This window comes from Lynx rufus, unplaced genomic scaffold (genome assembly GCF_022079265.1).
Source record: "Lynx rufus isolate CCGP_SWC_20201006 ecotype Redwood Valley unplaced genomic scaffold, mLynRuf1.p SCAF_36, whole genome shotgun sequence".
NCBI lineage: Eukaryota > Metazoa > Chordata > Mammalia > Carnivora > Felidae > Lynx > Lynx rufus.
This window is the reverse complement of record NW_025814852.1, coordinates 2430353-2550479: the sequence shown is the minus strand read 5'-3', so window position 1 is coordinate 2550479 and position 120127 is coordinate 2430353. Positions and strand designations below refer to the sequence as shown.

The 120127-nt window shown below is 61.5% G+C and overlaps 2 protein-coding genes across 2 annotated transcripts; one reads left to right on the top strand and one right to left on the bottom strand.

The window, feature by feature from the left end:
- The first annotated feature begins 1373 nt into the window (after positions 1-1373).
- Positions 1374-62151, top strand: SARDH (sarcosine dehydrogenase). Its single transcript, XM_047093882.1, has 22 exons — positions 1374-1625; positions 2022-2072; positions 4168-4527; positions 5847-6025; positions 7087-7266; positions 7959-8082; positions 8269-8369; positions 15233-15337; positions 16476-16605; positions 19083-19169; positions 19470-19560; positions 22620-22761; positions 25738-25821; positions 27533-27646; positions 32559-32697; positions 34309-34422; positions 39708-39855; positions 44035-44128; positions 56622-56784; positions 57283-57451; positions 59090-59225; positions 60681-62151. Exons 3-22 carry the CDS (start codon positions 4197-4199, stop codon positions 60804-60806), a joined length of 2757 nt encoding a protein of 918 aa, XP_046949838.1. The 5' UTR covers positions 1374-1625; positions 2022-2072; positions 4168-4196; the 3' UTR covers positions 60807-62151.
- Positions 62152-67329: 5178 nt separating this feature from the next.
- On the bottom strand, positions 67330-86920 carry DBH (dopamine beta-hydroxylase). Its single transcript, XM_047093856.1, has 12 exons — positions 86603-86920; positions 83900-84046; positions 82444-82701; positions 81363-81539; positions 80601-80703; positions 77144-77310; positions 74121-74264; positions 73687-73725; positions 72994-73053; positions 69370-69497; positions 68830-68989; positions 67330-67889 (listed from the first exon to the last, which is right to left on the bottom strand). Exons 1-12 carry the CDS (start codon positions 86918-86920, stop codon positions 67758-67760), a joined length of 1833 nt encoding a protein of 610 aa, XP_046949812.1. The 3' UTR covers positions 67330-67757.
- Positions 86921-120127: the final 33207 nt, after the last annotated feature.

Sequence of the window (120127 nt, the reverse complement as noted above, 5' to 3'; positions counted from 1 at the left end):
GAGACCAGCCCTGCCTCAGCGTCCCTGGCTGGAGCCTGCCCACCTCTGGAGCTGTGCCCTCCAGCAGCCTGGGGAGACGAGGTGGCCCATCCACCTGTCCCGGACCCGAGCCGGGCCTGATCAATCACCTATCCTATAACGCTGACCCACAGCCAGGCCTGGCCCGCCAGCCACCACCCCTCGTCCAAAGTCCAGGGCAACTCTGCTGCTCGCTTGGCTTGGGACAATTTTGCAACCGCCGCTTGTCTCTGAGTGCAGGGCCAGGAGAGGCCCGGGCTGCCTCGGCCGCTGCCCTGGGGCCACAGCAACCGCTGTGTCCCCGGTGCACCTCATGTCTAGTGCTCTGAGGACGCTGTGGCCGCGCTCCGTCTTCACTCTGTCTGACCTGTCCTTCGCCTCACTGAGTGATGCAGCCTGGCCCCAGGCTGCTGGCCTGGCCCACCGTGTGCTGAGTGAGCAGGCTGGGCCCCCTGCCCTTGGCCCGAGCACCATCCAGTGAAGCCTTGCACCTGTGGGGCGACCTTCCTTGGTGGGGGGCGGGGGGGGGAGGGGCGACCTTCCTTGGTGGGGGGCGGGGGGGGGGGAGAGGGGCGAGCAGGGGAGTGAGTGGTCTCTCCTCTGGGCAGACACTGAACGGCCTAGGTCCAGAGTCAGACCGAAGGCTTCTGTGTGGCCCAAGGCAGGCTGACGCCCCTCTGTGGGTCCCAAGGTCCCCAGCAGTCACATGGAGGCAGGCATTCCTGCCCAGGGGAGCTGGGCACTGTGCAGCTGGCAAGCCGGAGGCTCAGGGACATCTCAGAAAGCGACGGAGGGATCCAGGAGTTCTGGAGGGCAGGGTGCAGACAGCCAGCCTTTCTGGCTTGCCCCTGAAGGCGGTGGGCACCCCTCCCCCGGGAGCAAGCAAGCCGGAGCTGGACAGGCAGGTGCTTGCGAAGGCCCTGGATCCCCTCCCCAGGGGCCCTCACGAGCCACGGGGCCTGGCACAACCCTGTTGCTTACCCAGCACTTTTTGCCCACCTCACCTGTGCTAAGCTCATTTGGGGGCATTGGAGAGCACAGACAGGCACGGGCAGGCAGGGGTGCACGGGGGCACCGGAGCATACCCGTAACCCCTGTTTTAGCGATGAGGAGGTGAGGTCACCCGCCCCAACACCCAGGGTTAATGGGGCCTCGGGGTGCACAGCACTGCTCTGCGGCCCACATGCTTGGCGGCCCCGGCGGCCAAGAAGCCAGAGGCGGTGGGCGGTCCCTCCCGGCGGGGTGGGGGGCGGCGACAGGGGCGGGCCGGGGGCGGGCCGGGGGGCGGGCAGCCCGGTTCCGGCTGGGCTGCTGCTGAGGAGGAAGGAAGGGACGGCACCCTGCAGCCCCTGGGCCAGGCACTGGCAGGGGGCGCCAAGCGGAGCAGTGGCCGGCTGGAGGCACCGCCCACCCCGGGAGGGGCAGGGCCCGGGCCCTCCCCTGGGCGGGCGGGGTTGGGACAGATCAAGACTTCTCTCGGCCTCTGGCTGCAGGAACCTTCGGGCTGCGAGGGCGCGAGCCCTCCTCCACCAGGCGGAGGCTCCGTCCACCTCCTTCACCCCACAGCCCCTGAGGAGCGCTCCTCTGGCTCCGGCTTCACAGCTCAGGTGACGTTGTCGCTCAAGTCCCCACCCCGTCCTAATGCCCCCGCGCCCTGGGCTGCGCCGCGCCCTCACCCCGGGGAACACACGGGCCACGCTGCTGACCGGGCGGGAGAGGGTCAGCGGGGCCGGAGAGCGAGTTCACGTCGAAGCAGCTGCTTCGGGTGGGGGGAGCACCGGCGGCCCCGCGGCACTGGGAGAGCCCCAGGCCCCGCCCCCGCCCCCCGGGAGTCCCCGCGGGTCACCGGAGGGTGGGGAGGGGGCACGTGGCGGCCCCCGGGGCGGGAGGCACTCGAGCTGGCAGGACGGGAGCGGGGAAGGGGCAGCGCGGGCGGGCGCGGGGGCGGATGCCCAGCCTTGAACGTGCCCCACAGCCACGTGACGCCGACTTTCCACTGGCAGGGCGCCACTGTTGGGGGTTCCTGGAAGATTAGGGCACTTTGGAGACAGAAGGTAAGTTCAGATACGTGGCCGGGGAGCCCCTCTGTGGGCAGGAGGCAGGTGGGCCTTTAGACTGGGGGGCAGAGGGACTGAGGTGCCTTGTCGCCCCCACCCCGCTGGGGGGGGGGGGGTGGGGCGCCCGGGCAGCCCTGAGCAGCCGGAGAGCTGGGCCCCTCACCCGCGTCCCCACTGTTGAGGTGGAACAGGTGTGGCGGCGAGGCTCCCCTCCCGCAGACCAGGTCCCGGGAGAGCCTGCAGGCCTGGGCTGTGCTCGGCCACTCGGCCGCCCTGTGACCTTGGCCACCTTAGCCTTCCAGCACCTTGCTCTCCTCCCCTGTAAAATGGGGACAGGGGTCATACTGACCTGAGAGCATTTCTCGGTTGCTGAAGGAGGAAGTTTGGCACCTGGCACACTCTTGGAGACAGGTCTACTTTTTATTTTATTTACTTGTTATTTATTTATTTTTAAATTTTAATGTTTATTTATTATTGAGAGACAGAGAGAGAGAGACAGAGTGCGACTGGGGGAGGGGCAGAGAGAGAGGGAGACACAGAATCCAAAGCAGGCTCCAGGCTCCGAGCTGTCAGCACAGAGCCCGACACGGGGCTCTAACACGCAAACCACGAGATCATGACCTGAGTTGAAGCCGGACGCTCAACCGACTGAGCCACCCAGGCGCCCCAGAGGTCGACTTTTTAAATTCAGTTAACCAGGTCATAAATATCAGTCATGACTATGACTGTAGGTGGCACTCGTGCACCTCACGTTCACGACTAAATCCCTCTTGCTTGTCCTACTGACCCCAGAAGGGGGCCCGGGAGGCCCCTCCCAGCGGTCCTGTCCTCCCCGTGGTGGGCAGGATACATCCCCAGGGAGACACCTCTTGGCCCCTTTGCTCCTTAGGAGGGGGGCCTCCTGTCGTGTTCTTGTAATTGTGTGACTTTTCTGGTTGGGAGGGCTTCCTGAAGGAGGAGGGATTTGAGGTGAGCCCTGAAGGCCCCTGGGGGACACCGAGGAGGAGGCAGAGGGGCAGGGAGGGGGCTTCCCCTCCCCCCACCCCCACGCTCCCGTCTGTGTGCCCAGGTGACTCCTTCACCGCGGCCCCTGCCCCAGGCCCTCTGGGAATGACACCTCCCTCGGTCTCCCCCCCCCGCTGCCAAACCTGTCCCATCACCACACCGCCGTGCCGGGGGCTCTTCCTGCAGACCTGTGGGACGCGGGGTGCGGTGCTCAGGAAGATACTCTGCCCCGTGTCCTGAGCCCCCTCCCCCTGCAGCCTGCCTCTCCCCCTCCGGAGGTCATCTCTCTGGGTCCTGGATCCCCCCGACACCTGAGCTCCTGCTTGTCCTCAGCGCTCAGGTCCCCTCCCCGCTCCCTGCCCTCCCTCACCGGTGACCCCACTTCCCCAGGTCTCCTATCGGCCCCCTGCTCCCCACCTCCCCTGTGCCCCTGACACCCCCCATCCCCCAGCCCAGGGCCGGTGCTCTGTCACAGCCCGGTTCACTGTCCGTGTCCGTCCACGGAGGGCGAGGAGAGACGGACAGAAGCAGGCCACTGTCGGTGGCAGGTGGCAGGGTTAGCAAGCAAGGGGCCTCGCCACGAGGCCCGTCTCGGGGCCGGGAGACAGTGGGTCTCTGCACCCACCTGCCAGATCTAAGTTTCTGCAGCGGCCTTACGGGGCCCAGTCACTTGAACTGTCCAGAGGGTCCCAGTGACGCTTTGCTCCCTCGAGCCTTCGTTCCTGAAAACGGCTCCCATTGTGGGAAGGGGGGCAGAATGTACATTCCCGGGATGTGGGAGGGGGTGAGGGGCCTCTGACTGCCTGGGTCCAGCTCGTGGGTCAACCTGCAGTCATGTCCCCTCGATGACCTACTCCAGCAGCCCGCCCCTGGGCTGGCAGGGACCTCCTGCCTCCCACCAAGGTCGCCCTGGGCTCTCCAATGCCCACAGGCCCTCAGTCCCTGAGCACTGGGCTGCAGGTGCACTCGGGGCCCCGGGGAGGCGGAGGAAGGAGGGCCTGGAGGGCATGGGAGGCTGTCCCCCCGGGTATCACCTGGTGCCGCCCCCACCCCTCCGCGCCCCAGCCAGCCCTGGCTCTCTCCCCAGCTCCCTGCGGTGCTGAGTCTGGAGTCCCCATGGCCTCGCTGAGCAGAGCCCTGCGTGTGGCCGCCACATGCCCTCGCCGGAGCCGGACGTGGGGCCTGGGGCTGCGCGCCCTGACCGGCCAGGCCGGCCCCACCGCCGAGAAGAGTGTGCCATACCGGCGGACCCTGAAGGACCCCCAGGGCCCCTCGACGGCGGCCCGGGGCCCAAGCCAGCCCCTGCCCAGCACAGCCAATGTGGTGGTCATCGGCGGGGGCAGCTTGGGCTGCCAGACCCTGTACCACCTGGCCAAGCTGGGCGTGAGCGGGGCAGTGCTGCTGGAGCGGGAGCGGCTGACCTCCGGGACCACCTGGCACACGGCAGGTAGGGGCCGGGGCAGGGGGTGCTGGAAGGGGCTGATTCCGGGCTGGCAACCCGAGGCAGCCGCGCTGGAGGAGGAGGGACACGGAAGACGCGGGTTCACCCGAAGGTGGGGGGTCCTCCTGGCCCCCCACGTCTCTGAAGAGCAGAGGCGGGGAGGAGGGAGCGGGGCTGTCACCGGAGCTGGGGCCCAGACAGCTGTCTGTCCCGAGAGCGGAAACCCCTCCCCAGACAGAGCCACCGTGGATGAGGGGGGTCCTCCGGCGGGTCTAGAGCACAGACGGGGGAGGAGCCATCGGGGTGATGCAGAGCGGTGTCCTCCGTGGGCACCAGGTGCGTCCGTGAGTCTCAACCTGCTAGCTAGCCAGTGGGCACGCATGAAGCGCCTACGGTATGCACGCAGCCGACCCTCTGCCTTAACCCCGGGTCCTGGGTTAAGTTTGCCAGTTTCTGGGGGGTAAACACCCCCACCTTGGCTAACGTCATGCTGCCAGCGTGAGGTCACTGGACGTGGAGTTGGGAAGCAGTCCGGGCCTCGCGCTCAGGCCTGCACACCGCTGCCTCTGCCTTCCCACCGTCCCGTCGCTGTGAGACCGGCCTCAGCCCTGGCCACCCACGCCCCACGCTCTGCTCTGAATGGAGCAGCTTTGCTGCTCGACAGCCTGCACCTGGGCTTGTCGGTCCTGGGTCGGGGTCCTGGCCCCATCGCCACCTGCTCTGCTGTCCCGAGAGTGGAACTTTTGGTGCCATTTGATGTCACCGTAAGCTAATCATGCTGACCCCAGGGGCTGCTCTGTCAGCCTGTGACAGGCTGAGCCCTGGGCTTGGCACGCAGAAAGTGTTCGTAAATAGGACCTTCGATAGTGCCACACTCTGAGGTGCTCAGGGGCCAGGAGCCTGGTCCGCAAATCATCTTGGACCCTGTGATTTGTTTTTAAATTTTATTTATTCTTAGAGAGAGAGAGAGAGAGAGAGAGAGAGCGTGCACAGTGGTGGTGGGGTGGGGGTGGAGAGAAAGAGAGAGAATCCCAGGAAGGCCTCTCGCTGTCACCACAGAGCCCGACGTGGGGCTCAAGGCGGGGCTCGGCCTCACGAACCACGAGATGGTGACCTGAGCCCCAGTCGGATGCTTAACCGACCGAGCCCCCCAGGCGCCCGGCGCTGTGATTTCTTGCTCCTCTGCCTCTCCAATCCCCCATGGCCTTCAGAGGAAGACCCAGGCCCGCCGCCTGTTCCTTGGGAGCCCGGGGCCTGCCGGGAGGGAGGAAGGGGTGCCCCACCGCCTTGCCGGGAACTGATGGTGCCCGCCCCTTCCCGGCCAGGCCTGCTGTGGCAGCTTCGGCCCAGCGACGTGGAGGTGGAGCTTCTGGCCCACACCCGGCGTGTGGTGAGCCACGACCTGGAGGAGGAGACGGGGCTGCACACGGGCTGGATCCGGAATGGGGGCCTGTTCATAGCATCCAACCGGCAGCGTCTGGATGAGTACAAAAGGCTCATGTCGGTGGGTGGGAGCTCGGGCCTGGCACCGGCAGGGCGGGGACGGGACGGCACGGCTCAGGGAAGGAGCCCTTGCTGGCGGGCCGCCTGGGACAGGCGAGCCTTGGCACGCTCGCCTTCAAAATGGGACCGTGTTGTGGAGCACGGTCGCCGAGCCCCGGACACGGGGGAGGCCCCACAGTGGAGCTGTTACCGTCACCGGGCTGTGCTCAGGGGAGGCAGGATCAGTAGCAGGTCGCATTCACCAGGAGGCGTCCCCGACAAGGAGAAAGCTTTACGCTGCCGAAGAGCCTTGTATTGAGGTGGGGACATGGGTGAGGCCGGCTTCTCCAGCCATCGGTCCCCTTATAGAGCACCGACTGAATGCCCGCTCAGGGCGCAGTGAGCAGTGTGGCCAGCAGGGGCTCGTTGTCACAGGGATGCTGAGTCCCCTGGGACCCCAGGCTGCAGGCAGGGGCAGCTGGCTTCACCAGGGCAGGTGTGGGTTCCTGGGCAGAGGCGCTGGCCCCATTCGGCCTCACCCTGCCCCTGGGCTCGCTCGTCAGCTGGGACCGAGGCCTCCAAAGAAAGCCCCGGCCCCAGCCTTCCAGCCCAAGTTCCCAGCAGCTCCCTGAAGCCTCAGCCACTTTCATTCTGAGACAGAGAATCCGATTGGCTCAGCTTCTTTCTAGTTGGGTGGGGCGTGTCCCCTTGTGATACCTGGGGACACTTGATTGGCTGCCCGTGGGCCAATCAAATGTGCCGGTGTGGCCAGTCCTGCTAAGCCGGGGGCCTGGGACCCAGGATCGGGTTGGCCTCCTGGGAGCTGGTCCGACTGGGGAGTCTGGTCCTCAAGCCCAAAATGTTTGTTTCTGTAAGAAGCCCCTTCCTCACCAGAGACTGGTCTGAGCCCGTTAGGGGTGTCAACCACATCAGCCATTGTCACCCCATGTCCCCAGGGGAACTTCCTGGAGGAGGCAAGGTTGGAGCTGCAGCTCGGAGGCCCGGAGGCCCAGACGGGGAGGAGAGCGGCCAGAGGATATCTGCTCCCCGAGGGCTGACTTACTTGCCTTTGGGTCCCTCTAGTTGGGCAAGGCGTATGGCGTGGAGTCCCACGTGCTGAGCCCGGCCGAGACGAAGGCACTGTACCCGCTGATGAACGTGGACGACCTGTACGGGACCCTGTATGTGCCGCACGACGGTACGATGGACCCGGCCGGCACGTGTACCGCCCTCACCAGGGCTGCTGCTGCCCGGGGAGCCCAGGTACCAAAGGCCGCCTGGCCCTGTGCCCCCCGCTCCTGGCCCCAGGAACCCCAAGAGCCCAAGGAAAGGAAACAGGTGCCATTCTCTCTGCTGTGTGACCCTGGGCCGGGGGACGGCCTCTCTGAGCCTTTTGATCTGCTCCTGCAAAGGTGGGCCGTGCCTCGGGGGATGTCAGCCCTCCTTCCTTCCCCAAGGCTCTGGCCGTGCTAGACAAGGGAGTCCTCTCCAGATCTCTTCTTGTGTTTCTCGTCTTTTATCCGAGATAAACACAGAGTTGTAGAACTTATTGGAAAGGACAGAAAAGCAAAAGAGAAGAAATGAAAATCACCAAGAGGGGAAAAATGTTGAGATTTTAGTTTGACCCCAAATACGTGTTTAGGAAGAGACACTTGTATACAACGTGGAAGCAAGCCACACTGATCGGTGACCTTTTTACCGAAGGACTAGACCACAGACACCCGTTAGCGACTCGAGCCTTGCTTTTTAAAAGCCACTTTGTGAGAAAGAGCCCCGGGTCTGGGATCAAGTTCCCCAAGTCAAGGAGCTCCTGGGGCTAGTTTCCAGCGCCATGGTCTCCCCACTTCCCCGACGGTGCCCCAGGTCCCATCCAGGCGAGGCGGGGGGACGTCAGGGGTGATCAGCACCCTCGGGGAGCCCTGCATGGCTCTGGAAGCAGCCCCTCTCGCTCCCAGGTCATCGAGAACTGCCCCGTGACCGGCATCCGTGTGCGGACCGACGACTTCGGGGTGCGGCGGGTCGCAGCCGTGGAGACAGAGCACGGCTCCATCCAGACGCCCTGCGTGGTCAATTGTGCAGGTGAGCAGGACTGTCCCCTGGCTCTCGGGTGGCCACGCTGGCTGCTCCCTCAGCCGGGCCTTTCTCTGGGGGGGCGGGGAGGGGCCTGGGTGTGACGTAGAGGAATCGCCCCGGGACAGAGGTGCCTGCACGGGCGCCCCGCCCCTCAGGCACAGCAGCGCTGACCTATCCCTGCTCTGCCCGCAGGAGTGTGGGCCAGCGCCGTGGGCCGGATGGCCGGAGTCAAGGTCCCGCTGGTGGCCATGCACCATGCCTACGTCGTCACCGAGCGCATTGAGGGGATCCAGGTACATAGACTGTGGGAGGCGCGGGGACCTGGCTCTGAGCCCTAGCACTTGGCGGGTGGCTCGCCACCCTGAGCCTCAGCCACCTCATCTGTGAAATGGGCATCATAACCCCGGGTGTTTGGGGTGGGGTGACGGTTAAATGAAGTAACACGGGTGTGACCCTGCTGGTGCTGACTCCCTTGACCCTCGGGGCACAGCTCCGCACTGACGCCCAAGGTTGTCCTGCCTGGTGCAGTCAGTCAGTGCTTCGGCATGTTCTGTGCCCCAGGTACCTCTTCGGGGGACCCTCATGTGTCTGCGTCCCCCAGATATGCCCCGGGTGACAGTCCTGGCAAGGATTCCCCACCCTCAGGTCCTCCCCAGGGAGACCCCTCCACCCCTCCAGCCCTCCGTCCTTCTACCCCTTCATCCCTCCCCCCTCTTTCGCCTCTCCCTCCCTCCACCCCTTCACCCCTCCCTCCACCCCTCCCTCCAGCCCTCCAGCCCTCAGGCCGACCACCCTCCAGCCCTTGTCCTTCTACCCCTCCACCCCACCCCCCTCCCTAGGCCCCTCTCTCCCTCCCTCCACCCCAGCACCCCCCCCACCCCCATTTACCTACCATTCCATGTAACCCTCCCTCCTTCACCCTGCTCACACCCTGCAAACATCGCTGCGTCTCAGGCCCTATCCTAGAAACCAGGGCTGTGACGTGACGGAGAGAAGGACCCAGTTCTTGTCTGGGTGAAGCTGAGGGGAGGTACAGACAGGCAAAGGAGCAAATCCGGAGCAGACTGATGGGGGCGCAATGGCAGTGGTGGGGCAGGGCTCTGAGGAGGCCGGCACAGGGCTTCTTCCCGGACTCCCAGCCCAGGGAGGGAGTGCAGGAAGAGGGCAGGAGGAGGGCGGTGCGGGACCCACGGGCAGTTCAGAGAGGGGCCTGACGGTGGTGGTGGGAGAGTGGGAGGTGGGACCCCGCCAAGAGGGTCTTGGGAGCCTCCTCCCTGCCCTGGAAGAGCCTGGCTTCCCTCGTCAGTGGTTGGCTGCTAGGTGGCCTCCCCACCACTCCTGCCCCTGCCCCTGTTTGTGGACGAGTTTAATGTGATCCCGCCGAGGCCTCCAAAGGGCTGCTCTGTGCCACGTGCTCCCTGATTCTGTGGGGAGGACTCCCCGGGTGGCCGCCAGGGGTCGCCCTCAGGCCACCGTGGGCTCAGACCACAGCTGGGGAAAGCTGGGGACAGCCTGTGGGCAGGACAGGGGCTGTGTCCCGGGGAGGGATCACTCTCCTTGGGTGGCCACAGGGCTGTGCTACCCTGGGCACCCCTGAGGGTCTGACCCAGGCCTGAGTCCAGGCCAAGCAGTGCCCCCAGCTCCTCTGTGACCTGGCGCCTTCCCTCTCTGGGCCTGGTGTCTGTGGCTGACAAACAGAGTGCCTAGTGCTCTCTGCTGGTCTGGCTTTCCCACCAACCTCTGCCTGCTTCTGCAGAAGCTATTCTGCCCGGGCACAGAGCGATGGGAAAGCCCAGGCTCGGGGGCTGCACTTCAGCCCCCAATAACGCAGCCAGGAAAGTCATAGTGCTGGGTGGGCCTCAGTTTCCTTTTCTGCAAAACGAGCGATAACCATATGGACTGCACAGGGCTGCGTGAGGTGAAGGGCCAAACACGGTGCTTGGCCTGTAGCCGGTGGTGAGGATGACGATGACCAGGACCAAGGGGGCACAGAGGGGTCTGGCCAGCTGGTGCTTCAGAGGAAGAGATTAGGGAAAGCTGGAACGATCCGGAAGGCTTCCCAGAGGAAGTGGCCAACAGGTTTTGGATGGATGGGGGGCAGGAGAAATAATGCAAGGGAGTGGGCTGAGGTCCGGAGGCAGGGACATCAGTGGGACAGGGTCATACCTGTGGGCGGGGGGGGGGGGGGGCTTCTGCGTGGAGATGGCAGTGAGAGTGCCCAGAGGACGCCTCGGGGCTGAACTGAGCATGTGCTGGGCACTCAAGGCAGCTCAGTGTGCTGGGGCCAGGAGCTGGGGACGCTGATCCTGCTGGAGCAAAAGTCTGGGACTTCCCTGGCCACCAGGTGTCCCCACTGTCCTGCTCTATGGAGCTCCAGAGTTTCTGTTTCGCTTGTAGAGTGGTAGTGACAATGGAAGTAATGATATGATGATTACTGTTTCCGAAGTGCTCCGTTACGGAGAACTTCTTACACGTTCTTGACAACAGTCCTTCGACTGTTGTCTTCGACAATAGTCCTCCTAGTTCTCCAGCTAACTAGGAGACTGGAGTGGGAGGGAGGGGCATCCACCAGGTTATCCCTTTCGGTCTCTGCGTGGAGACGGGGCAGAGGAGTCCCACATCATGTGCCCGTCTCCAGGGTAAGTGGTCCATGAGGGAAGGCAGCTCCTCCAGAGCCAAAGGGCAGCAGGGGACGTGGTGTCTCCTGACTCTTGGTCAGTTTCTAAAGTGATTTTGGTTTGTTTTTGGTGAAATCAGTAGGCAGTGTTTACAATATAATGACAATGTAAATATTGTTAACTCCTGAGCAAAATAGTGTCTGACTTTTGTGTTTCCTGGAGTTATTGTTTTCCAGTTGCTCAGTTTTCTATGTAACTGTCACTAATTCTATCTATCTATCTGTCTATCAACATTACCTTCATCCCCCCAAACCCCATACCCATTTTCAGTCACTCCCCATTTCCCACCCAACCCTCAGTCTTAGATAATCACTAATCTGATTTCTATCTCTATGGATTTTCCTATTCTGGACATTTAATAAAATGAAATCATACCATATGCGACCTTTTGCGTCTGACTTCTTTCACTCAGTATGACATTTTCAAAGTTCATCCATGTGGTGCATGTATCAGAATTTCATTCCTTTCAATGGCTAACTAATATTCTATCCTAGACCACCTTTTATTTGTCCAGTCATCTGTTGATGGACATTTGAGTTGTTTCCACTTTTTGGCTGTTATGAATAATGCTGCTATGAACATTCATGAACATGTTTTTGTGTTGACATATGTGTTCATTTCTCTTGAGTAGATATCATGGAGTGGAATTGCTGAGTCACATAGTAACTCTATGTTTAACTGTTTGAGGAACCGTCAGATTGTTTTCAAAGCACATGCACTGTTTTACGTTCCCACGCACAGTGGGTGAGGGTTGTGACTTCTCCAAGTCCTCGCCACCACTGGTGATTCTCTCTCTTTGATCCCAGCCATCCTAGTGGGTGTGAGGTGGGATCTCACTGGGGTTTGGAGCTGCATTTCCCTACTGGCTAATGATGGCGAGCGTCTTCCCATGTGCTTACTGGCCATTCGTGCATCTTCTTTGGAGAAATGTCTATTCAGACACCTTGCTCATTTAAATTGGGTTACTGGTCTTTGTATTGAGTTATAAGAGTTCCTGTTATATGCTGGGTACAAGTCTTTTATCAGATTTATGCCTTCCAGATACTTCCTCCCATTCTGTGGGTTGTCTTTTCCCTTTCTTGATGGAGTTGTTGGCAGCACAAAACGTCTTGATTTTGGTGAAATCCAACTTACGGATTGTTTCTTTTGTTGCTTGTGCTTCTGGGGTCATATTTCAGAAGGCATTTCCTAACCCAAGGCCACAAAGACTTACTCCCATGTTTTCTTCTAAGAATCGTATAGTTTAGCTCTTACTCTTAGGTCTGGGACCCACTTTGACTATGGTTCGTGTATGGTGTGAGGTAGGGGCCCAGCCTCCTTCTCTGCGTGTGGCTGTCCAGCTGCACGGGCACCATGTGTTGACGACCGTGGCTTCCCCCTCGCCTGGCCTTGGCATCCTTGTGGAAAAGCAGTGACCATAAACATGCGGGTTTATTTCCGGACTCTCAACCCCATTCCAGTGATTTATATGCGTATCCTTGTGTTAGTGTCTTGATTACAATGGTTTTGTAGTGAGTTTTGAAATCAGGAAGCGTGAGTCTCCCAGCTTGGTCCTTCTTTTTCAAGATGGTTTTAGCTATTCTGGGTCCCTTGCGTTTCCATGTGAATTTTAGGATCAGTTTGTCGATTTCTGCCAAGAAGCCCGCTGCGATTTTAACGGCGATCGTGTTGAATCTGGATCCGTTTGGAGAGCACATCATCTTAGCAATATCAAGTCTTCATTTTGTAATCATGGGATGTCTTTCCACTCGTTCAGGCCTTCTTTAATTTCTTTCAAAAATATTGCTGAGTTTTCAGAGTACAAGTTTTGCACTTTTGTTGAATTTGTGGGTATTTTAAAATTCTTTCTGATGACGTAGGTGGAATTATTTTCTTAATTCATTTTTTTTTTTTTGCTCATCATTAGTGAAGTGAAGAAATACAATAATTTTTGTCTGTTACACATTGATCTTGTATCTTGCCACCTTATTGAACTATTTTGTTAGTTGTAACAGTTTTTTAGTGGGTTCCTTAGGGGTTTCTATATGTAAGATCACGTCATCTGCAACAAGAAAGTTTTGCTCCTTCTTCCAATGTTAATGCCTCTCATTATTTTTTCTTGTCTAATTGCTGCCTCAGCTAGAACCTCTGATATGATGCTGAGTAGAAGTGGTGAGGTAGACATCCTATCATTAGGCTAACCTTAAAGGAAGAGCTGAAAATAAGTATGTTTTAGCTGTGGGTGTGTCTTAGGTACCCTTTGTCAGGAAGTTCCCTCCTATTTCTAGATTGCTGAGTGTTTTTGTCATGAAGGGTGTTGGAAATCCTTTTTCTGCATCTATTGAAATGATTGGTTTTCATCCTTTAGTCTGTTGCTATGGTGTATCGCAAGGATTTATTTTCAGATATCAAGCCAACCTTGCATTCCTGGGATAACCCCCATTAGGTCATGGCATACACTCCTCTTGTATGCTGCTGGGTTCAGTTGGCTGGTATTTTGTTGAGGTTATTTGCATGTATGTTCGTAACTGTCACATTTCCGCCCCCCCCCCCCCAACATTTCAACATGTCTGTCAACTAGCTCTCAATAGTATGTTCTGCACAACTTGTGCATACCAGAGAAATCACATACGGTCTCTATGTCCCATTCTCCCTGCCCCGGAGGAAGCCTTCTGCTCTTCTGAGTGGCTCTTTTCTGGGCTGTCTGCCTCTTGGCCTCTGCTCAGCTCTGACCCTGGGGCCGTCTTCACGCCTCTTCTGTTTGGATCCTTGGCGTGCATGCGCTCTGGTTGCTTACTGAGAAGGGGCACATGGGAAGTAAAATGTTTTTGTGTTCATCCATGTCTGAAATAATCCTTATTCTTTCCGGACACTTGATTGAGGGATTGACGGGGTCTAGAATTCTCCATCTAAAATTGTCTGTGGATAGGGCGCCTGGGTGGCTCAGTCGGTTAAGCACCAGACTTCAGCTCAGGTCGTGATCTCACAGTTTGTGAGTTCGAGCCCCGCGTCGGGCTCTGTGCTGACAGCTCGGAGCCCGGAGCCTGCTTCGGATTCTGTGTCTCCCTCTCTCTCTGCCCCTCCCCCGTTCGTGCTCTGTCTCTCTCTGTCTCAAAAATAAATAAACGTTAAAAAAATTTTTTTAAAAATAATAAATAAAATAAAATTGTCTGTGGAATTTTGGAGACTCCACTCCAGGTCCTTCGGCCTCCAGGATGCTATTCCCATGTTTCACCCCAGCATGCCTCAGTGCCGGCCTGTCCATTCATGGGGCGTGATAGGACTCCTTTAATATGGAGATTCATGACTTTCAGTCTGAGAAGTTGTCCAGGTTCATTGCTCTGATGTTCCTCTACTCCATTTCCTCTGTCTTTCTGGAACCCCCGATAAGGTGGATGTTGGACCTTTAGGGTTGACCTTGTGATTTCGTTATTTTTTCCTTTCCCGATTTCCATTTCTTCATCTTGTTTAGCTTCCTATATGGAAGATGGTCTTATCCAACCCGCCTGTTGCATTTTTCATTTTGATGATCATCTCCTGTTTCGAGACCTCTTTCTTGATCTGGGATTGTTCCTTTTCCATGGCACCTTATTTCACGGACCCAGTCTTGCCACAGCTCCGAAGTCCCCGGTTTCGCTTTTAAGTCCACAGGCCGACTGGAGGCTTGGAGAGGGAGGGCATCTCACAGGGGGTGAGGGTGAGCCATCCTTTTTGGCGAGCGGCCCTGGTGTCAGCATCTGGAGCCTTCCACGGGCCACTGCGTGTCTCCACAGTAGGGTCCCCGGGCTGCTGTCTAGGGGGAACAAGAGCCCACTCCTCACCACCCCGAACCTGGAGACTCACTTCTCCAGCCCGTGGGGCTGTCCCCAGGCTGGGCCTTAGCTGGGGAGGACGGAGGGGATCTGGGCCCACTGCTTTGAAGAGACCCTGGCCTGTCTTCCCGTTCACACACATTCTCTTTGTCTCCCACTCACACATGTGCACACGCATGCACACATTCTCACATTCACACGTGTGTGCACACACACAATGCACTCTGCCCGTCGGCCCCTGCAGAGGGAGCTGGGTTGCCACAAGCTGGGTCTCTACGGATTGGAGGGGATGGAGGGTGGCACTGGCTCGACTTGTGCAGTCTCCCCGCCCCAAACCCGAGCTGGGGCATGGCCTCCGCTCCACACCCTCCAGCGTTGGTTCCTTTCTCCTGCGTGCGCTTGTCCCCCCCCATGCGCTTGTCCCCCCGCGGCTCTCCTAGCGTTGTGGGCTACACCTCATCCCTCTCGCCTCGCTCTCCCTACGGCTGCTGTTTTATGGGGTTTGGGGAAGGGGAGACTTGAGCGGGGGTGGTTTGTCCACAGTGTAGCCTGAGACCCCGGGTCCACTCTGCCCTCCTACAAAAAGGAGGCACCATAGTCCACCGTGGGCCTGTGCCCCCTGGTGGAGGTACTGGACCCACGGCCCAGCCCTGGCTGACCCTGAGGCCTCTCTGCTCTGCCTTCCAGAACATGCCGAATGTCCGCGACCACGATGCCTCTGTCTACCTCCGCCTCCAAGGAGATGCCTTGTCTGTGGGTGGCTATGAGACCAACCCCATCTTCTGGGAGGAGGTAAGACACAGAGGGATCGGGGAGGGGAGTGGTTCAGGGCTGCGTCTCAGTGTGAAGAAGCCTTCCTCCAGGAAGCCCACCTTCCTGAAGCTCCTCGGGTGCACACCTGAGAAATGGCAGGTCCCTGGGCCCCAGAAGGGCCAACCCGGTTTTCTCTGAACGTGGCACACAGGTAGACCCAGACCTGGGGCAGGGAGAGGGCTGGCCTCAAACAGCAGTAGTTACAGGCTGTGGAGATGTCAAATCCCAGCTTTGGAAGACGACAAAAACATTAAAACCCTGTGTCCACAGCAAACAACCCTGAGCCCGGACCCACGGCAGTGGCGTCTGTCCGGGCCCCGCGGCTCTCCCGGCAGCTTCTGGGGCTGCATGGAAGTCGGGCGGCCCCCTCGGCCCCCTCGAGCACGCCTGGGCCGCCCCCGCTCCTGGGTTCATGCAGACATCGAATGATTAAGTGACAACCTTGGGTCAGATTCTGTTTTACTTCCTGGGGACAGAGGGAGAGCAGCACGAAAGCCCCTGTCCCGGGGTGCCTGTGTTTGGGCGGGGAGACCCACAGTAAACAGACAAGCAGCGGTGACCTGTGCTGAAGGAAGCCAGCGGGTTGGGAACAAGCCTCGTAAGAGTGGAGGCCTATGCTTCGTGCCGTGGTCAGGCAGGGCGCCCCGAGGAGGTGACGTCAGAGCAGAGCCCCCCTGGAGAGAGCACGGTCGGTGAGGAGCTGCCTCAGACTGAGGGTGAAGGCCCCGAGGTCTGGCCAAGCTTGTCCTTGAACTGAAGGAAGGTCAGCGTGGCCGTGGGCCAGTGATGGACGGGGGCAGGGCCTGCCCTTGTAGGCCTCGGTGGGCCACAGAGTCACAGGGAGCCACAGGGCTCCTGGAGACCAAGAGAGGGCATGGTCTGACTTAGGAGAAGGTCGAAGGAGGGTAGGAAGGCAGGGTGACCAGGTGGAGGCCATTGCAAGAGTCTAGCGCAGAGCTGGGGGGCCTGGGTCAGCACGGGGGAAGGGAGGGGACGGGCCCCACTGATGGGTTGGTGCAGGAGACCTGAGGGGCCCAGCCCTGTCACCCCCCCTAACCCAGGGGAGACTGGCCGGGCTCGGCTCCCACTGGGCGGCTCCCCCCACCCGCCTCCCCAGGTGTCAGACAAGTTTGCCTTTGGCCTCTTTGACCTGGACTGGGACGTGTTCACCCAGCACATCGAAGGTGCCATCAACCGCGTCCCAGTGCTGGAGAAGACGGGGGTCAAGTCCACAGTCTGTGGCCCAGGTGAGTGAGGAGGCTGGAAGCAAGGGCAGGCATGCTGGGTCCTTCTGCCCGAGACCGAGGCTGGCCTGTGTCGGGCACGGACGTGGGCCGTCCCTGCCGCGAGCAGGACAGACACGACACCCCTGTTGCCGTCCCAGCAGAAGCACTGGGACTCCCACTGGGTGTCTCCCCCACCCCCTCTTTCTTCCTGGCACACACACGGTCCCTTTAATCCTCAGTCAAGGCAAAAACACGGGTAGGGCAGGCCTTGCCCCATATCAGGCCTGGGGAGATAGGTTCGGAAAGACACAGTGTTGTCCAAAGAGGAAACTTTGTGTCTGAGGCTCTGGGTGCCTCAGTGTCCTCGTCTGTGAAATGGGTGACAGCGTACCCACTCAGCAGGAGTGGACCAAGGAGGAGAAGCCACACGTGAGGTGCGGGGCACGGCCCGGACCATCAGACTGCCGTCAGTCCTGAGGGGAAGGGGTGAGCCGGAGGCCGGAGAGTAACGGGTCATCCACAGGCATGCAGGGGGTGAGGGGCCGGCCAGGACAGGAGAGGGGAAGGTTCTGATGCCCAGGGGCCTGTGGCCTGCCGGGGGGGGGGGGGGGGGGGCCAGCCCTCTCCGCCCGGTGCCCCTGGAGCCGCTTGGATCTGTTGGGCTCGTGAGGCGGCCCAGCCGCGGTGGGCAGGATGGACGTGCCCCTGAGTGCTGGACTCGGGGTGCAGGGCGTGGGCGGGGGGCCGAAGGCTCGCTGCCCTTCCCCCCGCAGCTTCCCCGGGCTTGTGTGGGGCTGGAATGAGAAGCACAGGCCTGAAACGATCCCAGGGGCCCGAGTCACCCGGGAACATCCTCTGTTTAATTGGACTGGGGAGTCATTGCTCCCAGGGAGCCCTATCTGGGGGGGATGTGTGTGTGAAGACATCTTGTGTCTGGCTTCCGGCCTGTGGGGGAGGGTTCGCGGGGAACAGAGCGCTTCCCCTTGCCAGGGAGGACGAGAGCGGTCAGTGGCCTTTGGCTTCCAGAACAGAACTGGGAAGTCCCAGGCCCCCTTGACTCCGGGGCATCCGGGGGCGGGCAGAGCTCCCATTCCGGGTCCCAGGGGTCCCGGCCAAGGTGGGGGCCCCGTCTGTGCTGCCCAAACATCCCATCATTCTGCATCCATCCCCAAGCTGCTCGGTCGTGAGTCATTGGCTGAACGTTCTCGTCCCCCCCCCCCCCCCCCCCCACGAAGCTCTCTCCTCAGATGCCCCGTGAGGTTGTCCTCACCTTCCTGTCCGCCTGGAAACATCCCCAGCCCTCCCGAAGCGCTCCCCGGGTGGGTGACCCAGCCACACCACTGTCACCCTCACCCTCGCCGCCCCTGTGCCCCCTGCCACCGCCAGACACCCCCCCCTCCTCCCCCAGGGCCCGGGAAGCTCCCGACCTTCCTCACACGGGGTCGTGTCCGTCCCCATCCCGCGCGGGACAGACCCGCGCAGAGGCTGAGAACTCCGGCTGGGGGTCAGGCAGCCCTGAGCCGGCTCCTGGCTCCCTGCTTCACTGGTAGGGTGACCCAGTTCCCGCATCTGTTCCACAGTTAGTGACCATGGTGCCTACCAGAAGGGTCACTCACACCGCCCCTCCTCCCGTCGTCATTTCTTCCCAGACATTCTCTGTTTTGCTTATTTGCGTATTTACCGTCCCCTCTCGTCAGCTGCCTGAGGGGTGGGAGCAGTCGTGGTCGGAGCCGAGCCCTGGGCACATTCCGGGGGGCGGCAAGTATTTGTAGATGGACTGACTCGGCCCTGTGAAGTCAGTGCCGTGATCCCCGTTTTACAGACGAGGACACTGAGGCTCAGAGAGGTGAAGTGACTCGGCCAGGGTCACAGGGCTACGAGAGGGTAAAGCAGGGCTCAAGCCCAGGATTGTGGCTACAAAGCTCAGCCCTTTATAATGATTTCCCAAGGGTCCCTTGCCCTCCGTGCTCTGGGTTCCGCCTGTGACACACCTTCGGCCAACAGAGCAGAAGCCCCCGTCCCTCTCCCGGAGAACTTGGGGTCAGCCCTTCATTCAGGGACATTTATCGAACACCTGCTGTTTGCTGGGCCCCATGCTAGGCCTTGGGACACAGTACTGAGTGGAGCCCCGTCCCTGCCCTCATGCACTCGTGGTCTAGTGGGCGAGAATGACCAGCAGTGACGCGGCAGGAAGGTGGCGCCCTGTGACGGGGGCTTGAGGGAAAGGCCCCTCCTCGGCAGGAGGCAACCCTGGATGCCGCAGAGCAGAACCCGGTCCCGGCAGGGTGGTTCTGGCAGTAAATGCTGAGGAGCTCGGGAGCGTGGCAGGAGCAGTCAGGGAGGCCCCCCGGAGGAAGTGGCATTGAGCGGCGTGGTGAGGATGGGGAAATCTGGGTGAAGGGGCAGCGGCAGACCCCGCTCCGATCACTGCCCTCTCGGGAGACCCCGCCCCGGGTGCATATGGCCCGGGGAGAGCTTCAGGCCCCCCTCCCTTTCAGAGTCCTTCACACCTGACCACAAGCCCCTGATGGGGGAGGCACCTGAACTCCGAGGGTTCTTCCTGGGCTGCGGTTTCAACAGTGCAGGTGCGTGTGAGAGGCCCCTCCTTGACACCCACCACCCTGATCTTAAAGCTCCCCCAGGCAAAAAAAAAAAAAAAAAGGTTCCCCGGGCAGAGTGTGGGGGGCTCAGGAGCACAGCGGCCCCTGGCAGGGGTGAGGGCAGAGGAGGGCCGCAGGGAGGGGTGAGGTCCTGTTAGCAGAGTACAGCACCCCAGGTGTGAGATGCAGGGTTCGGGGGGTGATGCTGGCTGTGGACACGGAAGGGGCATGATACTGGGGTGGGGGCTCGGGCGGACGGCAGACCTCTGGCCCTACTCCTCCTAGGAATGATGCTGGGCGGCGGCTGTGGGCAGGAGCTGGCCCACTGGATCGTCCACGGGCGCCCAGAGAAGGACATGTACAGCTATGACATCAGGCGAGTGTGCACCAGAGACCGTGGGCGGGGCGGCTGCTTACCGGTGCCCTGGGATTAGGTAGAGCCGGGTATACAGCGAGGGCTGTTTAGAAAGGAGCCTTCTCTGAAATCCAGAGGGCTTCTTGGAAGAGGCGCCAGTAAGGGAAGAAGGGGGAGAAGGCTGCCAGCAGGGGCGGTTCTGCAGGTGCCCGGGGTTTGGCAGATTCACGGCCCTTGGCAGTTTCCGGGATTTCTTGTCCCAGTGTCCTCCTCGACCCGCCGGGTGGCTCCAGGATCAGCAGCGGGATCGCCTCATCCCATTTGGCAGATGGGGAGACTGAGGCCTGGGGAGCAGGAGGGACCCCACGCGTTGCCCAGGGAGTGAGGCTGAGTTGGGTGGTTATGATCAGTGCGTGCGCAGCAGCTGGGAGTCAGACGGCCCCGAGCCCAGATGCCAGCTGAACATTCACGTCCAAGGTGGCGGGAATACATCAGACCCGGTGCCCGGCGCTCTCCTCACCGTAGCCCCGGGTAATGACGCGCGTGCTGCTAATGTCGGGGGCAGCCAGGGCGTCTGTGTAGGCATGACTCTCTGTGTCACGTCTGCAAGGAAACGCTAGACAAGCCTGAGCCGGGGGGGGGGGGGGCGCTGTCGTCAGAGCAGGGGGAGGGGGTCCTGGTCTCCATCACCCTCTGCAGGCGGGGCGAAGGCACTCACTCCCAGGCAGGGTCCGGAGGGTGGGTGTTGGTGGGGCCGGGGTGTCGTGCAGGGGGCAGTCGAGGCGACGGCTTGGAGGGGCGCCCCTGTGGGCAGGCAGCCCGTTCCGTTACTGCTCCTGGCAGACAGCCTCCCTGGGGAGACCCCAGCTGCCCGGGGTGGGGGGGGGGTGCTGGGGTGCTGGTTCCGCTCAACATGCCCCCTGCTCCTCTGCTAACCTCACCCCTTCCTGGCCTGATGAAGACATTAGACCCGCTGGGGAAGGGGGGGGGGGATGTCTGGCCCCCACAGAGGCAGACAGACAGACACTGAGATTCCCCCACGGCCACCCCCTCCACGGCGCCTGGCACAGCTCTGCTCTGTGGCTGCCTCCGAGCCCGTCTGGGGCTGCGCCCACGCGCTCCCGAGAGAGGAATGTTCCAGAAATGATAGCTTCAAGGGGCCTCGGGGATGGGCCGGTCCAAGCCCCTCCTGCTACAAACGGCGAGAAGAGGCACCGATGTGGGAGGCCGCTTGTCTGAAGTCGCCCCGTGCGGGCGCCAGAGCGGGTAGGGACACAGCGCCTCGCCTCCCTCGGGGGCGAGGGCTCCGGCACAGGAACAGACCGCCGCGTCGGGGCTCACCCCAGGCCTCGGCGGGCGGCCTCCCGGTGCCGCAGCGTCCACGGCTGCAGAACGGGGCTGGCATGCCTGCCCCCCTCCTGGGCTGGGGGAGGCCTGGCGGGGAGGGGGTGCACGGTCCTGGATTCAGCGGGAAGCCCCGAGGCTGCCTGTGAAACCCCTGCCCGGTTAGGAACGGGTCTGGGCCTCCCGTCGTCAGCTGCCTTGCCTGGCAGGAGTGTTTTGTGGGCTGGTTCGTGGCGGGGAGGCTGGGCCTGGGCGTCACAGGCTGGGAGGCAGATGGTATGGTGGGGGGAGGGGGGGGTGGGGAGCCCCTACGAGCTGGCGCCTGGGGGGGGGGTAGAGGGAGGGCAGTGAACTAGCCCACTCACCCTTGTGGCTCCGGCAGAGGGTTTCCCCATCTGTGAAATGGGGGTGATGACTCACCTCTCGGTGGAGCGCATCTGGGACTCGCTTGTACGCGTCCCGGTGCCTGGCACGGGCAGGGTCTGGGGTGTAGGCCGTGACTGTTAGTGAAAGCCCTTGGGTCCGAGTAACCGGGAGGAGGCATCATGGTTTGAGCGCTGAGGGTGGCCGGACCCTAGCCCCGGCTTGGGCCCCCTGCTCCCAGGAGGAGCGCTGAAGCCAGCCTGCGTGGCCACAGGGAGGGGCCCATTCCCCTGCCGATCCCTGGTCGTGCTCTGGCTGAGCTCGAGCCCACGCCCCTGCCATGCACACGTGCGCACAGACGTGAGCCGAGGCGGCAGTCCTGGGCGACGGGGAACCTGCCGGAGGGGCCGTGGAAGGGCCGTGTCTGTGCGTGCAGGGATCACCCGGCCCCGCCCCAGATCCAGCTTCCTCTTTTGTCCTGGGGGCGTGAGGAAGGAAATCCAGGACTCCCTCTTCCCACTTCCCGCTCCCCACCCCCAGCCAGGACTCTCAAAGCAGCGAGGAAGGTCACCAGTCCGGTCCTGGGAGAACCATGCCAGCTCCTGGTGACTGGGTCTGAATCTGACCAGAGTGGCCATCAGCCTCCTAGCCCCCTTCCTGCCCGCCTCAGCCCCTCCAAAGCCGGCCAGGCATTTCCAAACCCCGCACCCCAGCACGCTTCTCCTTCAGGAACTCCCTAGACCCCTTGGCCTGGCTCCGTGGCTCCCTCCCCTGCCCTGCAGCTCATCCCAGAAGCTCCCGGCTCTGCTCAGTGCCCAGTGCCGGCTGGATCGCCCCTCGTGTGCAAATGAGTCAAACCAGGGGGCAGCGTGAGGCCGCACTGAAGATTGAGACAGGTTCTCGCACACAGCACTCACCCCTGGGCCGACAGCAGGAAGGGGCCCCTTGGACGATCGCAGCGACTCGCGATAATATCCATAACGATAAACTCACATCCGTAGCCCCGCCCCCTGCCCCCACCAGAACATCGTGCTCGCTAGAACTGCGTGCAAACTGAGAGTCAATTAGCCCCGGTGAGGCTCCGACAGGCCTCACGGAGGATGGAACGTGGATGGGGAGGAGGGCCGGGAGGGCGCGTGAGATGCCAGCGGGTGGACAGTGAGGGAAGGGACGGATGGGGATGCGGTGTCGCAGTGAGGAGGCCTAGCTGCCCAAGGCTCCAGGGCGGGAGACTAGAGCCCGGACCCCCTCCCGAACCCATGCCCCAGGGAGGACTCTGGTGGAGGGATGAGGGTCCGGTTTGGCCCCCGGTCCTTGGCCGGCCCTTCCCTCACAGCCCCCGAGGCAGTGACCGGCCCCTCCGCCCGCCACAGGCGTTTCCATCACCTGCTCACCGACCACCGCCGCTGGATCCGCGAGCGCAGCCACGAGTCCTACGCCAAGAACTACTCTGTTGTGTTCCCCCACGACGAGCCCCTGGCGGGGCGCAACATGAGGACAGACCCCCTGCACGAGGTACCACACCCCGACGAGCGGTCACTCTCGGGGAGTCCGGGGCACTGGGGCGACGGAAAGGCGTGCTCTGGGCCGGGTGAGGTGACGCGGTGGCTCGGCCATTCCCAGCTCTCACCAACGGAGCGTGCTCGGAGCGCACACCCCGGCATCTTCCCTAACTGCCGACGGCGGTCGTGGGGGGCGGGGGCACCGGCCCGTGTGTGCGGCCACCCATCGGGGACGGGCACTGACAGAGAGCAGCGTAGCCCCAGAGACATGTGTCCTGCGCGTGGGGCCTGCTTGGGATGCCTTTCCTCCCCGGCAAGCTCCTACTCGTATGACGAAACCCACTGTCAGGTGCCCTCCCCGGAGCCCGGCCTTGGCACTCTCCCAAGCCCCTGACGGTCCCCTTCCTCGTGCTCCCAACCCACCTCCGTGTCCCCTCTCCCACCCCCATCTTGTGCTGCAAGCTGTGCTCATCTAGGGCCCCGGGAACAGGAGCTCTGCCCTAGTCTCTCCGGTTCTGAGCACTGAGCACGGAGCCTGACTTTTAATACGTGTTCAGGGGTGTTTGTTGAATGGAGGCAGGCAGGCTCTGAGGCTGAATAACGGAACCTCCGCACCTGGACCCCAGAGGGACCCGGCCTCCACTGCCCTGCCCCTCAGCTGAGCTTAGTGGGCCAGCTGGGATCTCGGGCCACGGTGACCCCCGGCTCCCCTCTGCCGTCCCGGGTCACCCCGTCCCGACGGCCCCAGAGCTTCCCCGACAAACACGGGGGCTGCCTGACTTGCGCTGGAAGGAGATGGGCTCAGAAGCGCCCACCTCTTGTCCGCGCTGTCAGCCCTGCTCGCGACACCCCCCCAGCCACGGCCGGTTTTATTAGAGGCGGCTACGCCCCTATTTTCCCTCCCTGGGAAGGTGACCTCCTCCTCGATCCACGGGACCCCATCACTCATGCCGGGGGATTTTCTTGTGTTGAGAACTGCCCCTGTGCTGCCCCCTGGGGTGTCCGAGGAGGACATTTCTTGGTGCCACCGTTGGCAGTGTCCTCTTGGCCACTGCTCTGCCCGCTCAGGGTGTGGGTGTGTCCTTGGGAGGCAGTGGGTGGGTCGGGGGCCGCGGGCGCCTGCGCACTTGCCTGCCTCTGCCAGACCCAGCTTCCGAGGCTGCTCGGCCCGGGGCTCTGGGCCCTCCTGCCAGTCCGACAAGGCTGCCCGTGGCCACGGGGCCCTTCCAAACTTGAGGGCGGAGATGATCGTTTTTCCCCAACCCGAACTCACAGTCAAAGAAATCTGCCGTGATGTCACTTAATTGTGTCCGTGTGATATTGTGACTTATGATAAGAAATAGGAATTCAGTCTTCGTCCAGTCCATTTCTGGCGCAGCGTTCCCCCAACCCTTGGAATTTCCTAAATGGCGAGGGCCACAAAGACGGAGAGGCCGGAGGTGGCCTCAGTCACCAGTGGCCACCGAGGCAATCAGCCGTGCCCGTATCACGGAGCCTCCATAAAAACCCAAAAGGAGGGGCTCAGAGAGCTTCCGGGTTGGTGAGCACAGGGAGGTTTGTGCACAGTGGCACCTGGAGGGGCACGGAAGCCACACGCCCTTTCCCCACACCAGGGGCTACTTTCCTCTTGCATCTGGCTGTCCCTGAGCTATAACCTTCTAGAAACACCAGCCATGCAGTGGGTAAAACGTTTCTCTGAGTCTTGTGAGCGGCTCGGACAAATGCATCCAGCCCGAGGAGGGGGCCTGCTCTATAGCCGGTCGGTCACCAGTCTAGGTAACCTGGAGGGACTCGAGTAGGAGACGGGGGCAGCCTTGTGGGACTGAGTCCCCAGCCTGGGGAATCTGATGCCGTCCTCGGGGAGACAGTGTCAGAGTTGAGTTGGCTTCTGGGACGTTCTGCCGGGGTCGGAGAATTGCTTGCTGCTGTGTGGCAGGTCCCCACACACGTGCACGTGCAGACTGGGCCCAGGAAACGAACTCAGTCCGTTACGTTTTCGTATTGCGCTAAAGCACACAGCACATAAAACTTGCCATTTTAGCCGTTCTTAAAGCCTACGATTCGGGGAGATGAAGTACATTCACGGTCCTGTGCGTCCCTCACCACTCTCTGGTGCCAGAACATTTTCATCACCCCGAAAGGAAACCCTGTGCCCACGAAGCAGTGATCCCTCATTCTCCCCAGCCTAGAAAGGCCACTGATCTGTTTTCTGTCTGGGGATTCGCCTCCTCTGGACGCTTGATGTAAGTGGGTCGTGAAGGGTCACGAGAGAAGGTCACACGCGTGTTGTGTTTGAGGCTGGTCTGAGGTGCGGCACCCGTCGGAGCTCGGTTGCATTTTAAGGCCCAGTCTCCCTGCACCATGTGGGTCCACCAGGCGTGTTCGTCTGTTTTCATCGGTCGTGCGCACTGTTGCTTCCAGCTGCCGGCGGGTGTGAACTTGGGTGTGCAGAGACCTGCTTCCTCCCTGTTCTCTCAGGGGTGCACCTGCGGGGGGGATCGCCGGGTCTCGTGCTGGGTCAGCCTGCTCCCGCTGGAACAATAGCACAGACCGGGGGTGCAGGGGGGGGAGAAGCCATAAGAAATTCCTTGCTCCCAGGTCTGGACGCTGAGCGGCTCCAGCTGGGGCCCCCTCCCCAGCTGTCTGGAAGCCTGCCTTCTCCCTGGGTCCCCCTGTCCTGGGATCAGGGCCCCACCCCATGACCTCATTCCTCCCTAATCGCCTCTTTGAAGGCCTCACCTCCGTATTCGGTCACACTGGGGGCGTTAGGGCTTCAAGCAGGAATTTGGGGCTGGGGGTGGGGCTCTGGGGTAGGAGTTGCAGCCTGGGCTTGGGTCCTGGCTCCGAGCCTCAGGACCTCTTTGCCCTCTGCTCCTTGGGGTGTATCCCCTTGGGGGGAATCCGGTCACTCACTGCCCTGCGTGGCGGGAGGCGGGGGGGGGGGTGTCTGGCCGGGCCTGAAGGGTGCTGGTTCCCCACCCCTACCCAGGAACTACTGGCCCAAGGCTGCGTCTTCCAGGAGCGACAGGGCTGGGAGCGGCCGGGATGGTTCACCCCGAAAGGCACAGCTCCGGTGAGTGGCCACCCGGGCCTAGCCCACCCCCACTCCCATCCACACCACCCGAGGCGGGGCCCGCGGGGCGGGTGAGTCACCTTGCGGGCGGGAAGGCTGAGCCCCCTGTAGATGTGCCCGTGAGCACGGGGCCGTCCCCTGCAGATGTCCCCAGGGCCGTCACTCACCGCCCACAACAGCCAGGCCTTCCGAGGCCCAGATAAGCCCGGGGCCCCCGGGAAAGCTGGTGTTCCACAGTGAGGGGGCCGCGCGCAAGACTCCCCCGCCGTGCCGGAGAAATTAGCACATCTTCCCATAATTTTGCTCATATATTTTTGGCAAATGCCACTGTTATTTTATGTTAGTAGGAGCATTTAGCACAAAATTATGCATTCCGTGTTGGTTTGTCACTTGGGATTTCACAGCCTCCCGGCCTCTGGGTGCCCTCCTGGGGGCTCCCCAACTCCCCCAGTGCCTCCCACGGGCCCAGGTTGTCAGAGAAGAACCCAACCAGCCTGCTTGTGAAATTCGTGGGCTGGGGTCCCCTGAGGGGGCGGGGGACAGAATTTGATCCGGATTTATGCAAATTAAAACCCCTCTTCTGCTGCTGTAATTTACCAGTCCCCTTCCAGGGCAACCACCTCCCATCTCCATAGCAACTCACGGCCCAAGGCGGGTCCCAGGGCATCGTTAGGCAAGAGTGGGCTCTCTAAGACCACCAGGGGGAGCAGCCTGTCCCCAGGAGGCTGAGAGGCTGGAGCCACCAGGACAGGGTGGGGCTCGAACAGCCCCCTGCAAAGCCCTCCGTGTCCCAGCTGACCTCTCCCAGGAAGCCCTTGGCCCCTGGGGGAGGAGAGGACCCTGGATCAGGGATCGGGAACATTCCCTTGGTCCGGAGATGGGCAAGCTCTGTGCCCTCTCACCTGTGAAAAGAGGCTGGGCAAGTCTGGCCGTGCTGGGGAGGGACAGTTGACTGGCTCCCTCAGTAGGGGCAGGGCTGGGGAAGGGCCCAGTGGCATGTGGGCATCTCAGAGCCGCTGACAGAGGGCAGGACAGGCCACGGCCAGTGGCGGTCAAGGAGCCAGCCTCTGGGGCCCACGTGCCGCAAGGCCTGTGCCAGGCCTGTGACATCAGGCGAGTTTTCATCTCTCTGCCTCAGTTTCTCGTCTGTAGAAAGGATCTCCCTGCCTAGAAGCTCGAGGCACCGGAGCAGGGCTCGGTCCTGACTGCCATGACAGTGCCGTCCGGCCCCCAGCTCCGTCACCCTCTTCCTCAGAGAGCTGGTTCCGGGGTCTCATCCCGCTGCCTCAGCCTTGAGTTGAAAGCCCTGACGGTGGCCCAGGGGTCCCAGGTGACCCGCCCGTCTCTCCCCAGCCCGAGTACACCCCACTTTTTCTCCATCCTTCTGGGCCCCAACGGATGCAGCCCCGCCTCCCCACCGGCCCTCAGCCGCACCACCACCACGGCAGTTAGGGTGTTATTTGTGCAAGGGTTTGTGGGCTGCCTGAACCCCTTCACCGCCCCCCAGGCCGTGCCCCCAGCACAGCCCTCCCGAGGGCGGCCGGGTGAGGCCAGATCTGCTCCACCCGGCTGCCTGCCCGCCAAGCCGTGTGCGTGCGCGTGTGCGCCCTTGTGAACGTGTGTGCACGTGCGAGTGCAGGGCGGAGGCGGAGGGAAGGAAGGACCAGGAGGAGGGAGGAAGGGGCACAGTGACGAGCGTGTCTCCTCCCAGGTCCTGCGGTACGACTACTACGGGGCGTATGGGAACCGGATGCACGAGGACCACGCCTACGGCCGGCTGCTGGGGGACGAGTACACGTTCGACTTCCCGCCCCACCACGACGTGGTCAGTGGCTGAGTCCCCCCACCCCCCATCCCTCATGGAGGAGAAAGTCGGGCTCCCGGTAGGGCTGACCCCCGGGGGCCCTCCGAGAGTCCTGCCAGAGACTCTGTGGACTGCATCCAGTTCACCCCCCGTTTCGGGCTGACTCAGTTTTGAGGAGCAAGCCGGTGATGTCTTCCTCTCTGCCCCCCTCTGTGCCGAGGCCTCGCCACGGGCAGTGGGGGCTGGGGCTGGCTGTGTGGCCGCAGGCCAGGGGCCGCCCCTCTCTGGGCCTCCTTCCCTCCTGCGCTGGATCTGTTCTGAGACTCCTGTGACAGGCGTGAGTGACGAGCTCTTCCTTAGGGCTGCTGTCGGTGGCTCTCTCACAGAGTAGATTCAGGACACACAGACCCAAGACGGGCCCCTCCAGAGGACGAGCAGGAGGTCTGTGGTCTGGGGTCTGCTCGCTGCCCCTCTGGCCCCAGAAGTGGGCAGATGAGGCTGGTCAGAGCCCCGGCCGGGCTGCCTGGGCCCGGGGTGGGGGTGACGAGGCCTGGGGCCGGGCTGCCCCCCGCAGTCTGCACCGGGCAGAGGTGCTCTTGAGGGCAGCTTCGGCAGAAAGAGCGACGCCAGCCTCCACGCTGAGCGGCCCCGCCGTTTTGCCAAGGGGTCACCCAGCAGAACGGGGCTGAGCCGTGGCCTCGTGGCTGCCCCAAGAGAGCGAGAGAGGCCTCAGCTGCCCTCTGATGTGGGTGCCCAGCCCGGGGCCGCCCGGGAAGCACTGTCTCGGGGGAAAAGGCAGCCGGCCAGCTTCCTGGGTGTACGGCCTGTGAGGTCACCCAGGGCCTGGCTCAGAAGGGCCCTGAGTGGGGCTTAACGCTCCGCTGTCGCCACCTTGAAACTCTTAAGACTTTAGGAACCGGGGCCCGCGGTTTCATTTTGCATCAGGCCTCACAAATTCTGCAGCCGGTCCCCAAGGGAAAGAAACATTCCCTCCCGTGCTTTCCCCCAAAGCTGGCTCTGGTGGTAAAGGCACTGGGGGAGGGGCTTGGGCGGCGGAAGCAGGAGGCACGTGCGTCCCCAGGCTCCGGGGTCCCTGGCACCGCCTCGAGTCTGGCACCTCGGCTCCCGCGGCTCCCAGGGCCTGCAGGACGTCTGGCCCTCGGGGACGTGGGAGCCCGGAGGGGATGCCAACTTGGCTTGGTGGCTTCATCCAGCCTCCGCAAACGCGCCTGAACAGTCCCAAAGCATGAAACACACACTTGTTCTCAGCATTGGCAGCCTCCCCAGCCCGGGGAGACGGGGAGACGAGAGTCAGCCCGGAGACCGTGTCGGGTTTTGCTCTGCGGCCCCAGTGTCGGGGAAGGTCCTGCAGCGCCTGACGGGTCGCGGGAGCCCCACAGAGGACAGCGGTGTCTGCAGGGCGGTGCGGTCGCGGCATCTGGGGCTCCGGCGGGGTGCCAGCTCCCCCGGGGAAGCCCGACTGGGGCCTTGGCCGGTTTCCCCGGTGTAAATGCTCTCACCGCTCACACCGATACACCCACGTGGAGCTGGGGGTGGGGGGGCTGGGGCACCGTGACAGCACGGGCCGGATGCACGGCTCCGCGATCTTCTAGCCGCCTGGCCCCCGACAGACCGCGCGTCCCCTCCCCGGGCCCCAGAGGGCAGCGTCCTCGTGGGAAGTGGTGTTGGAACCTCGGGGTGGAGGAGGTGACACAGGTCCCCGACGCACAGCCAGTGCTCGGCAAGGGGTAGCTTTGCTGCCACAATTTTTCCTTCAATGAGCAGCAAAGGTGGGGCCTCCCCTCAGCGGCTGGGTGATGTGTGTAGAACAAAGACGCAGTGGCTCGGGGACAGAAGACGGAGGAGAAAAACGGATGGACAACTCGGGACCTGGAGGGCCTGGCAGGGGCATCTGTATACCGGCCAGCAGGCATGCTGTGTTCTTTGTGTAAAAAAAAAAAAAAAAAAAAAAAAAAAAAAAAAAATATATATATATATATATATATATATATATATATATATATAGCTTTACTGAGATAGAATTCACGTACCACACAATGCATCCACTGAAAGTCTATAATTGAGTGCTTTTTAAAAATTTTTTTAATGTTTATTTTTGAGAGAGAGAGAGAGAGAGAGAGACAGAATCAGAAGTAGGATCTGGGCTCTGAGCTGTCAGCACAGAGCCCGATGTGGGGCTCGAACTCACGAGCTGTGAGATTGCAACCTGAGCGGAAGTCGGGCACTTGATGGACTGAGCCACAATTCGGCGGTGTTTTTTAGTGTCCCCCTGGGCCCGTGCAGCCGTCACCACGATGTGATGTTAGAACGTTTTGTCCACCCCCAGGAGAAACCCTGACCTGCCAGCTGTCACCCCCATCCCCCACCCTCTCCCACCCCATCCTCCCCTCAGGCAGCCACTAAAGCTCCTTCTGTCCCTGGAGCTTTACCTGCTGGGACGTTTCGTATCAATGGAGTCCTACAACGTGCGGTCTCCCGTGACTGGCTTCTTGCGCTCGGCGCCGTAGTTTCAAGGTCCGTCCACGTTTTGGGGCGTGTCCGTGCTTCGTCACTTCTTTTTCTGAGCAGTTTTCAGTTACGTGGATGCTCTGCAATGTGTCCGGACATTCGAGCTGGCCCCGCTTTTTGCTTGTTAGGAATAACGTCGCTACGATCATGCCCGGACGGGTTTCTGTGTGCACATAGGTATTCATTTCTCTTGGGCAGATGTCTGGCACGTGCGTTGCTGGGTCATGGGACCTCGATGCTTAACGTTTTGAGGATCTGTGGGTGAGGGTTGTGACTTCTCCAAGTCCTCGCCACCACTGGTGATTCTCTCTCTTTGATCCCAGCCATCCTAGTGGGTGTGAGGTGGGATCTCACTGGGGTTTCGAGCCGCATTTCCCTACTGGCTAATGATGGCGAGCGTCTTCCCATGTGCTTACTGGCCATTCGTGCATCTTCTTTGGAGAAATGTCTATTCAGACACCTTGCTCATTTAAATTGGGTTACTGGTCTTTGTATTGAGTTGTAAGAGTTCCTGTTATATGCTGGGTACAAGTCTCTTATCAGATTTATGCCTTCCAGATACTTCCTCCCATTCTGTGGGTTGTCTTTTCCCTTTCTTGATGGTGTTGTTAGCAGCACAAAAGGTCTTGATTTTGGTGAAACCCAACTTACGGATTGTTTCTTTTGTTGCTTGTGCTTCTGGGGTCATATTTCAGAAGGCATTTCCTAACCCAAGGCCACAAAGACTTACTCCCATGTTTTCTTCTAAGAATCGTATAGTTTAGCTCTTACTCTTAGGTCTGGGACCCACTTTGACTATGGTTCGTGTATGGTGTGAGGTAGGGGCCCAGCCTCCTTCTCTGCGTGTGGCTGTCCAGCTGCACGGGCACCATGTGTTGACGACCGTGGCGTCCCCCTCGCCCGGCCTTGGCATCCTTGTGGAAAAGCAGTGACCATAAACGTGCGGGTTTATTTCCGGACTCTCAACCCCATTCCAGTGATCTATATGCGTATCCTTGTGTTAGTGTCTTGATTACAATGGTTTTGTAGTGAGTTTTGAAATCAGGAAGCGTGAGTCTCCCAGCTTGGTCCTTCTTTTTCAAGATGGTTTTAACTATTCTGGGTCCCTTGCATTTCCATGTGAATTTTAGGATCAGTTTGTCGATTTCTGCCAAGAAGCCCGCTGCGATTTTAACGGCGATCGTGTTGAATCTGGATCCGTTTGGAGAGCACATCATCTTAGCAATATCAAGTCTTCATTTTGTAATCATGGGATGTCTTTCCACTCGTTCAGGCCTTCTTTAATTTCTTTCAAAAATGTTGCTGAGTTTTCAGAGTACAAGTTTTGCACTTTTGTTGAATTTGTGGGTATTTTAAAATTCTTTCTGATGACGTAGGTGGAATTATTTTCTTTTCTTTATTTTTTAACTTTTTTTTTTTTTTTGAGAGACAGAGAAAGACAAAGCAGGAGCAGGGGAGGGGCAGAGAGAGAGGGAGACACAGAATCCAAAGGAGGCTCCAGGCTCAAGCTGTCAGCACAGAGACCGATGCGGGGCTCAAACTCACGGATCGTGAGATCATGACCTGAGCCGAAGTCGTACACTCAACCACCCGAGCCACCCGGGGAACCCTTCTTCTTCAGTCAGTTTTAATAACTTGTGTCTTTCTAGGAATGTGTCCGTTTCACATGTCACACGCTGGCATGCGGTTATGCATGGTTTTCCCTTGCAATCCTTTTACTGCTGTAAGGTCGGTAGTGATGTCCCCTCTTTCCTTCCCGATTTTAGTACTTTGAGTCTCCTGTCTTATTTTCTTTGTGAGTCTAGCTGACGGTCTGCTACTTTTGTTGATCATTCCAAAGAACCAGCTCTGTTTTTGCCGATTTTCTCCATTTCTCTATTCTCCATTTCCTCTATATCCTATTCTAGTCTTTATTAAGCCTTTCCTTCTGCTTGCTTCTGGTTTAATTCACCCTTCTTTTCCAGTTCCTCCAAGTGGGAAGCTGAGGCATGGATTGAGAACTTTGGAGGCCTTTGCAGGTGTAAGGTCTCTGTGAGCAAGGCCCTGCCTTCCTTCCCTCCTTCTCAAAGTATTTCCCAACCCTCCCCCCACAAGTGATTTCCTTGATTCTTTGGTTATTCAGGGATGTGTTGTTCAATGTCACTTATATGCAAACTCCCCAAGTTTCCTCCTGCTGTGATTCTAATGTAATTCCATTGTGGTCCAAGAACATGCTGTTGAATCTGTTGTCTTCTTTTGTGGGGTATAATTCCCTGTGCTTCTGAAGAGTGGTCTTGTTGTGTTCCCAGCTGGGAGTGGGGAGGGAGTCTCAGAGCAGGTGTACCAGGGAGAGCCCAGCACGCCGTGCTCTGAGGAGGCATAGCTCAGAGCCCTCATGGCGTCCTTCCTCTCTGGAACTTTTCAGATCAAGAAGGAATGTCTGGCCTGCAGAGGGGCCGCTGCTGTGTTCAACATGTCCTACTTCGGAAAGTTCTACCTGGTGGGTTTGGATGCGAGGAAGGCTGCCGACTGGCTCTTCTCTGCTGATGTCAGCCGACCCCCAGGTACGACCTCCAGAGGGCCATGCCCCTCTCCCACTTTGGTGCCAGGAAGAACTCCCTGGGCACAGCCCTGGGTGCTGAGACCAGGCGACAAGCGAGCTCTGTCCCCTCTAGGCTTCTCCAGCTCAGGGCTCTGCCCCCTGGCTGGCCCTGGGCCCCTGCGCCTAGATCTCTCTGCCCTCATTGCCACACCTCAGGCCCTAGGCCCCCAGCACCTTCCACCGTCCCTCCCCCTGCCCTTCCTTTCCCTCCTCCCTCCCTCCCTTCTCCATTTGCTTTGTTCCAGAAAGGATGCAAGGCAGGAGGCTCTCTGTAAATGTGGAGCCCCTTCGGGCACTCCCCACAGGAACACTGTCCCCAAAGAGGGTTTCCAGAATTAAATAAAAATACAGGAAGGTCAGATGGATTTGAGTCTCCAGAATGGACGACGTTTTCCTCTTAAGTGTGTCCCATGTAATATTTGGGATGTTCATCTCCTTTTACGTTACCCCCCCCCCCCACCCGTCTGTATTAGCTCCCTGGGGCTGCTGTAACAACACACCATAAACGGGCTGGTTCTAAACAATGGAAACATGTTGTCTGATCCTTCCAGAGGCTACAAGTGCAGGCTCAAGAAGGTAGCAAGGCTGTGCTGTCTCTGAGACCGGAGGTGGGACACTTCCTGCCTCTCTGGCCCCAGGGGGTGGGGGTGGGCACCAATCTCGCCCCTGCCTTGACATCACACATCCCTGCGTTTGCTTCTCCTCATAAGGACACCAGCATCCCGGATTAGAGCCCGCCATAAGGGCCATCCTAACATGACCACATAGCAAAGCCCTGTTTCCAAATAAGCTCACGTTCACAGGTACTCGGGGTTGGGACGTCAACATGTCATTTCAGGGACACAGTTCAACCCATGACACCACGGCAGTCACCCCACCTGCTCCTCTTAAACCTCCCCCTGACCCACACCCCCTGTCCCCCCAACCCCGCCCCTCCATCCACCTTCCCGTTCACCCCCTTTCATCCATCCATCCACATAGTCGTTTATGCAGACAGACAGCAGGAGCCTCTGCTCAGCAGGCACGGGCGCACCAGAGTGAGTGAGACAGGAACCCTGCTCCTAAGAACTTTCTGGCACGTGGGGGGTGGGTGGGAGGCTGGGATGGGGGGCATCCACGTCCCGGGCCAAGGTGTTTCAAGAAGAAAGAAGCCCCACTCTTTTTTTTTTTTTTTTAATATTTTTATTCATTTTTGAGAGAGACAGAGCATGAGTGGGGGAGGGGCAGAGAGAGGGAGACACAGAATCCGAAGGAGCTCCAGGCTCTGAGCTGACAGCACAGAGCCCGACGCGGGGCTCGAACTCTCGAACCACAAGATCATGACCTGAGCCGAAGTCGGATGCTCGACTGACTGAGCCACCCAGACGCCCCGAAGCCCCACTCTTGACCCTTCCTCCTCCGGGAGCAGCAGTGCTGGGTGACCTGCCCCTCCCGCTCTGGGCCGCCCGGTCGTGGTGACGTCGCCTTTTGAGGTCACCTGCGCTAGGGCATCCCGTCGAGCGGTTACCCAGACTTGTGTGTGCCGGGCTGTGCCGAGCGGCTCCCACACTCCGGGTCTTTCTCTTGCCCCCAGGCTCGACTGTGTATACCTGCATGCTGAACCACAGGGGCGGCACCGAAAGCGACCTGACTGTCAGCCGCCTGGCCCCCGGCCTCCAGGCCTCCGCCCTGGCCCCCGCCTTCGAAGGTAGGAGATGCCCCACGGGCTGAGCGATGTTGTCACTGCAGCCCTTGTTCCGGTGACCGGCGGTGGCCGGGGACGGGCTGCCGAGGGCCGCTCTGTAATTACCTGTGGTGCCCGCAGCGGTCAGGGCTTCGGAGATTAGAGGTGTCGCTTCAGGCTGGCGGTCTGCTTTGTTCAGGCAGTGATGCGGGCTCTGAGTACTCCGTGATTATGTCTTTGAACCTGTCCGTACCGCGGAGTTTCAGAACAGCGAGGGCGTGGGCATACTCAGCGTGCCTGCCCAGAACAGAGGGAGCCACGGAGGAGGCCGTGCTTCCCACTTGAACGTACTAGCTCCTTTCTGCCACCGACATCTATGCCGAACCGACTTTGATCTCTGCTGAATCCCGTCTCAGGCCGGGGCAGGTCCTTAGAAGGTGTGCAGTTCAGTGCTCAAGCTGTTCCTGGGTTGCCCTCTGCAGCCCCTTCGCCTTTGCTTGCATGCCTCCAGTGACAGGCACCTCACTACCTGTAATGCTTGTTTGCACAGCCCTGACGGCCACGTTGAGCCAGATGTGCTGCCTGTCCCTTCACCTCCCCGACCCTGCCCCTTGGTTCACACGGAGCAAGGTCATCTCTAGTCCCGTAGCCGTCCCTGCTAGGGAGAAGAGAGACGGCTGAGATCCGCAGAGTGGGAAGCACCCTCCTTCTCCAGGGAGGCCCCGGTGCCGCTCTGAGAGACTGGATTTGCAGAGGAGAGGGTGTCTCTCTGAGAGACCCTCCAGGGGGAGGGTCCGTCAGCACCAGAACTCAGCCCGTTCAGAGAAGCTGGCAGCCCCCGCCTCCAGGGGCCTGGCTCCATGCTGCCCAGACTCGGTGAGGGTCCCCGGGGGTTGGCGGACGAGCTCCCAGGGCACTGGGGGAGGGGGAGGCGAGCGAGAAGGAGGGCGCATTAGCCAGGCGGGTGCATTCGGTACCTGCTGAGCACTTGTCGCATCCCAGGCTGTTTGAGGCACCCAGGAGGTTCTGGCCCGTGGAGTTTATATCTCTGGGTGGGGGTGCGGGGGCGATGGGACAAGGTTGCTTTGCCGGCCACAGACTCCTTTGGGGTGGATTTGGGGGCCGAGGGTGGGTGGGATTCCTGAGTCTCTGACTGACTGCTGAGAACAGCGTCGTGGGGCAGCACCGGCCGACTAGAGGCTGTGGGCACGGGTGAGCGGTCTTACTGGCGGCAGCTGGGGCTTGGGGGGCCCTTCCCTCCTGCCACTGGTGGTGCAGAGCGCCTGTGCTGTGTGAATGAACCTGTCCGCCCCTTCCTTCTCCCAGCGCTCACAAAGAGCCTTTACGGTAAGACAGATGCGGGCAGCCAGCGGTCACAGGAGGTGAAGGAGGCTGGGCGGGCCTCCAAGATCTCGCGGTAGGGACAGACAGGGCCAGGAAGAGACCGTCAGAACACCGAGTGGAAAAGCAAGGGGACGGAACAGAGCAGGACTATGGCGGCTATGGAAGTAGCCGAGCCAGGGCGAGGAAGGCTTCCTGGAGGAGGTGATGTTCTGGCCTGAGCCCCGGTGGATGAATAGGAGCTGCCGGCTGGAAAGGTGCCTGTAAGGAGCTGGCTGGAGGGGAGCAGGGGCCATTTGGAGAAGGGCTGGTGTAGCTGGGGAGGAGGGACAGAGGGACCCCGGTGAGGGCACGGGTCATCTAAATCCTGGGCCAGGTCCTGCCACTGCCTGGCTCCGCGGCCCACAGCCCCGAGCCTCACTTTCCCCATCTGGAGAACGGGGACCTTCCGGAAGGTGCCGGGGGATTCCTGGCCCTGACGGTTCGAGGAGCGCCCGCCTTGCCGGGGCGGGGGCCAGAACAGGCCGTGGAGCAGAGGCAAGGGAAAGGTGCTGATGATTCGGGAGGCGTTTTTCCCAGATTCTGGCGCCTCCCGGTCCAACCGCGTGGCTGCCTGGGCGCGGGGGACGGGCTCTTGCGCGGCCTGCCAGCGGAAGTGCGCGTGGCGCGTCGTGAGGGAGGCGCCGTGACGCCTGAGTCACATCCCGGGAGGCCCTGGAACGTGCTGCCGGGCCCGGGGACACGGCCAAACACGAGAAGACCGGCGGCATGTGGACCGTGTTTTATTTTCGGCCTTAAAAACTGTACTGTTCCTGCCATGAATATGCATGCCTGTTAAATATGCATGTTTTAGACGCGGGTTAATTATACCCGTTGCGTCAGGTCACCACGACGGCAAGAGGATGTGGTGATTGGCACGCGAGCGAGGCTGTGTGCAAAGCAGCTGTCGATGCCAAACGTGATCTTGAACCGTCTTCTCCATCCCAAAAGGAAGACGCGCTTGTAGGAGACGTGCTGACGATACAGGAAGGTGCGAGGTCAACCCCGCAGCCCCCAGCTCCCCGGCTGGAGCCCGAGCCCCTGGACTCTGCCCACTGACCGCCCTCTCCGCCACGGCCACTTGCAGGCTGGGCCCGGAGCTGCGGCCTCAGGACCTGGCACTTTGGGTCTTTGATGAGGACAGCCGTCCGGAGAACGCCGGGCCCGGCAGCTGCCCTGGCACCAGGCGGCCCCGGTATCCCCCGTCCCTTGAGGAGGGGCCTTGGGTGGCTTCGGACCCCTGGGGCTACGCGGAGGACGCGGCCTGTAAAAGTCCCCGGCCCAGGGGCCGGGGGGGCCCTTTTGGGGGCCGACTTGTCTTTTTGGCTTCTGTCTCCCTTTGTGCTCATCGGTTTAAGACGAAGGAGGAAGAGAGGAGACTTGATCATACCTGACCAGTGCTCTGGTAGACGTTTTAACCCAGTGGATGCTGTTAACGGTCCTATGGGGGCAGGTGTGGTTCAGCCCATCTTATAGATGAGAAAACGGAGGCCCAGAGAAGTAAGAAGTGAGGGCGTCGAGCCACAGAGCCACCTCTTGGCCAGGCCGGTCTGATGCCAAGGCCTATGTGATTCCCAGACGGTGTCCTCCGGGGTGGGGAGGGGTAGTATCCCTGCAGAGTATCCCCACAGGGATTTGGGGGGTAGCCTGTTTTCCCCAGCCCCACGGCCCAAAGGATCCAAAGGTGGGTGCGGGGTACGGTCCTGGCTGTAGGGAGATTGTGGACGCGGGACGGCCGTGGTCCCTGGGCACGGGCAAGGGGGCAGGCCACTGCGGTGAGGTCGTGTCAGTGCTCTGCAGGATGGAGTGGGTGAGCGGGCTTCCCGGAGGAGGGGATGTTTGAGCTGGGTCCCGGAAGGTGAGGAGGAGGGGCTCAGGCCTGGCGAGGCAGTGGTGAGTGGAGGGCCTGGGTGAGGACGGACCCCCGCCCAAGAGCAGAGCCAAGTGCATCAGAGCCACGTGCCTTGTGGGCGGCAGGCTCTGACGGGCGGGGGGCGGGGGGAGCGCTTTTGGACCTCCTGAGGGCCATGGGAGCAAGGGCGATCGAGATGTGGTGAGCAGGACTGGGGGTGGGATTGGAGGCTGGGGCCAGGAGGGGACAGGTCCGGCCATCCAGCCCAGAGGTGCTGCTGCCCCGGGCGCTGAGAGGAGGGGCTTGGAGGCTGCTTCGGGATGTGGGGGTGGAGGAGACGGCGGGGCTGCTGGCCACTTGCCCTGGTATATTCAGGAAGGGCTCCCTGGAGGCTAAGGCCTCTGCGTGGGACCTAGGGGAGCACACAGCATGTGGGGTGACAAGGTGGGGAACGTCCCAGGGGTCGCCTGGACAAGGGTGGGAGGAGGCAGCTGAGGACCGCAGCCCCTGCTTCCGCTCCTTCCCAGGTGGGATTGGGGTGGGGGGGAGGCGGGCCCCAGCTCCAAGCTTCCAGCTGGTGGTCCCAGCCCAGCCCCACCCCGCCCAGGACCTCCCCCCCCCCCCCAACGAGAGCCTAGCCAGCAGCTGCTTCCTGGAGACGGACAGAGCCTGGTGCCCTTTACCCTGAGCCCTCTGCCACCGGCCAGGCCCTCCTTTGCCAGGGAAGGGTAGAGTGAGGTGGGACTGCTTTTCGATCACGGTGGGTGGCTGCGTCTATTACCACAGCTGCGGGGTGGGGGGTGTTTGGGGGGGCGGGGCTGGGACGCACCAGCGGGAGGCACCCAGGAGGGTTCCCCAGCAGGGAGCCCCCTGCCCGTCTCCACCCGTGCCCACACACTATGCCCAGCCCGCGGCAGTGATGCCCAGGCTGACAGAGGCGGCTGCCAGGGGACCCCGACGGGAGGAGGCCTTCTAGACCCTTCTGTGCCCCTCCCTGGGGCCCCGCCCACAGCAGCTGTGGGAACCCGGCCTGTGAGGGCATTTCCAGTCCCATATTCCCACCGTACAGACGGAGAAGTGGCTGAGGGGTCAGGGATCGCCTGGGGACCTCTGCTCTGGGGTGGGGGAGCCCCGTGAGAATTAATAAGGAAGGAAAGAGGGGGGATGCGAGGGGAGGTCCAGGGAAAGCTGAGAAGAAGGAGGCCTCCCGCCTCCCTCCCCACCCCCCCCAACCCCCTCCGGTTCCTCCAGAGATCATGGGCAAATGACGGGTAGGAGCCCGCCCGCCCCAGGCACAGGCAGTGGCTGGGTCTCACAGTACCCCTGCAGAGGAGCTACATAGACTCTCCATGAGAGATGAGAGCACAGGGGCTCAGGGAGGCTGTGTGATGGGTCCAAGGCCACACAGCTGTCCCAGCTCCCCAGGGCAGTGACTCTCCCCGGACGCTGGGCCGAGGCGGGCTGCCCTCCGTTCACCCAAACCTGGGTGGCAGTGTGGCCCAGGCCATGACTCAGAGCTGGACAGAGTCTGATTTTCTACCATGTGACCTCTCTGAACCTCGGTCTCCTTTTGTGAAACCCTGGGGTGGTGATGACAATCAGCCTCCGTGGGGGCGGGGGGGGGGGGGGCGGGAATCAAGGGGGTATTACTGGCAAAGCCCGGCCCGGTACCTGGCCCCAGCAAGTCCTGATGTGGCCAAAGGGGGATCCAGAGACCGGGGGACCAGGGGCGTACAGAGTGAGAGCAGAGCCAGAGAGGAAGAGATCTGTCCAAGGCTGCCCAGCACTGATGACACACAGAGCCTCGGGCCTCGACCGGGTGGGAGCTGTCCCCCTCTCCTGGTCAGGAGCCCTTTGAGAAGTGGGTGAAAGCCTCAGACTCTCCCAGAACAGTGCTCCCTTGGCGTGTGCAGCCCCCAGGGGTCCCCCACCCCGGCCCCCACTCCCTGCCCCCGGAGAGCAGCCGGTGCCCCTGGGGAGGGTCACTGCCCTCTGGCTTGTGTTTTTCACTTTCCGGGAAAGAGCAGGTGCTTCCTCGACCGAGGCCTCCGGCTAGTCCTCGCCGCCTCTCTTCCAGGGGACGGCTACTACCTGGCCGTGGGCGGGGCCGTGGCCCAGCACAACTGGTCTCACGTCAGCACGGTGCTGCAGGATCAGAAGTTCCGGTGCCAGCTCATCGACAGCTCCGAGGACCTGGGTCTGATCAGCATTCAGGGCCCGGCCAGGTGAGGACGGGACCGGGAGCCAAGCAGCCGGTGCCCAACCCCTGGGACCCACACCCGGGTCCCTCCAGCTGGCACCCGTGGGCAGAAGCAGCCCCTGGTCCCGCTGGTCCAGAATGGGACGTTCCGGGTAGCTAAAGGCTCTCGTGAACCCAGAGACGCCACGCCAGATAACTCACCTTCAAAGCCCCGGAATACAGACGAGCCCTCGGTGGGAGCGCCAGACCCAGCCAGCCAGGAATCTGCGCCTGAGGGTTCAGGGGTCACAGAAGGGCCTGTGTGTGTCGGTGGGGGGGGGGGGGGGGGGGGAGGGGTGTCTCCGGGTCACTGACGGTCTAGCAGTTGCTGATGCCACGTCCAAGTGGGCACGGCCGGGCCGGGGTTCTACCTGACACCTGGGCTGAGAATAATACCGAACACCGAGAGGCCCGCGCCCCCCCGCCCCGAACACCTCCGGGTGGATGAGTCGGTCATGCGTCCGTTCCGTAAATATTTGCTGAGCTACACTCCCACCCATGAGGAGTCAGAGCCTGCAAACCCTCAGACGCTGGCCTGTGCAGGGAGCCACGGTGGTGGGGGGGGTGGGGGCTAGGCAAAGGGGCACCTGGGCAGTTGCGTGCTTGGAAAGGTCTCTCGAGCAGGGCTCCGGGAAGGGACTCGGGGGCGGGGGACCAGTGGGGAAGGATAATCGTGGTAACAGCCACCAGCTGGGCACCTGTGATTTGCCAAACCCTGTGCCAGCGTCTCCCGAAAATCCTGATAATAGCCCTTCGAGGCGGTCCTAATTGTTCTTATTCCTTGACGGGGAGGAGACAGAGGCACACAGAGGGGGAGACGTTTGCCCAGGGTCGCGCAGCTCACCAGTGCCAGGGCGGGTGGGCACGGACTCCCCCCGAGCTCTCAGACAGCCGCGCGCCCGCAACTGCCCTTCCCGGGGAGTTACACGCCCTCTTGGTGGCGACGCACCTGCTGTGGGTGCTCCATCACTGACCCCGGAGCCCAGGCACGCGTCAGTGGTGGGGAGACTGCTCGCGGGTGGTGCACCCTGCCGGACCGGAGAGGAGAAGAAGCGGGAGAGGAGGGCCCCTGCTTCTGGGGGCCCCGTGTTCAAGGAAGGATGTGTTCCTGGAAAATGACGGGAAGAGCTGGAGGCAGAGGGAGGGAGGGGGAGGGGAGGGGGATGTGCCTGCAGCCGGATATCCCCAGGCTGCGTGCTCTGACAAAGCACGCTGTGTCCAGGTGACGTCCCTGTCAGCCAGGAGTCCCTCCGGGATCCCCGGCTGGCGTGCTCAGACCGGCCGCGGGGTCATTTTCCCTGGGGCCTTGGAGCTGATCAAGCCTGAGGCTCCCCGGCTGGGTCCTAGACAGGCCGGCCTCCCTCCCAGGCTGTGTTGTAGCTGGTTCTGTGTGGGCGTTGCTCAGGGGCACACGGCAGGCACGTGCTTGGCGAACGAATGAATGGAACCCGAGAACATCGTATACGTTAACATGGATCGGCATCTATCAAGTGTTTGCCCTCGGGCTGCCCATGAAAACCAACATCCACTAAGGGGACGTTTGGGCAAAGCCCTGGAAGAAATGAGGGATTGAGCTTTGGAGCTCTCTGGAGGGATGGTGTTCCAGGCAGAGGACACAGCAGGTGCAAAGGCCCGGTGGCTGGGATGTGCCTGTGTGGCTGAAGGAAAACAGGGAGGCCGGCTGGAGCAGGGCAGCTGGAGATGTGCTCGGGGAGCAGAGGAGGCGAGAGCCTGCGGGTCCAGGGGGCTGTGAGTGAGGGGGACTGAGCAGAGCAGAGACATGGTCAGACTTGGGCTTTCACAGGGTCTCTGATGCGGGGCCGGGCTAGGAGGTGTGTGAGGAGCCTCGGAGGCCGGAGAAGCCGGGATTTCCAGGAGGGAGCGATGAGCCACGTCCAGGTGGCCAGTGGGGCCAAGCGGGATGAAGATCCAACGTGGAGCTTTATGTTTGGGGCTTCCGGTGGAGTTGAGGGTGGTTTGCGGGACCGCTGGGCGGAAGCACGTGCAGCCAGGAAGGGAGGAGAGGAACGCGGAGCGGAGCAGAGGTTGGTGGCCACGGCTACGGGGAGGGACGTGGGGCCCAGAGAGATCACCCAGGACCCCGGCTCGCCCAGCAGATACCGTGGGGTGGTTTCCGTGTCTCCCCAGGGCCAGCCAGCTCCCCGTCTGTGGGCCCAACGGGGCCGGGGGTCCCGGCTGGCCCTCGGCAGCCTCTGCCCCCTTGCCACAGCACCCACGGTGGGGCGTGAGCTTTCTCTACTGCGGGGGGAGGCTGGTGGGCAGGGGAGGGAGGGTGCGGGCACTCAGATCAAGGCAGCGCCCCCAGGGGACAGGCCAGCCTCCTCTGCCTCATTAGAAGCCGCTCCAGGAGGGTGGTGGTGACGGCCACCTCACCGCCCCCCCGCCCCCGGAAATTTCTTTACTTACTGCTCCGATGTGTCTTCTCCTTCAAGAATAGCCCCACATTCCTGTAGAGTAACAGCCTCACTGGCACCACCACCGTGTGGGGGGGGGGGTGCTGGACCTTCTGAATTGTCAGGTGGGAAGCAATTTAGCCCGGCACCCGGACCGTGGGCGGTGCTAAGTTTCCAGCTGTCCGGTAGAACTCTCTGGAAGCGTTCCGCGATTGGGTGGGCCCGGTACAGCAGCCGCTAAGCTGTAGGTGGCCATTGAGCCCTTGAAAGGTGTCTGGAGAGACCGAATATTTCATCGTAATGAACTGAAACCCAAGCGGCCACAGGCGGCTAGTGGGTGCTCGCTATCACGGTCATCAACGCCCAGATGCTCGGCAGGTGCTTTCTCGCCGATTCCCCGCCGGGGTCCTGGGAGGTGGCATCACTGCCCCCCCCGCCCCCGCAGAGCATGGGGAGGTGGGGGGAGGCCAGGGGTGAGCAGGGGAGCCGGGACTTGAACCTGCGTCTCTGGCCCGTGCCCTCCAGCGCCACCTGCTGTCCCTCTCGTGGAGGGACAGCCTCCTGAGCCCCCGCCCACGTTAGGTAGATCGGTGCCCAGGGCTACCCGGAGTGCTGCTGACCCCCTACAGACAGACCCTCGGCCCGGCCCAGGCGGCAGCTCCAGGCTCCCGCCCCTGCCGGGAAGCAGGCAGGGAAGACGCCGGCCACCCCCCGGAGCTACGGAGGGGCCGTGCTCCTCGAGGACCGGAGGTGGGCTCTCTGGGGGCTGGCAGCACGTGGGGGCCGGGGGTGTGTGTTACATAAGGCACTCGCAGCCTGCAGCGTGCTAGGCATCTCGGGCCGGTGTGGGTGGGCAGCTCCAGCACCGTGGGGGCGGGAATTAGGGTGGGCCGCAAGCATTCTGAGCAGCGGTACCCAGCAGCCCCAGCACCCGCTGGTACCCCCACGGGGAGCTGTCTCCTGCCAACGGGGAGCCCACCCTGGGGTGCAGAGCCAGGCTGTTGTCACTCAGTTCCGTTTACCGTGTGCCCTCTGTGCCGGGCACGTTGGGACAGGAGCAAGGACAAGCCATGTGAGAGGTGCCCCGTCAGATGTATCAGAGCCTCAGATTCAGGGAGTCGGGGAGGGCTTCCTGGAGGAGGTGGCAGCCAAGCCAAGACCTGGAGGGTGACGGAGGCTTAACCAGGGGCAGGGCACCCGGGTGGCAATGCCGAGGAGTGCAGGAAGGAGTGAACTAAGTCCTGGAGGGAGACAAGGGGGCAAGGGGCCCAAGAAGTGAAGGTTTCCGTGGGTAGTGAGAGCTTTGGGCCCAGCGAGCTCTCAGGTAACCCATCAAGCACGAGAGCCGGACTCCCGGGTGCCGGTGCTGGGGTGCGGGAGGTGAGGAGGGCAGCCCCTGCCCTCAGGGAACTCGCCAACTAGGCTCCTGCCCTGGGACTTGGGGGGCACTTGGGGGCGTTAGATGGTCAGGCCACTGCCCCAGGAGCTCGGGTGAGTCTGGTCTCTACCCGGGCTGGGCTCACCGCCCATCATCGTTGCCGCTGAACGGGCTTTCTTGCGGACTGGATTTTTGGCAGGTGCTTCTCTTGGTGTGCTGTTACTAATACCTGTCCGTTGTCCGTCTGAGTCACGGCGACGGGGACTCGTCCTGCTCACTGCTCTGTCCCCAGTGCCTTCCTGGCCCAGAGCCCACGCCCACAAGTGCTCAGCAAGTTTGTTGACTGACCAGCCGACTTTGTTCTTGCCCACAGCCGGGCCATTCTCCAGGAGGTGCTGGACGCAGACCTGAGCGACGAGGCTTTTCCTTTCTCTACCCACAAGCTGGTGAGAGCCTCCGGGCACCTGGTAGGTACCAACGGGCGGCCTCTCCTGGGTTGTGGGTGGCGGCAGGGTGCCTGGGGCTCGGGCTTGGGAGCCTCTGTGCCCCACTTCGCCGTGGGGACTTAGATGGTCCTGCCCACGGGCTGTTCGGACTCCAGAGGGGTGATGGGTCCAAGTCAGGCCTCACCGGTGCTCTGCGCAGTGCCCCGCACATGCTGGGGGGCTCACCCCCAAGCTTCCACCAGGAAAGACAGCCTCGACACCCACACAGCCGCCCTCAGCGTCCCCTCGTCAGAGGCACGGGGCATCATGTCCTCTCGGGTCAGGGTGGCACGTACTTGGGACGTGTTGGAAACGACAGGACTGGGGACAGCAGAGCGGTTTGCTACCGTGGCTGGGCTCCGTGGCCTTTGGGGAGGCACTTGGCCTTCCCTGGGGTTCTTCACCCCCCACCCCGCGCCCACGTAGCGTTGTGGATGTGTGTGGGTGCTCCTCTCGAGCTGCTCCCCAGTTCTAGAAAGTGCGAGTCCCGGGACCCGAGGCTTCCGGCACTGCGGCCGGTGTCGGGGCTCTATGGGACCCGGCTCTGGCAAGAGGTTTCTTCGGAGACCACAGGGGGTGGGGGCGGTGGGCAGGGGGGACCAGGGCCGGGTCCAGCTCTGGGCCAGCACGTCCCTTCCCGGCGCCTCAGCGTCCTTGTCGGAAATGAAGCATCCTGGGCTCCGTTCTGACTCCCCGAGGCCGAGGGAAGGAGCAGACAGTAAAGGGAGCCTCGGCCACTATTTGCCGGGGGCTTGCTGGGCACCAGGCCCCGTTCTGAGCACATGGCGTGCGCGTGTCCCACTTAATGCTCACGAGTACCCAAAGGTTCCGTTACGAGGCTCCTCAGCCTCAGCACTGTGGACGTTCGGGAGGCCGGAGGCTGGCCTGAGGGGCACCCCTGGCCTCCACCCACTCGATGCCAGGAGCGCCCCCAGCAGTGACCACCACAAATGTGTCCAGACGCGACCCAGTGTCCCCAGGGGGCAGAATCGCCCAGGGAGAACAGCTAGTCTGGGATTATCCCGCGTGGCGGTCAGGGTCACGGCCAGGTGCGCTGGCCCAGGCCCTACGGCAGCTCATGATGTAGGGAACTGAGCTCAGAGAGGTTGGGCAGAGCGCCCCCGGCCCTCAGCTAGTGAAGCATTAAAGCACACAGATACGCGTCCACGAAACGGACAGGGCCGTCAGGCGGGGGCTGGGGGGTGGGGTGGGGGTGGATGGACGGCCGGGCGGGGGGTGCACCTCTCCCTTCCCTCTGCCTCCGTGTTCGTCCGGGTCGTGGAAGAGTGGGACCCTGGCCTGCAGAGGGGCTGGAGTTCGGGGCCCAACCTGGGTCCTGTTAGCACTGGGTCCTGAGGAGGCCGCCAGAGAGAGGATGGGGACAAAGGCCGGTGTGCAGAGCAGGGGAGCACTGACCTTCACTCCCCGGAGGCGGAGCTGAGGGACAGGAAGCTGGGGGGAGGGGTCTCTGTCTACCCTGTCTCGCTTGCTTCCTGCCTCCTTTGTGCAGAGCTGCTTGCCAGGACCAGAGAGGGTGGGTGCTTTGAGAAAGCGGCACAGCTCGACCCAGGCCCCGGCAGGCATCCAGCGGGCCTCGACGGCAGCTGGGCTGTGGGCCCCCATGCGGTCCATGCAGCGTCCAGCCCCATCTGGGATTGGGTTCTGGCTCGTGGAGGTGTGAAGGGGAGTTGAGAGGCTTGGTGTCCGCCCGGCCCGCGTGTGGCTGGGGTGGGGGAGTGGGGGAGAGCACCAGGTGGGAGCACTTCCCTTCCCAGCCCGGGCCGCTCCAACGAGGCACCTGGGGCTTGTTCTTGGCCAGTGTACTTCAGCCGTCTCCCGCCCCGGGGGCCGGCCCTTCTCAGCCCTGGCTGCCTCCCTAGGCCTGGCCCGTGGCCGTCTGGCTGCACTTTGGCCAGCAGGGCCGGGGAGCCGGGCTGGGTCAGGTCTCGGGCCGAGGGGAAGCGGGGCCAGACTCCGGGATGACCCCCCCTCCCTAGGGTAACAGAGGCCAGACACAAGGTGAGGGTGTCATGGGATGCCCGGGTCCAGGCACAGGACACCGATGGGGCGGCTTCTCACTGTCTCCTCTGGAACTGACCTCCTGGTTTTGTCAAAAGTGTTTTATGACTTTATGAATGAACGTTCGGTGTGGTGGTTAAGAAGGAGAGGGGCCTGGAGGCAGAGCTCCCTTCTAGCGTGACCCCTTTGAGTGTGACCTTGGACCTGTCTGAGTGTCTTCCCTCCGCCCTTGGCCCGGGGGTGGCTGGTGCGTGAGCAGGGGCCTCGCACAAGGTGCCAGCCCAGAGCCCGCCTGCCGGAGTCCGGCTGAGGGGATGGTGGGCACCGCGTCTCACTGTAAATACTGGGGACATTCGTAAACCGAGAGCAAGGACACGGAGGTCCCTGTGACTCTGCCCCCGGCAGAGCCGAGGTCAACAGGTTGACATCGCATCTGCTTCCCCCGACCTGCGTCTGTAAGGTTTAAAACAGAAGACAGCGTGTGTGCGCAGGTTTCTTCTCTGATGACGGTGGTGACAGTGTTCCGGTCCCTTTAAACATTCTCCAGGAGCCACTTTGAAAACCCCTGTGGTCGTCTCTCGGCTCCTTGAGCAGCGTCGTGCTTGGGAATAGCCTGGGGATGAGCTCCCCTTGACGGTGGCCCTTTTAGGACTCTGATCGTTGACCTACGGCGGGTCCCTCAGAACCGGAACCAGACCCAGACCCAGAGGTGTCCCAGGTACACAGTCCGGGCCCGCTGGGTCATTCCATGGTGGGGTCCTTTGGTAGCTTCTGTCTCCTCGCTGTGCCCCGCGCTGTCCCAGGCCTCTGGTGGGAGGGGCGCAAAAGTTCAGAGCTTGCCAAGCCGGGTCCCGCCTGCGAGAGGCTGGCATCCTCAGCTCACACTGGCCAGTTCGGGTTCTCCTCTGAGTGCTGACCAAACCGCAGGATCTAGTCCCGATGCTGACCTTCCTCCCCGCACCTCTGCCCTCTACCACCCAGCCCCTGCGCCCCCACCTGGCTCTAGAATTAATTCCGGGCTTGTTGGCTGGGAGCAACCCCCTCACTGGTGCCGGGACACCCGGAGGCCCTGGGATGCGCCCCTCCCTCCTCCACAGCCTGGCTCACAGCCTAGCTGGGGTGGGGGTGGGGACAGAAAGGACTCGGCAGCACAGCCCCGCCTGCATTGGAGACGGGGCCTGGTCACTCCCCGGGCAGCTGACATGGCAGTGAGGAAGGTCCCAGGAACAGGTTCCCAGGAGGGAGAATGGAGTTGTGGCAGGGCAAGCGAGGGAAGACAAGGGGACTCGGGCCTCTCAGCTGGGGAGGGGCCCGGCCCGGGACAGGGGTCCCTCATCCCACGGCCCCCTGACCCCCTTGGCAGGACGAAAGGAGCACACACCCTGGGGGTGACCAGCACAGGCTTCTTTCTCTCCACTGCCTGGCTAGAAGCGCATAGCGGCTCCTACAGGGGACGTGACAGCCAGCGCCCAGGGCGGGGGGGGACGCTGCCTCACTCCTTAGGAAGAGCGGCCAATCTCCAAACACACGGATTTAATGTCCTGCGGGGTCACTCGTGTGTGTGTGTGTGTGTGTGTGTGTGTGTGTGTGTGTGTCCTTGGATGATGCGGGGCCTTTAGGGGGCTGGGCAGTTGGGTGAGTGCAGAGCCCAGAGTCTGTCTGGCGCCTGGCTGTGTCACACAGCCCTCTTCTGGTCCCTCCTCCTCCCTGCTGCTCTGGAGGTCACGTCAAACAGCCTGGAGGTGAGGTCACTGCAGCCTGCCCTGTGGCCTACCGGGAGGACCCCATCCTGCCCTAGGGGCTGGGAGTCCCCCAGGGGGCCTGGTGGGCCCGCTCCTAGACATGACAGAAACGGGGCAAGAACATTCGACGGGTGCGACGAGGGTGGGGTAGGTTGGTGCCCAGCTGGGGCCCCAGACGCGCCGAAATCCCACCTCCGGGTATCCCCTCCCCGGGGCGATGGAGGCGTGGGCCACACGGAGCAAAGGCTGAGGTTCCTTAGTGGTGATGTGACGGGGTTTGCTGACCTCAGAATGGCCCAGGCCCCCTGTTCCAGGATGGTCCAAGCCTAGGGTGCAATGGCCTCCCCATTCACTGTCCAGGAAGGGGAGTGGGGAAGTCAGCCGCTGGCCGGGCCTCAGGCTGTGGGACCTGAGCTGCCCTCGGCCCCGTGGTGGCCTCACAGGCGGGGGGGGGGGGGGAGTGGGGAGGGAGGGGCGGGAGCTGGGTCAGCACAGAACCCGAGGGTTCGGGAACAAAGTCACCCCAGTGCTCAACAGAGCTGGGAGCCTCTAGTCTTGCCCCGGCCTTCTGGGACCACCTCTCCTGGCCCCGGTTTCCCCACCTGTAGCACGAAGCCTGGACGGTGTCTAAAATCCTTTCTGGGCTGCCCTGCGAGTCTGTCCAGACAGCCTGAACTCTGTCTGAATCCAGGGGGATTTCATATTCTCCCAAATAATATCTCGCCCCGGCTTCAGCACGTACCGACGCCACATCCCTCCGCCTGAAGAGGTGCTGGGCCAGAGCGTGGGCCGGGCCAAGTTGTACGGGAGGTAATTGGGTTCCAGCCAACCAGATGCAGAAGAGGAATGTGTAGCCGGCAAGGCCTCCTGGTCACAATGTGCGGAATGTTGGGGGCCGGAGCCCCGACCGCAGCCGGGGCCCAGGGCGGCGAGCGGGACCCTGCCACCGCCCGCCGTGACCCACACTCACGGCCGACAGACGGGTCGACGACCCCGGCTGAGCCGCGTCCTGGTTTTGCAACAAGTCCCCAAGATCTCGGGCCCCCAGCTTCCCCGAGCCTCGCATTCCTAGAGGAAGGGCAGGGAGGAGGGAAGCGTCTCCTTGGCAGGAAACTGACCAGATGTCCTTGCCTTCACATGTTGGCCTCGAGGCCAGCGAGGGTCCCAGTGGGAAGCACTCTCCCAGCGTGGTTACCGGGGGAGACGTGGTGTTCCTGGCGCCTCGGCCGAGGACGGGGGGCCCCCTCTGGAAACTCGTCACGAGGCCCGTCACGAGGCACGGTGATAAAGTGATTGTCTCCTGAAAATTAATTTCAGGTCAAAAGGAAATTGGATTTCTCCTCCCGACGGTGTGAAGGGCTCGCCGTGGCAGCGTTGGGATTCGATTAGCTCGGGATGGAATGTTCTCCCACCTGCACGCGTTTCGCGGACAGTCGGGGGCTCGGGCCTTCATACAGAGCCGCCCGTAGCTTCTCAGAGCCTGTATTCATTTGACAGTGGGCTTTTAGCGGCTGCCTAAGAAGTCGCCTCGCACAACATGCCCAGATTCGTCCGTGGCTCTGGGAAGCCAGGGGGGCGGGGGGCGGGTCCCGTGGGTGTGGTGGAGAAAGCCGCCGTGTGGCCACAGCCACTGTTCAAGGCACCCCCTGGGGGACCGGGTGGCTTCTTGCCGTGAAAGCATGAGGTGAAGACGCGTCTGGATGGCGTCCGGGGCAGGAGCTTCAGAGGTTCTGGAAGCTCCCCTGGGGTAGGGCTCTGTCCTTTCTCTACAGGCAATGAGTGGTGTTCTCGCTCTACTGTGCTCTGTGGTGTAGACAGCTCAGGGACTATCCAGGGTGGCTTGAAATCTGCGGTTCCAGGGGCGGCTGGCTGGCGAGGTGTGCTTTCCGCTAAGGAGCGCAGGGGGTAGGGTCTGTGGCGCATCCGGCCTTCCGGGGGCCTGGAAGAAGGACCCCGAGGGTCGGACAGCTTCTGTGGAGCTTTTCAGATCCTCAGAAAGGGTCAACTTGTTGTTGACTTGTTGTTGACTTTGTTGTTGTTGTTGACTGATTGATTTTGAGAGAGAGCGTGCACATGGCGGGGGGGGGGGCAGAGAGAGAGGGAGAGAGAGAATCCCAAGCAGGCTCCACACTGTCAGTGCAGAGCCCGATGTGGGGCTCGAACTCACGAACCGTGAGATCATGACCTGAGCCGAAATGAAGAGTCGGACGCTTAACTGAGCCACCCAGGCGCCCAGAAGGTCAAGTTTTTGACGTGTGACTTGAGCATCATACCTTTTATTTATTCTTATTCTTGGAAATTGGTTTGCAAACATCCTCTCCCACCCCCCCACCCCCACCCCCTTCACCATGCCCCCCAACTCCTGCCATCACCACTATCTTCGTTACCATAATCACCTTCCCCAGAGCCACCACCCCCGCTGCACACCCAGCCTTCTGGACCAGACCGCTGGGGGAAATTGCACATCCCCCCTGCAGATAGATCATTATTAGAACCGAGGATGTCTTGGGAGCCTCCAGGGAGGTTGAAAAATGAAGATCCTTGAACCTATCGCCAACATTGTCTCCCCTTTTCCTGGGGGTTCAGGACGCCAGGCCCCTGCAGAGGGCCGCCCATGCTCTGATCTCTGCCCACCCCCTGCCTCCAGGGTCCCTGGGAATCCTCATTTATGTAAGAGATGGCTGAGTTGGGAGGATGTGCACGGGGTGTTGGGGGTGCCGTTACACAACCAGATGCCTGGAAACTTGTAAGACGGCCATGAGCTAATGTGATCTGAAAAGGTTGGACATGCTGGTCTGAGTCCGTGGGCACAGCTGCCGGAGCCCTCCTGCGATATTTACCCGGAAAGGCACACTCCGGGCTTGTTCTGGTGACGCACGTGCCCAGGGCATCCCACGGGAGCCACGTGGCCTCCCCTGCCCCGGGGGCCCCTGCGTGGCCTTTGATCTGAGCCGCGGCGGCCCAGCACCTCCCCGGACTCCCGTCCCGCCCACGGAAAGCCGGCAGGAGCGCCCTGAGGCACAGCATGGAGGCAAGCTCCCGGATCACGTCTTGCTAGAACCCAAGCACCCAGTAATCTTCACGTGAGTCTGTCAGGGCAGGGAGTGTGGATCTCACGGCACGCGCACGGGCTCTCCACTTGGAAACCCTGGCGGGCCCCCCCCCCCCCCGTGCTGCCCGCTTCCCAGTTGCGAGGCCTCCCCCCGAGTACTGGGAGGGCTGGTGCCAGCGGGAGAGCCGCGGTGAAATCTGTAGGAAGACTAGTGAGCCACAGTGAAATCACCAGCAGCGGGAGGAGCATTTACACCACGGAAAGTGCTCAGTGCTACAGAACACCCCCCTACCCCACCCCGGGAGACGATTATCAAACATTTCCCGGGACATCAGCGGGCCTGGGGCAAGCGACCAAACTCCCCCTGAGTCCCCGCTTCCTTATTTGGGCCGGTAACACTACTTCCCCCGTGGTGAGCACACTGCCTGGGGCTTTATGGGGATGATTCTATTGAGTGCTCCCGTGAGCCTATGAAGGACATACGGGTTTTTATTTTTTTTAATTTTTTAATGTTTATTTATTTTTGAGAGAGAGAGAGGGAGAGGGGGAGCCACAGAATCCAAAGCAGGTTCCAGGCTCTGAGTTGTCAGCACAGGGCCCGTCGCGGGGCTCGAACCCACGAACCGAGAGATGGTGCCTGAGCCAAAGTTGAACCCTTGACCCACTGAGCCCTCCTCCCAGGTGCCCCAATGAAGGACATACTGTTATCATCCTGGACTTGCAGAAGAGACTCAGAGGGACATCAGTCACCAGGGGACTTTTTATTCACTTATTTATTTTTTTTATTTTTATTTTTAAAAGTTAATTTTTTTGAAGGGGGAGGAGCAGGGGGGGGAGAGAGAGAGAGAGAGAGAGGACGAGGGAAAGAATCTTAAGCCCACCTCCATGCTTTGCCCAACGCAGGGCTCAATCCCACGAACTGTGAGATCACGACCTGAGCGGAAATCAAGAGTCGGACATTCGACAGACTGAGCCGTCCAGGCGCCCCTGGGGACTCAGAGTTAAACCCGAGCTCACGCTCTCAGCCACCATGGTGCCTGCCGCTTCTGTGGGTGGCTGGCCCGTCATGGACCGGTGTCAGCACGAGCGTCTGCTGCCCTTCCCTTGCTCCTGGCACCCAAAACATTAAGAAAGCAGTCCCCCAGTCCCCCTGGGCTTTAGGTGCCCATCCATGGAGAAAAGGGTGTTGGTTCTGTTCTTACCATTTCAACCTTTTTTAAGCATGTAGTTGAGTAGTAGTCACTGGATTCACATTGTTGTGCGACAGATTTCCAGGGCTTTTTCATCTGGCAAAACTGAAACTCCGTATCAATTAAACAACAACCCCCATTTGCCCTGTCCCCAGCTCCTGGTAACCACCAGCTACCCTCCGTCTCTATGAGTGTGACTAGTTTAATTCCATGGAAGTGGAATCATATAGGACTTGCCTTTTTGTGTCTGGCTTATCTCACTTAGCACGATGGCCTCAAGGTTCATCCGTGTTGTAGCAGGTGTCAAAATCTTCCTTTTATTGGATGATAATATTCCATTGTATGGATAGACCCCAGTTCTGTTTATCCTTTCCTCGTTTCTCAGTCGGGTTATTTTGTTGGTGTTGAGTTGTAGGGGTTCTTTATGTATGCTTGTTATTAACCCCTTATTACATAAATGATTTGTAAATATTTCCTCCCTCTCTGTAGGTTGTCTTTTCACTGTTGGCTGTTTCCTTTGATACACAGAAATTTTCATGTTTGACGTAGCCCCATTTGACTAATTTTGCTTTTTGTTACCTGTGCCTTTGGTGTCATATGCAAGAAATCATTGCCAAGTCCAATGTCATGAAACTTTCCCCTGTTTCTCCTGGGAGTTTTACAGTTCTAAGACGTACAGTGAGGTCTTTAATCCATTTTGAGTTAATGTTCGTATATGGTGCAAATGCGGCTTCATTCTTCCGCATGTGAAGGTCCAGTTTTCCCAACACGTTTGTTGAAGAGACTGTCCCTTCCCCCATTGAGTGGTCTCGGCAGCCTTGCTGGAGATCGTTTGGCCACACACGTGAAGGTTTATTTCTGGGCCCACTTTTCTATTCCATCGGTTTGTTTGTCTGATTTTATGCCAGTACCACACGCTTTTCGGTTACGGGAGCTTTGTAGTTAGTTTTGGAATCGGGAACTGCAAGTTTTGCAGCCTTACTCATTTTCAAGATTGCTTTGGCTGTTTGAGGTCCCTTGAGATTCCGTATGAATGCTAGGATGGATTTTTCTATTTCTGCAAAAAGTGTCCCTGGGATTCTGATAGGGATACAGTGAATCTGCACACCGCGTTGGGTAGTATTGATATCAAAATGATACTGTGTTCCAATCCATGAACATGGGATGTCTTCCCATTTATTCATACCTTTTTTCGTTTCTTTCGGCAAAGTTTGGTAGACTTCAGTGTAGATGTCTTTTACCTCCATAGTTAGGTTTCTTTTTAAGTATGTTGTTCTTTTTGATACTATTATAAATGGGGTTTTTTAAAAATTTCCTTTTTGGATTGTTCATTGCTAAGGTATAAAAACCCCATTGATTTTTGTGTGTTGATTTTGAGCCTGTGTTTATTAATTCCAACAGTATCTTGGGGGGCCTTTAGGGTGAGAGAAGCGTCCTGATTTAAGGTCCTTCCTGATGACCTTCCATGATTTTGTGACTTCATCCAGGGCCTGTGGCTCCTGTAAGAGAGTGGGGCTCTGTTTTGCAAGGGGGTTGGCCTCGGTTTGGGGCTTGCTTTTGAAGGCAGTCCAACCCAGTCTTTGCTGGCAGGTGACTGTGTCCCAGGCACCATCACTGTCCTCTCCCATCTATCAGATGGGGGCACTGAGGCAGGGAGGAGAGGCTGACCAGAGCCCATGATCCAGATATCCTCATTTTTAGCTTTTCCTCTTTATTGTGTGTCCCTGCTCAGAAGAAATGAGCACCCCCTCCCCCAAATCCACTGCTTCAGTGGAAACAAATGCAAGATGTCTTGAAAACCAGCAATTCTGTGAACTTAGAAATGCACCTGGGCTTCCCCAAACTCCCTCAATTTGCCAGAAGCAGAGGCCCATCTGCCCCTGTTTTACTCCATCGTTTGGGAAGTATTTATTTAGCACCTACTGTGTGCTGAACCTGTGCACAAGGGTGCAGTAGAGAGCCAGGCAGCCGGCCCCTGGCCCCGGGGAGTGGGGCGGGGGGTGGGGGTGGGGTTCCTGGGAGCCGTGGAAGAGGCTGGAAAGAGGCTTTCCACCGATGAAATCACAGAGCCCCAGGGCCTGACCCTCTCACTTAACTGGGACCGTGTGTGTCTGACACGAACCTGGGCCATTAATGGGGGAGCTTTAAAAATGATTTTTCCTATTTCAAAATGAGATTGGCTTTGAGCCCCAAGCTCCTCCGTGGGCTGTCTAAAATTAGAACCCCGTTGACAGGCAATCTTTGTCAGGGGCCCACGGCTTGCACTAGGGAAGCAGGGAAATGTCAACAGTACGTTTTCTGTGTCGATTGTGAGTTTTTTGAGAGGCCTGGGCAAATGGCAACTCAGAGCAAATGTTCACTGTTTCCAGAGCTTTCAGAATCCAACCCCTCGGCAGCAATGTGATTAAAGTGTCAGGTTTGTAAGGAGCTGGGTCTGTGCTCGGGAGAGTGGCCTCTGCCCCCTCCTGTGTAGACAGTAATCCAGTTGGAGCCGCACAGGCTCGCAGCAGCGATGGGGTGGGCTCCTTCCTCCCCGTGAGCTCTGCACTTTGCTGTACTTTCCATGTCCCTCTTGTGACAAGGACGGTCCTGGAGCTGCGGGCTCAGGCCTTACCCCCGGGGACACCGTGGACTCGAGGATTTGCCCGAAGGCCAGGAAGCAGGCACTGTGGCTGGGTTGTAAATGACCAGTAAGCAAACCAACCATACAGGACAGGTCACAGGCCGGCGGGCAGGGCGCTGCCCGCTGCTGGCTGTGGCCCCCACACAGCTGCCAGCCTGGTACCCAGAGGCCAGCTGCCCCATCAGAGACGCATGGCGCCTCTGGGCCTCTGTTTTTGCATCATCCCCTGGGTGTTATTTACATGGGTCTCTGCCACCATGTGGGAGAAGCGCTCCAGTGACGGAATGTGTGTGCAGAACGTAGCCCAGGGAACACTGTGTCAACAGCACTGTCCTCTCCGGGCCGTTGGGGACGCACAGTCCCTTGCTGGCCCCTGGGGCCCAGCTGTCACTGAAGTGGTCCTCACAAAGGTCCTTTCGACCCCACTGTATGCCCCTCTCTCTCTGTCCTCCCCTGCGCACCTGCTCCAGCTCGGTGCCCTGGCCCCTGCTCTCCGGGAAGGCCTGTCTGCAGCGGGAAGCCCTGTCACCTGCCAGCCGGGCCGGGCCCTCCCAGGCAGGCACCTTCCTGCCCAACACTTGCCCACCCTGAGCGTGGTTGCCCGAGAACTGGCTTGTGCTTCTGGCTCTGGCCTTCTAAGCCTCCAGGCCGGGGCAGGGACGGGGGTGGGGGCAGAGGCTGTGCGTGTCTTCAGAGCCCAGCATCTGGCCAAGGCCGACCAGGCCAGGGAGCAATCACAGTGCCGACTCAGCACCTGTCTGCTTCCCCTCTCGATGTGTCAGAACCCGTCGGGTGCAGCCACGGTGACCCCTGAGCTGGGCCACCGACCTCCCCGCAACTCCCCCTCACAGACAGACCCCAGAGCTTCTTTTTTATTTTTAAGTGATTGATTGATTGGTGTTTATTTTTGAAAGAGAGAGAGAGACAGAGAGAGACAGAGTGCAAGCTGGGGAGGGACACAGAAAAGAGGGGGACACAGAATCCGAAGCGGGCTCCGGGTTCCGAGCGGTCAGCACAGAGCCCGACGCGGGGCTCGAACTCACAGACCGTGAGGTCGTGACCCGAGCTGGAGTCGGATGCTTAACCAACGGAGCCCCCAGGCGCCCCAGACCTCAGAGCTTCTTAAAACAGACAGAGCCGTGCTCCTGATCCCATTTACAGATGGCAAAGTTGAGGCCAGAGGGAGGCCAGGAGACTTGCCAAAGGTCGCTGTGGTGACTGAACGGTGGCCTCCAAAATAGGTGCCTGCGTCCTAGCCCCCCGCCCAGAACCCGGGTGTGGCCTCAGTTAGACGTAGTGTCTTTGACGTTGTGACTCAGGTAAGAATCTTAAGACAGGATCGTCCAGGACCAGGGTGGATCTTGGCTCCAGTGACAAGTGTCCCGATAACAGACCAAAGTAGACAAGACACAGAGGAGAAGCCGTGTGACACAGAGACTGGAGGGATGTGACCACAAGCCCAGGAAGCACCTGTGGCTGGAGGAGGCAGGAAGGACCCTCCCCCAGAGCTTCTGGGGGGAGCACAGAGTGCTGCCACCTTGATTTGGGGCCTCAAGCCTCCAGAACTGGGAGAGAACACACTTCTCCTCTAAGTCCCCGGTCTGTGGCCATTTGGTACGGCTGCCCCGGGACACGTGCACAGTGACTTAAAAGAGTGAGGCCTGGGAACCGTGTGTCCGCTTTCTCCTGCTCCCAGTGCTGACACCCCTCTTTCCCCCTAGAGATTTCCAGAGCAGTCTGTGTGCTGGGCGGCCAGGGCCAGGGCCAGCTAGTGAGAATGGTGACAGTAGGTGCTCGACCTGGGTCGCCTGACCCTAGCCTGGGTCTGAGTCGTGCCCTGTGCCCCCAGGTGCGGGCCATGAGGCTCTCCTTCGTGGGGGAGCTGGGCTGGGAGCTTCATGTGCCCAAGCCAGCCTGTGTGGCCGTGTACCGGGCTGTGATGGCCGCAGGCACCAAGCACGGCCTCGTCAACGCCGGGTACCGGGCCATCGACTCCCTGAGCATCGAGAAAGGTGTGTGTGGGGCCCACAGGGCGCCCCCGGGCTGCCCGGAGCCACGCTGCAGGTGGGGGGGGGGCGGGGCGGGGGGTGTCGGCCCCTGTGCTGCTTCTCTGCCCCACTCCCCTTCCCGCCTGCCCCTTTCTGTCGGCCTCCCCAGCCTTCCCCCACCAACCCCCGCACTGCCCACAGACCGTGGCTTCCACGCAGGCCTGGGGCCGGGGCTGGGGTCCCTGACAGCAGCACTTGGAGGGCGAGGGGGAGGGGTGCTTGCCCAGCCTTGGGGGGGCCGGGGCCGGAGCTGGCTTTGGACTGGGTGCCTGGGTTTCCCCGGGAGGTTGGAAGGATGTGAGGGCAGGGCTGCTCGGGTCCCTGCCTGACAGCTCACCGGCAGGGCAGAGGCTGGAAGGGGCATCTGCTCCCGGGGCCTCGCCCAGGGGACCTTCTGCAGGTTCAGGAAGAGTCCACCCCCCACGTCTGCTGGGCACCGACCCCAGGGTATCCTCCCCGCAGGCTACCGGCACTGGCACGCAGACCTGCGCCCCGACGACAGCCCCCTGGAGGCGGGCTTGGCCTTCACCTGTAAGCTCAAGTCAGCGGTCCCCTTCCTGGGACGGGAGGCCCTGGAGAAGCAGCGGGCCGAGGGCCTCCGCCGACGTCTGGTGTGCTTCACGGTGGACGAGTGAGTGGCCCGTGGTCCTGCGTCTGTCCGTCTGTCCGTCCAGTAGGACGGGGTCAGCAGGGCCCGAGGGGACCCGGGGGGGCTGGGACACACCCTGCTCACACACAGCTTTTGAAAGACAAAGGTGCCGCCAGGCCACCTCCCGTGGGTGGACCCGGGCTGAGGGCCCAGCTTCCCGGTCACCGTGTGGTGACTTCTCACCATGTTCCGGTTAAATCCCCCCCACGACAGATGGTGGAGGGAAGGCCAGGCCGTGGCCTGGAGACCTGAGGTGCCAAGGGACAGGGTAACCCAGCCGCAGGAAGGAGAGCCCGTTCCGGGGACCCGACCCCTCCACTTGCCCCCGGAGCAGGGGAGCTCTGAGCAGGTGGCTCAGTTATGTCCTCGGGATCTGGCCCGTGCTGTCCCAGGATTCCACCTGGGCGGGTGACTCTGAAATGACAGTCCCGGGCTGGTGTCTTCGCGGGAACCTGGGTAGCAACGGTCTCCAGGACGGCGGCTCGACTTTGCTGATTTGCGGCTGACAGGCTCCCACGAACGCGGCCATTCTCCCGGATTTCTGGAGCCGTCGACAGAAGTGTCAGGAGACACGAGGGGGGGCAGAGGGGGAGCCGAGCTGTGGCTTGTCATCGCCCTGCTGCTTCTCCCCGGGCTCCGGTCAGACCGGCCCCCCCGCACGCCGCTTGTCCACCTGCTGGGGAGCAGCCCAGGCTCCGGTTTGGGGGTGCAGACGGAGCAGAGCCCTGCGGAACCCCTCTGCCACCTGGCCCTCCGGGAAGCACCTGCAGCCTGACGTCTGTCTGGCTCCGGGAGCCTCCGATGCACCCGCCACAGCCCTCCGGCCCCGCTCGGGTGTTCTCTGCAGGGCCACCAAGGCAGCCGGGGCGGTTCCGGTCCTGAGGAAGGACACGGCCAGGATGCCCCCTACCCCGGCCTGTTAACTCACGTGCAAACAGCATGTGCCCCACAGGACCGGGTGGGACGAAAGGGCAGGGATTTGTCGCGGAACCGCCGTCTGTCCCACCCTCTTCCCTCATTCACTCGGGGCCCAGAGCCAGAGGCCCCCACGCCTCGTCCCCGTGCCTTTGCCCAGGGCAGGATCCACACTGCTGCGCCACCCTCTCCTGGGGGGCGGCCGGCCCCGGGCACCCGTCAGGCTGTCCACAAACACCGACCCAGCACCCAGAGGCACGAGTCTGCAGAGATTTGCACTAAATATGCCAGGCACCTCCGGGCGCTGGAGCATCTGTGATTGTAGTCTAATCTCTGCGTTTTCTCTTCTGAATTTTCAGAAATGCTCTAGTCTGCATTCATACTAAAGAAAAGTCCTTTTGATAGATAATGCAGCGTTCTGTGGAGAAAGAACCACGGTAAAACAAGCCTCGGGGGCATAAGGCTTTCAATTATTCAGAAGTCAAGGAAGAGCAAGTTAAACGGCGGGCCTTTCCCAAATACCTGGGGTCTGTCCCTGCAGACGCAGAAGTCAGGGCCCGGCAGTGGTCTGTTCTCGTTCGGGCATCCGCTTGGACGCTGTGCCTGGCGACCTGGGGGCCAGGCACTGGGATGGCTCCAGGGCCCAGGGCGCGGGTCTCCCCCCCTGGGGGCTCCGGGGCCCCAGCTCTCTCTTGCTTCTTCCAGAAAAGTGCCCATGTTTGGCCTGGAGGCCATCTGGAGAAACGGCCAGGTGGTAGGCCACGTCCGGAGGGCTGACTTTGGGTTTGCCGTTGACAAGACCCTCGCCTACGGCTACATCCGGGACCCCAGCGGCCAGTCGGTGAGTCCGCCCCACCCCCCACCCTGGCTCTGCCCAGGGAAGCTAGGCTCCCTGTCAGCGCCCCAGTGCCGCCTGCACCCCTGCGCCATGCTGGACCTGGGCGACCGGGCGCGGCGAGGTCACGGCTGATGGGGCCGCGTCTCTGGCGGGGTCGGTGGCTAGTTCTGTATTTTCTCTCTGAAAAAATCCGACTTTGGGAGCTCCAGGCTTCTCTTGGTCAGAAAGAGGCTCTGGGCCAGGGCTAACGCCCTCTGCTCCTGGAGCCAGAGACCCTAACCTCGAGGCCGGGGTGGGCGCCAGGGAGAGCAGAGGCCTGGACTTCGTCCTCCCAAGAGCGCATTCCTCTCCTCTCTTTCCTCGTCCCACATGTGCCTGCACACGCATGTACGCACACGTGTACTCGCGTACGGACACGTGCAGCCATAGACACGTTTTGCCACGTGACCATTTGCAAACCCCAGTGACCCGCACTGAGCCCGGCTCCTCCCTGCACATCGGCAGGGGGCGCAGAGGCAGAGAAAGGGCCCGTTGAGGGCCTGCAGGGGGTCAGAGCCCGGGGAGGGGGCTCGAAGCACTTGCCGGACTGGCTGGCTGGTCACGAGGGTGTCAGTGGCATGGGCTGGACGCCGTGACGCGAGCGAGGAGGGGGAGGAGCTCGCTGCCGCAGCGCCTTTGTGGCCGGGCCTGCTTGCCTTGCTCCCTGGAGGTCTGCACCAGCCCTGTGGCAGCCGGGAAACTGAGGCGCGGAAAGGCTCTGGCCGTGGGGGCTGAGATGCTCACCCAGCCGGGGCTGAGCTTTCCAGCCTCAGCCTTAGACACTCGGAGGACCCCAGGCCGCAGCTCCCCCCACATGCCACCACCAGAGGCTCCAGAGGGAGATCCACTTGGAAGGATGAGCAAGGAGGAGGCAGGTGTGAGTCAGACCAGCCCAGGCAGGGGTGCCAGGGACGTGCCGGGCCTGGCATGTGGGCCTGGGCAGGGGGCTCCCACCCTGGGCCTCTGGGGGTCCTGGGACCCGGGCTGCCTGTCCTGCATTGCTGGGAGAGAAGAGATCTCTAGGAGCAGAGCCCACGGTGCCTTGCCCACGGCCGGCCCTGGGTGCGGCCCCTGTACTGAGAGGGCAGGATCCCCATGCGGAGCCAGTGTGCCCAGGGTCTAGGCACACGGTCCTTTTCCAGTTCCCCGGTTTCGCAGGGATCCACACTTTCTCCAGCCGGAGGTGTCCCCACGGGCTGCCAGCCCGCGGCTCTGCTGGGGCCCCCGGCGGTCAAGTCCAGCTCAGGGCTCCTACGGGCTCAGGGCGGTTGTTGGGTTCAGAGGAGGGCCCGTGGCGCAGAGATGGGTTCGCCCAGAGGGAACAGGTGAGGCCGAGCCCGCCCTCCAGGAAGCAGGTAGATAGGAGCCCAGCACCCGCCAGGTAACGGGTGACCCACACCCCCTCGTGTTCTGCAACAGGTCTCTCTGGACTTTGTGAAGAGTGGTGACTATGCTCTAGAGCGGATGGGGGTGGCCTACCCTGCCCGGGCTCACCTGAAGTCTCCCTTCGACCCTGACAACAAGAGGGTGAAGGGAATCTACTGACCACCCCCCCCCCCCCGCGGGGCGGAGCCTCGGTGCATCGGGAGGCTGAGACCTGCTCCGTCCCTTGCTGACCCTCCCCACGGGGCCCGCCGCCCGGGCCCGGGACTGGACCCGGCCAGAACAGGGGTCCTCCCCGCCCTCCTAGTGCAGAGCTGCTCGCCCCCCACACAGATACCACCCGAGCGGACAGGAGACCCAGAGGGCCTGTCCTATGGTCACTGACCAGAGGCTGGCCTCTGGTCCACCCCTACCCCCCAAAACAAAGCTGCAAGGTCTTGGGCTCAGGGAGCGTGCCATGTGGCCCTCTAGAAGCTTCTGAGAAGGTGCGTAGTTAACCCCTAGTAAGCCCAGTATAGAAGCAGGGAGGCAAAGGGATCCGCCTGGTACCCCAGGCCTGCCTCACGAGCAGACTGTCCAGAGCAGAGCACCGCTGGAGAGTTTCCAGGTGCATCTGGAATTAGGGACAGAGTGAGGCTTGCTTAGTACTGTCTGCCTCGGGCGCAGTTTAAAGGCAGAGAGCAGGGGTGCCAGCTTGGCTGGGTCCCTGCGGCCAGGCCGTTGGGCGGGATGGTCCGTTCCCCAGAGGCTGGCAGAGGAGGGAATCCAGGAAGCAAATTCTTCCTGCCTTGACCTGTTTCTCACACGGGAAAGCGTTCTGAGCACCACCAGCTGGTGAAATAGGTGAGCAGAAGCAGGGGGTGGGAGGGGTGGGTCTCACATCGGTGCCCTCCCTCGCCCATGCAGAAGCCCCACCTCCTGCCTCAGTTTCCCCAAGAGCACGTCGTTCGCTAGGTCTGTGAAGGAGCGGCGTGTTGCCGGGTGAGAACCCGACAGACCCCTCCTGCCTTGTGGCCTCTGTCCTTGCTTTGTGACTGGGACGTGGCTCCCGCCTCCCCGCTCTCTCCACTTGTGGCCCCGGGGAAGGGCCTCGCACAGGGTCTTAAAAGGGGGTGCCTCCCCTGCACCCCTTCTCTGGGCCTTCAGAGCTCTCTAACATCTGCCTGTGTGACCCTCCTCCCTGCCTTCCTGGCCAGGATAAGCGTGTGTCCCACCCCGTGCCCCCGTCCCCGGTCCCTCCCCCGTCACCTCTCCGGCTCACCCCAGCAGGATCTCGGCCCCCACCGGGCAGCCCGGGGGCCGCCCATGCGGCCTTGCCCGGCATGCCTGACTCTCTGGGGAGCAGAAGGTGGCGGGTGTGCGGGGGACAAGGAGGACGGGGTCCCCGCAGACGCTCGCAGGAAGCCGCACGGTCGCTGGGGCAGGGGGCAGTCCCTGGCGAGCCCCGGCTGCTTTCGGATGCTCACATAGTGAACAGGTCAAGCTAATAAAGTTGAAGTCGTGGGAAGATGTTTGGGTTTCACATGGCCTTTGGAAAGCTCTTCGGCCCCCTCGCCAGACCACAGGCTGCGGAGCTCGGGCCTCCGGGGCTTTGCGCGCCTCCGGCAGAGGAGACCCGGAGACCTGTAGCCTCCCGGCTCACACGCAGGCCTGGCTCCCGCATGAGAGAGTCTGGGGGAAGCCCAGTGGACCCCGAGGGGCCAGAAGTGGAGAGGAGGGGAGACGGCTTCCCAGAAGGCCTGGCCTGCTTCCCCGCGCTCCGCGGTTGGGCCCCAGAGCCCTGGATTGGGCCGGGATACGTGTTCCCCCCCACAGCCTGTCCTGGGTAGGGGGAGGCTAAGTGTGAGGGGCGGGGGGCGATCCAGGTTCCCATCTGACCGCTCCCTCAGGGGCTGAGCTCAGAGACAGGAGCTTTGACTCGAGCCCTCGCTGTTGGTACGTTTGCTTCTCTGCCGCGGGGAAATAAGCCGGCCCCTCCGCGGAGGGCATCGGGCCACCACGTGGGAGAGGCCGGGGAGCCACCTCCCAGGCTCTCCTGCCAGCCGCAGGAAGGTCCAGGCGGGGCCACGGCCCCGGGCGCGCAGCCTCGGTGGCTTAGGGCAGGGTGCGCGCGTTCCCACGCCAGTGTCCCCGGACCAGCCCTCTCTCACCCCCGGTCTAGACACCTGTTGCCCTGTTTTTGAAGGTTTTACTGGACGACGACACCATGGCCCTCACGGTGGCTGAGCACCGCCTCTCAGGAACTCTGGGCTGAGCTTGGCTGGGAGTCGAGAGGAGAGGGGCCCTCAGACTCAAGCTGTGTGCTGGCCCCAGCCGTCCCTGGAGCTCAGGGGGCCCCGGGGCGGGGGGCGCAGTGCCCCCCCGGGAGGGCAGGTGGGGAGGCCCCTGCTTACGTGCCGGTCTTGCTGGGCTGCCGGAGACGGCTCGGGTCCGCAGTGGCTCGTGCATCAGGCGGCTGGCCCGCCACCTCTGGTCTTCCAGGGGTGAGTGGGGAGGAGCCCAGCTGGCAGGGAGGAGGTGCCCGCCTCCCCAGGGGGGACCAATGGCCCTGGCAGTAGAATGCCCGGGTGACTCCCAGCTCACTCCATTCCCAGGTGCCTCACATGCCCGGAGCTGGCACGCGCCCTCCTCCCTCCAGCACGGCAGATAGAAGGGACAACGGAAGTGCTGGGGAAAGAGAGGCGCTAGAATCATACCCCGAGTGACTGTGGACAAGGAGCCCATCGTGTGCTAAGGTCCTGGGGTGGATCTGACCTGCCGTGTGACCAGGGCCAGGATCATGCCTCATCTGGGCCTCAGCCAGGCCATTTGCAAATGGGAGGTGGGGGGGGGGGGCAAGGTCCTTATGTTCCCCACCCTGCCCCAGCTTGGGGACACCCCCGGTGGGGCTCCTGCCTGCCGAGGACCCTCCCTGCTCCGGTGGGAGCACCGTCTAGCCCGGATGGGGCCCGAGTGCTCATCTCATCCCCACACCCACCATGAGAGGATGCGCAGGAGGCCAGGGGCACCTGGGCACAGGACGAGGGGTGGAAGACAGCTTGTGCCACAGCACCAGGCCTCCGGGCTGCCGGCCTGGTTCTTCTGAACGAGTCCTGGTGTCCCTCACCGTCTCACTCAGTTTCCAGCATTTGCCGGCGAATCTCCTCGGCTCTCCCCTCTGGGCACATCTGGAGCCTGACCCCCTCTCCCGCCCCCACGGCTACCACCTGGCTCCTGGTTACCGCGCCGGCCTCCACCGGCCACTGCCTCCCCCCTGCAGCCTCTCTGGCCTCTCAACTTCCCGCGGCCCCCCCACCCCCGCTCAGCCTTGCCCGCCTCCCCCCTGTTCCCCACCGCACTGCACCTCGCGGCCTTTGCTCTCTCGGACTCCCCTCCTCACCTCCTTCAGGACTTTAGCGTCACTTTCTCCTTTCCCAACAAGCCTGTCCCCAGTGGCCACCCACGTGTCCCGCTCTACTCGATGCTCACTGCTATTGTCTGTTGACCGTCTGTACCCTCCCCCCCACCCATGAAAGCCGGGAGGCCCCACGTTCTGTTCAGGGTCCAGCCCCAGAGCCTCCCCCAGGGCCTGCCCCACAGCTGGGACTGGATGAGTAGCTCAGACCAGAGGCAGGAGAGGGGAGGGTGGGGGGGTGGCGAGACCCAGGACCGCGGGGACTGGGGGACAGTGGGGCCACCTCGGGGGCAACTGTGATGCCCCTGAGTCCGTTCTGGGTCCAGACCTCCTCTGTTTATGAGCAAATGTGCCGAGGGCGGCTTCCTCACCCCATTCAAGTCAGGTTTTCAAGGGGGCCACCACACCCCCCCCCCAAAGTTCCGAATCTCAGAGGGAGAGCTTCCTGGATTCTAGTCTAGAATCTTCCCTTGAAGGCTCCCCGAGTCCCTGTTAGGAATCTTCCACAAAAACAGAAGTTTCTGGCCTGGGACTCCCGGGACACAGCGGGCTGCCTTCCATCCCAGAACCTCCCAAAAAATCAGGGAAACGTGGAGTGTGTGCGTGAGGCCGGTGGGTGTGTGTGGAGAAAATAGAACGGTGCGTGTCCCAGGGAGACTGTTGGTGGTTTTCAGTGCGTGTCACAAGGGCTAGAGGGGGACTAAACGGGGGTGCTTTGTAATCAGAAGCTTTGTCTTTCGCTGCAGCGGAGCGGAGAGAAGGTGGGGGCACCGGGGATCCTTGGGACTCAGTTTCTCCGTCCGCACGACAGGCTGCGTGGGCGGGGACCAGGAGAGCCATTGGCGGCCGGGGGAGCCTGTCCCTGCGGGGCATTTGGGGACCTGTGGGAACATTCTGCTGGTCGCGATGGGGGGCGCTGCTGAGGCTGTGCACGGGGTGGGGGTGGGGGCCCAGGAGGCCAATGCTTCTGCAGCTCTTTGCAGAGCCAGCCGGGGCCGGGCCCCTGCGGCCCATCGGGCGTGTGTCCCCCCCTCCCCACCGCTCAGTGAGGCTGGTGCTGTCTGGGACCGCAGCCCCGGGGGGGCCGCGCAGCCCGGGGGAACCTGCCGCGATGAGCCAGTGCTCTCTATCCGTGCAGTATCGCAGCCACATGTAGCTGAAATGTGGCAGGGGTGACCGAGAACCCAAATGTTCCCTTGTATATCACTTTGATTCATTGAAAATTATGCTTGAATAGCCACATGAGGCCCCTGGCCACCGGGCAGCACAGCCCTGGAGCGTCCTGGGGCCAGCTCAGGCAGATACACCCGCTCTGGCTGGAACCTGCAGACTGAGAACGCCCGCCCCCCGCGCCGCCCCCCTCCGGACCCTCTCAGCATCAATCCTGCGTGAGCACACCTCGGCCTGGGACTCAGGTCACTTCACAGCTGCCCGGTCATGCCACCCTCGCAGCCCCTGCCCCTCAATGGGCAGCAAGGGAGACGGGCCCAGAGAAGGAAAGCGGCTGGCCCAGGGCCACACAGCAGAGAGAGGAATGGGAACCCAGGCTGCTAGACCCTCACTCTTCCTCCACCGGACTGCTCAGAAGAGCCCCGAGGGTCATTCGAGGGACTTGGACCAAAGTAGTACCCTCGCCCTGACGGGCTGCTTTTAGGTAATAAACCATTTCTCCCAGATGCCCTTGCCGAGTCCTTGCGGGGCACAGGGATGGTGCCTGTTGCCCAAGGAAATGGAGGTGGAGAGGCCAGCCTCTCCAGCTGACGCATCCGGGCTGGCTGCTGGGCGGCACGGCTCCCGCTGGGTGACCACAGCACCAAAGTGTCGGGCTCTATGCCTCAGTTTCCCTTCCTGCCAACGGGAGCAGAAGCAGCTATGCCGTGGGGTTGCCGGGCGGGCTGGCACAGAGCCAGTGTGCACACGGTGGCGGCTCTTAGCAAGAACGGGGGTGCAACAATCCAGGCGGGGCTGGATGGAGGGGCGGGGCGGGGCAGGATGCACGCAGGGGTCCCTGTGGGAGGCGCACAGCAGGCTGTCCCGGGGGCACGAGGCAGACGAGCCTGAGAGGGTGAGAGTGAGTGACGTGGTGGGGGGAGGGGCTGGCATCCGGGTGGCAGAAGGTTCTGGACGGGTGCGATTTCCCTATGGCCACTAATCCGCCGGGGACCCTGGGTGAGGCGTTTCTCCTCTGGGGAGATTGGGAGGCTCAAGCGCTGTGTTGGGGCTGGGGGCTCAGGAAGAAAGTGATGGTGGCCAGGAAGGGCCCAGTGGGTGTGAGGCTGGCTCGCCGTGGTCTGCGGGGCCCCCTGGCACCCTCTCCCACGGCCCCGGGCTGGCCAGGACCCTCGTCCCCGCTGGCAGTCATCGTGCTCAGAGGGAAGGGGTCTTCCTGGGCCTGCGTGTGCTCCAGGCCACCTTCCCGAGGCCCGCCCTTGCAGGGAGGGGCCTCCCCTCCACCTGTCATCCCAGACTGTAAAGGTGACAGAGGGCCGGCCGGCCCTCCGGCCTCCGTCGGGAGATCATGCCTTGTGACTTACGGCGCGGGGAGCCATGATTTATACGACGCACTGCAGTGTCTGGGCCCGTTTGCTCGCGTCTATAATGAAATGGCTCTCAGAAGGAGAGGCCGACGGGTTCTGAGCGGGGAGGCCCGGGAGGCCCATCCATCACCCTCTTGCTCCCCTAGAGGCCGTGCAGCGTTTTTGCTGAACTGGCTGAAATCCGTTAGTTGCCAAATCCGTTAGTCCCTGCAGAAACCGTCAGGGAGCCAAACGCGGCCTCAAATGGGAGGCAGCGCAGAGGGGACGGAGGTGGAGACTGGCCCAGGACGCGTGGGGCGCGTACCGGCTCCTCCAGGGGCGGAGCGCCCGCCGTGGAAAGGAGGCTCAGACGAGGCCTCCTCCCGTGGGGGCGGTGCCCCTAGGCGCCGGCCCGCGTGTGAGTTTCATGGTCTCGTTCACCCAACGGCATGGGCCCCGTTTGCTAGGTGAGGAGACTGAGGCTCAGGGAGGTGGAGTGACCCACCCCAGTCCCACCTCCACCGCAGGCCGCCGAGGAAAGCAGCCGGGGCTGATAACTCCACCTCCCCAAGGAGCTGGCACCCAGATCCCCGTCTGGGTCTCTGCCGACTCATCTCTCAGTGCTGGTGGGACTTGTCAGCATTTCCCTTTAGGTGGGCGAAGATATCTGTTTACCCTGGGAGAGAGCAGTCTCCCCAGGCAAATGTCTAACTAGCTAAGTGGCTGTCCTGCCTGCGTGGCAGGGAAGACGCCCACTGTGACAAAGGAGCCACTCTGCAGGGAAACGTTTAAGTAGCACGTGTACCCAGAGGCACCAACACAGATCGCCATCCACGGGGGCTGGGGACGCGGGGGCCGTGTCGGGGGGTCCGCCCCGCAGCCAGGACCAGCCCCTCTCGGCGAGGTAGGCGGGGCTTTGGGGGCACTGGACTCTAGGCCACCGAGGGGGGGTGTGGAGAAGGCCTTGGTCGCCCCCAGTCCCAGGTGGGTCAACAGGGGACTCTCACGGGACCCTCTCCGCATGCAGGGGATCCTTGAGGGGCAAACGCTAGAATGGACCATGGTATGAGGCCGGGGGGGAGGGGGGTTGGGCCCTGCCCGTTCATCCTGGGCACACGGGGCTCTTCACAGAGTGGGGGTGCACAGAGCTGGTGTGATCCCACAGCCGTAGCATGGAGTGGGGAGTGAGAGATAGTCCCCCACTCAACCTTTGCCCCCACCAATGTTGACCACAGTGTGGCTGGAGGGGCTCTGATCCTGGCTGGCTGGGCAGTGAGAGGTGGGCTCTTCTAGCTTGGAGATGATCTCAGGCAGAGGCTGCCGATTCCATTCACCCTGCAAGGAAAGGACCAGGAGGTAAACTGAGGCTGGAGGGGTGAGATGGGGCACCGCCTTCCCAGCCACTTTTCCCCGTGACCTCTTGGGCTCTTGCCCTCAAGTTCACCTTATCCCAACCCAACTCACCTTCCTTCCCTCCGGTTGGAGTCACCCCCGTCCCCACCCCCGCCCCGACCGCCTGTCCCTCACTTCAACTGTCACCCAGATGAAGCAAAATCAGAGGCCCCGGGTGTAGGCTGAGTTTTTAGCCCCTCCTCTCCAACAAGGCTGCACCAGATGCCACGTTTTCAACCACATGAGATGTCCACGCCGCGTCTCTCTCCCGAGCCAGCGTCAACCCCGCCCTCGGTGCCGGGAATGTTTGATTCGGCAATTAATCTGGCTCCAAAGGGCAGGAGATCTGCCTCCCAGACTTGCAGGCTCGCAGACCTTTCCACACCCCACCCTGCACCGGCCCGGCCTCCACCGGCTCGCTCTCTGCTCTCGGGAATAAGTGAGATGCCCTTGGACCCCAGCGGGCCCCACACGAGGAGGCCCCACCAGCTTCAGACTGGCTTCTCGCCTGCCCCTCCCCCCTGCCCCTTATTTCTGGGCTCTGGGGGCGTTGCTGGTGCCCCACTCACACCACCAAGACAAGCCCCGGGGTGTGATGTCGCCTGGGAGAGGGCCATCAGGCCGATCAGCCTCCCCGCTGCAGGCCGTCTGTCTGTCTGGGCCCGTCTGCACCCCCGGGTTTCTCCAGCTGTTCGGAGGGAGCGCTTTTTGCCAGCTCCTTGGGGCGCAGCCCATCGCTCCCTCCCGGGGTCCTCGGCGGGGCCTGGGGCGCACAGGGGCAGTACCGGGGGACCTGCCGCCGGGCGGGGGTCGGAAGGTGTGAGGGTGTCGCCTCGGGCGGGTGGCCTGCTCCCTGCGGCTCCCCCGCCCCCCACGCACGCACCTGGAAGCGGACGGCCGAGGACTTGTTGCAGTGCATGGAGATGGGGGCGAAGCCGTACAGGGCCCTGAGCACGTCTCGATTGAAGGAGTTCCAGGGAACCGCGGCAAACTGCTCAGGGACAGAGGCCGGGGGGCAGGTGCACACTTCCTCACCATTGAACCTGGTGGGGGGAGGAGGGAGAAGTGCGGTGGGGCCGATGGGGTGGCGGTGGGTGACTCCCCCCCCCCCGCCCCCGACAGGTGGCCTCAGGCCGCCTCCTCCCCGACCCTGCCGCCTCCACGCCAAGCGGGGGCCGGGAACGGCCGCTCCAGGGTTGGGCCCAGAGGGTTCCTCGGGCCAGTTCCAGGCTCAGCAGGACAAGAGGACGGGGATCTATCAGTGATGCCTGCCACGGGCCCCTCACAGGGCAGCATGTGCTCCCAGAACTCGGCCTGGATTGCTCACTCTTCCCCAGCTGCCTGACGGTTGGGGGGGGGGGGGTCCTCCGCCGTGCCCGGGGACGGAGACCCCCAGGCAGGCACACTCCCGTGGAACTGTCACCTGTTCACCAGGTGGAAATACTCCCGCAGGAAACCCGGGTCCACGGTGCTTTTGCAGAGCTCCAGCTGCGTCTGGGGGTAGTAGTGGACGTAGTTGACGCACATCTCCTCCAGGATACCAAAGCCCCCCTGCGAGACGGGGAGGACGCCCGTCAGGACCGGTGCCTCGTGGGGCGCCACCACCGCCGGCTTCCGGGCCTGTTCACCGCCTTCACTCGCTGGGGCACAGCACGGGTGGTGTTCCGAGTGAGCAAAGTCCCTGCCTTCTGGGGATTCCCTGTCTCCCTTGACGGGACAGACAAGCCAGCCCGCCGGTGGCCATGAGTGTCAGGAAGAAAAAGACCACGGGGTGAGGACACGGGGGTGTCAGCGCGCCCATTTTATGGATATGGAAACTGAGTCCCAGGAAAGGTAAGGGGCAAGGCCTGAGTGGACACGACCTCCCTCCCAGCCTCGGCTGAGGAGGGGTCCCCTCGCCAGCGGGAGCCTGGGGACAGAGGACAGCGGGGAAGAACTCCCCTCGCACCGTGGAACCCGCACCGTCTACCGGCCGTTTCCAGAACTCGGCTCTGAGGCGGGGGATGGCGGCCTCCCAGGGCCACCCTGCGGCTTTGTCGTGTGGGAGGGGGCAGAGTGGGTTCTTCCGGCCGCCTCGGGCTTCAGGCCCCTGGCCCGGTCCCGGTTCTTGCAGCCCAGACCCCGGAGGAGCAGGAAGCAGGCGGCCGCGGGGAGCGGGACTGGAGGAGAGGCTCCGTGTGGCAGCGGTTCCACAAGAGAACGGGCCAGCCCAGACCCCGGCGGGCCGCCCCGGCCACCTGTGCCGTGTCCTGGGCTCCCGGCCCCTTGTGCATGTTGATGCGGGCCTGGCTGGGGGTGCGGCGTGTGGCGGGCGGGGGCGTTTGGGGAAAGAGGGGCACTGCTCCTTGGCAGTAGAAACAAAGTCTGCACAGAGCCCAGCCGAAGGCCCGTCTCAGCCCCGTCCCGGTGAGGACGCCGCTCTCGAGGAGGTCAGCGCGTTCACACGGGAAATTTCCTGTGAGCAGATCTGCCTGGCTCCCGGGCGGCCCCCACCGGACGGTGTTACCTGTGTTGTTCTCCGGTTCCCCAGGGCCCCGGGGGCCCTGAGTTTATCGCCTGGCCTGGCCGCAGACGGGGAGGGTCACCTCTCTCGTTCGGTTCCAGAGCCCCCTCGCACGCCGCGCCCCGGGACGGCCAAGGAGAGTCCTGACCCCGGAAGGCTCTGCTCATGCGAGCCCTCCCTTCACCTTCGCCTCAGGATGGAAATCACATCCCAAAGCCCCTGTCTGTCTGGTGCGGGCCAGACAGTGAGTGCCTGCTGGGAGCCGTCAGCCGCCCTGCTCCTCGGTCCCTCTGGGGTGATGACAGTGACAGTTGAGAGGAGGGAGTGGGGCAGCTGGGGCCTCGGCTAGAAGAACTTGGCGTCCGAGACATCGGGGGTGGCCTGGCCTGAACATCCTGGGACCGGACACCAGTTGACCTCAAGGAGGCGGGTGGGGCAGTGACCATGGCCCTCGCAGAAGTAACACTGGGTGGGGGTGGGGCTGGGGGGTCCCCTTCACTGCCCCGCCCTGGCCCGCGGCCCCGGCAAGCCCACCTGCGGAATGGGGAGATACTGCGGTCCTGCCAGGGGCCTGGCTCATCGTACAAGAGCTCAGAGCTCTGTAGGGAGAGGCGGCCCCTGTGAGCTCGGCGGCCGGACCAGCCCTGCTGCCTGTGGGGCCGAGGGCCCTTGGCTGCTCCCCCAGCACTGTCTCCCCCTGGAACCTCCTCACAGGGTCCTGGGGAGGCTTAGAGGGTCCCTAAGCTCGGACAGGGTGAGCCGTGGGACCCAGCCCGCCGTGTGGAGAAAGCAGTCCCTGTTAGCAACTGTTGCTCTACATACTGAGCCCCTCCTCGAGACAGCGGCTGTGGGGTTCAGGCCAGGGCTGTGTGCCTGCCAGGGTCTCTTACTCCCCGAGTTTATGACCATGGACCCGGAGAAGCTGTCACCCCCAAATCCAGAGGGAGGGAGGGAGGAATCGTGCCTCAAGCGCATTGCGGGCACACGGCCGGTTATCAGCTGTGTGACCTCCAGCAAGCGTCTTCCCTCTCTGAGCCCCAGCTCTCACCTGTGAGAACACAGAGCCCCCTCCCTTGACGACCGGTGGGAAAAGCAGTGATGTGCTACCCCTGGGTACATCTCGGAAGAACCCCGAGGACGTGACGCTGGGGGCAAGACGCCCGTCAGGAAAGAGTGTGGATGACATGACTGCATTTACCTGAAGGCCCCGGGGTGGGCAAACCCACAGAGGCGGAAAGCAGGACGGGGGCCGCCCGGAGGCTGGCGGCTAAGGGGGCAGGGTTCTTTTTGCAAAGAGGACACGTTCTGACCTCGACGGCGCGGGTGGTTGCACGCAGCTGTGCCGAGCCCAAAAAGTCACTGGACGGCACACTTTAAATGGGCGAATCGTCTGACATGTGAAATACGTCTCGATAAAGCCGCGAGTGGGGTGCCCTGGGGGGGGGGGCTGTAGCCCCAGGTCTGTTCCTCCAGGAGCCTTGAGGTTCTCGGGATGCTAACGGCGGGGGGGGGGTGGGTGGGTGGGACCACGGTGACCAACAAGACAATTAGCAAAGCCGTGTTGGCCGGCGGTCAGTTTGCCAGTTCAGCCCTGGTCGATGCCTGCCGAGCACGCGTGACTATTAACAGCACTGGCTTCCGAACTCTACAGAGTGCGCCGGCCGGGTGACGGTGTCGGGGACCTGCGTATGGCCACCCACCACACAGCCAGCCCTGAAGACGGTGTCTCCTCCCGGGCCACCCACAGTGCAGCCCAAATGCATCCATCCACACCCTTGCCCGGCAGAGCCAACCCCACACCTGCACGGACTTGTCTTTGCCAAAAGGCCCCAACGGGAATGGCGTGAAAATTAGTGTTTCTGCGGCCCGTTTATTTTTGCCCTCAACAGTCTGCAGGCTCGTCACCTAAGGTCCGGGGGTGTTCTCCGTCCTCGGGGGCCTTCCCCAGCCTCCCTCTGCCCGGGCACTCGGTCACCGTCCCCCGCCCCCACCTCCCCCCCTTCCCTACTCGACGAGGCCCCCCTGGCCCCGGCCCCCGGGCCCTCCCTGTTCTGGGTTTTAGTGTTTATTCCAACTCTGCCCGTCTCCCTGGGTGATGGAGCTCCGCACAGACAGGGGTCAGCCGCACGCCCGTCTCCCCGGCATCCGCACACAGGTGCTGATGTGTCTACTGCAGAGGCTCTCAAACTCAGGCAGGCGTCAGAGTAACTTGGGGGTGCTTCTTAAACCGGAGATGGCCACATGTCACCACCCAAATTCCGACTCAAGGTCTGGAGTAGAGCCTGTGAGTTTTTGCTTCTCCCAAGTTCCCAGGGGGGCCTGGCCGAGGGACCCCTACCCCGAGAACCTCCAGTTTACCGAATGAATGAGGGACGGCACCCCCTGCCCTCCGGCAACCTACGCTCTAGGTAATGAGTTAAGACTTGTCCTCCCGAAAGGGTAGAGAGCCCCGAGAGGGACCGCCCCCCACCCCCCCGCCCCCCGCCCTGCCCCGGCCTCACACGGTCCGTGAGCAGGCAGCAGGGAAAAGTCAGCGCGACTTACCACGGTGGCCAGCTCCCTGTCTTCTGTGTTGTACGTACAGGAAGTGACGAGCACGTCCCCCTGGGGAGCCGAGCCAAGAGACGCTCGTCAGCGCCTGTGCGCTTGGGGGTAACAGGTGCACCGGGCTGCTCCCACGTTTGACCAAACCCCCGCCGGAGGAGAGAAAGGCACGAAGGCACGTGTCACGGTCCGCAGTCATCCATCAATTACTGAGGAAGCTCAGGGTGGCCTCCGGGCCCCCCACACGTGAGGGTCAAAATCTGGGTGTTCCCAGCGACTGACTGCCCGTTGGCATTGGCTTCTGCGCCCCTCAGTACCCAGGTCACAGGCAGGCAGGACTGCTGTGCGGACCGGTTGCTCACGTCACAGCCCATGGGTGAACTGGGGCAAGCCCCGGCCTGAGCCCCGGCTCCCCTTCTGCATGACCAGGGGCCCCACCAGCGACCCCCATGCCTTTGTCTTTCCCTAAAGCTCGGGGCTTGTTGCTGGCTGATTGGGCATGTCGCCTGTGCACCAGGCCCCCCGGGGCTGCCCGCGCCGGGCCCTCACCGTGGGATGGCCCCAGCCCCCGCCTCGCGTGGACGTGCTTCTAGAAGTCCTCACACGGCCCGTGCCGTCCTTCGTGCCTTTCTCTCCTCCTGTGGGGGGCGCCCCCAGCCCTCCCCGCCTCCCCGTTCCTGACTGGGCACTCACCGGGCGCACGGACACCGTCTTCTTCAACATGCGGATCTCCTGGGTGGGCGGAGGGGAGAGTTCAGAGGGCTGCAGACCAGCTCCCAGCCACCTCTCCTCTGCAGCCCTCTGGGGCCGTGCTCCCAGCCCCTCGGGGGGGACGCCAGGACCGGTCAAGTGTGGCCTCCAGCCAGAAAGCGTTTAGCCCCAGAAGGTGGTATTCCGGGACGGACTTTAGCATCGTAAAGCCACATGCCAGAATCTGCCACCAGAGTCCCTCCCTTGGATTGAACCCCCAAAGGGGAGGGGCTGGCCGCTGTGAGCTCGCAGGTGTCTGGCCTGGCCCAGGACGAGGAACCCGACATGGGCGTGCTCCGGTGGCCGTGGGAGACAGAAGGGGAAACAGGCCCCCAGCCCGGGCACCGAACGGGCCCCGCGGGGCGGGCGGCCCCTACCTGGAAGTGAGGGCTGTAGTGGTCGTCCCTGTTCACGATCTCCGTCTCTCGGCCGTCCCGGACCAGCACAGTGACCACCTTCCTCCCCGTCAGGTGTGTGTGGAGCTGGGAGGCGAAGATGTGGATCCCTGAGGGAGGCAGGGCCTGCAGGGCGGGGCAGATGGGGGCAGGGTCAGAGCCCGGCACGCGGGGGACCCTGCCACCTGCCCTCGTGCTGACCGCCGGCCCGGATCGCGGGCCGCGGGACAGCGACACCACCGAGCCCGTGTCCCCAGAACGTCTGCCCTGCCCAGCCTCGTCTTTCTCCCTGGACGGTTGAGTCCCCATCAGGAAACTCCGTAGGGAGGGAGCTGCCCGCAGAGCGGTGTCACGGTCACGGCCCTGGTCTTCCAAAGCAGCTGCCTGCGGGAGCCTGCAGAGGCTCGTCAGGGGGCGCAGCCGGCTTCCTTCTTCGAGTCCCTGAAGGCCGCTGCGTCCACTTTTCATGCACTCAACAGACTTTAAGGGGAGCGCCCGGCGGGCAGGGGGCCACCCGGGTGAGCACAGTGGGACCCCCCCCCCCCGGCTCGGCGGGCTCGGGTCCGGTGCTAGGCGGTCCTGTCCAGCGCCCGCCGGGCACCAGCATCAGCAGCTGCTCTGTGGCACGACCCACGGGAGACCTTCCCCTGCTTCACGGTCACGCTGTCTTCCGGCCGTGGCACTGACCACCGTGGCACTGAGCGCAGAGGCCGTCGGCTGGCACTCAGAAGGGGCCTCCAGCCCTCACATCGAGACGCCTGCCCTCCCCGTTGAGGTGTGAGGGGACTTCCCAGAGGAAGGACGCTCTCCCTGACATCACGTGGACTTGGCTTCGACAGAACGTTTCCTCAAACGGTTACGCGTGTGAAGCGTTTTCCCCACCCGCCGTCTCCCCGACGGCACCCCACCATGCTCCGCTCTGCTCCGTCCACACTGTTGGCGGCTCGGGGGCTCCTGCAGCCGTGGCTCTGTCGCCGAGCGACCCCAGGCTGCAGAGATTTCTGCCCGTCGGCTGATTTCACCTCGTGCTTTCCCTCTTGCCCTCCACCTGCTGCTGTCCTGCCCTTGGCATCTTGGAAACTTCCGGCCCCCGCTCAATGACTTGAGGCTGGGAAGGCTTACGGCCAAGCCTGTGACAACTGGGAGCCTCCGCTTGCTTGCGGGACCCTGGGTTTCTCTCCCCGCGGCCCCAGAGGCTGGTCGCTCGCCCGGGGGCCTGTGGTCTCGAACGCTATACTTTTTCTTGGCTTGTCCATCTGGACGAGGATAAGTCGACCACACCGGCCTTTCAGCTGCCGAATTTATGCCCCTCGGTGATGTGCTAAAGGAGAGACAGGACCAGGCTCTGTGGAGACCCTTCAGCAGGTTTTCCACATCATGCGATTTTCAGAAAAATTGAAGGGGAAGAGGGGTAAACTGAGTTTTTCTCTCCTGGTGGTAAAGTATCTGGAGGCTGGTCTACATTGCCAGGAAGGACGCTCTCCCTAACGCCAGGCAGACTTGGTTTCGACAGAACATTTCCCAAAACGCTGGCTAGAGGCATTCTCCAGAGGTCAGAGTGCCACGGGGCCACTTGCCCTGGTGCGTCCTCAGTGGGTCACGCCCCAGGCCCACGCCTGGGGCCACAGAGCCTCTCCAGTGTCAGGAGGAATCACCGACGGGAGCTCTGGGGGTGCGGGCAAGAGCGCCAGAGGCTGGTCTCAGAAGAGAAGAAACCGATCGAGGCTGATGGCTCGATCTCTCTTCGGCTCGGGGAGCCCACGCGGAGCACAAGTCCACATGGAGAGCCAGCTCGCTGGGGAGACACGCGCACCCGATGCCACGTCGCAAAGCAGCCCGCTGCGGTGGCCGCAGCTCTGCAGGTCAGACCCACGCGCGCCTCCGCGCCGTGCACCTGCTGGGACTGTGGCCCCGGCCCCCGGCTCCTTGGCTGCAGGGCGTGGCGGTCAGCGCTCACCCAGCGGGGCGCTGTGGGAAGCCAACGGTGTGGCGGCATTCGCCACAGACAGAAAACAAAAAGAACCCCCGGCGACAAATCTAAGACGAGCCAACAGCCCGCTAGGAAAACAAAGTTGTGAGCAGATGTTCACAGGAAAGAACACGGCGGATGAGACGAATGAAAAGACCCTCACCGTCAAGCTCTGCAAAGAGTCGGGGAAATTCACGCTCAACAGTGAAGCGTTCTTCCAAGTGACCGGGGAGATATTGAAAATATTGATAACGTGGCGGGGGTGGGGGGAACAGATACGCTTTCTGGAGGGCACTTTGTGAGATTTATTCAAATTCAAGCTCACGTCCTCTGTGCGGGGCATCTTCTGGACTCTACCTGAGAAAACGTCTTCCTGGTGTGCAAGGACGTCCCAGTAGCCTTCTTCTCGTCGCCGGTGAGAAGTCGGCAGGGGTCTGCACACGGGCGGCTAGGGGGCAGGTGGACACAGGCGGGGCCGGACGAGGCAGGGGAGCGCCAAGGGCGCAGAGCCTGGGAAGGCGCCGCCGCTCCTTTGGAAGCGAGGTCCCCACCGCCGTCCCCACCGCCTGCTCCGGCTCTACGTCCGACCTGCGCCCCACCCGCCCTCGCACGGCCCCGAGATCGGTGCCCCCTGGCCGCGGCGGTCTGGCCCTGGTGAGGTCCACAGTGGAACCACGCTGGGCGAGGGCATGTGGCCGCCAAAAGGCAAGTGAGTGGCAGGACACACGTCTCCTATTCGGTCTGTTTGCTTTTAGACAGCACATATAAGGGCACGTCGCAATTTATAGTCTGGAAGGACACAAGGGAGCCGAAAACGGGGTGTCTGGGGGAGGGGAGGGGGGCTTTATCTGCAGTACCCATGGTTTAGCGGTGAACGCACGTCTCTCTTATTCTCGGAATGAAAGCCTGGTCTTCAGTGCGGCGCGAGGAAGTGCTGGCCGGCACGTGCTGTAGACCGGGTGGGAACCGCCCGTAGGACCCCAGCCGGGGGAACCAGGGCGAGGGAGGGTGAGGTGCCCGGCCCAGCCCCGCTTACCAGCTGGGTGCACTTGTCCGTGCAGTAGCCGGTGAGGACGAAGGCCGTCTCCCGCGGGGGGATGGCCATCACGGGCGAGTACACAAGCCCCAGCTCCATGATGCCCGCGTTGAAGCGACGTAGCGTGGCCGTGTAGTGCAGGCGGATGCCCGAGGAGTCGCGACGGCCTGGCAGAAAGAGGGGCGCAGGGGAGCGGAAGGGCTCGCGGCTGCCCCTGCCGGTCGGCCCCGTGCTCTGGCTCCGGCAGCCCCCCCAGCCGCCCTCGGCCGCGCCCTGCACCTGCTCCCACACCTGTTTATGCCAGGCGTTGACGCGCTCTGTGCGACACCCACGTGGAGAGAAAGAGCCGTTGTTTCTATGAAAACTAAGTTGACGCTTTGGAAAGACTTGATAAAGGCGGGTAACGAAAACCGAGCGATGCGTCAGTGGGGGGTGAGGCGCCCGCGAGATATCTAGAAAGCTCGCAACGCCTCAGGCGGCTTTGCAAATGCTCTGATGCTCTCCGCCCCCCCCCCCCCCACGTTCAGAGGCGTCTGCCCTGGAATCTGTGCAAATAGGAGGGTGGGGAACAGCGTCCGCCCCAGCCCGCCCCCCCCCCAGGGCGGACCAGCCCCTGGCAAACGTGGGCGAGCAAGGGCGTCCGCGTGTTCTAGTCGACAAGAAGCAGCCTCCCACTTTACTCCTTTGATTACCGCCCTGCAAGGTCAAGGCAGACCCAGGGCGTGCGCTGAGGGCATCGCAAAACAACGAGAGCGGGAGGGTGGGGCCCTGGAGCAGGGCGGGCGTTGGGCTCACGCACGATCCCGGACTCCCCTTGGCCGACAGTGTGCTGTTGTCTCAGACAAGTCGCCGTCCTTCTCTGGGCCTCTCTGGGCTCAAATTCAAGAGCCTCCTCCAAAGGAGAACTCAGGGCTTCTGCCCATCACTGTCCAGCCACACCGGCCCGTTCTTCTTGTGGTTTGCTAATTGCACCGTCCGTGAGGCTCCCCGGGCAGGCCTCCCAGCGGTCACATGAAGCTGATGGTCAGAGGTCAGGGATGCTGGCAGCCACAGGCACAGCCACACAACCACGTGGCCTCCAGGAGCCCCTGCTCTACCCCTGCCCGGAATCGGTCAGCCGAGGCCCCACATATGTCAGGGCAGAGCCCTGGGCCAGTCCCATTGTCGGGGGGGGGGGGGAGATAAGGGGGCCGGACGTGGCTCCACCCCTCAGAACGTACTGCAGAGCTGGGACGTGGGCAGAGGAGCCCATGTCACCGAAGAATCATCCGCCCCGATTTATAGATGAGGAAACCGAGGCTCGCAGCCCGAGCTGGAGACCTTGCCCAAGATCGCAGGTCGGGAGAGTGTCGGAGCGGGACCTGAGCCCGGAGCATTGCCAGGGGCCGCGGACTCACTGCTCATTCACCCCGAGGTGGGGCCAAGATCGCCCCCTCTTGCCTCTGCCTCCCCCTGCCCTACTCCCGGCCCCCCCACCCCATGCAATGTCCAAACTCAGCCTCTGTATCTCTGGGCTGGTTACATCAGAGGATAATAATAACAAGGGAGATGCCATTGGTTAAAATTCAGATGGGGATTAAATAATGAAATAATTGTGGCATTTTGATATTTATAGAAAAGCGGCCCATCTCCAGATTTGTGAAGTGACTGAGCGTCCTTATATTTGGCAAAGGATCCATAAATATAACCAGATAATCAGGAAGAGACAGACCTCCCTGACGCTTAAGGAGTTTTCAAAAATCCATTTGCTTTCAGGTTTTAAATGAGCAATAAATCCCATATCATGCTAAAGCCCGAGCTGACTTATGCCCTGCTCTGTGCACACTATAGATAATTCCGGGGGTGGCAGAAAGTCTTAGTTATGCCGCCAGGACGACGATCACTGGCAGCCGCTGGCGGAGCACACCCCGGTGCCCACGTCCAGCGGGGGCCGCAGGCCAGAGCTCTGGCAGCCTCGGGACAGCTGCATGATGGGGGGAGGGGTCGCCCGCCAGGGTCATGCAGCTAGAGAGGAACGGGCTGGGGCCCAGCCTGACGTTCCTGCTCTCATCTCTCAGACTATTCTGTTCCTCATGCACACAAATGAAAGCAAGCATCCCTTAAAACCAAAAAAAAGACAGAGAGCTAGAAGAACAGGGCTATGTGGCCGTATGGGGCAGAAGGTGCCGGGGCAGCAGAGAGATGGAAACATTTCTATTTCCGATGAGGCGGCAACTGGCATCGCCAGCCCGAACATCCACCCTGGTCGTCCGCCTGCAGGCACGGGGCGATCCGGCAGCCAGCGCTGCCCAGGGCAGACATCGCTGAAAAGCGACAGCACTGCCCTGCTGCGGCCCCGGCCAGCCTCGGGTGCCCTTCCGCCAGGAGCCCCGTGCCTCTGCTGAGGGTCAGTTAGAGGAGCCCCCGTCACAGAACCATGTGGATAGAAAGTCCCACAGGCGTGCTCGGGCTCCAGCGTGCGGCTGCTGTGTTGGGCTTCAAGGAGCAGGGGGGACGCTCCCAGCCAGAAATGCCGCCCCCTCCCCCAAGCCAGGCACTCTTCCCTTGACCTGAAGATAGTCCTGGGGGCGGTGCCTTCAGCGGGCCGGCCGTCGCAGGGTGGGTGCTGGGCAGGGGCCACGCTGGCCCCGGAGTGGCCTGCCGTCCCGCCGGGTGGCCCCGTTCCGGCCCAGCCAGTTGTGGGGAGGGCAGAGGCATCGGGCCTGGATGCTGGAGGCCACCCGTTGTGGGGGGAGGGGGGGGACAGTTGGGGACAAGAGGCAGCTACTGGTCTGACAGCCTCAGAGAAGTGGGACTTCCAGGGAAACCGGGGACAGTGCTCTGGCCCGGGACCTCTCCTCACTGAGCTTGAGCCTATCGGCCCCACTACAGAGCGAGGACGGGGTGTGGGGAGGAGGGCGGGCCGCTGGACCGAGCCAGTACCTAAGTGATTCCTTACAGCTCTGGAGTCCGCCCCACCTTGGCGGTTCAGGTGTGGGTCCAGCCACTGGAGGATACGTGGCTGAGGCCGCCCACGGTCCAGACCCAGACCTCCTGGCCCCTCCTGCCCACTTCGCGGCCCTGGTGGGGGTCCCTTCACCCTTCACCCTTCACCTCTGGGCCTTAATTTCCTCATCCGCAAATGGGCAAGAAACCTCTGCCTGCCTTTCCCAGAGGGTGGTTCTGGCAGCGGGTGCGTTCGAGAAAGATGGGGGTGCCGAGCCCCCACTGCGTGGGGTGCAGCGACGAGCCAGCCAGCCGGGGCCCCGTCCCGGGGAGCGCTCTGCCGTCACGGGAGAGGAGCAGAGGGAAAGGCGTGAGAGGCCGTCATGCCTCGATGGGGCGTCCGAGGAGGCTGGACCTCGGAGAGTAGGGTCACCCCAAGCCCCTCCCAGACTGCAGCTGGCTGAGTCCCGGCACAGGGACTCCCCGAGTCCAAGGAGCACAGGGGTAGGAATGCACGCTCAGAGATCCGTACCTTGGATCTTCAGCGGGTTGTGGTAGTGAACTTCCAGACGGAGAAATCTGGAGGACCCGGCGCCCCCAAAGGCAAGGCCTGCTTCCTCCGGGTAGTAAAAGGCCTGCAGGGTGGGGGAAGGAGGTGTGCCAGGCGGTTTGGGCACCGCAGCCCAGACAGGCAGACCGGCGTCTCGCGAGGGGCTCCCAGACGCGGGTCGGGGCAAACCCACCCACCCGTTGGGGCCTGAGCTGCGGCGTGGGGTGTCGGTGAGGCAGCAGGACCAGAACGAGGCTCTCCCGCTGACGGGCAGCTCATTACCAGCCCGCCCGGATGTCCCTATTCAACTCGGGGTCAGGAGTAGAGGGAGCCGGCGCCCCGCGGCGAGCCTACCCCCCACCCCCGGGCCCTGCGCTCGGCCCTGCCGCGCCCCCTGCATCGGCGGCGGGAGCGGCTGGCGGAAGCCCCTCGGTGCAGCCCGTGGAGGCCGCCAGCCAGGACCGCCCTGTGCACAACCCCACATCCAGCGGGGAAATGAGATCCATACCCACAAAGTGCCCACGCTCACGTTGTGCACTTTTGTAGAAGAGCCTTCCGGGCCCGAGAGCAGTGGGGGCACCGCCGGGCCTGGGGCTGACTTGGGGCGGGGCCCTCTCTGGTGGCCTCGCCAGCACCCTCTGGAGCCTCTCAGACGGAGAGGAGAGGCCGGGGGACACAGGCGCGGAAGGGGCGGGACCCCAAGGAGCGCAGAGGAGGCCGGGAGAGGGGGGCGGGGGCACGCACCTTGGCACCCAGGGCCCAGGCGGCCAGCACGTGGCGGCAGTAATTGAGGCGTCTGGGCTTCATCTTGGAATCGCAGGGCCCGCTGAACTCGGGGAAGGTCTCAAACTGGGCGGCACACTGGAAGACCTCCATGTGGTGCACCAGGGCCTCGTTGCCCTTGGTGACGATGGGCTCGTACTGGGGCGGGGGGTGGGGGGAGGACACTGAGCCCGGGGCGGCGGATGCCTGCCTGCTCACCCCCTGGTGGGGGCTCAGCTCCCCCCATGGCCCCTGCTTGCCCATCTGTAAAATGGGAGGGCTAAGGGAGGAGCTTCTGGGGCCCAGGGTTTTGAAGGTGGAGCCACCGACCCGAAGCCAGTCAGAATCTTCCAGAAGCCCACAAAGACCTCCAGAGCGAAGGGAATAAGGACCCTGGCCAACCATTTCCCGATAAGGTGGGGACAGGAAGGCAGCTGTCCTGGGCAAGGACACAGAGACTGCCCTGAGGGCTAAGCCTGAGCCCAGGCGGACCCGGCCGGCCACCCCTGTGGGTCTTTGCGCACTCCCACAACCTCTCTGGGCTGTGCTTTCTCTGCTGGAAACAGTGGTGACAAAATACTACTGGGGAGAAGAGCGAGCCCCCCCCCCCTCCCCTCCCGCAGGGCCAGGAAAATAGGTGACAATCAGCCACTAACAGCCGCTAGCCTCGAGGTATATCTCTGGGTGGGTGTTTAGAGCAACTGAGGTCTGAACTGAGCTGCTTTTTTGTGAGGGGGATGTGACCTGATAGACAGGCAGACAGAATCAGTGTCCTTTGGTCCCGCCTAGGAAGTCGGGCCACAGGGGCCCGGGGAGGGTGGGCTGTGAGCAAGGTGACAGGATGACAGGGTGACGGGGGGTCAGGAAGTTCAGACCGTGCCCCAGGTTCAGGCGGGAAGAGGACATCGGGTTCAAGCTGAGCCGCGGACGGCTTTCCAGCACAGGGACGTCTCTGCACGCCCCTCCGAGGCCCCAGGTGGAAAGCAGAGCTGGGACGAGGCCCTGGGGCCCGGGCCGCCCGCCATGTGCCCTCCGCCCCCCCCCCACCCCCACCCCCAGGTACCATGACGATGTGGTGCTGGGAGAAGCCGTCTGGAAGCTCAGTGATGTGGCACCAGTATGTGGTCGGCTGGTCGGGGATCAGGATGTCCGGGGTGCGGATCTCCATGGTGTGCGTGTCCATGGGCAAGGCCGGGATGGGGATACTGGGCTTTAACAGCTGTACCCTCTGCAGCCCCGTCTGCAGCCCCGAGGTGTTGATGGCCTCCAGCGTCCGGAACGGCTCCTCCAGGACCCCGTATACCAGGTGGACGGTGCCATCCTGCAGCCAAGACACCCAGACGCCCCAGAGCTGGGCTCCTTGGCACCCGGGGCCGGCCTGGCCCCTGCCCGCCTCACCTGGCGGGTGACACGCCCGGTTCGTGTCTCTGCGAGGCAGGGGTGCCTTTGAGGCTCCCCAAGGGCCCGGCCGAGCCAGGCTAATCACCCCACAGCCCTCAGCTTGCACCAGGCGTCACGCTTCTCCTTTCCAAATACGCTCTGGCCGCGTCCTCTAGGCATCGGTTCAGCTAGCCACTGCTGGGCCGGACCAGCCGGCCCACCTCAGACATCTGTCCCCTCCACCGCCCCCAGGGTCACCGGGGACAAGCTGTGGGTCATCACCTCCGGTCCCGTGAACAGCTCAGCGTGAGGAGTCAGCGCCCCCACGAAGAGAAACAGACCAACTCGAGGCTTTGCCTGTCCTCGTCTCGTCCGTGGGGAAGGCGGGTCAGGAGCGTGAGGACCCCGTGACCTGCTGGAAGGACACGGAGGGCCCAGCTCTGTCCCACCATGCCGTGGGGCCCTGGGCAACTCCTTCCCCTGCCTGGCCTCAGTTTCCTTGTCTGGCACACAGACAGCCGGTCACTGCCGTAACGTAAGGTTTACACAAGGGGACCGAGGTCAAAGGGCGCCGGGGAAAATTCAAAGAATTTTGTCTTCAAGGCCAAGCGGGGTTGCTTTTCTGCAGTGGGTGTGTTGGAGCCGCGTGAGAAGCCTATGGTGTTTCTGGACCCACCGTGGCTCTGAGCTCCTGGGCAGAGCTGGTGGGGTCTTAGAGGCCAGCCTGCTCTCTCCCCTCCCCCACACTTCACACACAGGTAAACCGAGGACGTCTGGGGGAGGGAGGGACCGGCCCCAAGCCTCACAGCCCGTTGGCAACAGGGCAGGTTGGGAAACCAGGTCTCCTGGGCTCTTTCCAGAATTCCACCTGAAGGTGATGGGCCAGGAGGAGAGAAAGGCACGAGTAAGATCGTTCTGGTCCCACTTTGAGAGGCTTGGGGGCAGGACCCGCATCTACAACCCTGTTGGCTGGGTGTCAGCCAGGAATACGTCCTGAAGGGGTCAGAGGCTGATAACAGCGCTGGTCTCTTGTCCCCTCCCAGCCGCCTCGGAGATCCTTCCCTGGCTGTCTCTCTGCACGCTGCCCCAGGATGCGGGAATGCTCCACGATCTCCTGAGCACGTGGGGCCACCACCTACCTCAATGAGGTAATCCTTGGGGTCACAGGTGTCAAAGGGCCTCCTGAAGACCAGGCTCAGGCCTTCCGGGGTTCTCCGCGCCCTCAGCAGCTGGTAATCCTGCCGGGAATCCAGGTGGATCTGTCCCCTCTGGTCACTCCAGGCGTCCTGCAGAGACAAGGACCGACCCTGAACACAAGGGGCCGAGCGGGAGGGCCAGAGCTCAAGGTTGGTTGCCCACAGTGTGGATCCCAGGGGTCCTCCTGGGTCTGGCGGGGGGGTGACCCCCACTTTGTGCGTCTGCCTAGAGATAGCACAGTCATACTCCAATCCCACTCACTTCCTCTGCGCCTCGAAGCAGGGCTCTCAAATCCAGCCGGGACTCGGGGCGGCTGGTTAGGGACAGGGAGGTCTCCCCGCAGACCTCTGAGACCCCAGGGGACGGGGAGAGGGGGGATGAAGACTCGGGCCTCGGACACGCCAGTGCAACGTGACGGTGTGCCCGCAGAAGCCATCCCAAGCCAGAGTCTCAAACCTCTGGGTACACCCAGGAATCTATTGCTAAGAAGGCACCATGATTGGTGATGGGTGTCTGGGACACATACCGCTCCCCCCTACCCGTCTGCAGAGGGAGGGGCACGACAGCACGTGGAGACCGGGTCAGATGGGGGAGGCGAGGAAGAAACCCGCCGCGGGGGTTCAGGTGGCTCTCTCCTCCCGTGCCCTCCCTGACCTCACGCACCCCTGAGAGCGAGCACCCCTTCACTCACTGTGCCCCAGGCTTCTCACTCCCCTCGCCCAGCCCTGACCTTGCCTGGAGAGAGTAAACTGAGGCCCGGGGAGGAAATAGGCCTGCGGCATTTTGCCCGGGCATTAGTGGGTGGCTGATCTGACCGAGCCCTGCCCTCCCCTCCCCGAACCTGTTTCCTGTGCACCTGACTCTCAGGTCTAGTCTTGCAGGCCAGTGCCGGGAAAGCAGTCACCTACAGAGGATGCTCGGAGGGAGGGAAGAGCCCGCCCCACCGGCCAAAGGCCTCTGTTCCCATTCGGGAACACCACGAGGCCTTGGCCTTGGGATTTTGTTTTTAACCAACTGTGTCCCCAAACATGTGTGCTCCATTTCCTTGAGAAGAAAAAGAAACCTGCAGAGAATTTTGCAACACTTCCCCTAGAGAAAAGCCCCACAGTGAAGTTCCTGCTAAGAGACACTACTAATTTGCAGGCCTAATTTAAAAGCAGAGGCAGAAAGTTAGTGTATGAGAGTTCAGCTGGAGATCTAGAATGTACTTGTTGAACATACGGCTAACGGAGGAAAAACAAGTCTGGCATTTGTTTGCACAGGAGTTTGTTGCGCAAATTAATCTTGCAGTGTGCGGGGGTGGGGGGGGCACCCAGGCTCTCTTGGCAGCTGGCATCGCTGCCCCTCAAGGAGCTCTCGCACTCCTGATCCGGGGGCCCGGCTACTCCCGTTCAGAGCTGGGGTGCCCCAGGTCTTTCTTGGCCGTGACCCCTCCCCGGGGCCACCGAGCATCCTTACGGCGAGCAGACGGTGCAGCCCAGCAAACCAGATCTGGGCCCCAACCGGGCAACCGCACCCCATTCTGCCTGGGGGGCCCCTGCAGCTTCCCCCACTTAAACGGATTAAGAAAAACCCTCTGCTCACAGATAAAGACCTTAAAAAAAAAGTTGCGGGGGACACCTGGGTGGCTCAGTGGCTTGAGCGTCTGACTTCGGCTCCGGTCACGATCTCACGGTCCGTGGGTTCGAGCCCCGCGTCGGGCTCTGTGCTGACGGCTCGGAGCCCGGAGCCCGCTTCCGATTCTGTGTCTCCCTCTTTCTCTGACTCCACCCTGCTCACGCTCTGTCTCCATCTCTGCTCCTCCCCTATTCGTGCTCTGTCTCTGTCTGTCTCTGTCTCTCTCTCTCAAAAACAAATAAACATTAAAAAAAAAATTAAAACAAAGAAGTTAGGCCCTCCTGTGTCTGTTTTTGTGGAGAGAGGTGGGTTTCATCCCCAGAGAGGCCCATCTGGGGCCGAGGGTGGGAGCGGTGGCTCAGGCCAGGGGCTGCCTCCGTGCACCTTCACCTCCCTGGAGCTTGTTGAGGGCCCCACAGCCCCTCCGTCTCTGGTCTGAAGGGAAACTTCCTCCTTCCTCTACAGTTTACGGTAAAAACTACGGGTAAATTTTGGAGGTGCGGAGTCAAGAGCACCTCCCATTTTGGGTGAGCTCGGTGGGTTTGTACCACACCTGGGCGGGGGGGCGGGGGTCCACACCTGCTCACTGCGCCCTCACGTGCAAGCTAGGTCTGTGGGTGCTTGCTGCTGTGCTCGGCCACGTGCAGCCACCAGGCCCACAGGGTGTGCTGGGGGGGGGAGGTTGGTGCCGGTGGGGGGACGCAGGCTCCACCCTCATCGGTGGGGGGCAGCGGATGCCTTCATCTGCTTGGCACGCGAGTGGCCGGTGCACAGGCGTGCTGGCGCGCCGCGTCCTGTTTGGGGATGTGCGGTCAGAGACGGCAAGGGCGTCCCGTTTTGTCCTCGGATCGGAATCCCCGAGATGCCCGAGCTTGGGGCGTGGACTTGGCTAAGGTCAGAGTAAACAGGAAGGCAGAGGAGGGAGAGCTTCCTCTGCTGGGTTAAGAGAGGGGGTGAGTGCAGGGTGAAGGCCGGGCGGGGGCTGGGTGAGGACAAGGTCAGGCGCGCTGGGGTGCGGCACGACTTACCCCAAAGTAGGTGCTGTCTCCGTCGGTCCAGAGCACCACCAGGTCAGCATTTTCCAACTCGCCGCGGTCCGACATCCCAAACAGGACCCCGGCCTTGAGCTCCTGCACCAGGAGTTGGAAGTGGACCGTCTTCTGCGCGTAGCTAACATTCCAGGAAAGCTCCAGGGACCCCTCGGGATCCAAGGGTACTCGGTAGGGGAAGGGATTCTCGGGGGGGGCCGAGCTCTGCAGTGTGGCCACCAAGATGACCAGGAAGACGGCCACCACCGTGCCATACATGGACGCTGCCTCTCTCGTGCTGGGGCTGGGGACCTGCATGGCCGGGCGAGCTCGGCCGCCCCACTGGGACTTTTATGTCCCGGCCCTCCGGGGGGGTGGGCCCGAGCTGCCCCGGTAATCTCATTTGTCTGGTAGGGAATTCAATTGTCCCGGTGACCCTCCCACCAGCCTGTGCCCCGGGGCACACCCTCGCGTCCCCGTCCCTCGCTCTCCTAATCGGCACTAATGACACATGGACATCATCAGCGGGAATTGAAGCCGACTGGCTGATTTCGCTCTGCCGGTATCGTCTCTGCAGAGCCGTCTGGAGAGCGGCCCCTCCCTGCAGCCAGAAGGCCTTCCAGACGCCGTCAGCCCGGCACCGGGCCGGCCACCGGGCGGGCTGTCTGGTCCTGTCCCCGAGCCACACGCAGGATGGGCCCCAGGCCGCCCCATCCACGGATGGGCAGACTGAGGCCCCAAGGGCTTATTTCCGGGGTGACCGGTGAGTAGGTAAGACCGCCGCTGGGGCCCCGGCCCGGTGAGCCATTTCCACGATGCTGGAGGGTGGGCCAACTTCAAACCAAAAATAAAAGACGGTCCCCACATAGTCCCTGTGTTTAGACACTCTCTCCATGGCCTGCTGTGCCCACTTTTGTCTCCTGTCTATTTCCTCACAGACTCCAGCTGGTGCCACGGCTGCTCCAGCAGGAGTGGGTGTACTGCTGGGGGGGTGGGGCCAGATGGCACGGGGTGCGTCGCCGGGGGACAGACTTTGCAGAAAAAGGTGCACACGACGGGCCTGCCTCCCTGCCACCAAAGTTCCCAGAGCTATGACGTCCCTTCGCTTTGAGTGGACCCTGCCTGAACTTGAACCCTTCCACACCTGCTGGCCTATAGCACTGTTTCTCCCACACCTGCCACAGGGCCTTTGCACAGATCCATCGGGGCTCACAGCCCTGGTGCTGTCCCCCAAGTCACCCCCATCCTTCTCTGTGCAGAGTGCATTGACTCTAGTCGGGCTGCCACCTCCAGGAAGTGCTCCGTGACTGCCCTGAATTCGGTCCCTCTCCCCCCAGGCACACGACTCGCTCTCACTCTCCCTCCCTCCATTCCTTCGCCCCCCTCGTCCTCTTCCTCCCCTCTCCGGAGACACCGAGAGCCCAACCGCAGGAACACCGGGACGTCACCAGCTGGCACCCAGCTTTTAGTCCTCAGGTGTCTGCAGAGGCGGGCCTCTCGTTGTGAACGCTGCTCCTTCGGAAGGAATGACTGTGTCTGCCTGAAGATGGAACTGAGGGAACATTCCAGCCCTCGCGGGACCCTGGCGGTGGTGCTTTCTGCCCCGGCCAGCCAAACCAGCCAGGGGAAAGACTGCCGGAAGCCGAGCTGTCCAACCAGCCTGATGGCAGGGCCCGGGCGGTGGACGGATGGGGACTGCATGGCGGCTCACTGAAAGCGAAGCTTTTTGCATTCCCGCCTTTATGTAATTTGGCCTTAGCGTCGGTCGGGGCAGCCCCCCCACCAAGGAAAGTACCTGGGGATTTGTCGGTGGGGGACTTGCCCACGACGGGCCCCCCGGGAAAAGAACCGCTGGGGAAAGAAAGAAGAGTCCGCAGGGAAATTACGCAGCCCTACATCCAACCCTCGCCACCCCCTATAAAGACTCCTCTGCCTAAAGGAAGGGCAGCCCCATATATTTCCCAGCCAGGGAGGGGGACAAATGGGTTCGAAATCCCCGCTCTGGCAACAAAGGAATGTATCTATGGATACAAGTGACTCCGACCCCTAGGCCCACTTGGCCCCCAGGAGGCATTCCAGATGACGATTGGACCTGGCGGGTTAAGGTACAGAAGGGTTCGTTAGTTCCTAGGTATACATTGTCTCTCTGGGAGCGCATAAGGCGTGGGTCCCCAGGGCCCTCTGGGCTCCCTCCCGGCACCCCAGACCAAAGCGAATACTTTTGTTCCTTATACAGCAAATGGTTCAAAGGAACAATTAAGAAGTCGTGTCGCTGTAAATGTTCCACTTGAGGTGTTGAGAGCTAGACGACCTTTCGTGAGAATAGCGAAGCAAATGCCTTATAGACAAACGGAGACACATAACGAAAGCAGTATGAAGGAATTAATCAAGAAGCAAAAAGGCAGGAGGGAGCGTTACAAAGAAATAACCATGAGGTGCCTGAATGGGCGATTTCGCAAAGGAACGTTTTTAGAATCAGGGGACGCCGAGAAACATAGCTGAGGCACGCTACAGGGAAATTGCTAGCAAACATAATGCCACGTTTGCCACAATAAAGCGGCCGTCTGACACGCTGCTGTCCTCTGTGTCCCCCACGGGGCCCAGGCACGGGAGGCAGAGTGAAGGATAAAGGGTTGCTGAGCGAACGAGACACGAGTGGGGGTGATGGCACAGGCCCTCCCTCCAGGGCTTGGGGAAAGCCCAGAGAGGTCACAGACACGGAGCGCGAGGGAGAAGTCGGAGTCCAGGGAGGCCCCTCGGCCTGGGGCGGCCGGCAAGCTTCCCGGAGGCTGGGGAGGGTCTCCAGTAGGACCTGGAAGGACCGTGTGCCGGGGGGGCCGGGGGCACCGGGGGGTGTGTGGCTAGCTACGGGACTAGTCCCAGAGGCTCTGGGCAAAGCAGCCCGGCACAGAAGACAGGCGGGCCCAGGCCGGGGTCGGGGGGCTGGGGGTGGAGACCAGGCTCCGAAGGCCTCGCCTGGGAGGGAACGGCCCTCATTCTCCAAATTTCTGTGGAAGCGGGTGCTGGCGCTTGAGATCAGGACACACCCTGGACAGTCCCCTCCGGGATCAGGGCGTGCCCGGCTCTGGGCCAGCCTCCTGGTGGCCTTGGTGCCAACCATCCAGGTGGCTCCGGTCGGAAGACGGGCTGAGCCACGAGCCGCGGTAACCGACTCCGGGGCAGCGAAACCCCGGGGCCCTCACGCCGCGTCTCCCGGGGGCTCAGAGCCCTGGGTTCGAATGCGGCCGGCTCCCGGCTGGGCCTCCTTGGGGAAGCCCTTCCCCACCCAGATCGCCAGAGGGGTTGGACACGACAGCAATGTATCCTCTGGCTGCCTTCAACCCAGCGGTCCGGGCAGGGAGAGGCAGAGAGGCCCGGGGCCAGGAGCCCAGGGACACAGTGCCAGCCCCGGGCAGGCCCTCGGGCAGCTGAGCACACCCCCATTCCTCCCTGGATACGGGGAGATCAACAGTTGCTCAGAGCCGCTCCAAAGGAGGGGAGGCCTGTGTGCCTCTTAGTAAACAGCAGAGTGCTACAGACACACGTTTATTTTTAACAGGATTTAAACGGCGCTCTCTTCCTCCAGCTTGGAACCGGGAGGCAGCGCCCGCGGTCCCCTTGCCTCCGGCACAGCCGATGCAGCCGATCTCGGAAAAGATAATTACCAAGTACCAGGAATCAACAGGAGCTGGAAAGCGGGTCCTCGCCCAGCCGGCCACCAGCTTCGTTCCCTGTCACCCTTGCCAGCCTCGGGGCCAGGGCTGCGACTGTCCTCGGATGCCAGGAGCTGGGAGACGAGGCCGCAGAGAGGTTGGGCAACCCGCCCTTGGGGCCAGGCCAGGCCAGGCCAGACGCTAGGTCAACGACCCCGAAGTGTGCTTCTAGCAAGCACTGCACCGGGGAGGCCGCCAAGGTCAGGGCCATTCCACCGGAGTCAGGAGGAAGGGACACGCAGAGGAGAAATGCATCCAGGGAGGAAAGCGCTGGGCCCCGCGGGGGGGCGGGAGGGACCCGGCCAATCACACGGCCCCTGCCGCGATGTGCGTCCCTTGCATTAATGGATTGTTACAAACGTGCAATTCGACCCGGCATGAGGAAGCGACACTCGGCGGTCCTCCTGCCCCGGCCCGCACCGGGTGAGACACCTGCCCGCCCCAGGTGCCCTCAAGTGCTGAGCCGGGCAGCCCCCGCCTGCGTGCCCTCTGACCCCTGCTCCCGGCCCCGCCTGGCTGCGCTCTGGTGTTGAGGTGCGGTCTGCCCTCCGAAGGCAGGGTGGGTTGGGGGTGTCGCCCGGAGCGTCACCACCACCCTGTCAGGAAATAAACACCGCTCGCTGCTCAGCGCCTGGCTCTCCTCCAAGGCGCTCCGACGGCTGACCTCATTTGGAACCAATCTCGGCGTCTTAATAAGCCCTTTGGCTTTCCGCATCCGTCTGAACTGTCATCTTCGCGTGTAGTCCCCCATTGCCTGTGCCACGTGAGGCCGGCTCCGGCTGGCTCCCCAGTGCCCAGATCGTAGCAAGTGGGGGGCACCCGAGCCCGGTGGGTGGCCTTAAGACACATAGGCCCGACCGGGCCGCTCCCCAGCGGCTGCAGGCTCTGCCCCTTGCGTGGGAGCTCTTGGCGCCAGGAAAATCCAGCAATCTAGCTGAGGGAAGCAGGACACAGGCTGTGAAGGGCGGCCGGGGGCTGCACACAGACCGGGCCCACGTCCAGGGGGCCCGGCTCTGGGCTCCGGGCTCCGGGCTCCTCCGCTGTGGACTGTCGTTCAAGCACGAATGTGCCCGCAACCCGCGACAGGGCAAGTCAAAGCCCCCAGAATCCCACCCTCAAAAATTAACCACTGTGAATGGCTCAGTGCGTCGTATTTCAGAATTCCTTTCACTATTCAAATGTATTTTTAACTTTCGTTCATTATTTATTATTTACGTGTTGGTTACGTTCATCACGTCGCAAAATTTACCGCCTTAACCATTTTTAAGGTCACAGTTCAGGGGCATTAAACATCCACACTGTGGTGCAGCCGTCTCCGGAACTTTCCACCCTCCCAAACTGGAACTCTGCCCCCCCCCCCCCAAAGTAAACACTGACTCCTCTCCCTTCCCCCGGCCCCCGGCACCCACTGTCTACTTTCTGTCTCCGTCTCAGCGGATTCGGCCCCTCTAGGGCCCCCAGGTAAGTGGAGTCATACGGTGTTTGCCCTTTCGTGCCCATCCCCCTCAGCATCATGTCCTCGAGAAGGGTCATCCACGTGGCGGCACGTATCGGGATTGTCTGAATGACATTCCGTGGCGTGGACGGACCCTGTTTTGTTTACCCATCGTCTGCTGGTGGACACTTGGCTGTGCTGAACACCTGCTCAAGTCCCCGCTTTCCGTCCTTTGCGGCTCACGCCAGACGTGGAATTGCTCGATCACAAGGTAATCCTGTGTCCGCGAGGAAGCGCTGGTTTTCACGCGGGTTCCCACGCCCTCGCCCCGGGCCCCCCCATTTCCGTGTTGGACACACACCCACCGTCAGCACACCTGGCCCACCTCAAGCCTCTGACTAGCTCTCGAGTTTTCCATTGTATCCGTGCTCCGATCCGTGTGACCGGCTCTCTGTTGGTAAGGATTGGGGTTGTTGGCTTTTTCATTAAACTGGTAGAGGCAGCGGGGTCCCGATCGCTCGTGCACGCCTGTCCTTTGTACTTGGGCCTGAGATTTTTCAGTACAGATCCCTGCAGGTGGGAGCCTGGGAGGCCGAAGGCAGCTGGGCTCCCTAACTGAAGTCATTCCCAAGGCTCACAAGGTCTTGATCAAGGAAGTCGTCCAGCCACCGGCCGCTCTGCCAGGCACCGAAGACAAAACCGCCTCCCCGAGAACAAATGGTTTCTTACAGGTAAGTAGGTTTCAACCGGGTTGATGGGCCAAATTTGCGCTGGGGCTAGGCAGCCGCCCGCAGGCTACAATCAAATGCATCACATACATAAACACAAATTCAATAAAGCCCAAGGCTCGCCATCTGCTTTTCAAAGAGGAAGCTACCGAAATGAGCAGGTCTCCGTGCCTGGGGGCGTCTGACATTCACGTAGCCAGAAGGGGACAGCGACCTGCCCACCCTGATCCAATTTTCCCGCAGCTGATCGAGTTAGGGAGAGACTCACCCAGTAACGCACTGGGCGGGGGAAGGCGAATTAAAGCCACCAGGACATAGATCTGACGTGAGTGGGAGGCAAGGGGGCCGTGTGAGCTGGAGGGCGCGCGGGGGGGGGGGACATCTTTCGGTGGCGCTTGGTCAGTATCTGGAGCGGAAGGGCTGGCTTTGTGCAGGGTGTCACTACCAAAGGCCTGCGTCGTTCCTGGACAACAGGTCTGCGTCCGAAGTCCCACGGCACCGGGACGGCTGATGTCACGGTATGGTCACCGCTCAGGGCGCTAGGTCCGTTCCGGGGGGCCTGCAGCGTCCCCGGTGTCAGTCTCCCCCGGGGGCTGATGTGGTCGCCCCCTTGGCTGGCACTGACCACAGCTCTGCATGGAGGCCAGTCTTTGGGAACCAAGACCAACGGACCTTAAGGGGCAAAGGAGGTCCAGGGGGGCCAGAGCCTCCGTCAGGCGGGAGATCCGCATCCTTCGCTCAGAGGAAGGCCCTGCGGCTTGAGCGTTTTGGTTATCTTCTGTTGTGCAACCTCAGAATGCCGGGCAGACGCAAATTTTAGTCTCGGTCTGAAAGGCTCATCCGCAGAAAAGAGACGCTGCGTGTGTAGGTTAGCTGGTGCTTGTGCCGGACCGTCCCGGGGGGGCCTCCACTGCCCTGGAGAGGGGTCTGCTGGGCATCCGGGGCGGACACGCGCTTCAGGGGTGTTTTATAACATACCGGGGCCCTCAGCCAAACGGGTAACTAAATATGTCATCCCCCAAATCCTACCAGGTGTCAGAAGAATGTTTTTAAAAGAAAAAAAAAAAGCATAATAAAATTGGCTGTAAATAAGGAGTCTTTTCAGAGCATCAGAATTCTGTAGGAATCACAGAAAAAGACTCAAGGAAACCAAATCGGGGGGGAACCACGTCCCCCAAGATGCCCAGCTTGGGTGGCTGCAGACGTGGCTGGAGGCCACCACCCCCGTCCATCCCGAGCCAGGGAGATAAGGCACAGCGGTGGGGCGGGGCAGTGGTCAGGGTACCCGTCTCCTGCCGCCGTGCACGGCAGAGAGCCCCTGAGTCCCCAGGTCCAAGCGGAGGGTGGTCACCACAGCAGGACGGAGACCAGGACACCACAGAGCTCAGTGAAGCCAGACGCCCCCAGCCCACGGGAGCACTTCTCCGCCCACCGCGCCTGGGTGCGCGGACCTCCCCATCTCCGTCAGAGCCTCAGAAACAGACACAGCCGCGGCGGACAGACAAACGGGGACTTTAGTGCAGAAATAGGCACGCTGCCCACATGACCAGGCATGTGAGACAAAGCAACCCCAGAAAAGAGAGCCGTCATCTCAGAAACAGGAGCCCTGACACCGGGGAGCGCCGCGATCGAGTCAACAGAGGAGCCTTTAAAAGACGTATAATTACCACCTTTAGAGAGATAAGAGGGGTTATCGGATCCGTGAAGCAAGAATGGGCTTTTATATAAAAGAACTAATTAGAGATCTCGGAAATTTAAAATAGATGGGCTGGAAGCGGAGAGGCGACATCTGAAGAGCAAATCAGCACACTGGAAGATGGGGCCAGGGGCCGTGCAAGGGACTCGTCCTAAAGGGCAAAGTCGTGGAAAACACGAGGCAGAAGCTAGGGACCTGGGGACAGCTCCGGACGCCCCTCGGCCATCTGATGGATGTTCCCTCAAGTGGCACAGTGAGGACGGAGGGAAGAGAGTGGCCAGAGAAAGAAAGACCCAGGGCCACAGAAGGACACCCGTCGTTGGCTCCAAGAACTCGCCAGGTGCCGGGCAGAGCAAATGAACCCAGGCCTGTTCCAGTCGCGCGATGGCCCATTTCCAGGTCAGCAGAAGCAGAGCGAAGGTTCCGATGCTCCTGGAGAGAACAGAACGCAGGCGCCAGGAGCAACGGTGAGAATGGGAGGGACACCCCCACCCCCTGTGGAGGGGCGTGAGCCAGGTCCCCGCGCCTTCTCCTAATAGCGGCGCGAGCGGGCACGAGACGCGGGACTCTCCTTCCAAGTTCAGAAAGAAGGCGTTAATTCAGTCTACCATCCCGAACCGGGCATCCTGGTTTGAGAGCAAAGAAAACCCTTCAGATGTTCAAGGACTCGGGGATTCCACCACCACTCCCCTTTCTGAGAGCCTTAACTCGTTACTCAACCGGAGCAAACAAAAATCTTAACCCGAGGAAGAGGAAGACGGGCCGGCAGAAAAGACGGGGACATAAAATCCGATGGGACGCGGAATGAAGCCTGGGCGGTTTCGTTGTCACGAGGCATGGGATCGATTATCGTCTTTGCGTTGGGACAGGTTCAAACACGAGAAAGGCACAGAGAATGGCGTTACAAATGCCCATGTGCTCACCGCTCAGATCTGTGTCTGTTCTCCCACATTTGCTGTGCTTTCGCAAAATAAAGAAATATCACAGGTTCGGGGAAGCCCCCCGGCCTCTCCTCCAGGGAACACGGTTTCTCATCACACGTATAATTGGGTTATGGTAACGGGTACAAAAACATTGATTTGTCCCCCCCCCACAATGTTTATTTTGTCACTGGCCACCTTGTCAAACGCCTAATTGTCTTAACAAATCTTCCCCGGGTTCACTTGGATTTACCGAGTGGAATTTTCCAAGTGTCAGGGAGCAGTCACCCGCTCAGCCTCTTCTGGTTCGATATCTGCGTCTTTTATTTCCGTTTCTGTCCAGCGGACTCGCCAGGCCAGCTGGCCACGGGGGATGCAGCCGCACAGGGACGCTCAGCTTGTCCCCGGGAGGGCTTCTTGTGCTTCCCAATGAGCAGGGCGCCGGCCGAAGACGGGTGTTAAATGCCCTCCGATGGGTCAGCAAGATTCTCCCCATTTCTTTTCAATCAGAAAGAGCCGCTGACTCCAGTCAGCTGCTTTCCCAGCATCCGTTCTGACTCTCCCAAGCTTTCCCTGCCTCTCTGAGAATGCAGAGCTCTGGTTCTCAAACTTTGTGGCCTCAGGATCCCTTTACCCCCCCCCCCCCTAAAATGTACTGAAGGCCCTGAAGAGCCTACATGAAGAATATGATAAAGTTTTACCGCAAGAGAAAAAAAAGGAAAATCTAAATCAATGAAGATAAAAACCAGCCCCCTTGCTGGGAGACGTTAGAATGTTGTAAAGACAGCAGTCTACCATATTGATTCTAATAAACACGTCTCCCATCTTCAAACGTCCCTGAAACAATCAAGGGCGTATCAGAGCTTCAATGGCAGCATCCCTCCACCCCCTCCTGGTAGTCAACACAATAAGGATTTACCTTAAAAAAGATGACGTCTGATTTCATGTATGCTTTTTTCATGATCTTAGCTCATTTATTTTTTTGGACCAACCCTTGGAGCGGTATTGGTGTTCCTGTTACCTCGTTTTCCAGGTGAAGAAGCTAAAGCCCAGAGAAGTCAAGCAACTTGTCCAAGGGCACACAGCCAGGGAGTGCCGGAGCTGGGATTTGAACCCCGGCTGTTTGGTCCTAGCGTCTCTGCTGCTCTGGTCTACTGGTCCAGGGGTTGGGTTTCTTCCAGGTCATCTACAATTCAACCCAGTCTTCGTTAGGGCCCCCAAACGATTCCCGATCTCACAGGTCGATAATACAGGTCATTCAGAAGAGGAGAACACTCAAGGAAATGTTGGCAGCCAGACGAAAGGACACGGAGACGTAGCATGGTTCCCCTGAGCTGTCCAAGTCGCCTCTGTCACACGTTGGTGACCTGATAGGCATGTGGATCGTAGCACAGCAGAAGCTCCCGGAACAGACCCCTGCATATCTGGAACGATGCAATTTTTCACTTGGTTAGGGAGCCAGCGACCACTGGTTATTCGAGTGTCAAAACAAAATAAAAACACAGACAGGTAAACCTGTGGCTCACAGCCACAAAAATCCTAGATGGGTTAAAAATTAAACACAAAATCAAAATGGCACAAATCGTATGGAAAATCTCGTCTGCTTTTTTCTTTTGATTTTTTAACGTTTATTTTTGAGAGCGACAGAGTGAGAGACAACAGGGGAGGGAGAGAGAGAGAGGGAGATGCAGAATCCGAAGCAGGCTCCAGGCTCCGAGCTGTCAGCACAGAGCCCGATGCGGGGCTCCAACCCATGAACTGTGAGATCACGATCTGAGCCAAAGTTGGACGCTCAACTGAATGAACCACCCAGGCGCCCCTCGTCTACTTGTTTGAGCCTCTCAGGAGCCCTGCCACGAAAGCCCGGCAGGTCTGGCCCCTAAAAGCCAGCGGCCCCAGCTCGATGACGGACCCTACCTAAGCCAAGGTGAAGACACCAGCCTGGAAGAAAGTCTTTGCACCCCACGAAACAGATGAGCACATAAAGAGTGTCTACACATCAGCGTCAAGACACGAAGACTCGGAAATGGGGGAACAGGCAGGTGATGGGAGCGGGCGTATGAGGGGGCTCTCAACCTCCCCAGCAGCTGGGAAAACACAGTCGCCCAATGAGATACAAGTAGGGGGAAATGGACCAGATGACGGACCCCAGTGCCGTGAGGCTGCAGGGAGACAGAACCTGTCCCCGCGGCGGGGAGGAGGGCACATCAGGCAGGGTCACTCACCTGATGATGCTCAAGGAGGCTTTTAGTAAAGGGGCTTTGATGGAGAAGTGGGCAAGTGAGGAAAGGAAGCCACAAGGTGAGGTGCAGTGAGCAGGTGCCGTTCCCTCGCCCTGGCCTGAGGGGGTGAGGCCCCAGGAGAAGGGGGTCAGAGGAGAGGGTACGTGGCACGAGGAGACCCAACCCTGCCTGACGTGGCCCTAAAGCGGGGGAGCCAGGGATATGGAGACCCCCGCCCCACTCCCCTTCCGGGCCACGCCTGTTGGGAAGCTGGAGGGCACAGAGGCCCGGGTCAGACGTCCACCCACGTCTTACACACGGCCTTGTCACCCCTCTCGAGAGCCACACGCTGCCACCCGTGTGGCGGGGTCCTCAGACCCGGGTTTCAGGGGAAGGAAACCACAGTCAGCCCCAGCAAGTCTGGACAAGTCTCCCAGTGGAGGGACGGCTCACAAACACGTGAGTCTCAAAAAGTCCCCTATGGGGAAGCAAGCCACTGTTCTGTTTGTCCCGCGGTGACGTGACTACCCCCAAGCTTCTCATCAAGACGAAACAGAGCAAAAGCGAAGGAAAATGGTGCAGTGGGAGAGGCCAGGCCAGCGCTGGGAAGGGCAAGACCCCTTGTGTGGGATTATGGGTTTACAGCAGGGACAGTGGCTCCCCATACAGGAGCCACCAAGCACCCTGGGCTGTGGGGAAGGGGGTACGGGTGGGCGGGGGGGTGGGGGACCACCAACACCGAGGGCTCATACCTCCAGACAAGGCTGACCCTGTTTCGGGGTGACGGGGGCCAACGACAGGACCGGGGGTGGGGGTGGGGGTCACGGGGAGGGCGGGTTAGTGGCTGGTCCTCCCCTCCCTGCCGCGTGTCCTACAGCAGAGGAGACGAGTGGCAGAGTGGCAGGCCTGGGCTGGGAGCACGCGTCCGTGGGCCCTGGGCTGGGGGCGCGTGCAAACGCTCCCCCCGACGTGCTCCCCACAGCTTCGCGAGCCAGACTGCCGCCAAGGGAAAGGCAGAGAATGCCAAGTCCTCTCCAAAGCCCAGGGGAGGAGGGACGGCCTCCCGGGAAGGGCCGTGGGGTCCACGGGGCGGTCAGTGGGCGGCTGCCACAGGCAGGGGCCGCTGGTAAATGCCGGCCCCGCTCCAGACTCCTGTCTCGCCAAGGTCCCAGCCGCCCAGGATGGGGGGAAGCCAGTGGGACTGGGGCTCCCAAGGCCAGCACCCAGGCCCCAGGCCAGAGGTTTCGGCCCTTGCTGCCAGCCTCGCCCAGGCAAGCCGAGGGTCATCCCACCCTCGTCCTGGGGGATAAGCAGATCTGGGTGGCTCGGAACCACACGTGGGGAAACTGAGGCTCAGCCGTATTCGCCCACCCAGTGAGCAGGGCCAGGATCGAGCCCAGTTCTGCCCACCTCCAAGCCCTCGTCTCTCCACTGCTCTGCCCGCACCAGATCCACATCCCCAGGTCCAAACTCTGGACCAGCCCCAACTGCGGGCCGAACCCCGGGCACGTGGAGGAGACAACAGCAGACCCATTAGGACGTCGGTCCTGAGAGAGAAAGGCTGGGCCCGTCCTACGCACCCCTGCGTCCCAGCACCCATCGCTACTGCATACAGTAGGTGCTCAATAAATGAGGCCAACTCACTCGGCCTCCAGGTGCTCACATGGAGTTAAGCGATTACAGAAAAGGCGAGGTTAGACTTTTGACCGAAGAGTCGTGTGAGCACAGAAGACATAAGGGCTCTGGCCCCCCTGGGGCCCTGGAGGCTGCCCCACTTGAGCCCGGGCCTTGTGGGGTGCATAGGAGTTCGCCAGATGGTGATGGGCAGAAGGGGCGTCTCGGGCAGGGACCCGCGTGTGCAAAGGCCGGGAGGATGAGAGCTTGGGCGCAGACAGTACCAGAGCTGGCTAGGCTGACAGCCTGCGGACAGAGGGCGGGCCGGGCTGGCTCTGGTGGCCAAGCTTGCACCCCATCCAGGGGACAGTCTGGCCGCTCCTGCAGCAGAGGGGCTCCGGGCGAGTGTGGGGTGGGCTCAGGGGTCTTGTGGTGGTCCACGCGTCCCCAGGGCTGACGGGCTCAGACAGGCTCTGCCCTTTCTTCCCGGCAGGCCCTGTGGGGACCGGCTCTGGGCACGAGTCACCCCCGAGTCACTCATTAACTCTGTAGCCAGGCCGGTCACTTGCACTTCATTGCCTCAGTTTCCTTGTCGGTCCCACAGGAGAAATCGCGTGGCCGGTGGTCTCCAGTGGGGCACGAGGAGCAGAGGGAGGCCGGGCCTCTGGCCGCCCCTCGTCCGGGGGAGAGGGGGCGAGAAATCCAGGACCAGCACAGAGCCTCGGGCTAATGCCTTCCCACTGAGGCTGGTGCCGGGGGACAGTGGAGAGCGGAAGGGACAAATGTCTGCCCGCATGGCTCTTCTATCCCAGAGCAGAGACGCAGAGGATGTGGGAGCCAACAGGGGAGACGGTGCCCGAGACTCGGGACCATGGAGCCCCTGCACAGGTGCTAGGAAGAGAGGGGCAGCGCGGGGGAGCCCGAGGCTGAAGGTCGTCCTCCGTGCTTCCTCGGGGGGCTACGAAAGTGCCATGGCGTCTCCGGCTTGTGTTACCGCAGGGGCAGCAGCGGTCATCTGCTGGAGCGCAGACCCCAGCCGAGTCTCTTGAGCCACCTCAGGCCGCCAGACGTGTGCGTGTGGAGGGGTGCAGCAGCAAGGCCTCGGCATCCCACACCTCACCCCTGCGCCCTTCGACCTTGGGGCACTGTTCCCGTCCTTGGTCTGCCCCGCTCATCCTGCCTCCCCACACCTGACCCTACTGTTCCCTTCCTTCCCCTGCTCCCACACCCTCCCTCCTCCTGGCCCCCAATCCAAACCTGCCACCGTCAGCCAGGGCGTCAGGGGCTGGTGGCAGGGATGCATCTGGTAGGACGGCAATGGCCAAAGTGCTCCGGTCCTTCTCGGGCCACACGGGTAAAATGAGAGAATGGTCCTCGACTCCCAGGGCTGTCAGGAGAGCCACGTGACAATCAGCACGCCACAGATGTCGGCCACGGGGAGTGCAGTCCTGAATCCAGCCCCACCCGGCCCAGGGAGCCCTGTCTCATCCGGCTCTGAACCCTCACCCGGTCCGAGCTCCCCGACAGCGGGGCCTTTCTGCACCCACAGCGCGCGGCGCGTGAGTGAATGAATGCGTGCAGGCACGCGCAGCCCAAGCTGGCCGGGAAAGAGGAGGTGAGGTCATGAGAGCTCGTCGGGATGAACTGTGATTCACCGGAGGGGCCCCAAGGGACCCTTGACTGCTCCCCAGCACCTCGCTCGGCGTCACCTCGTCCCCACCCATCATCCTCGAAGATTGCTGAAGAACGAGCTCATCAAGCTTGCTGTCACAACGTTGTAGAATGTTGCGGTAACTGAAAACCACCGGTAATTTCTGTTCAAACAGACAAGGCTGTCTTTTCAAACCAGGGCAATGGAAACACCGCCGTGTGCGCCCAAGCACCCCCCGGCACCCCCACCCCGCCCGCGCCCGGCCCTCTGCACACGCGGTTGTCTCATCCTCTCACTCCTGCTCTCCCCCGCACGCTCTGATGCCTTGTTCTGCTCCTGGTCACGTCCCAAAGACACCCAACCCAAAGCCCTTGATCCGGAACGCGAGTGTATTCTGCCCAGCCAACATCACAAAATAATCGCAATGTCATGGCCTGGGTCATCTCTCAAAAAAAAAAAAAAAACAAAAAAAAAAACCTATTCTCTAAATGGGCTTGACCTGGATGGATGTTTTGGAATTGGGTAGACACAGGTTCAGTGACATAAGTGGACCCGCCACAGAGCCCATTCAGTCAGTGGAAGAACCCCTCAGGAGCGCAGGCCGGGAAAAGAAAACGCTCCAAAGACCAAACTAAGGTTAATTTAGTAATTGCCCGAAGCCCCCGGCAATTTCCATAAGTACCCGCTGGAGGAAACAGCGGCCCCTTTCGGTCATTTGCCCCAGTGCCCATTTGGGGAAAGAACTTGGAAGGCTCAACATGGGGTCCCCTTTGGTGGCCCGAGATACACCGGGCAGCTGAAACGGGGGCCGGGCAGTGGGGTGCCCACCCCAAGCTGCCATCGGCCCCCCCTTCTAAGACTCCAGAGACTTCCGAGGCTGGAGGGGTCCCCCCCGCCGGGGGCCAGCTCCGCCAGCTCGACTCCACAGTTAGTGAACGGCCAGCTGCTGCTTGGACACGTCTGGAGACGGGGAGCTCACTCCCTCTTGAGGGTTCCCAGAAAGGGAATTGGCCGAATCCTCACTCCTGGAGCGCTTGGCTCCCCTCCCTCTCAGCTGGATGAGACCCAGGTGAGAAGCCGTGGCTGGGCGCATATCCTCTGCCTCCCGGGACGTAATTCACTCCATCTGGATGGTTATGTGACCGTCTTGGGTGCGGGGCCGCGGTCGGAGGGTCGAGGCCCCTGCAGTCACGCACGTAATTAGTTCCTATACGTCAAGTCAGTGACTGCGAAGAGAGAAACGGGCAGTGGTCATCACGGCCCCTCCCCTGCAAGCCATCCGCCCTGCCCCCCGAGAAACAAATGGGTAGGAAGGTCATGTCTTGACAGCGTGGGGCTGATCTGACAAAAGCTCCATTTGCCCTCAGTGGGAAACGAACCCTCATAAACTGCCACCTATGTTCCAATGTGTTGGGGCTTTTGCAACCAACTCGGCCATCTGTTGGATCTGAGTTAGAGCCACGAAGCTCGGTGCCGGGAGAGAGATGCTAGCGATGGGGACATAGTAGCCGCCATAAACTGAAGTTGCCGTGCAACCGAAAGCATATGGAAGAGGAAGGAGCGACAGTGAGGTGGCACTGAGCCGTGCCTCCCACCCCCAGGACCATTTCTGGCCAAACTGACAGAACCATGTGTAGCTCAAATGGTTTTGTTTTTTTTGTTGTTGTTTTTTTTTTTTTTTTTGCCTGCATGCACGCATCAGGAGAATTTGCCATTTAAGCGAACCTGATGGTGGGTTGTTTCTATAAAGTCAGACCAGTGGCTCCTCACTCCCCCCCCCCTCCATTTTTATTTTTGGAAAAAGGGTTGTTGCTTAAAACCGGGTCACGGTTTTAAGAGCGAGTTTGGTGGGGACCATCGAGCGAGCGTCAACACCCAAGTGAAATCTGCTCACTGCAGCCACCTTCTTGCGGCCCGTGCGACCGTCGGCAAGTCGCTTCGCGCCTCTCCCACCACCGACAACGCGTGAGTAAGAAGTGTGTCTACTTTATACGTTGCGGGGAGCATTCAGTCGTGGATAAAGCAAAACGGGCTCGGAGCGCCTCATCACAGGCCCCGGGAGCCCACCTCTGCAGAGCTTGGGAAGGAAACCCCTGCTTCACGAGGTCAGCAGCTCCGGACCCACAGCTGGGAAATTCTGCCGAGCGTGAATGAAGAGAAGGCGGGGGGCAGGAGTGGCAGGGCATTGGAGCCGGCTGGTGAAGAGAGTTTGGCAGTGATGCTCCTTTTAAAATTCTTGGCACAGGTTTGCCGAGATCTAAGCAATCCTGAAATTAAAAAAAAAAAGAAAAAGAAAAAAAAGGTGGCTCAGTTGTCTAATGGGGATTTTGACGGAAAATGTCGATTTAAAGGATTCCTAGGCTGACTCCTCAGGCACTGATTGGCTGGCCGGTATACATCTCTCTCTGTCTCTCTCTCTCTCCCCCCCCTCCTCATATGGAATTTCTATTAATGTTTCCATATTTTTTCCTAGGTTGGGAGCACATCGAAAATCTGGGAGGAGGGTATGAGGAACATGTGTTTAGGATTCGGTCTAAGCCAGCTCCGGTCTGCTGCTCTTAAGTCTCCAATCTTCACCTGCAAAGTCATCTCACTGGATTGCTGAGAAGATTTCAATGAGACAATGCGGGCAACGTGTGTAGCCTTGTGTCGGGGACGTACTGAGCACATAATGAGTGATGTTTACCATGAAGTCAGTGCCTGGTGGAAGCAGGTACTGTGCACAGTTAATTAATGAATCAAGCACCGCCCCTGATCCCTTAGGAAGCGAGGCGGGTGATGTTCAATTATCCTGCTCGGAAGGGACGGAGACATTCGACATTCACGGGGCAGGCACCAGCTCTTTCCGTTAGTTAAGAGGAATGAGGTAAGGAAACTCTCCAGGGTCAAAGTGGCTTGAACAGTTTGGGGAAATTGGGCAGTGACCCTTCCTAGGGAACCTGACAGGGCGAGGCAGGAGGCTGGACGTCTGGAGCCTGTCTATCTGGCTTGTAAATACTCACCCTCTCGGTCCTGTGGGGTGGCTCTGAGCCCCGTGCTTATCTCTCTCTCCTCAGCCCATCTGTAAGGTGGGAGTGGACTCCAAGCAGGTCCCTCCACCCCCTCTATGTGTCCCCAGTATTCCCGTCTCTAGAACAGGAGTGAAGTAACAGGTTTTTCCCACCAAGATATAGAGTCTTCTAAAGAACTTAAGAGTTGGAGAAGCCAACGGTCGTATTACGTTTTCAATGAGCCAGGCACGGTTCTTAGTGCCTTACATATTCTTTAGTAATATTTAGTTTCAGACCTCTCTCTCGGCTCGGGGTCCCCGTGGCTTCAGCCTCCTCTTGAGTGTCTCTCTGCAGGGACAGAGGTCACTCGCTGCCTCTTGGAGCACTCCCTTCAGGTGGAGGGACCTCATGCCAGGAGGGAAGCAGCCCAGTCTGTCCTGCTTCAGCGTGCAGCCATTGGTCCCAAATCTGTGCTTTGTGGTCCCAAAGCAGGAGTCTGCTCCCTTCCTCTGTGGATGCCCTGAGAGACCCAAGGGCAGCCACCAGGCCCCAGAGCAGGACAGGCACCGCCCTTTCTCCCTAGATTGGCGGTTGCCCACCATGAGAATGGAAACAAACCATGAAAAAGGGGCTCAGAGTTTACTGAGCCCCCACTGTGTGCCAGGCCCCTGGACCTGGTTGAACTGCATTCTCAGACCAACCTTGCAGGCACCGCTATGGCGCCTTTCACAGGTGAGAGCCAGAGAGACTCCCCGAGTCAGGAACTTGCCCCAAGGTCGCACTGTTGACAGGCAGCAGCAGCTTCAGCCCGACTCCCAATCCCAGAAAGCAGGCGCAGAACCACGGGAGCCCCGCGGGGCGCCGGGCGGGGTGGGGGGGGGGGCGGGAGGTCCCGCGTCCTGGGCCCGTAGCGGACGAGCGGTCAGCACCAGGGACAGCTCCCGAACCGCTCCCCGCAGCCCCCGACGGCGGCGCGCGCGGGGCCGGCGGCGCGCTCCCCGCCGGCTCGTGCGCGCGCCCTCCCGCCAGCGCGCGCCCCGCGCCCGGGACTGGGCTGGAACCGCGCGTGCCGCTCGCTGGGAGCCAGCCTGCGCGTCCGGAGCCGTGGCCGCAGCCGGAGCTGGCAGGGGGCTCCCGCCCGGGCACGCAGTCGCCTCCCGCGGGCCTCCGGGCCTCCCCAGCGCCCGCCTCGCCCGCCCGGCCCCAGCAGGCGCCGCAGCCGTGGCCTGGGCAGGAGCGGCCGCCGCTAGCTGCGCCCTGCCCGGGACGGACGCCGGACCGCCCCGTCACGTGCGCCCAAGTCCTCGGCCGGCCGGGGGCAGCGCCGTTCCCATGGTTCAAGGTAAGGGCCGAGCGGGCCGAGCGGTCGCGGGGCGAGGGGGCCTTGGCCGCCGGGGACGCAGGCAGGGAAGCCCCGGCTCAGTGCCCACGAAGGCTGGGGCGCCCGCTGCAGCCCGCTGGGCAGTATGGAGCCAGGTCCCTGCCCCACGCAGCTGCCGGGCCACACCACCCGTCCCATCTCCATCTGCCCTGGACGTGCGCCCCTGGGGAGGAGGCTGTGGACTGTGCATGGAGACCCAGGTGGGCAGCGAGGCAGGGAGGGAGGTGGGGACCCACGGTGCCAAGGGACGCCTGGTCTCTCTCTTGGCCTGGGCATGAAGGAAATCGGGGAGAGAAAGTTTCCGAGAGGAGCCTGGCCTCTGTTCTCTGTGGTGCCAGGAGCCGAGACCTTTCAGTGAGACTTGCCTTGGACCAGACACCGTGCTCGGCACCTGACCTGTGTAATCATTCATCCAATTCACCCAACACCCATCAGAGAGGGGCACTGGCTCTATTTGACAGAGGAGGAAACTGAGGCTCAGGGAAGTTTGGTCGCTTGTCCAAGGTCACACAGCCAGTAAGTGGTGGTGCTGATGACCTCGGTCACGGCCACCGGCCTCAGTCACGGCCACCGGCCGCACGCCCACCCACCTTTGTCTGTTTGAAATCTCAGCTTAAACGGGGGAGAGGAGCACTGGGCTGGCCTTTGGGTTTTCCCAGCCAGGAATAAAAAGACTCCAAACACCAAAACTCCAGGAGAGACTGCCTGCCCACCCTCCCAGCTCTGCCACGTCATCCCACCCAGTGTCCTGTGCTCCCAAGGCCGAGGGCCATGTGGGCACTAAGAGCCCTGCCAGTGTGCATCTCAGCCCCAACACTCTGTGACGACAGTCTCAAGGGCCAAGTTCATTGACCCTTCTTGAAGATGAGAGGGTGTCCCAGGGGCCTTAGCCCCAGCCTGCCCTCCTTTCACGTTCCTCGGGAAGCTGGAGCTCAGGAGAGCCAGAGGGGATGACCTGCCAGCCTTTCCCTGGCACTCCCCTCTGCTCGGGCCAGGCCAGGCTCCTGGGGCGGGAAGGGCGGGGGGGGGGGGGAGGCTTCCAGGTGCGGTGAGGACTTCCAACCCCCGAAGGTTTGCGCTCGCTAGGACAGCATCCAGCCGCCTCTGCCAGTGGCACTGACAACGGAGCCCAAACGACCAGAGACCTCTTCTTACCCAAGCAGGTGGCACCGGCGCTTCCTGGGCCGAGGGGAGGGACTGACTTTAATTCTTTGTGCACTGACCGTAAGCTTTCGGAAGAGCTGGGGTGCTGGGAACTCGGGACAAGTCCATCTCGCTCCTGAGGCTGGGGCTCAGGCAAGCTGGGGTTTTGTTCCTGTTTTCATCTGGCGCGGCTGTTGGGCACCTGCGTGACGGGGTGAAAAAAAAAACCAGGGTGAGCCTTGTGCCCTGGATCCTCCTGACTTCTGGTCTCCCTGCCACCTGAACTTCCAGAGGGGCTGACTGGTCCCGATTCCCTTGGAAAGCTTGGAACTGGTCTCCTGAAGTGTTTGGGGGTGTCTGGGAAGGACCCACAGGCTCTCCCGGCCTCAGTGCCTTTGGGGTGCATGGGGACGGACGTGGGGAGCTCTGGGGACCATCGGCTGGTCTTTCTGGAGCTCTCTGGCACTCTCTGCTGAGAGCGCTGGCTATGGAAATGTTCCAGCTTTTCCACCCTAGCCTCTCCAGGGGAAGAGGGGAGGGCGTCCACCACAGAGCCCTTCCCAGCCTCTGAGGCCTCGAGCTCCCAGACGCGCATTGCTTGCACCAGCACAATCGTCAAACAGGAGTAAGGGCGCTCGGGGAAAGGTGGGCACAGCTCGTGGAGCCAAGACTCATCTGCCCAGTTGTGTCCACCTTTCGGGGTGACCTTGGGCAAGTCATCTTGCCTCTCCAGACCTCAGTCTCTCATCTGTGAGATGATGGGGTGGCTCATGCCATGCCCCCGATGGGCCATGACCACTCTGCTCATCGAGGCCCCAAAGTGAGCGTGTGAGGCTGGGAGGAGCTGCAGTATTGAGGGAGCACAGAGGAATTTTGAAATCTCGGGGCAACTCTGAACCCAGGCCCCCCACTCAAGTGATCGTCCCAGCCTTGCATGTTTGGGGGCCAGCTCTAAATCGCTGGCTCCTGGTGCCGGTTCTGGGTGAGCCATATGGCCCGGCCGGCCCGGAGGCTACACGGCAGGGACCCAGTCCCGCAGAGAGGCCCCTGGGCTCCACGGATCCGCTCCGCAGAGCGATGGCCTCGACATCCAGCGAGGAATAATTGCAGCACTCAGAAGGGGTGAGGGAGCAGGCAGGGCTGCGGGGGGAGAGTCATGACATCTCTGTAAATTGCATCTGAGTTCGGGCAGGAGGCAAGTCACGGTGGCCAAAGAGCCCCGCTCCCGTCCTCCCGGCAGCTCCTGGCCCGACCACTCTCTGCAAAGGGGCCAGCCTGCGTCTGTACATCAGTAAGAGGCAGCTTGTGTGGCAGAGAGCGCGGATCCTGGGCGACCGTGGGCAAATCGGTCAGCCTCCTCGTGTGCAAAACTGAGGGCGCTCCTGCCTTCCCCGCCAGCACAGGGCGGCAGCTGTGAATCTGGGCTCCACCCCCCCCCCCCCCGAGGCAGGGGACGCCCCCAGGCTCAGCCCGGGGTCTGCTCCACGGAGACCAGCGCGACCGGGGGCTTCTCAGCCTGCCTTTGCTCTCCCCCTGGTACTGGTTTTCCTTGCGGTGTCTCCGTCCCTTCGGATTCGCTCCAAAGGGGGTTTGCCAAGCCCCGCATCTTCAGCGTCTGCCAGCTCCTGTCCTTCCATTGCCGCGCGGAGAGGCTCCTGGTGCGGGCACTCTTGTTTCTGTTTGCAAAGCTGTTTGTTCCCTTTAGAATCAGGTCCCCTCCCTAAGCAGGCTCGAGCTGGCGAGCCCTCCCCCAGGCTTGGCCCAGCCCCACCCCCGGCTGGGGGCCCTCTGAGGGTGGAAAGCGCCGCAGGAAGAATTCTAGGGGGACTGACCACCTTGCCCCGGGCCTGAGTCAAGCCTGCTGCTTCCCGGCTGTGGGATCTTCTGGGCTGTGGCCCATCAGGCGAGGCTTGTAAGCCCTGCTTCCGGGGGTGGGTTTCTCCAGAGATCCCCAGAAACCACAGACGTCGGGAGCCTGGGAGGGACACGGCCAGATGTAGCCTTTAGGGAGTGTTCTCGGGCTGCGGCACGAGGGGCTACGTGGAGAGGGTGAGGCTGGAGGCAGGAAGGCTCTGGAGGAGGCCACTGCGTCCAGCCAGAAGGGAAACGATGGAGGCCTGGACCAGGGGAGTGAGAAGTGGGCGGAAACGACCATCCCTCGGAGGGAGGGGCGAGGGGACAGTGTGCTGGGTGGTGGGAGAGGCCCGGGACTGAACCCCTACCTGTCACGGGGCTCTGCTCTACACGGGACCGGGCCGGAGACCCGGGCGTGGCCAGACAGGCAGGATGGGCCACGCCTGAGTGGTGAGGAGGCAGCCCCGGGGGCCTCGAGGAAGACTTTTCTGTTCCAGCAGCAGCATGGCGTCACAGCCTGGCTCCATGTTACCGCCTGTGCCCTGCACACGGTCCCCGCCCACCTCGAGGGGTTCCCACGGGACTGGGCCCCGCCCTGGTCTAGCCAGCCACCTGTACCCCCGTGCTCGGCTTTCCCAGGTGGCAGAGGTGGGAGAAGCCTGGGCCAGCCGAGAGGCCCACGTAGAGGCTGGCCAGGGGCCTGGGTGGTGACCCTACAGCAAGCCAGGCTGCGGGGGCTGCCGCCTCGTTCGCCCCGTTCCCTGGTGGTGTGGTCGAGTGGAGGAGAGCGTGGCCGTCGGGGCTGACCAGAGCCGTGTTTCTGTCCATGCTGAGTGTCCCTAGTGAGGTGACTTGGCCTCTCTGGGCCTTGGGTTGCTCGGTGACAATGTTAACATCCACCTCGAAGGATGTGCTAGGTTGCGTCTCAGCTGGCTGACGGGGGAGGGGGTTGCGGGCACTGTTCGGCGCTAACAGAAACCTCTCTTCCAGGGCAGGTCCACCCCCCGGGGCAGCCCCCGTGGGTGCTCGTTTCCTGGCTCAGCCACAGAGTGGGCTCAGGGCAGACTGGCCTTGGGGCCACCCTGGCTCCCTGACCGTCACCTGCATCTGGGTTCTTCCCGACCTGGTCCACAGTTTCCTCATGCCACAGCAGTGGCAGAGGTGACCCTTGGGGCACTCCCGGGCTGGCCCTGGCCAGTGGGGCCCTCTGGCGGCCGGGATCCCTGGGGAACAACAGTCCTCCCTCCTTTATTATTATTATTATTATTATTTCTTATTACTTATCGTCATCTGCTGTACTTGGTCGTGCACCCCGTCCAAACTTGCACTTGGAACTGTACTCCCCGGGGTGGGTGCCAGCAGCCTCGCATCCCTGGGGACTTGCTGGGAGCACAGATCCTCAGACCCCCTCCAGACCTCCTGGTTTAACAGGCTCCCCGGGCGATCCCTGTGCTCAGTGAAGTTGGAGACACGCTGTTCTAGAAAACATTCTGTGCACAAAAACAGCGGCGGAAAGCCATCGCAGGTGACTGTCTCCTGCAGGCTTACGTATTTAGCTAAGATATGTTAAATTTTAATACGCTAAAGGGATTTTGAAATGAAATAAATTGGTGCTGGCTGTAAAAGACAAGTCAAGCCATCCCTTTGCTTGTTTGTTTGTTTTTCACAAAATATAAGCCCGGGGCTTCCCCGCTGCGACCCACCCCCAGGCCGGGCCCCCGGGGATCCATCACCCAGGGGCTCCTTGGCCTGTGTTCCTCCCTGTTCTTTTGTCGGCAGATCTGGACCCTCTCCCCGCATCAGCACCCGTTTTCTCGTGTTTACCTGACCCCGTGTTAGTGAGCAGGCGTGTGGGTCATCCTGGGTTTTGGGTTGTGCCGCGTAGTTTTATTGATTCATTCGCTGGTGTGATCCCAGCAGGGAAGGATCTCGGTGGTGGGGGGGGGGACTTCAGGGGGGGAGTGCACACTTGTGACTAGAATGAGAGAGCTGGGCAAAGCACCTGCCGATGGATTGTGACACGGATGTGAGGCAGCAGGCATCCCGGATTCAGAGGAAGATACCCCATGGGTCACAGCAGTCTGGGAGGGCTTCCTGGAGGTGGAGCTTGAGCTAAGCCCGGAAGGAGTATGGAGTGGGGAGGAGCAAGCGTGCCGGGGGAGACGGGGCATTTCTGCCATCCCTGGGGCGCAAGATGCCTCTCTGTTGACTTTGGTAATCAGTGACTCACAGAGGATACCCCGACCGCGTCCAGTAGTCCGTGCCCTATAAGGGTGGGGGGAACCAGCTGGCCACTGTCTGGTGGTCCCATTGGCTTGGAGCCTCAAATCTGTTGTGATTGAGGTCGGCATTCATGCTCCGGTCTCTCTGCCAGGCTCAAAAAGGCTCCCCGCCGCCCCAGTAAGACACGCGAGGGACCCGCGGCCGAGCCCCCGCCACGGCCCCGCGGCCCTGCCTCGACTCCAGGGCGCCAGCCGGCTCTGGCTTTGTGCTTCCTGCCAGCACGTCCCCCTAGCGCTGGCTCAGGTTACTTTGGCCAGGCTGCTGGGAGCACAGGAGCGTGTGTCCCAGGGCGTAGGAGGAGGCTGGGACGCATCATTAGTGTGTCCCTGACACTTGTCAGAGGCCTTGCCTCGCGGTGTCGGAATGTCACATTTACTCCCTGTTCTCCCAGTTCCTCCACTTGCTGTTGGCGAATGCACTGACTCGATACCTTCGGGAACCTTCCTACAGCAAAGATGCTCATTTTTCAGACTCCAAGGCAAGCGCCTAGTCCAGAAGCCCTTTCTCTCTGCAGGGCGTCTGCCCCCCGCTGCTCCCAGAAGCCGGCAGACCCAGCTGGCTCAGGGAAGGACCCACATGCCTTTTGCTGGCAGGGTCTCCCCTCGAAACATCGCGAAACCAGCAATGGCTTTTGAAAGGGCTGATTCCAGGATATGATGATCCAATTTTGGTTCAAAGGAGGACAGGGGGGGAAGAAAAAAGTCGAATATTTCGCAGCAAAAACCAGCAGCTTCTTTGTAACGTCGTCAAATTGCGAACTTCTGGTATTTACCTGTGCTTAGAGTTTTTGTTTGGTTAAAACACTCATTATACAGAAGGCTCCCGGCTCAGTGTGAACCCATTTACAAAATTAAAAATATAGGCAACTTTAATTTTACCTTCATGGAACTTCCCACATGAGAGTTCCCTCTAATTACTAAACAGATTTCTGCTTCAAAAGGACAGTTTTTGTTTTGCCATGCAGCGTCCTGAATAATCACTTTTGTGGTAGGTTTTATTGCCGCTGGGCTGTCTTGTTTTTCCGCGTCCGCCCTTTTCTCTCTGGGATCATCCCCACTGTTGAACGTGAGACCCGAGGGCAAGAGGGAGGCGTGGGAGCGAACGGGTAGGGGTCCAGCATGGCTGCAGAATCTGTGGGATGCTCTGAGCGGGCACAAGGGTTAGGACCCCGCGACTGCCCAGCCGCCGGCGCAGGCTCCTCCGGGCTGGTGAGCCCTCTCTGTGCCCTACGTTCCTGGTCCACAGAAATCAGATAGCTGTGCCCCTCTCGCAGGGTGGTGGTGAGGGTTCTTCACCCCCGTGTAAGACCCCGGATGCCCGGTAGGGGCACGACAGAGGGGGCCTGGTGCTAGATTCTGGGGTCTCTGAGGGCCTGTTGAGTAGCACCTGTGATGGAACTTGGGTTCCCGGTCGTCTGTGCAGCTGGGGGTCGGAACCCTGCTTCGATCCCGTCCCAGCTGAAGACAGAGCACGGACCCCGGCTGCAGCCTAGAAGGCCCTGCCTGCCACAGACCCTGCGAAGCCCCCGACCTCCTCACTGGCCTGTCCGCCCCCACTGGGCTCCCGCATGGTGGCTTACTTCCCGTTCTGGAACATGCCCAGAACCTTCCTTCTGGGGGGGAGGGAGGGCAGTCCCGCCTACTCCCCCCTCTGCCTGAAGAGCAGATCTCATTGGCCACGGTGTGCCTCAGGAACGTGTCCCTGACCCCACGTCACCTCCCGGGAGGTTCAGCCCCATGACACGCCCTTGGGCCCACTGTGACACTGGCCCTTTGGGTCCTCCTGACTGGTCTCCGTCAGCACACAGGCTGGGGGGCCCCCTTGAGGAGCGCACCTGTGGATGCCGTCCACCAGTGTGCCCAGAACCAGGCACAGTGCCGGGCACATGGATGGGAGCACTTGGCAGACATTTACCGGACGGCTGGGAGCTTTTGTGCCATTGTGACGCCCCCACCTTGCCTGCCAGGGGCCGCCGTGGCTTCTCCCTGACCTCCCCCCGGACTGAGACACCCCATGTTTAGAGCCACAAATGACATCTGTTTCCCCATCAGCGTCTCCCCTCCAAACACTCAGAACCTCCTCCGGGAGGAAGACTCAGAACGTTCCAGAAACGGGAAGTAAGCCAGCGTGGCCAGAGTGCAGCCAGTTGCGAAGCAGTTTGGGAGGTGAACAGGGTCTGCTCCGTGCGGCACCTGCCGTTTTCCAGCTGCAGGAATTTTCAGCGTCGGGCGAGGTGATTCCAGGGCTGGTGGGTCACCCAGGCCAGGCCTCAGCTCCCGGCCAGGCCTCCGGGTTTTTAAAAATCATTCAATCTGCAAGACGGGCCCTTTCAACAACACGCCTACACTCACTTAAAAATGGCTGAGCCCAATTTTCTTAAAAAGGAAAGTTGATGTGAAACAAACCGCTTCGGGCAGGGTCTTTGCTGAAGCCTGGGCCACCAAGGACTGCTCAGGGCGGCAGAATTGTCCCCAGAAGTTGACAACGGAGTCACGGCGGCGGCCGAGCTGGCAGAGCCTTGCGGAGACCAGAGGTGCCAGACGGGACCAGGGCGAGCTTGTGCCCGTGCCCCGGGGCACTTGAGCCCGTGAAACTATGTCAGAGGAACCAAGAAATGGGTGGGGGTGGGGGTGGGGGTGGGGGTGGGGCCGGCCAGGTTGAGAGCCGCCGTTTGTTGAGGCCTCTGCCCCCAGGATCCGTCCGTGCGCCCAGGCAGGTGGGGCCGCCTCGGGCTCCCTGAGGCTTGTACTTGGAGAGAACTTGGGGTGACCCCCGGGGAGAAGCCAACCCTGGAATGTGGCCCGGAGCCGAGGGGGTCCCACCCTCCCCCATCCCCTAACGGTGTGTATCCCACCGCGCAGGCTGTCTTGGATGAACTGTGATTTCAAGGGGGAAAGTCCCTTTGTTCCTTGAGCCGGTGATTAGACCGGGTAACGTCCAAAGTCCCTTCCCGGTGTGCGGGGAGAAGCGGGGGACTCTTGTTCAGATATTCTGATTCTCTGAGACTCTGAGCCGCGTGGCTCCAAGTCCCCGGGAGCCCACCATTCTACCACCTTGTCTGGACCCTCCTCCCAGGCTCCAGTAGTGCCCTGGCCGTCCGCCCCGTCGTCCTGCCCTCTGGTTCCCCACCCAGCTCCAGACCCTGCCTGGAGCCCCAGCGCAGAAGGTGGGCCTGTCTCACATGAGCTGCACTGACCTTAGACCAAGGCAGGGATCCAGGGGGGCTCCCTGGTAGGTGCCACGTCCCCTGGGGGCATCTGAACTCCAAGGGGAGTGCCCAGACGGATGGTGGCAGCTCACCGCCCAACCTCTCCCCCCCCAGCTGCTGGACCGTCCAGCCAGTCCCTCTGGAACCTCCAGGTTGCTCAACTCACCTTTGCCTGGACTCACCTGCTGTTCCTTCACCATCAGCACCACATACACAGGCACACAGGCAGATATAAATGCACATGCCACATACGTGTGTACACGCGCACACAGGCACACAGGCAGATATAAATGCACATGCCACATACGTGTGTACACGCGCACACAGGCACACAGGCAGATATAAATGCACATGCCACATACGTGTGTACACGCGCACACAGGCACACAGGCAGATATAAATGCACATGCCACATACGTGTGTACACGCGCACACAGACACACATGTGGATATAAATACGCACGCTGCATACACTTAGACATACGTATACGGGTGCATATACATGCATATACATGCACATGGTGTGTACACACACATATACATACATGTAGATGCACACACACAAGTTCATTAAGAAATAGCAGAGGGGCGCCTGGGTGGCTCAGTCGGTTGGGCGGTCGACTTCAGCTCAGGTCACGATCTCGTGGTCCGTGGGTTCGAGCCCCACGTCGGGCTCTGTGCTGACAGCTCAGAGCCCGGAGCCCGCTTCGGATTCTGTGTCTCCCTCTCTCTCTGACCCTCACCCGTTCATGCTCTGTCTCTCTCTGTCTCAAAAACAAATAAACGTTAAAAAATTTTTAAAAAAAAAGAACTAGCAGAGAACTGCAGTTTAGGACACGCGAGCTCCGGAAAAACCCTAAGTTTCCCTAATTCGATTCTTTGCTATTCCCAAATAAACCCACTTTGCTGGTGAAATAACTGGCTATTTTATTTTTAAGGTTAGCAACACACGCACACACGTACAACACACACACATATACACACAGACACGCACACCTGTGCATAGACACACGCATGCCTACACAAACACATGCACATGCATACACACAAACACATGGGCGTGCACATGCACGCGCGTACGCGCACACACATGGGCGTGCCCATGTGCGCGCGCACACACACCTGGACACGCACATGCACGCACGTGCGCACAAACATGGGCGCGTGCACATGCACGCGTGTACGCACAAACATATGGGCGCACACATGCACGTGCATATGCACACACACTTGGACACACATGCACGTGTGTACGCACAAACACATGGGCGCGTGCGCACAAACACATGGGCAAGCGCGCATGCACGCCCGTACGCACAAACACATGGGCGCGCGCACATGCACGCACGTACGCACAGACACATGGGCGCACACATGCACGCGCATACACATAAACATGTCGTGCACGCACATGCACACACACAGCTCTGGGGTGAGGAGGTACTGCCTGGATTCGTTAGGGCACGGCTGGCACCAGCCCCACCGGCTGCTCTGGGCCATCCTGGCCAGGGCGGGAATTGCAGGCCGCCGGTGCGTGCAGGTAGCCTGAGGCCGTGACACGGGAAGGAGTCCTGGGTTGGACAGGTCAGGCAGCAGCCCAGTGGGTCCCTTCTCCGACCTGCTTTCCTGGCTGACCTCGGTGCCCACCTGTGAATGAGCGTGAGGACTCTTGTCTTCCTCACTCACGGGGCCGCTCTCTGGGGAGACGCCGTCTGTACCTGAAAACTCAGACTGCAGGGAGCCGTCAGGATACAAGTGGTCTATTCTGAGTCGCCACTGAAACGGGTCCCCGGGGGCGCAGGGAGACAGCTGACATTTCTTGCGCACTTCCTCCCTCCCTCCCTCCCTCCCTCCGTCCCTCCCTCCAGTCCGGCGGCCAGGCGCCGGGGCCCCGGGCAGAAACTGTCCAAGTGCCCCAATCTGTTGGGTTAAGGAGAGCCCACCTCCTTACCTCCCCGCACGCAGCTTACAGCTGTAGCCATGGAAACTGCTGTAACCTTGTGAACAGCTAAAACATATGTATATATTTGGTTTGTTGTTTTTTTAAAACATCAAGCAGATTTCTTTTTTGCTTTTTACACTCCTGTGGGGATGGGCGAGGTCAAGACAAGGCACAAGGCGGTCATAACACAAGGCGCCCCGCACCTCCCACCCCCTGAGCTCACTCTGCAGGGCTCGGGTCCAGGAAGTTGGGGTCCCCCGTGGGGAGAGCCCCCGAAGGGCCGCTGCTCCCTCCACCTGGGCCTCCCCCAAAACGAGCCAGATTCCACCCAACTCCCATAGAACAGAGTCCTTCCCACACGATTCCCCAACGCGTGCACAGATGGGGCCGCTGGAGACCCAAACCCGATGAGAAGAATCTTCCAGCAATAGAGCCAAGCAGCGTGCCCTGGCGGGGAGCCAAGCTGTGATCCTGCCCTCCAGGACCCTGTCGTCGAGAAGAGGAGACGATACTAATGCCACTCTCGTGTTAATTTCGGAAAGAGTTTTGCTGGATAGAAAATTCTAGGTTGGTGTTCCCCCTACTGTAAACCCGCCGCCAGCTGTCTCCTGGCATTCACCGTTTCCACCGCAGTCTGTGCGTGCCTCCGTTGTTCCTCACGTGCCTTTTCCTCTGTCTTCGATGTTCACCGTATCGCTGGTTTTGGACGATTTTATTAGAACGTTCTTCGGCGCGGCTTCCCTCATGTTTCTTGGGTTTCCGGTTGGTGGAGGGCCTGGGATCCAAGTTTCCACCAACATTTCTTCTCATGAGTCACCTCTCTGCGCCCGCTTTCCTTTGGGGGCTCCGATCCTCCCCCCGGAGCCCCGCTTCCTCCGTCGGGGGTTTGTCTCTTTGCTCTTTCATTGGCTGTTTCTACCTGGGCCCCCAAGCCCCCTTCTCCTGCAGCATCGACTCTGATGTCACTCCCGCGTGGCGTATTTCTCACCTGAGAAATCGCTAACCTCTAGAAATTCGGTTCGGTTCTCTCTAACGTCGTCTATGTTTCTGCTTCCCGTGCCCAGTTTCTCCTCCCGCGTTCTGACCACGGGGCGACAGCTGTCGTAACGCTTTCGATGTCCTCACCTCCTAATTCTGTCATCTGTGCCGTTTCTGGGTTAGTTTCGATGGCCTGACTCCTCTCCCCGTTATGGATCGTATCGTTGGCTGCTTGGCAGGCCAGGTAACGTCCCAGCTGGTTGGGAGCCACCCCCCTGTGCGGACTCGTGAGCTTTGTTCCGGGCTGTGGCTGTTACTTGGAAACGCTTCGATTCATTCAGCTCCAGCTTTTGGGCCTGTCGGGCAGGACCGGAGCAGCACCCAGTCCCAGCCGTTCTGAGCTCTGTGGCCAGTGCTCCGGGAGCTACGACAGGTGGGAGCAGGGCCTCCCCCTGGACCCGCGGGAGCGCCGAGCAGCGTTCTCTAGAATCCTTTCCGATGGTTCTCTCTCAACCCAGGTAGACTTGACGTACATCCAAAGGTGAGGGATGACGAATCTAGAAGGCATTTCAGGAGGGAGGGGGCATGAAATTGAAGCCGTGAGAAGACAAGCAGTAATGCTCCGTGAAGGCTGTTCGGATGCAGACGGACCCTGCTGTGCAGCCTGGTCTCTGCCGACCCTGTGCCGCTTCCTCCTGCCGCTCCTGTGCTCCTGCTCCTGGAGCCCAGCTTGCTCTGCCTGCCCCCGGGCCTTTGCACTTGCTGTTTCAAAGGCGGAGAGACCCAGAGCAGAAACCAGGATGCAGTAGGAGCTTAATAAATATCTGCAGCTGAATTGTTGATAAATGATCGACGCCAAGCACAGAGTAGGGACAGGGAAGGCCACTAGATCCCAGAAGGGGGAGCTGTGTCCATGGCAGGAAGGGCTTACTCAGGGAGCCTGCTGACCAACAGCCAGGGGTTTCAATAAGCAGAACTGGAAGGGAGTTCAAGGCGCGTGGAATGGCACCAGCAAAGGCTCAGAGGCAAGGCCGTGCATTTTGTGGTCAGGAGGCCCAGGGAACAAACCTCTCAGCCAGACTGACTTAAGGAGCATGGCGGCAATAGAAAATGCAGAGCTGAGGAAGAAAATCAGAGCCCAGCTCGGAGGGCCAGGGACACGCAGATGTTTGGGGCCTAGACCGGGAGAGTCACGCTCAGGCCTGAGTTCCAGGGGGATTCTTGGCTGTAGTGGGGGAGGGGGAGGGGGCGTCTGCAAAGGCGAACCATGGCTCCGAACGCGCAGACAGGAGACACGGGTAGGAAAGCGAACACGGGGCAGTCTCCGTGCAGGGGCTCGCGTTGTTAAAAAATAGTCAAAACGACACCTGTTGGCATACTCTTAGAAATGCCCCCCGGCCCCCACCTCGCCCCCGAGGTCCCCACTTATCTCTTTGGAAGCTCTCACTGAGCACCCTGGGCTGGGAGCCGAGATGGGCCGGGCCCCAGAGCCCACAGCCCAAGAGGAGAGAAGTCACGGGCTTCTGGACAGAAATTCAAAGGAGAGGAGGTCAATGAGGGCTCCGTGGAGGCCACCAGCAACTCCAGACCACGGGCAGCATTTAAGGCTCTGGGTCAAGGGTGCACGTCTGGCCTGCCCGACAGCCCAGCTTCCTGAGGGCCAGGAGAGGCAGGGATGGCGACCCCCACTCACTTCTGTGTCCTCGGTACAGCAGGCTGCCCGCGCTCACGGTGCTTAGGGCAAGGAGGAGAGAGGAAGGGGAGGAAGGAGGGAGGGGGAGAGGAAGGAGGAGGGAGGGGAGCTGGAGACAGGCGTTAACATCCTGTTTTAAAGGTGAGGGGACCGGGGCCCGTGGCCACCCTGACCGTAGGGAGGAGAGTTTGGATTCACCCCCAAGTCTTCCTGACTCCTAGGCTGAGCAGGGCTGGGAGGGAAAGACCAGCGCCGACCGGCATGAGCCCAGGCTTCCTGGAGGAGGAGGCATCAGAGCCGGGCCTCGGGCGGCGGGAATCCGTCAGGGGCTGCGGTGAGGGTCCCGTGGGAGAACAGATGTCATCGGCCATGGTGGCTCCAATGACGTGACGGAGGCGGCCGATTCGAGGCCGCTGAGCTCCTCGGGAGCTAACGGGCAGGACTGGAGGGACATCGGCTGCAAGGAGGGAAACAGCTGACGTGGGCGCCTCGTCTGGACGGCGGAGCGGGGCCTCGCCGCCGCGGGGTATCTGCCCCTGCTCTCTGCACTTGGGCAAGTCACATCCCTGCCAAGTGGAGACACCCACCTGGGGGTCCTGGGCCAGTGGGGGCATCCGAGCGTGGCGCGGATGGCTGAGTACCGCCCCCCACCCCCTCCCCAGGCCCCGGGGGCGGGATCTAGCACACAACGGGCTGTCAGTGATGGGCTGTGTGCTTGTCCCATCCTGTGAGATGCCAGAGGCAGCCAGCATTTCTGAAAAAGCCCCCCGACCCCTCACCGGGCCCCCAGTTCTGCCCCTCACTGGCCGTGTGCCCTTGGGCAGGTCACATCACCTCCGCCAGCCCCGGTTTTCTCATCTGTGAAACGGGTTAATAATTCCAACCCCGAAGATGATGATCAGGCCTAAACGGGGTGATGCGTGCATTCTCCCCAAGCACCACGAATGCGGGCATCGCCACCGCCCCGCTTCCACAGGTGCGTAAACCGAGGCTCTCCAGGAGCAGTGGGCTTTCCCCGTGGCACACCACCGGAGCAAGAAGGAGCAGAAGCAAACGTGGTCAGGGTCTCCTCAGTCTCCCTCCTTCCCTTGCCCTTTCCAGTGAGCCCCTCGACAGCTGGCTTGGTCTTCTTCCCCCAAACTCATCTACGGCTCCAAAGTCTCCCCTCTCCCTTCCCTCCCCACGTGCTCAGCTCCCAAGGGCTCTGCCTTGGCAGGTGATTTAAGCCACAGGCACGTATAGAGCTCTTGTTGCGTTCCAGGGCCCGTGCATCAAGGTGAGGCTGTGCTGTAGCCCTCGTGGGGCTCGCAGTCGATTGGGAAGGCCGGCGAGAAGGCAGCACGCAGTGACGCTGCAGGGTATGGAGGACACGGGCCAGGCCCACGGAAGAGGGAGCAAAGGCTCCCTGCAGGGGGCAGGACCTGGGACCCGTCCCAAAGGACCAGAAGGACTTGGCCACCTGAGAGGCAGCAGGCAGCGGTCCCAGGGGCATCCTGAGTCTAGGGACCGCGGGACAAGGACAGACCTGAGACCAGCATCCGCATCACGGCTCAGTACCCATCCTGCAGCAGACGTGGGTGGTCGGTGCTGGTCCGGTGGAGTGTGGACTCTATTCAGAGGACCTGGGAGGCGTGTGGTCCAGACTTGCCCTGGAGGCGGGGGGGGGGCAGGGGGGCATCATTCAGGACAGTCGTTCCCCAGAGGTGGCCCCTGTCCCAGGAGCATCAGTGTACCCCAGAAACTCCCAAGGGGAGCCCAGTGGTCCAGAGCCCCCCGCCAGGAACGCTGACGCAGCCCAGGTGAGGACTGGCACTTGGTGGGGAGCCGGCCTGGCCCAGGCCGAGGTGTGGGGCGCACAAAGCACGGGGTCGCTGTCCCTGCACACACAGGCGGACAGTGCCAGGGTGGAGTGGTGCACACTGGGAGCCCCGTGCTAATCGGATGCAAAGCTTTGTGGAGCGATGGGGGGGGGGGCGGAGGGGGCGGGGAGAAGCAGAGCAGGGAGACCCCCCTGGGGAACCCTGAATCCCCTGGGACGGGGGACCCCTGCTGAGCATCCCTGAGCCCTGTTTGC

Excerpts from the sequence above, each read along its gene's own strand:
- DBH (XM_047093856.1), bottom strand. The coding sequence starts at position 86,920 with ATGCAGGTCCCCAGCCCCAGCACGAGAGAGGCAGCGTCCATGTATGGC. Across the intron at positions 73,726-74,120 it reads ACTACAGCCCTCACTTCCAG|GAGATCCGCATGTTGAAGAA; the intron begins GTAGGGGCCGCC and ends CCGCCCACCCAG. Across the intron at positions 68,990-69,369 it reads TATTTCCACCTGGTGAACAG|GTTCAATGGTGAGGAAGTGT; the intron begins GTGACAGTTCCA and ends TCCCCCCACCAG.
- SARDH (XM_047093882.1), top strand. The coding sequence starts at position 4,197 with ATGGCCTCGCTGAGCAGAGCCCTGCGTGTGGCCGCCACATGCCCTCGC. Across the intron at positions 27,647-32,558 it reads TCCCGCCCCACCACGACGTG|ATCAAGAAGGAATGTCTGGC; the intron begins GTCAGTGGCTGA and ends GGAACTTTTCAG. Across the intron at positions 34,423-39,707 it reads CCTGGCCCCCGCCTTCGAAG|GGGACGGCTACTACCTGGCC; the intron begins GTAGGAGATGCC and ends CCTCTCTTCCAG.